The sequence below is a fragment of the Pelophylax lessonae genome, assembly GCF_965119305.1.
Source record: "Pelophylax lessonae genome assembly, chromosome: 5".
Lineage (NCBI taxonomy): Eukaryota > Metazoa > Chordata > Amphibia > Anura > Ranidae > Pelophylax > Pelophylax lessonae.
Genome location: NC_138772.1, coordinates 107,550,852 through 107,695,030, shown reverse-complemented (window position 1 = coordinate 107,695,030; position 144,179 = coordinate 107,550,852). Strand labels below are relative to the sequence as shown.

At 43.3% G+C, this 144,179-nt stretch overlaps 1 protein-coding gene across 1 annotated transcript; it reads right to left on the bottom strand.

Annotated features, from left to right (window-relative positions):
* Positions 1–34,212: 34,212 nt before the first annotated feature.
* PAXIP1 (PAX interacting protein 1) lies at positions 34,213–103,153 on the bottom strand (the record flags this gene model as incomplete). Its single annotated transcript, XM_082258900.1, has 20 exons — positions 102,909–103,153; positions 79,196–79,330; positions 77,623–77,666; positions 76,828–76,891; positions 73,646–73,759; positions 71,911–72,561; positions 66,248–67,934; positions 62,381–62,475; positions 60,928–61,023; positions 58,311–58,448; positions 55,699–55,820; positions 55,199–55,383; positions 54,253–54,296; positions 49,305–49,366; positions 39,434–39,536; positions 39,088–39,256; positions 37,391–37,491; positions 35,493–35,627; positions 34,381–34,456; positions 34,213–34,295 (listed from the first exon to the last, which is right to left on the bottom strand). The coding sequence occupies exons 1-20, from the start codon at positions 102,987–102,989 to the stop codon at positions 34,213–34,215; spliced, it is 4,185 nt and encodes a 1,394-aa protein (XP_082115026.1). The 5' UTR covers positions 102,990–103,153.
* Positions 103,154–144,179: the final 41,026 nt, after the last annotated feature.

The window sequence follows — 144,179 nt, the reverse complement described above, 5'->3', positions numbered from 1 at the left end:
AGGCAGGCGTCACAATACTTTTGACAATATAATGTATATATACAAACTATTGCCATCCTTTACTGATCATACATCATATCCATATAATTGTTTTCCAATGAAATTCTCAGAATTCAACAGCACACAGATAAACCTTTTTTCATTTCACCTTTTAAGGACTTGGTCAATTTGTAATGACATTCCTTTGGTATGAAGTCAGATAAAGTAACCGGGCATTGGAGGCTTTCTCAGATATTGCGAGACAACTTTATTAAGGAATTATGAAATTTCCCCATCAGCCGGGGATCTTCTCCCCACACCTGCTAGCACAATTTGAAAACATATTGGCCGCGTAGGACTCTGCTAACACAGCCACGTCATTCATTCACAGAGTTCTGTAAATGAATGAACTACAACAACCATCTGCCATTGTGGCAGACAGCTTGTAGTCTTAAGGCCCGTACACACGTACCGATTGTCGGCCGTAAATATTCGGCCGCCGAACGATCGGTCGATTTTCGGCTTGTTAGTATGATGCTTCCGACAGCCGACAGCGCACTTTCGGCCGAAAAGAATCTGTCGTGCAAGCATTAAAATTTTTGTTGGCCAACACCAGAACGCCGATTGTTCGCCAGTCAGTACAGAATTCGGCCGACAGACAGCAGATTTGCAAGACTGGGCATGCTCAGAAAAGAAAAAACACAGGGAAAGTTAACCATCACATGACATCACTTCTGCAGTCAGTTGTTGTTGGCCGACAAAAATTTGTGTGCAGTCTTTTGCAGTTTTCAACAGACAAGACAGCCCTGGGCAAAAGACAGCCGATCGTTCGGCCGACGATCAGTACGTGTGTACGGGGCTTTAACCACTTGCCTACAGTGCACTTTCACCCCCTTCCTGCCCAGACCGATTTTCAGCTTTCAGCGCTCTCACACTTTGACTGAGAATTACTCAGTCATGCAACACTGTACCCATACAAAAATTGTGTCCTTTTTTTCACACAAATAGAGCTTTCTTTTGATGGTATTTGATCAATACTGGGTTTTTTATTTTTTGTGCTATAAATAAAAAAAGACTGAAAATATCGTGAAAAAACGCATTTTTCTTTGTTTCTGTCATAAAATTTTGCAAATTAGTCATTTTTCTTCACAAATTTTGGCCAAAATTTACACTGCTACTTATCTTTGGTAAAAAAAACCCAAATTAGTGTATATTATTTGGTCTTTGTGAAAGTTATAGAGTCCACAAGTTATGGTGCTATTCATTGAAAATTGATCACACTTGATCACACCTGATGTACTGAAGGCCTATCTCATTTCTTGAGACACTAAAAGGTCAGGAAAGTACAAATACCCCCCAAATGACCCCTTTTTGGAAAGTAGACATTCCAAGGTATTTAATAAGGGGCATGATGAGTTTTTTGAAGCTGTCATTTTTTCCCACAATGCTTTGCAAAATGAAGATTTATTTTTTTTTATTTTTTTTTTTTTACAAATTGCCATATTAACAGGTTATTTCTCTCACACAGCACATGTATACTTGCAACTACACCCCAAAACACATTCTACTACTCCGCCTGAGTATGGCGATACCACATGTGTGAGACTTTTTCACAGCCTGGCCACATACAGATGCCTAACATCCAAGTAGCAGCGTCCGGCATTCTAGGAGCACAAATTACACATATAATTTCCTGACAACCTATTGCACTTTTGAAGGCCCTGGAGCACCAGGACAATGGAAACCCCCATAAAATGACCCCATTTTGGAAAGCAAACAGCCCAACGTATAATTTTTGAGGCATAATGAGTCTTTTGAATATGTCATTTTTTTCCACAAGTTTTTGGAAAATGTGGAAAGAAAATGAAAACACATTTTTTTTACACAAAGCTGTCCATTTATGCAATATTTCTAACACATCGCATGTACATAGCAAAACTTGCACCCCAAAATACATTCTGCTATTCCTCCTGAGTATGGCGATACCACATGTGTAACACTTTTTCACAGCCTGGCCACATACATAGGCCTCACATCCAAGTAGCGCTTTACACAAAGTTGTCCATTTATCCACTTTAAGACTGGGCCTATTTTTGACACTTGGTGTTTACAAGCTAAAATCATTTTTTTTGCTAGAAAACTACTTTGAACCCCCAAACATTATATATTTTTTTTTAGCAGAGACCCTAGAGAATAAAATGGAGATCGTTGCAATATTTTTTATCACACCATATTTGCGCAGCAGTCTTCCAAATGCGATTTTTTTGAAAAAAATTCACTTTTTTGAACTAAAAAATAAGAAAACAGTAAATTTAGCCCAATTTTTTTCCATAATGTGAAAGATAATGTTACGCCGAGTAATTAGATACCCAACATGTCATGCTTCAAAATTGCGCATGCTCACAGAATGGCGCCAAACATTGGTACTTAAAAATCCCCATAGGCAACATTTTAAAAATTTCTGCAGGTTACTAGCTTAGAGTTACAGAGGAGGTCTAGGGCTCAAATTATTGCACTCGCTCTAACGATCGCGGCGATACCTCACATGTATGGTTTGAACACCGTTTACATATGTGGGCGGGACTTGCATATGCGTTTGCTTCTGCGCGCGAGCTAACGGGGACAGGGCGCTTTAATTTTTTTTTTTTTTTTTTTTCCTATTTATTTTATTTATTATTTTTTTATTTTTACACAGTTTAAAAAAAAAAAATGTTTTGATCATTTTTATTCCTATTACAAGGAATGTAAACATCCCTTGTAATAGAAATAGGCATGACAGGTCCTCTTTATTGTGAGATCTGGGGTCAAAAAGACCTCACACCTCACAACTACACTAAAGAAGAAAAAAAAAAAAAAAATTGTTGAAAGAGGAAAAAAAAAAAGCAAAAAAAAAAAGCGGCCCTTTAAACCGGTTGCTAGGCAACGTCTTTTGACGTAGCTCCGGTCCTCCAAGACCATAGAGTTGAGTGAGGGCCATCTTGCCCTCACTCGACTTCCTGTCTCTGAGGATCCGGGACCGGATAGTTTTCCCCGCTGGCGGCGGGTCCGGTAAGCTGGGAAAACGTCTGGGACGCGGCAGGAGGGTGGGGGCACCTCTTCCCCTGCACCGTAAGGGTAATTCCGCGGCGAATCCGCCACTGGGACCACCCTTATCTGAAAGCCGACCGCCCGCCATTTCAAAAAATACCGGGGTTATGGGGGTTATCTGCTGCCATAACCCCAGTATTTAGCTTTTAATGGCCGACGCATATAGTCGTTAGGCGGTCAGTAAGTGATTGCATGTATATGGCAAACAGGTGACGATGACTGACAGGGTGACAGGTGACGATGTCTGATGGGGTGACAGGTGACGATGACTGATGGGGTGACAGGTGACGATGATTGATGAGGTGACAGGTGATGATGATTGATGAGGTGACAGGTGACGATGATTGATGGGGTGACAGGTGACGATGATTGATGAGGTGACAGGTGATGATGATTGATGGGGTGACAGATGACGATGATTGATGGGGTGACAGATGACAGTCACTGACGGGGTGACATGTGACGATGATTGATGGGGTGTCAAGTGACGATGACTGATGGGGTGACAGGTGACGGTGATTGATGGGGTGACAGGTGACGGGCGATGGTCACTGATGGGTGAGGGGTGACGGGCGATGGTGCACGGCGGTACTGATGGCAGTCTCTGGTGACCGGTGAACTTTAGGCTATGTTCACATGTGAGCGTAGCGATCACGGGCAGAATCACCGCGATTCTGCCCGTGATCCAGAAATCATTGCAAATTGCGGGGCGCCTGTGCGTTGCCCGTGATTTGCAATAGCACCCCAAACGCTGTGCGATGTTGCCGCCATTTCCGCCTGCCGAATCGCGGTAACATCGCGCAAACAACGCATGACGCTCCAAAGAAACTCTTGTACCTTTTTTGGGCGTCATGCGATGTTTGCGCGATGTTACCGCGATTCGGCAGGCGGAAATGGCGGCAACATCGCACAGCGTTTGGGGTGCTATTGCAAATCAGGGGCAACGCACAGGCGTCCCGCGATTTGCAATGATTTCCGGATCGCGGGCAGAATCGCAGTGATTCTGCCCGCGATCGCTGCGCTCACATGTGAACGTTATGGGTGTCAATTTCTGGGCACTGATGAGGTGACTGTTGGGTGACAGGTGACATGGGGGGGGGCTGAGGACTGTGTGGGGGGACCTTTATTAGTGTGATTTTTACTTTGGGACATGTGTACAGAGCAGTAACTCACTATTTCTAGCTCTTCTCCCCTCATACTGGAAACTGTATGAGGAGAGAAGAGCTAGTAACACTGAGTTACTGCTCTTTGTTTACATTTTGTGATCGGCTGTGAATGGATTCACAGCCGATCACATAGTAAACAGTCACTGTCAGTGACTGTTTACTACCGCCGGGTACAGCTGTGTTCCTACGGAACACAGTGCCACCGACACGACCGCGCTGCGCGCTCCCGATCGCGCATGCGCGGTCATCTGGTGGGCGCCTTCATTGTGATCGGCTGTGTCACTGGAACACAGCCGATCACGTGGGAAACAGCCACGCCCATTGGCTGTTTCCCCCCTGCCGGTGACGGGGGGTGTCCCGGGGACACCCCGACACCGGCAGTGCAGGGCGGCGCGCACGCGATCGCGCGCTTGCCCTGCATATGACGGCGGGCGGCAAGCGGTTAAAGGGCTCTTTTGTAGTTCATTGAATCTCCTACTCTCCAGCTACATTGAGAGTCTGCAGGAGCCTGACATTGCACTCATGCTCTGCTGTCCTGGATGGAATACTCTAAGGAAAAATATAATAAATGAAAAATAAAAATTGCATTTATAACAAACTTATCATTTAAGAAAGGAAAATCAGTTTTATCATTAGGGCTCTTTCACACAGGGTCCCCCCATGCATCCCTATGGGGCATCGGATGTCAACGGAGACATGTCCGCTGACATCCGATCCGTCAAATCTGGACGGGTGGAAACTCTATTTTCCATCCGTCCAGCGGATCGGATGAGAACGGACCAACGGTCCATTCCAATCCGATTCCCCCATAGAGATGTATGGGGAACTGACAGCTGTGTCTCCACACACAGTGCGGAGAACAGCTGTCATTCTCCTGCTCAGAGGGGGATCGGCAGATCGATCCACCGCTGAGATAAACGGAGTCCGTCCGATGGACGGACAGTGTGAAAGGGGCCTTAGTAATAAACTGTCATCACAATAAGCTGCCTAGGAGTACTAAGCAGAGACCTTGCTCATTGAAAGGCAGCCTGAGCTGCAGCCAATTGTGTCATGAATTTGTTTAATAAATATCCCCGATTACATTATATCATTTTGATTTTGCATGCCGTAGAGTTCTTTAAATTCTGTAGTGATTCACATATCAAAACGACATGGTATAATTGTAAATTTAATCTGTTAGGCTGGCTATACAAATGAGTTGATTGCAGGCCAATTCATCAATTTTAGGCCAGGACTCGATAATAATTTAATTTTTTTATGGCAGTATCAGGCGCCTGTCAGCCAAACAGAGAGAGACAAGGTTTGAAAACCTTGTGTAAAAGTGATAGTCCCCCCTCTATTTCCCACATAAGTGATAGTCCCCCCTCTATTTCCCACATAGCTTTCTTATTTTTTTCTATTCAGTAATTATAGACCCTTGGGCAAACTCATGCAATCTGAGTATATACATAAACTATGGGCAGCAGTTTTGGAATCAAAGAAAAGTGCAGTGCTGCAATCCTCTAGGCAACCCCTTCATATGCTGGAATCGGGGGCTGGCTTGGAGTCAGTCACTCCTCCACACATAACTTTGTATAAATCAAGGGAAAAGCTGCACACCAATGGTGTCTTCACAAGCAAAACTTTAATCGCCAACAAGCCTCAGCAAATGGTTCCACCCCCCAGGACCACCCCTCTTTACATACATTACCAAATGGGCCCAATCATGGAGGAGGTCTTTGTCGTGTTTTTTTAAATTAAGATTTAAGCCTGTTGGGTGAAACGTGTTAGAGGAGTGGTCCTGGGGGCAGGAACATGTACTGAAGCTTGTCAGCTGATAAAGGTTTTGCCTGTGAAGACATCTCTATAATTCAAAGGAAAGGTTGCACACTAAGTGGTGGAATGTTAGAAGAAGTGCAATCAGATAGTAGTACTGACAGTTTTATTTAGGCCCAAATACAGTCTCAAGGCAGTTACCAAAAAAAAAAAAAAAAAACAGGGTTCATTTAAACAGTAAAGGATATACATTATCTCACAAAAGTGAGTACACCCCTCACATTTCTGTAAAGATTTTATTATATCTTTTCATGTGACAACACTGAAGAAATGACACTTTGCTACAATGTAAAGTAGTGAGTGTACAGCTTGTATAAGAGTCCATTCACACTGCCGCGACTTGTGAGGCGACTTGTGTGCCCTCAAGTCGCCCCAAGTCGCTTGACATAACAAAAGCAATGTAAATCAATGAGAGCCGTCTTAATTGGCACTACTGAAGTCGCTCCGACTTCAGAAAAGGGTCCTGTACTACTTTGAGGCGACTTGTATCCGACTTGTCCCAATAGACTTCAATGGGAGTCGCCTCCAAGTCGGATCCTTATCTTATTTGAAGCGACTTGTGATCCGACTTTCCAGGAAGAAGAAGGAAAATTAACCAGGCATTCCCCACATTGCAGCCATGCCTACAGTTCCTATATACCATTATCTCTGCCTGGTCTGTGTGAGTGGCACTGGTGGACACAGATAAGTGGCACTGGTGGGCAGTGGCACTGGTGGACACTAATACGTGGCACTGGTGGACACTGATATGTGGCACTGGTGGACACTGATTCGTGGCACTGATGGACACTGATCCGTGGCACTGATGGACACTGATTCGTGGCACTGCTACGTGGCACTGGTGGACACTGATTCGTGGCACTGATATGTGGCACTGGTGGACACTGATTCGTGGCACTGATACGTGGCACTGGTGAACACTGATTCGTGGCACTGATACATGGCACTGCTACGTGGCACTGGTGGACACTGATTCGTGGCACTGATACGTGGCACTGGTGGACACTGATTCCTGGCACTGATACGTGGCACTGGTGGACACTGATTCATGGCACTGATACGTAGCACTGGTGGACACTTAGTGTGAGGAAAGGGATATGCAGTGTAGTTGGGGTACTATATACCACTATAGTTAGATTCAATAATCTAGTTTCTGTAGGGAAAGTGTTAAGTGTCAGGGTGACCGTAGTGTAGTTTACGGTGAACTGACTCTGACTGCTGTGCCAGGGTGACAGAACTCATCCATGTCAGGGTGACCACCGTAAGAAAAAGATAATTTTTCTTAGAATTATTAGTACAGCAGGGAGGGGGCTCTGCTTCTTTTATGCCAGGGTGACAGAACTCATCCATGTCAGGGTGACCGCCATAAGAAAAAGATAATTTTTCCTAGAATTATAAGTAGAGCAGCGATGGGGCCCCTGCTCCTTTTACATCTGGGCGTTTTTGTTTCAGGCGTTTTTTGGGCTTTTTTGTTGACGTCTTTGGAGGCAGGCATGACATCTGAACTTCTGTGTAGGGGTATATATATATATACACACATACATATATATATGTATATATACACACATATAGGTGTGAAAGGAGCGGAACCCTATCCCTGCGCTAATGAAATTATTTGGTGTGTGTGTGTGTGTGTGTGTGTGTGTGTGTATATATATATATATATATATATATATATATATATACCCCTATACAGAAGTTCAGATGTCATGCTTGCCTCCAAAGATGCCCAATACACGCCTGAAACAAAAACGCCCATGTGTGATAGGAGTGGAACCCCATCCCTGCGCTAATAAAAATTCTAAGAAAAATCATCTTTTTTTTCTGGTTCTGGACATGCTACAGAGCTGAAACTTCACAGGTACACTTTTTAGACCCCCAGACACAAATCCAAAGAAATCTCATTTTTTTTTTTTTTTTTTATACTTTTTTCAATAATTGGCTCTCTATCAAAAAACGACAATTTTTAAGAAGGTTTGGAATTAGGCCACAACACATCATATTCTGATTGGCCAAATACAAAGTCGTACAAAGTCGTCTATCATATAATTCGCTTAAAATAATTCACAAGTCGCGCTAACAAGTCGCCCCTTATGAGGCGACTTTCTGGTTGCGGTAGTGTGAACCGGCTCTAACAGTGTAAATTTGCTGTCCCTTCAAAATAACTCAATGCGCAGCCATTAATGTCTAAACTGCTGGCAACAAAAGTGAGTACACCCCTAAGTTCAAATGTGCAAATTGTGCCCAATTAGCCATTTTCACTCCCCGGTGCCATGTGACTCATTAGTGTTACAAGGTCGCAGGTGTGTTAAATTTGGTGTTATCGCTTTCACTCTCTCATACTGGTCACTGAAAGTTCAACTTGGCACCTCATGGTAAAGAACTCTCTGATGGTCTGATAAAAAATTGTTGTTCTACATAAAGATGGCCTAGGCCAGCCTTTCTCAACCATTTCAACATAGAGGAACTCTTGAAAGAAATTTCTGGTCTCGGGGAACCCCTGCTAAAAAGTAAAAATCTACAGTTCATGGCACATTAGAGTGACTGTCTGTGGGAATAATGCTCCTTACTCTTGTCATCATTGGGAAGAATTACCCCCCTTACAGATAGCTAAAAGGAACACTGGTTTCATTGGAAACTTATCTGGTAGAAATTGCACATTGCTCAAGGAATCCCTAGAAACCTCAGAAACTCTGGCCTAGGCTATAAGAAGATTGTATCAAATTGGTCCGCATGGCTGTCATCTCAGAAGGAAGCCTCTTCTAAAGATGATGCACCTGAAAGCCCGCAAACAGTTTGATGAAGACAAGCAGACTAAGGAAATGGATTACTGGAACCATGTCCTGTAGTCTGATGAGACCAAGATAAACTTATTTGGTTCAGATGGTGTCAAGCGTGTGTGGTGGCAACCAGGTGAGGAGTACAAAGACAAGTGTGTCTTGCCTACAGTCAAGCATGGTTGTGGGAGAGTCATGGTTTGGGGCTGCATGAGTGCTGCCGGCACTGGGGAGCTACAGTTCATTGAGGGAACCATGAATGCCAACATGTACTGTGGCATACTGAAGCAGAGCATGATCCCCTCCCTTCGGAGACTGGGCCGGAGGGCTGTATTCCAACATAATGACCCCAAACACACATCCACGACAACCACTGCCTTGCTAAAGAAGCGGACGGTAAAGGTGATGGACTGGCCAAGCATGTCTCCAGATCTAAACCCTATTGAGCATCTGTGGGGCATCCTCAAGCAGAAGGTGGAGGAGTGCAAGGTCTCTAACATCCACCAGCTCCGTGATGTCGTCATGGAGGAGGGGAAGGGGACTCCAGTGGTAGCCTTTGAAGCTCTGGTGTACTCCATGCCCAAGAGGGTTAGGACAGTGCTGGAAAATAATGGCGGCCACACAAAATATTGACACTTTGGGCCCAATTTGGACATTGGGTGTACTCACTTTTGTTGCCAGCGGTTTAGACATTAATGGCTGTGTGTTGAGTTATTTTGAGGGGACAGCAAATTTACACTGTTATGCAAGCTGTATACTCACTACTTTACATTGTAGCACAGTATCATTTCTTCAGTGTTGTCACATGAAAAGATAGAATAAAATATTTACAAAAATGTGAGGGGTGTACTCACTTTTGTGAGATACTGTAAGTAATTTCTAAGGCAAAGTTCAGAGTTAACTCTGAATTCTGCCTTACAAACTACTGAGTTCAATAGTTTGTAAGGCATAGTTATTAGTTTGTAAGGCAGAGTTCAGGAGCATCCAAGGCAGAGTTCTCTGCCTTACAAACTACTGAACTCTGAAATTTGTGTTACAAATGTTTTCTTTTTACATTTTTAACTGGTGTGGACAGAGATTATTCCAAATTTTAAAGGGTGTCTTGGTTCAAAAACCTGCCTGCTGTAATGTGTACTGAAAAATGTTCCTGCTCTTTTTTGTATTGCTTCCTTTGTGTAAAAATCCCTGGTGTTCTCGCCAGTCCCTCTGCTTTCCTGTTAAAAACTGACTACACTAAGCAGGACAACACAGCGTGGTCAATTCTCTAGCTATGCTAGGAACCCAGCCTGCTCTCCTCCAAACATTCAGACGTGTCCCGACGCCTCCCCCCTTCCCTCCCCTGCACTGCCTTTTACTGGGAAGTTCAGTTGCTGCTCTTTCTCCTCCCTAGCTCCTATGCCAGCTATAAAAGGAAAAAACGTTATAAAAAAAAAAATATATATATATATATGCACAAATGTTTTGCCTTTCATTTCTATTTTAAACTGAATGGGTTGTGTTAAAATGTGTGGGTTTACATACACTTTAAGCAGTAAACACTTTTTTGGCACTGAAATTAATCTTGATATATTGAAGAAAATGTAGTTTATGTCTGAAGACTTGAATGGTGCTGTTCTCTCTACACAAAACTAAAATACGGGGGTTGCCTTGTGCTTAGGAACAAAAAAGGAAACACATTACTATTGACTGCTGCTTAGAAAAATCATAGCCTAGAGCACAGTGTTCCTGAGAATATCACTGGGGACACATTCCTTACTTCTAACATGTAACTGTATTTTTTTTTTCCAGTCTACAAAAGTGAACATTTCTCATTAGGTAATTCAGTTTTTACCAATAAAAAAATGCAATGCATATATATAGTAGATGGTGTAAATATTTAAGTGAGGGAATAGTTAAATTCCCCCTTGGATAAACTACTCAAGCACTCCACACAGAATTACGCGAGATCAATTTCAAAGGTGGAATTGGCAATTTCAAAGATAGACTCTACAAAATCTACATCTATTTTCTTGAAAGTGGCTCTCAACAAGAATGAGTTTGAATGTGTTCCAGGAATAGGAACACTTGGCAAAGTAAATTGTACAAAAGTGCATATGGTTCTGAATTCATTAACAGAGAAGAAATAACAGCTTGTGGGCACTGGTTAAAATATCATCTGTGAAATACCTGTTGTGTATATTATATATATATATATATATATATATATATATATATATATATATACACACAGTGGGTACGGAAAGTATTCAGACCCCCTTAAACTTTTCACTCTTTGTTATATTGCAGCCATTTGCTAAAATCATTTAGGTTCATTCTTCTTCCTCATGAATGTACACATAGCACCCCATACTGACAGAAAAACACAGAATTGTTGACATTGTTGCAGATTTATTAAAAAAGAAAAACTGAAATATCACATGGTCCTAAGTATTCAGACCCTTTGCTCAGTATTTAGTAGAAGCCCCCTTTTGATCTAATACAGCCAGGAGCCTTTTTGGGAAAGATGCAACAAGTCTTTCACACCTGGATTTGGGGATCCTCTGCCATTCCTCCTTGCAGATCCTCTCCAGTTCTGTCAGGTTGGATGGTAAACGTTGGTGGACAGCCATTTTTAGGTCTCTCCAGAGATGCTCAATTGGGTTTAAGTCAGGGCTCTGGCTGGGCCATTCAAGAACAGTCACGGAGTTGTTGTGAAGCCACTCCTTCGTTATTTTAGCTGTGTGCTTAGGGTCATTGTCTTGTTGGAAGGTAAACCTTCTGCCCAGTCTGAGGTCCAGAGCACTCTGGAGAAGGTTTTTGTCCAGGATATCCCTGTACTTGGCCGCATTCATCTTTCCCTCGATTGCAACCAGTCGTCCTGTCCCTGCAGCTGAAAAACACCCCCACAGCATGATGCTGCCACCACCATGCTTCACTGTTGGGACTGTATTGGACAGGTGATGAGCAGTGCCTGGTTTTCTCCACACATACCGCTTAGGATTAAGGCCAAAAAGTTCTATTTTGGTCTCATCAGACCAGAGAATCTTATTTCTCACCATCTTGGAGTCCTTCAGGTGTTTTTTTAGCAAACTCCATGCGGGCTTTCATGTGTCTTACACTGAGGAGAGGCTTCCGTCGGGCCACTCTGCCATAAAGCCCCGACTGGTGGAGGGCTGCAGTGATGGTTGACTTTCTACAACTTTCTCCCATCTCCTGACTGCATCTCTGGAGCTCAGCCACAGTGATCTTTGGGTTCTTCTTTACCTCTCTCACCAAGGCTCTTCTCCCCCGATAGCTCAGTTTGGCCGGACGGCCAGCTCTAGGAAGGGTTCTGGTCGTCCCAAACGTCTTCCATTTGAGGATTATGGAGGCCACTGTGCTCTTAGGAACCTTAAGTGCAGCAGAAATCTTTTTGTAACCTTGGCCAGATCTGTGCCTTGCCACAATTCTGTCTCTGAGCTCTTCAGGCAGTTCCTTTGACCTCATGATTCTCATTTGCTCTGACATGCATTGTGATCTGGAAGGTCTTATATAGACAGGTGTGTGGCTTTCCTAATCAAGTCCAATCAGTATAATCAAACACAGCTGGACTCAAATGAAGGTGTAGAACCATCTCAAGGATGATCAGAAGAAATGGAAAGCACCTGAGTTAAATATATGAGTGTCACAGCAAAGGGTCTGAATACTTAGGACCATGTGATATTTCAGTTTTTCTTTTTTAATAAATCTGAAACAATGTCAACAATTCTGTGTTTTTCTGTCAGTATGGGGTGCTATGTGTACATTCATGAGGAAGAAGAATGAACTTAAATGATTTTAGCAAATGGCTGCAATATAACAAAGAGTGAAAAATTTAAGGGGGTCTGAATACTTTCCGTACCCACTGTATATATATATATATATATGTGTGTGTGTGTATCTGGATTTTGCACTATCCACCTAGAAGAACCTTCAAAAGTATAGAAGGAAATTTAAGTGCGTCAAAAAATTTTTGTATTTCTGGCTCATCCCATTTCAGTATACTGATTAGTGTTTTTTCCCCACCCATTCTTGTATTGCTACCTGACGACAAAACGCTGTAGAAAAAAAGCAGAAGAAACAGAGACCCCAAAGAAACAAGTGAGCCCTTAGGGGTAGCACAGGCTGGAGTTGGCACTGGCAGATACCATCTTGCCTATTATCTTCAACAAGTATCAGCACAGCATCATCTGATCTCTTCTCTGTCCTTTCACAGATAATCTATGCTGCTCTCAATTTCCACATTTACCTGAAACCGACTCAATTTTTCTTCATGGTAATCTATGGTGCTCTCAACATCCACTGTTAACTGAAACTGTGCTGCTCCATAACATCTGTAGCCCTGTCTATATCATTGTGGTTTACTTTTGTTCCCTCTCTTATCGGCTCAGAATGCACTACAAACTTTGCCCTCTCTTGTAGTCTCAATTTGGTGTGATGAGTTTGCCTTGCTAGCCATAAATCTTGTATCATGTAACTCCTGACTGAATAATTGACAAGTATTACTCCCACTCTCAGTATAAACCTAGATCATCCTTGCGGGACAAGGACAGGCTGGGTTTGGAACTGGCAGATCCCATCTTATCCAATTATCATCTTGAACAAGTGTCAGTGCACTTTAACACAGCACTTTAGCTAAGGAATAAAAAAAAAAAAAAAAAAACCATCATCATCAAACTACTTTGAAAACACCAACCAGACTGCAAATGATCCTGCTTCTCCATCCAGCTCTTTCATCTCTAAGGCTAGGTTCACACTAGGCCGCACTGTGTGTTCCGGTTGCAGGTGTGGGATTCGCATAGGTTCCCGCGCCTGCAACCGAATCACACTGCTATTGTGAGATGCTACCGTTCATTTTGAATGGCACCCCCACGCATCACAGCCGGCATCGCGATCATCAGTGCAGGAACCAGCTGCGTTTTTCAAAAGGTGGAATGCATGCTCAGTCTGTAGCAAACGTAACTCTGTCTAATTCCTTTAACCTACTTGCTGTTAGTAAATTCTGACATTAAGAATCTACCCCTGCCTCTCCTGCTGCCCTATCCCATGGTGGCCTCATATGGACTCACTCTTCCAGACCCAGTGTAGGAAAGGGAGGTGTAGGGGATTGAATATTAACTCCCAGCAGTGGAGCAATAATGACCCCCAGCATTGCTGTCAGTGGATGCAATAATAACCCCCAACATTTGTTTCAGTAACCCCAACTTTGGGATCAGTGAGTGCAATAATAACCACAGAGTTGCTGTTAGTGGATGCAATAATAACCCCCAACATTTGTGTCAATGGACACATTAACAACCTTTAGTATTGGTGAATGCAATAATAATCCCCAAAGTTTTTTTTTCTTGTGAAACAATAATAACTCACTGATTGCTGTCAGTGGATGCAGCAATAACCTCCAACATTGGTGTCAGTGTATGCAATGATAACCCCTAACTTTGGTGTCAGTGAGTACAATAATAAACTTCTGCATTGGTAGCAGTGGATGCAATATTGACCCCAGAATTGCTCAAAATAATAACTCCCAATGTTGATGTAAGTGAATGCAATAATCACCCCCTGAATCAGTGTCTGTAGATCCAATTAAAACTGCCAACATCTTTGACAGTAGACCAATAATAACCCTCAATACTGGTGTCAGTAAATTCACTAATAGTCCCTAGCACATGTGTCAGTACTATTAACCCCCGCCCCCCCCCAACACTTTGATGGTCACTGGGAGAAATGTTACCACCCACATTGGTTGTTAATAGCACTGGAAGATAACCCCCATGTCTCCATGCATTGGAGAGAGGAGGGAAGGGATCCCCGATGCCGCGCATCTACACGAGTGATGCGATAGTAGGAGAGACAATCTCAGCCTTGGCTCCCACTTAGCCACGCCTCCGACATGTTTTGCTCCACCACCCCCAGAGCTTAGGCACAGGGATGGATGGCAACCCTGCATGAATGGCCATGGCAGTTAACACCCCCCCCCCCCCCCACAATATAATGGCAGTAAAAGTTAACCCCGCCATCCTCCCATTTGGTGATCATGGAAGTGAAAGTTAACCCTATTTCCTGAATTGGTGGCCATAGCAGTGAAAGTTCACCCCAAATTACTCATCATACGCTCCCGTGCCATTCTCTCTTCCCAGTACTTTACTTGTACTGTGGGCGAAGATAACTCCGCCCACAGTACGGTCTCTTTTTCTGTGCTGAGCGCTAGAACACAGGGAGCTTTTTGGCGCCTGGCACTTCGCTACCATGCTTTATATATGATGTTCTATAGCTCAAGGGCCATTTGCAGAGGGATGGCAAACCATGTTGATCACCAGGGCTCTACTGCATCCACTAAATCGCTCACTGCCCAAATGTAAGATTGACACAATTCATGATCTCCAGATATCCATTGATCTTGAAATCTCAACTGTACACATTTCCCCCACCTAACATTTTATGTCCACCTGCACCTTCGCCACTTCCCTCTTTTAACCCTGCTACTATAGAGGAGGTTGATAAACTTTTTTCTAATGCCCACCTGCCCCCTATTCCACCCTCAACTAATATGGTCACCAGCTTGCTGTATCCTACGGTCTAACTCTCATCATCAATCTCTTCCTCTCCACTGGTGTTTTCGCAAATCCTGTAAAACATGCACTGGTCGATCCCATAACTCCTTGACGCCGACAGTACACATATAAGCTACCTGGGCTTTTTTCCGTGGGGCTGCATATACAGTGGTCATAATAAATGAGTACACCCCAACAGATTTCTTAGAAAACCTTTACTTCCATAGAAAATGTTGATTCTGAAAGGGGACACTATACTACAAAATATTCCCACAAATGCAGGCCATTGATTGCAACCAAGATTTGTTAATTTGCAAAAAAAGTATTTTTTCTAACAAATTCATTCAAGACCATTTGCTAAAATGAATACACCCCAATGAAAGTCTAAGGCTCCTTTCACACACTCCGTCCGTTGGACGGAGTCCGTTTTTCTCAGCGGAGGATTGAGCCGCCGATCCCCCGCTGAGCAGCAGGATGACAGCTGTGTCTCCGCGCTGTGTGCGGAGACACAGCTGACAGTTCCCCATGCATCTCTATGGGGGAAATCGGATGTCAACGGACCGTCAGTCCGTTCTCACCCGATCCCATCCGATCCGATCCGCTGGACGGATGGAAAATAGGGTTTCCATCCATCCAGATTTGACGGATCGGATCGGGTCGGATGTCAGCGGACATGTCTCCGCTGACATCCGATGCCCCATAGGAATGCATGGGGGGACCGTTCAGATCCGCCAAAAAAACGGACAGGCGGATCTGAACGGTCCGCCTGTGTGAAAGGGGCCTTAGGATTTTGTTGCCTGTCACAAGGCCTGAGAAAGAAAATCATTTGTTTACACAAGAAAGGTGAAGGCGACAAGGTGAAGATCAGCAAAGCTTTACTTATCAATTGGAATACTGTAGCAAAAGTGATACAGAAATTTAACAAAAGATGGAACTGCAACCATCTCACAAAGAAGTCCAGGCCAACCACGGAAGTTAACCCCCTAGACAGGAGCATCTTCTGATGGGAAGGGTTGAGGAAAATGCAAATTCAATGCAGTTAGCTAAATAAGTAGAAGTAGTGACACAAAGCGTACAATGCAGAGGAATTTCATGCATTGGTGTCATCCACGAAGAAGGCCTCTCCTCCTCTCCTAAAGCCCATGCACAAAAAAGCCTGCCTAGAATTTCCCAGGGCCCATGCTGAAAAAGACGACGACTACTGGGGCTCTGTACTCTGGAGTGACGAGACCGAGATAAATGTTTTTGGAACTGATGGCTTCAAAACAGCATGGGGTCACAAAGGTGAGGAGCAGTGGCGGCCGGTGTACAGAGGGCGCAGGGGCGCCGCCCCCCCAATCCATGCATCCGGCCCCCTAATCTGCATGCAGGGGCGCTGGACGCATGGAGTTCAATGGGGATTTTTTTTTTGGCATCACCTGATTAGAGCCAGAGGCTCTAGTAGGGAAATGCAAAGGGTGGACCCGGGGGGCAGAGCAGTGCATCACGAGCCCACCCATTGTGTGACAATAGGGAATGAAAATTCACTATTGTCACACTGATCCTCCTCCTGGCCAATCAGGAAGCGCGTCTGATACACGCTTCCTGATTGGCCGCAAGGCAAACTTCATGCCATTGGCCGAGGAGGAGGCGGGAGTGGAGGACTCAGAGCCGCCCGCCGCTGCTGCTCCAGGTAAGTAAGGAGACACGCATGCTGATCTCTGCATTGGGGACATGTATGCTGGTCACTACATTGGGGGCATGCACGCTGATCTCTGCATTGGGGGCACACACGCTGAGCTCTGCATTGGGGCATGTATGCTGGTCACTACATTGGGGGCACGCACGCTGAGCTCTGCATTGGGGCATGTATGCTGGTCATTACATTGGGGGCACGCACGCTGATCTCTGCATTGGGGGCATGTATGCTGGTCACTGCATTGGGGGCATGTATGCTGGTCACTGCATTGGGGGCACGCATGCTGATCTCTGCATTGGGGGCATGTATGCTGGTCATTGCATTGGGGGCACGCACGCCGTTTTCTGCATTGGGGGCATGTATGCTGGTCACTACATTGGGGGCACGCACGCCGATCTCTGCATTGGGGGCACGCACGCTGAGCTCTGCATTGGGGCATGTATGCTGGTCACTACATTGGGGGCACGCACGCTGATCTCTGCATTGGGGCATGTATGCTGGTCACTGCATTGGGGGCAGGCACGCTGATCTCTGCATTGGGGGCATGTATGCTGGTCATTGCATTGGGGGCACGCACGCCGTTTTCTGCATTGGGGACATGTATGCTGGTCACTACATTGGGGGCACGCACGCTGATCTCTGCATTGGGGGCATGTACGCTGGTCACTACATTGGGGGCATGCACGCTGATCTCTGCATTGGGGCATGTATGCTGGTCACTACATTGGGGGCACGCACACTGATCTCTGCATTGGGGGCATGTATGCTGGTCACTGCATTGGGGGCACGCACGCTGATCTCTGCATTGGGTGCATGTATGCTGGTCATTGCATTGGGGGCACGCACGCCGTTTTCTGCATTGGGGGCATGTATGCCGGTCACTACATTGGGGGCACGCACGCCGATCTCTGCTTTGGGGGCATGTATGCTGGTCACTACATTGGGGGCACGCACGCTGATCTCTGCATTGGTGGCAGGTATGCTGGTCACTGCATTGGGGGAATGGTATGCTGGTCACTGTATTGAAGGGGGCATGTATGCTGGTCACTGCATTGAAGGGGGCATGTACGCTGGTCACTGTGCATTGAAGGGGGCATGTACACTGGTCACTGTGCATTGAAAGGGGGCATGCTATACCTTAATTACTGAAGGCCCCTTTCACACTTTTGCGACCTCAAAGTCACGCAATTTTTTACAGCGTTTTTTGCCGCAAAGCAATGCGTATTACATTTTTCTGTTTGCGCTCCCCCAAAAATTTTGAGCACCAGCCACCACTGGTGAGGAGTACAAAGAAAAATGCATGGTGCCTATAGTGAAACATGATGGCGGCAGTGTCCTTCTGCGGGGCTGCATGAGTGCTGCTGGTGTCAGGGAGCTGCATTTCATTGATGGTAAAAATTCACAGATATACGGCTCTATATTGAAAGAGAAGATGCTACTATCACTCACTTGGTCGTCATGCACTTTTCTAACATGACAATGATCCAAAACACATATCTAAGGCAACTGTTGCATATCTGAAGAAGAACAGGGTGAAAGTGATTGAGTGGCCAAGTATGGCTCCAGATCCGAACCCAATCGCACGCTTAAGGGGAATTCTGAAGTTACAAGTTGTGCATCACTCTCCATCCAGCCACAAAAGAGGTCGTTCTTGACGAATGGGAAAAAAGGTAGATGCTGCAATATGCCGCTAACTTGTTCATTCTATGCCTAGAAGACTTGGTACGGTCCTTACAAATCATGGAGGTCATACAAAACACCAGCAGTAGTTTTTGGTGTGGGGTGTATTGATTTTTGCATCAACAAATTAGAGTAAAACGGAAGGTTTTGTAATCCAAGTTATATTATTAACCTTACTTTCATGTAATGAGCTAAACAAATGTTCTATAAAACTCAGTTTTGTCAAAATTTTGGAAATTGTTGGGTCCATTGAGATATTGATTAAAATCTTACTTTTCAAAAGGGGTGTACTCCTTTATGCCGAGAACTGTATGCACACCTGTATTTGTGCTAGAAGCACGCTGCACAGCGCATTCCCAGCACAGAGACAGGGGTCTCAACAGGAGCCCCGGGTCCCCTACTAATGACTGGGACTCCGAACCTCCAGGTTCTAGGTCAGCTGATCGCTGTGATATCACTATGATAGCCAATCAGAGGCTAAGTCACTGTGAAGCCCACCCCACATGTTTTTCTCTCGGTGAATGGAGAGGAAAGATACAGGGTATCTTTCTCTCTCCTTGCAGATAGAAAACAATTGTGTGTAAAAAAAAAAAAAAAAAAAATACCTAGATCAAGGTTTGATCCAGGTCAGTACCAGGGTTAGTGTTTGGGTCATGTAAAGGTCAAGGTTAGGGTCAGTGTATTTCAGGCAGGATTTTTTTTTTTTTTTTAATATTAGTGTCAGTGTGTTTTAGGTAGGTTAAAAAAAAAAAAAAGTGAACTATTGTTTCCCGACCACTTGCACAAACAAACACACATATATGGTATCGCTGCGATCATCATGAGCAGGAGAATTTATTTTTGGTTGTTCTACATTTTAAAAAAAAACATTTTTTTTTTTTTTTTTTTTTTTTATACTATTTTGGGCCAGTTTGCCTTTGTGTATGAAAAAAGCAGGAGATATCAATTACCATTCACCACCAAATGAACCATTTCTCTTGGGACTGCTGCCCCTGGAAGCAGGCTGCAAGGCTGAGGGCCTGGGGACAATTGCCTGATTCCATTTGCTGCAAGGCACTGTGCTATAGTCGAGGGTCTGGAAAAAGATCTAATTAATCTCTATCATATGGGATCTACCTGCTGATGCTGGGTAGAAGACGGCCTTTGGGATATTGTGAGTAAAGACCTTGCTGGGGACTGTTAGTGCCAGAAGGGAACAAAGGGCCAGATTTTTTCCATATGTCTGTTGTGATAGGGTCCTAGATAAACCGGCCATTCCCTATCTCCAGATTGCTGCTATTGAAAAATTAAATTGCTCTCCCATTGTTCTTGATCATTCTGGAGTATCCTGTGACCCTAAACCCCTCTCCGGTTAAAATTCTTCAGCAATACATACTAAAAAAAGACATCCACTAGACGGAGCTGTCGTTTTATGTGGAACTGTGCTTGTGTTGTGAGACTGGCAGCCTCTATACTACTTTGGAGAACCTGTCTATTCTAAGCAGACCTCCAGGGGTGGGCACTGCAAGTATGTAAAATGAAAGGTGCTTACATAGTGTGTACTGCACTGCAGGTGCCCCACAACTGTACTTACCTTAATCATGCCAGGATCTCTCTTAACTAGGCTTACATATGCTCTGTTTCTGTGTGCCACGTTTGCACTGCACATCAGCCTATTAATTTGAAAAGGGCTGCTGTACTTGCAAGAAAAAGGGCACAGCCGCAGAGAAATCACTTGATGCTTTTGCACCATGTGGAATTCATGCGCCCAAAAATGTGCATACTTTTCAGATGCGTGGGGGTGCAATTAGGAACTATTGGCAGCATCACACACCTGCTATATAGCACCACATTTTGACTGCGGGTGCTGGAATGCAGCAAATTTACACTCATTCCAGCACCCACATATACAGGTGGATCTCATAAAATTTAAATATCAAAAAGGTCATTTCAATAATTCAATTCAAAAAGTGAAACTCCTATATAGATGTGTTACACACACCAGCAGATGACATGGCTCCCCAAATCATCACTGACTGGAAACTTCACACTGGACCTCAGGCAACTTGGATTCTGTGCCTCTTTACTCTTCCTCCAGACTCTGGGACCTTGGTTTCCAAATGAAATGCAAACTTTTCCACAGTCTGATGATTTGAGGAGCCATGTCCACTGCTGGTGTTGGTCCACTGTGTTTTATCAAGTCCAAAGTCAGCGCAGCCCTCTAGCAGGAAATTCTAGAGCACTTCATGCTTCCCTCTGCTGGCCAGCTTTATGGAGATGCGGATTTCATTTTCCAGCAGGACTTGGCACCTGCCACACTACCAAAACTACCAATACCTGGTTTAATGATCATGGTATCACTGTGCTTAATTGGCCAGCAAACTCGAGGGGTTATTGTGAAGAGGAAGTAAAGACATCAGATTCAAAAGTGCAGAGGCGCTGAAAGTCGCTATCAAAGCAACCTGGGCTTCTATAACACCTCAGCAGTGCTACAGGCTGATCGCCTCTATGACACGCCGCATTAATCCAGTAATTCATGCAAAAGAAGCCCCAACAAAGTATTGAGTGCATACTATACTAGACATGGACATACATTTCTGTATTAAAAATCCTTTTTAATTTTGGACTTGTGTAATATCCAAATTTTCTGATACACTGAATTTTTGGTTTTTACTAGCTGTAAACCAAAATCAATTAAAATAAAGAAATACCTGAAATATATCACTCTGTGTAACGCATCTACATAAAATAGGAGTTTCACTCTTTGAAATAAATAACTGAAAATAAAACTTTTTGATGATATTCTAATTTTATGAGATGCACCTGTATGTGAACTTGGCCTTATATCTAATGGACTAAGCACTGGAGAAAACATTTTTCAACCGCTGTAAAAGTAATACTATTTTGCTCAAAAGAAGGAACTAGAAGCACACTAACCATGCCATATTCAATAACCGATTTTTTTGTACTAGCTGTAAAAAAAAATTTTTTTGAATAATTGAGGGACACAGGAAGTTATTACCTGTTGGGTTGTACTACCTTTAATAGGAAAATTAGAAACCAGCATATGGAAAAAATTGAAGGCCAGACCAGGATAGCCCCTCTTACCCCCACAGCATGCCTCAGTTCAAAGCAAGCAGTACAAAGTGCAGGAGCATAAACAGGAGGGGTGTGACCTGTCGCTCAATGGATGCCAAGAAAAGGATTTTACAGCAAGTACATAGAGGAACCCAAGAAGTCATTAACTGCTGGGATGCCCAGAAATGCTTACAGGCCCATTGAACCTGAAGGACTTTATGCCAAACTGTGGCATTAGATGTGACCTGGAAGAACTTGAAAATGTATGAACAGAACACCAGGTGCCAGTCTTGGAGATCTGTGAAACATCAGCCAGATTCTGAAAAGCCCAAGAAGCACTCACAGATCTAATAGTGCATTCCTTGACAGGCAAGGAGTGGAACTAGATAGATCATTGACGCTATAAACTTGGTTGGTCCTGATCAATAAAAGGAAAGCCAATGGTCTCTGAACAAGATTACAAGAACAGAGACCTGACTCTTAATTGTGCTAAGAGCCAAATGCTGATCCAAACCCCCCCCCCCCCCCCCCACCAGCCAGAACACACAGGTCAGTGCTCTCAGACATTTGCTGATAGGGCTGATCGCCAGATCTTTTTCAGTCATGCTCCTTCGGCCGGCTTCTGTCAGACCAGATGTTGTACACATGGGCCCAATGACAGGCAGTTTGTTGAACTGGCTGATGCGGCCCGATATTAGGTTCATGTGTATGGCCCTTAAGAGTCTCAAATGGCTAACGGTTCGAAATCTGTTAAATCTATGGGCAGATCAGATACAGAATCTGCAGGGGAGTGCACTATAGTAGGTTTATGACCTTTGTATTCAGTCATGAAACATGTGCTTTTTGACCCATAAAAGGTCATGCATGACTGAATTGCAAACCTCCTTGGACACAGCAGAGGCAGCAATGGCAAGGCTCCAAAAAAAGGCACACACAAGAAACAGAGGGCACAAAAAAAGATTCCAGCCTGCAGACTTCAGCCATCAGTAGACATGCTGCTAGCAGCCTGTAGCCACTAATAAGAGTAAGCTGAGAGCACCCATTACAGCAGGACTGCCCCCCCATGTCTAGAGTCAGACATGTTGCAAGGTAGGAAGACAACATAGCTTAGGGTTTAGGCAACACCTGAGATACTCCCAAACCAAACCACTGATAGCAAGAATAGGGTCAGAGATGAGCAAGTAATTTACAAAATAAACTCACATAATGGGGTAGGGTCATATCTCCAAAAGCTTTGCTAATGTCCAATTACCTTATGGTAGCAGCCTATAACCCAGGGTCTGTGAATATCCAGCCTGTAAAAGGACAGAACAAATGATTCTGCTAGTGGACCTGCATATCTGCCCACTAGTTGGCATGTTGGGTTTTTATTTCTGTCACTTTTAATCCCCTGAATAGAAGCAAGCAAACTGGGAAAGGGAGCACAAATTGCAACATACCCTATTGGCCCTAGGTACTGATCCTCACTACCCGTTCTTTGTATAAAACACACACATTTTATAGCAATAGATTGGTGGTCTATTCCCACTACTATCCTAGCTTAAATAATTTTTTGCTCCATTTCTGAAAGCTGCAAGACATCGTCCCCATTTTGCTAAAATATTTGTACGGAGTTTAATCTTAACTCAATATTGAAATTAACAAACCCAATTTTTTTTATTTTTTAATTAGTCCTGCCCTGCCTTATCCCTCTTGAGAAAATATCAGTGCACTTCCCGTGCCTTGAGCTTCATAGTAGTACGTCTGCAGTAAAAGATCTAGGGCACTGCTGCCTCTGACTGCTAGACTCATAAGATTCGGAGTGAGAATTGGCAATGACTGTTAGATTCTTTTTCTACAAAAACTATAGTAAAGGATCTGAAGTATAAGAAATCGCACTGCTTTATTTATTCCATTAATCTGTGCTTTCATCACCTCTCCCGCTGTTTCCTGAATGCTACCCCACCAGCCATCACAGGGGCAACACGATCATGAAGTAGTAAAGCCCCTGCTCCTCAACTACCACAGCCACCTCCACACAGCAACATGCAGAACAAGGCATGGAAAGTCTGCATTGGGGAAAAGGCTAGCTGTAGGAAGCCCACAGGCAATATTGGTGACTAGTCCTTTGCCTTCTGCTTCATTTTCTGTTTACAAGTTCCACAGCACTAGTCTTCGACCGTTTCGATATGAAACAAAAAAATAAAAAAAAATCAGTCACACAAATTATACAACCAAAGCACATTTAATAGAAATTTTGAAAACAGCAATATAAAAATGAACTCTGGTTTAGAAATATAAAATAATACAAAAAGGTTTATTTTCCTCAGTTATTTAACAAACATTTGCCTCTTCTTTTGACAAAAATAGTTTAAGTACCTTCATTATTTTACATTACAAACAAAACATGAAAAGAATTTATTAACCCTTAGACGGGCTTTAAAACCATATTATAATAATACAAACATAATTATTTATGTTTCCTTTTAAGAAAATTCACATCCTAAGAAAAGATGTAGATAAACTTTTCTTCCTTGTTCACCGAGGAACAGCCATCAAGGAAATCTTTACATGAAGATAGTACAAGACATTTTTCAGCCTTTCAGCATGACTGATAAACACTGTGGCATCCAAAAGGTCCATGGGGTCTTGTGTAGATATAAACATTCATGTGAATTTATATGTGTGCTGGTTAAGGAAAATAGTTTGAGGGAAAAGAGAACAAACCCTATAGCACAACATTTATTGAAAAGATGAACAGGTTCTGACCCAAGTTGTGCCAGGGCAAAAGGCAAACAAAGAAAGTACAACTTTAATGCTCCTATCACAGGTATCAACCAACAAAAAAAAAAAAAAAAAAAAAAAAAACAGAATTGTAATATCCTGATTGGGAAAATATATTTTTTATAGGAAAATATCAGTATTTTTTGTTCCCAGATACAGTATGTCTTACATAACTGCCTATAAATCGAATGCCTTCCTTTTCCACTACAGTATTCATTCTATAAGTACCCCTTGTTAAGTTACAGTACCTGACCAGTATTTAAAGGCAGGGCATAGGATCTACATCTAGGCTTAAAAAAAAAAAAAAACTGAATTTTTGTACTTACTGTAAAATCCTTTTCTCTGAAGTCCATTGACAGACGCAGCTGCATATCTTCTTAGACAATTGGGTTATGCTCCTCCAATCAGGAATAGGACACTAGGCAGGAAAAAACTTTACCACGCCTATGTGGTTGTCCCTGCAGGCATAACCCCACACACTGCTACAGTCTCCAGTTTCGTTGCAAGCAATGTTTAGAAGACCAAAACCCCATTTCACTCATAAATAGAGGGGCGGGTGCTGCATCGGTCAATGGACTTCCGAGAAAAGGATTTTAGGGCAAGTACAAAAGTACAACAGTTTTCTCTATCGTCCATTGACAGACGCAGCTACATTTCTTCTTAAGACCATTGGGACGTCCTAAAGCAGTATATGCATGAGGGGTGGGAAAAAACGCAAAAGAAGAACGTAATTTCCCAAAGGCTAAAATTAGCCAACCAGGTAACATGGAGCTCAACCAGGAACAACTGGAGCTCACCTAAAAAAAAAAAAAGATACACCCTCAAAAGAGAACCACCAAAAAAGGTTCTCTCTTAAACAGCAGCCTGCAAAACCTTGCAGCCAAAAGAGGCATCCCGAGGATGCCAACACATCTACTCTGTAGAATTTTGTAAACGTATGCGCACAGATGACCAATTTGCAGCCTTGCAAACTTGCATCACTGACGCCTGATGATGAAAAGCCCAAGAGCCACTCAGTGTCCTAGTAGAATGCACCTTCACAGGGAAAAGAGGCACCTGATGCAGCCAATCCTTTACAAGGTCCCTCGTTAAGGACAAAAAGAGCATCTGATTTTCTGAAAGCCTCAGTAGCCGCCAGGTAAACCCTAATTGCCCGAACCACATCCAAAGAATGCAGGGCAATTTCCTTAGGAAGCTTGGGACAAAGCACACGCAGCACAAGGTCTTCATTCAAATTAAAATCAGAAACCACCTTAGGAAGAAAAGACTGATTAGGTTGGAGTACCACCTTATCTTTGTGGACCACCAAATAAGGTGAGCGGCAGGACAACGCCGCCAATTCAGACACTCTGCAGGCAGAAGTGATAGCCACAAAAAGCAACAACCCAACAACGAAAGCAGAGAAATCTCCCTAATGTTCTCAAAATGAGGCTTTTGAAGAACAGATAATACCAAATTCAGATCCCACGGAGGTAGCGGGAATCGTCTAGGGGGACCATATGGCGCACTCCCTGAATGAAAATGTAAATCAAGGCATGTGTAGCTAGCGGTGATTCACACCATGAAATGTACGTTAAATCTTCCTGGAAGTAGACTTCCTGGCCTTCAATAAAGTAGGAATCACAGAGTAAGAAAGACCTCTATCTCTCAACAACTGTCTTTCAACAGCCATGCCGTTAAAGCCAGCGACTGTAAAGCAGGATGGAAGATCGGCCCTTGAGACAGCAGATCTTCGCTGAGAGGAAGTCTCCAAGGAGCATCGGCGACCAACCTTACCAGGTCAGCGTACCAAGACCGGAGAGGCCAGTCGGGGCCACCAGAACGACCGGAATCCCTTCCACCTCTATCCTGTGTAGAAGCCGCGGCAGGAGTTTCAGCAAAAGAAAGGCGTAAATCAGCTTATACAGACCCCAAGGAACCACCAGTGCGTCTGTGGCGTCAGCCAGAGGATCCCAAGACCTGGCTACGAACCTTTGAACCTTCCTGTTGAGACGAGAAGCAAACAGATCGACCTCGGGCGTCCCCCACTGGGATGTGCACGGCAGAAAGCCGGAACAAACTCTTCCGCCCAAGCCAGAATCTCGGCCACCTCCTTGGCCACCAAGACACCTTTGGTGCCCCCCTGCTGATTGATGTAAGCCACAGCCATGATGTTGTCCGATTGAATCCGAACCAGACTTTCTCGCAGAAGAGTCGTCCAGTGGTTCAGACAAAATGTTATTGCTCTGAGCTCCAAAACATTGATCGGTAGTTTTGAATTCTATTGTCCAGGTTCCCTGGGCACAGAGCTGTCCCAGAACCCTGCCCCAGCCCGACAGGCTGGAGCCTGTGGTCACCACCGTCCAAAACCACGGCAGGAAAGACTTGCCTTGGCACAGTGCTGGCGACTGAAGCCACCACAACAGAGTAGACTTTGTGTTGTGGCTCAACCGAATCAAATTGATCAAGGACTTGTTTCATTTGGTTGTGAACAAGCACGCTGTTGGTCGCGTGAAATGCGTCTACCACTTCCATTCTGTTGTACCTTGTATCCAATTTTGTACAATAAACCCTTTTTCTACCATCAAGTCCTTGTTTGGTGTGCGGCCACTTTCTCTTCTTGTTCCATTTGACAAGAATCTCCCTCTGCAAAGTTCTCGTGTGAATCTGAGCAAAAGGAACTGCCTCAAAGGTTAATACCATCAGACCCAAGGCCCTCATGCAAATCCGCAGAGGACAGATTTTTTTGCCCACAGCAAACAAATCGCCCCCCTGCAACTTCTACAGCTTGGCAAGGGGAAGATTCGCCAAAGCTGAATCCAGAGTAAAGCCCACATAATCCAGCCTCAAAGGAGCGGATTTCTTGAAATTGATATTCCACCCAAACTCTTGCAGGGTTCTGACAGTGATCGACAGATTGTCCAACAGGGCTCCATGAGAGTGAGCTATCAAAAGGCGATCATCCATGTACCCCGGTAGCACAAATGCCGACACCGGGGCCAGTACCTTTGTAAAAACCCTGGGAGCGGAGACGAGACCAAAGAGTAACGCCAAAAATTGATAATGCTCCTCTGCTATGGCAAAGCGAAGACAGACGTAGAGTGGGTGTGAAGAACCTGTCCGACAGTCGAGACCAGAATTTTATCTTGTACCCTGATCAGAGCAGTTCGTAAACCCTTTTGTCCTGAATCAGGGAAGTCCATGGTTCGGCAAAGACGTCCCCCCACCCCAGAAGCGGGTGAGGGCACCCCTTCATGCAGACAAGGATTTGTCTGCAGAACCAGACTGGCCAGTTTTGGATTTACCTGACCATGGCTTCTTGGAACCCCCAGAAGACCTGAACGGATTTCCCTTTTCTTGTGACCCAGAGGTACGAAAAAGCCGCCTATGAGCAGTGAAGGAAGGCCCCCGCTTATGACGTGGCGCCTTGCCCTTAGAGGATTGAAGAAGAAGACTACTCTTCCCACCTGTAAGCACTTTGATCAGTTCATCCAGAGAAGATCCAAACAACCTTTCTCCCATAAAGGACCAGCTTTTTAAACACACCATGCGTCTAATGGCAACCCCCACTGCAGACACCCTGGCCACTAGGGGGGCCACATCCAAGGACGCATCACACAACATAAGGGCTTGAGCCATCTGGTCCAGGAGCTCAATCAGCGCCGTAGGAATCTGTTCAGATTATAAATTCCCCTTAAGTAACTTACCCATTCAGTGACCGTCTGAGACACCAGAACGTTCACAAAAACTAGTTTTAGTATGGAACCCGCCAACACGTGTAGATGGCGGGACAGAGACTCCACCCATCTATCCACGGGGTCTGTAAAAGCCGGTGATTCCTCCACCGGAACCACAGTAGATCTATTCAATCTGGAAACCAGGTGATCCACCTTCAGTGGGACGGTCCATCGAGTGGAAACCATCTTCGCAAAGGGGTAACGGCATTTAAAGCCCTTGGGCACCACTAGAATATGCTTGATGCGCCATTGATCATTTACAATATCAAAAAACTCTGGGCAAGGAGACACCTTGCCTGACTTCTGGGCTTTGCGTGAACCAAAAAGACACTTGCGTACCTGACACTGTAGATTTGTCTGCCATTTTTAAAGTCTCCCGCACAGAAACAGTGCTTCCACCAATGTGTGTTCCCGCGCGGCGGCTGAAGACAGATAAATTGCAAATCGCGATCCCACCACCGCACTAGCGGTATCCCAAATCCTAATCCAATACAATCGGATAGAGAAAGGAAAACCTACAGGGGACCTCAAAAACAATACCCAACCGCTCAGGAGGCTTGCTGGAAACGTTGTGTGAAACAAAGTAGAAACATTCTGACACAGGAAGTAGAAACAGAAATACCTGGGTCATTGCTAGATTAAATTGTGTCATGCCTGCTGCCTGTCCAGCGATTTGGACCACAAGAAAATGGCCGCACCATGCATTCCTATGCGGAATTAACAGAAAATGGCTGACCATACATTGTCAACGGAGAACAATAAGCACAAATCCACAGCAAAATGCCCCCCCCCCCCCCACAGCGTGCCATGAGGACTCCCGGAGCCCTGAGGGGGGGTCCCAGACAAGTGGCATCGGTAGGTCCTTAACAAAAGACCCCACCAGGTCATAATGCTGTAACGCCGCAGCGGCCGCAATATTTCTGGCCCCCCCAAGGTAGGAACCCACTAGAGAAGGGAGGACTTCTTAGAAGTCTAGTCCGCAGACTGGTATTTCAGCAAGATAATACGCAGAAGAACCACTGCTGATACAGACAGCCAAGAATTCAAAGGAGCCGCATCCAAAGAGGCATCACAGATAAACTGTAGCTCCTGGACCAACTGATCTGCCAGCTCCGCAAGACAGGTGGAAGCGGTTTCCCCTCCAGGTTCCGGTGTAAAAGTTTAGCCCCCTTCGGTCAGAGCTTGCGACACAAGGGTAATAGTAAATCCCGGCCTAAGTGCCGAACCAGCCACAGCGAACTAATGGCGGGCAAGAGCCTCCGCCCTCCTATCAGCTGGATATTTAAAGGCCGGAAACTCCTCAACCAGAATGAAGGTAGCTTTATTTAACCTGGAAACCAAGGAGTCCACTACAGGTGGGACCCTCCACCTTTAAACGCAGTTAATCCTCATAAGGATACAGCAAGCAAAAAGTGCTTAGAAACCACTGCGTTTGGACAACCCCACTGTTTTATGACAATGTTGTCAAAGTAGAAAAAGAAACACCCTTGCAACTTTGGAGGGCCTGTGGGTGCCAAAAGGGAGCGGCGCCTCCAATGTAGCATCAGCCGCAAACCTCCATTTTTAAAGTGTCACGCACTGAAAGGGGCAGGTGCCCCACACAATGTTGGCAAGGCTGTCATTAAAAAATGAAGGGCCACCACAGACCCACCTCTTCCAAGGTAGGCGCCAAGCTGACCGCATGGCCTAGCAGGTCGCAGCTTACCTTTTTGTGGAGGCCCAGCCACAAGTGCACAGATCCCAGCCCAACAGATGGCCAAAGGAAGAGTGGGGGCTTCAGCTAAATGCACTTGAGCCGCTCCCCAATGGGACCCCAGCGGAGCCAGGGGCATCAGAGGGGAGGGTAGATGCCCAACGGGATGCAGTGGCTTCAGCCACCCTCACAGGGCACCGCATCATGTCATTTGACTAGTAGGCAGCAAAGCCGTGGCCTAAATTTTTAGCCAGATCCAGCCACGTGAGGCACATACAGGCAGATGCTAAACTATCCTCTCCCCCAGCGCCAATAACCACCACAGGGAGCCCAGAGGACATCTCTGCCCCAGTCACCAACCCCCAGGGTGGCAGGGAACCCTGCTCAACCCCCCGTTGCGTACCCGGAAAAACCCGGTCAGCAGCAACTCTGACCAGCCCCCCTTAAGAGCATGTGACAACAGCCAGCTCATAACCTCACCCAGATGTTTAACTCGCAGGCCAGCCCCCCGTCCAATGGGGCTATGTCGCGGCCAACCTAGCACGGAGCTGTGGTCTGCACGCGCTCGCTGGCCAGACTGGGAGAGCCTCTGGATCTATATTATCCAGTCCGTCGCCCAGTCCGCCAATAGTAGATTCTCACAGGAACAAAATAACAAAGATAGGAAAAATTAAATTCAATTGAAAAAAAAAAAAAAAAATAAAAAAAAACAAACAAACAAACAAAAAAAAACGCCAGGACCAAAGATCCCAGCAAGGAACTAGGTCCTAAAGCCCCGTACACACGTAGCGATTGTCGGCCGCAAATATTCAGCCGCCGACCGATCAGCCGATTGTAGGCTTGTTAGTATGAAGCTTCCGACAGCCGTAAGCGCATTTTCGGCCGAACAGAATCTGTCGTGCAGGCATTAAAATTTTTGTAGGCCAACACCAGAACGGCCGATTGTTTGCCAGTCAGTACAGATTTCGGCCGACAGACAGCAGATTTGCAAGACTGGGCATGCTCAGAAAAGAAAAGAGACAAGGAAAGTTAACCATCACATGACATCACTTCTGCAGTCGGCTGTTGTTGGCCGACAAAATTTGTGTGCAGTCTTTTGCACTTTTCAGCGGACAGGACAGCCCTGGACAAAAGACGGCCGATCGTTCGGCCGACGATCGGTACGTGTGTTTACGGGGCTTTACTCCTGACTAGGTAGGGAAAAAAACAGAGGCTATAGCAAAGAGAGGAAGTATACTCTCCCGAGACTGCCTATAGGCGTAGTCAAGCTTTTTCCTGCCTAGTGTCCTACTCCTGTAGGGGCCAGTATAATCCAATGGTTAAGAAGAATCAGGAGTTGTGTCCGTCAATGAACGAAAGAGAAAATCAATTTCTCTGATGTTCACTGACGGACAGCTCCTGATCTTCTTAACCATTGGGTTATACTGCTCCCTACATGAGTAGGACACTATGCAGAAAAAAAGTCTGGCTACACCTATGGGGTATATTCCCTCTCTCTGCTATAGGTACTCTGTTTTGTTACAAGCAGTGTCAGAAGAATTACAACTCCACAGAGTGATGGGTGCTGTGTCCATCAATGAACATCAGAGAAACGGATTTTACGGTAAGTTAAAAATCCCATTCTCTCTTTCGTTCATTGACGGACACAGCTCCTGATCTTCTTGACCATTGGGACATCCCAAAGCAGTGTTAAACATGAGGGGTGGGAACAGCGAAAAAAATTCCCAAGGCTAAACTATAGCCAACCAGGTAAACGGGAACTCGACCAAAACTGCAGCCCACCAGAAAAAAAAAAAAAGAAAAATACACCCTCAAAGAGGACCAGGTCCTCTAAACAGCAGCCTGCAAAACCTTCCGGCCAAAGGATGCATCCACTTTATATAACTTTGTGAAAGTGTGCACCGACGACCAGGTGGCCGCCCTGCAAACCTGCGTCACTGACACCTGATGACGGGAAGGCCCAGGAGGCACTGAGCACCCGAGTAGAGTGTGCCTTGACAGGGAAAAGGAGGAACTTGACCCTTGATGGAATATGCCTGAATCACCGGCTCTTTGATCCATCTGTAAATGGTCGCAGAGGAAGCGGACAACCCTTTGAGGCCCATCCGTAAGCACAAATAGTAAGTCTGACTTTCTAAAAGACTCTGTAGCTGCCAGGTACACCCTAATTGCCTGGATCACATCCAAGGCATGCAGAGCAATTACCTTTGAATGTTTTGGCCTGGGGCACAGTGAAGGCAGCACAATGTCTTCATTCAAATGTATATCATAGACAACCTGAGGAAGGAACGACAGTCAGGGGTGAAGAACCACCTTATTACTGTGAACCACCAAGTAAAGTGAATGACAGGGTAACGCCGCCAATTCTGGCACCCTGTGCGAAAAGGTGACCAAAAAGACCACCTTCTGGGACAGCGTAAGCAAGGGAATCTCCCAAAGATTCTCAAAAGGAGGCTTTTGGAGGACTGAGAGCAGCAAATTGAGGTCCCAAAGCAGCAACAGAGACCGCATTGGAGGGGTCAAGTGCCTGACTCCCTGAAGAAAAGTACACACCAAGGAGTATGAGGCCAAGGGCCGTTGAAAGTAGACCTCCAAGACCGAAACCTGACCCTTGATAGTACTCAAGGCCAGTTTCTGCTCAACCACCCTTTGAAGGAAGGTCAAGAGGCAAGCCACCGAAAAAGGAGCGAGGATGAACCCCAAGAGACTCACACCATGCAATGTACGTCTTCCACGTACGATTGTAGATCTTTCTAGAGGTAGATTTCTTAGCTTAGCAGCATTGGAATCACCGACTCCATCCTCGATACATCATCACCTCGCGTTCAACAGCTAAGGGGTCAAAGCAAGTGACTAAAGCAGGATGGAAGATTGGTCCTTGAAACAGCAGACCCTCCCTGAGAGGAAGCTTCCAAGGAACGTCGGCGACCAGCTACACCAGATCGGCATACGAAGCCTGGCGAGGCCAGTCCAGGGCCACTAAGATGACCGAAATCCCTTCTGCCTCGATCCTGCATAGATGTCTTGGTAGAAGCTTGAGAGGTGAGAAGGCGTAAATCAGATGATTCTGACCCCACTGGGCCAGGCCAGGAGGAACGCTGCTACTCAAGCTGAGACCCAGTAATTTGCGACCTCGTGAGGCGTTTAACTCGCAGGCAAGCCCCTGTCCAGGAGGCCTATGTCACAGCAGACCTAGCGCGGAGCTGAGGTCTGCATGTGCTCGCTGGCCACATTGGGTTCACCACTGAATCTAGATTATCCAGCCCATCACCCAGTCTGGCAGTGGACTGCAGATCTCACAGTAAAAAATCCAGGAGAAAAATTTTTTATCTAAAAAGAAAAAAAATGCCAGGACCAGAGATCCCAGCAAGGCACTAGGGTCCTTACTCCTGACTAGACAGAAAAAAACTGAGTACCTATAGCAGACAGAGGGAGTATCCCCCTGGGACTGCCCATAGGCATAGCCAGACTTTCTGCCTAGTGTTCTACTCCTGTAGGGGCAGTGAATAGTTGAGACGATCAGGATTCAGGAATATTTTCTGAGATACTGAATTTTGGGTTTTCACTGGCTGTAAGCTATAACCATCAAAATAAGGAAATGCTTGAAACAGGTCACTCTGTGTGTAATGGACCAATCAATAGAACATACGAGTTTAACTTTTTGATGATATTTTATTTTTTTTAGATGCACCTGTATAGTGTTACAATCAGCAAAGATTGCACTCCTTGCTAATTGGAGGGCTCTAAGTAGGGGGGTGTCAGACATCTGCAGAAAGACCACTGCTTCCACACATGGAGCAAGGGTCCATCTCTGCAACATGATGGCAGGGGACAGGCTTTTTCTACCCAATCGGTGGGCCGCTTTCTAAAGAAGAACAAAAAATAAGACTTCGCACAACTCTTGTTTTGATGCAAGCAGAATGTATTTAGCCAATTTATACAGAGCTCAGTTGAGATCTAAAGCTTAATAATGCCCCCCCCCCCCCACTTGTTGACACTGGGTGAAAATAAACTCTAAATGCTGTAGTATACTCACCTAATTCCATGGCGACATGATGCTCCAGTCTTGAGTCTTCTCTTTGTTTACAGGAGGTGGGGTCCTTATGGAAACAGGAAGAGACATCTCACCTGTGATTACATAAAGAGGGGATTGTTGGGCCACCCAGCACACCTGCATCACTGGTCCCTTATGGCAGACCAGGCGAGTTTATCGTGCTTAATTTTTTTTATGCAGATGGTCTTTAAGAGCATTTTCAAATTTTTTTAGAAGGATATGACTCATAATCCAACGTCTGTGTCAAAACTCCAGTGAGGACAAATTCCGCATTATGGACATCTATAAGATAGGAATAATCATCATCAGAGCTCAAAAGATCATTTATAAAATGTTCATACTAAACTACCCAAATGAGAATATTTACCTATACTACCAGCAAAATACTCTCTGCAAAGATGAAGATCATTTTCACATGAAATCAAGATAATTTCTGCCAAGCTCTATAAAAAAAAAAAAAATTATTGAAACGATATTATTAAGGCGTTAAAGAAAAGGATAATATATCATATTCTTAAAGATTTCCCTAGATGTTCACCTTTTTAAAAAAAAATATAATATATAATGTGCATCTTTTTGCAGGTATAAAAATACGCATGCACAAAATGCAATCAACAGACTGTGAGTGCAATGCCTGGATCTTGCAGACTCTCAGTACACTGTCTGCCCGTACCTCCGACAAAGGCAGGCAGGTAATGAATAGTAGAAGTATCAATAGAGTACGAGAGCGCTCATCAGTTCATTGAGGAATAAAAGCAGGAATCAGTTGGCCTTCGACACAGACTGCCTGCGTTCAGGGCTGATCACTTACATGCGATTGTTGCCCAATTACATGTGAGTGGGCGCAATTAGCTGTGAGAACAGTCAGCCTAAAATTGCTTTCAATGTGGCTGCCTACTCGCAAATAATCAGGGAACCCCCACTGGGGATCTAGCAGCTGATCGCAAACATGGTGCGATTTGCAAGTGTGAAGGAACCCTAATCCAGTTTTTGCCCACAATCAATACTAAAAAGGTTAAAATCGCTTCTAGCCCAGTGTGTTTCTATGACTGATCTATTCTATTGGGTATTGTTATGGGATTAAAGCAATGTAAATATTAATGAGGCTGTGATATAATGAAAGTGTGTCAGCTGTATAAAGCCCAAAAGGGTTTTCATTTTTTCAATTTTTTTTTATACCTGTCCATGTCCTAATTGAAATGACCCCTTCCTTCTTATCAATGTGAAAAAAAGAACAAGAAATAAGGGGACAGACCGCAATAGACACTTCACATTTTCTAACTATTCTAAAAAGCTAAAAGAAAGTCTGTCACCAATAGGGAGATTCCCCATCACTGTAACTCAGTTACTAGGGAACGAAACTGAAGAGGAATCTTCTCAAGTAAATCATAGCAATAAACACCTCTCAATTCAGATGGAAGTTCTTACTAGAAGATATTCTTAGGGACAGGGGCTCTGAAAAACGTGAATATCACTTACTTTATTTTGTTTGTGCTCCATAATTTTCCGAAAAGAGGGTGGTTTTGTTAAGATCTTGCCACCTGCACACTCAACAATAGATTTCATTGTTGACAAACTGGGACAGATACCTGGAGTAATGTAAAAATACTTTCCCTGGGGGGGAGAAAAAAAAAAAGTAAAGTACATCGAATTACTGTCAAATAATATGATTTTAACACACTGAACGTTTAGTAAGGAGAACACTTGTACAGCGAGACTAAAGCCACAAAGTAAGCACCGAAAAGTTACCTTAAAGTGTTACTAAACCCACAAGAGTAAAATCAGTCTGTATTACTGTGCCTACTCTTTATACTAAGCAATGTAAAGCAGATTTCACCCGTTACGATCTGCACTGCTAAAAACAGCAGGTTATAAGTAGAGTGGAGGTTTTGAGAAATCTGGAAGCAAACTGTTCACTCTGCTAAACAGGTCCTAAAAAGCTTTTATTAACCACTTTAAGACTGGACCTATTTTTGACACTTACTTAAAATCAGTATTTTTTGCTAGAAAACCCCCAAACATTATATTTTTTTTAGCAAAGACTCTGGAGAATAAAATAGTCATTGCAAAATTTTTTGTCACGCGGTATTTGCGCAGCGGTCTTTCAAACGCCATTTTTTTGGAAAAATTACGCAAAATCACATTTCGCCGCATTTAAAAAAACTAAAAACAGTAAAGTTAGCCCATTTGTATATTGTGAAAGATGATGTCATGCCGAGTAAAAAGATACCCAACATGTTACGGTTTAAAATTGCGCATACCCACGGAATGGCGACAAACTACGGTCAATAAAAATCTCCATAGGCGGCACTTCAAAATTTAACGGTTACCAGTTTAGAGTTAGAGTGTAGCTCACGCTCTGGCGATCACGGCGATATCTCACATGTGTGGTTTGAACAGCGATTTCATTTGCGGTGCAACTTCAGTTTACGTTTTATTCGTGCGTGAGCTCACAGCGACGGGGGCGGCTACAATTTTTTTTTCCTATTTTTTTTATTTATTTTTCTCATTTTAACACAGGTTTTTTTAAAAAAATAAAAAAATCTGATCACTTTTATTGCTGTCACAAGCAATGTAAACATCCCTTGTGATAGTAATATGCAGTGACAGGTACTCTTTATGGAGGGATCAAGGCCCCTTTACTACACTTCCATGTAGTCAAAACTCCGAAAACTGCATTTTTGAAACTGCCACCTTTAGCAGCCAAGTAACCCGGATTTGAAGTTCTGGACACCGCCTCCGGGTTACGTCATCGGAGACCCGATCGAAGCCGCATCCGGCTTCGATCAGGACTCCATCCAGTTGGCGGACGGGCCGGCTGGTTGCTCGGGGTCTCCCGGTGGGAAGGGAGACCCGGGCAGAGCCACGGAAGGCGGCGGGAGGGGGGGGACGGATGTCCCCTCTCGCTCGCCGGGGTAGCGATCGAGCTGCTCCCAAGCCGCATCGGTCGTTACCGCCAGAAAGCCGACCGCCGGCTCTAAAAAACGGTACTAACCGCTTAAAGTCAGCTGACGTAGGCCTACGTCAGTTTGCGTTAAGTGGTTAATGGAAAGCAAACTGGACCAGTTGGAGACACACTATGATTGACACACCAGGCTTTTCCTCCTGCAAACTACAGTCAAAAACAGTACAATGCTGCCAGTAGTTTGTCACATTCAACTAGAACAGTTTTATAATAATGAAGATACTCATTTAGATTCTTTACTCATTCAAGTTGCTTCTTCCACTCTAATGAGTGTCTTCAACATTGGTGAACAAGGCCAATTGAGTGTTCCTACTATTAGTAGGATACCAAAGCCTGGATAAAAGAAAGCCTTCACAGTTGGTAAAATTTTGAAAACAGTGGTCACAAACTTTCAAACTGGAAGTGCACTTACCTTAAAAAGTGGAGTCACCCGGGCTCTTTTTAAGGATTCTTCTAAGCTAAAGCAAAACAACACCTCAGCTTCAGCATCCCGAAGTATGTAGTTCTGTTCCTCTAAATAAGAGAGAAGAAAAAAAAAAAAAAATCACGTTAAAAAGGAAAGCCTTTATTGTGGTTGTAAGCGAAATGAACATCTACAGCAATATTTTAAAAACGATAATGTTCTATAAAATACAATGTAAAATGTGACTGTAGTAGAATACTGCCTCTGTATACAAATTCTGCCCTTATTTCTAATGTACTCTGCTAATACAAATACAAAGTTTGAAATTTGTGCAAACCTTCACCTATCATTTAAAATGAAAAGCACACTCACAATCCTATGATAAAAGGTGAATTTTGTAAAAGGGGTGTCACTGTTGAATTCTTCAGAAAACAAATCATAGTAAAACGTTTCCTTTATATAATGTGGACCATATTTTCTGTGCATAGTAGCAGGGTTGCTAATGGTCTATATTTTCAGTGACAGTTTGTAAAAAGTTAAAGCAAAACCAGATTTCTCCCATTCGTAAAAGTCTGTGGATGGGAGAAGCTGTCCCTGAAAATAGGGCTTCAGCCTGTCTGACGCTTTTTTGCCCAACACAGGTCCTGCATAAACAGGATGGAGACTGGATCTGCTCTGCCCCCCAGCCCTATTCCTGCTATGTCTGCCAGAGCCCCACACTCCACCCCCATCATGTGCAATGCATGACAACACTGAATGTGAAAGGTGTTGTGTGAACATGTGCAGGCGGAAGATATGAACAAAGGGCATGCAGCAGCTCTGAATCCCAATTGCTTGCTGCAGCACTGCCTGAGCCTTGGGGAGAGCAACCTGGAAGGCCATATCTGGTGAGTGGGCATTTTGTACACCAAACACCCCCTCCTCCTCTCCCCCACTTTGCCCCCACCTTTCCCTCTCATCCTGACTTTTGAACACTATATGCAGTGTTTTTGTTACTTACTCTTGACCTCTGAACTCTATACTCTTATTTAAGATATTTTTGACCAGTGTTCATTGTCTCAACCTTTGCTGGTTTTAATGACATTTTTCTTTAAGGTAGGATCAATCACAAGAAGTAATATCTTTTGGTTTGCAGAAAAGAAATTGAATTTTTTTAAATTACAACAACCCTTTGTCCTGAGGTTTATGCAAGTATGTGAGACAGTCACTTGTACCAGAGTGGTTAAGAGTATTTTGTGGGAAGGAAGACTGTGGCATAGGTGTGTAGTGTGTACAGGGGGTAGACTAAGGTTAGGTTTAATCATTCCCCTTTAAGTCATTCCCTCAGTTAGGTGAAAATTAGCCATGACCACCATTTACCATGGCGCTACACAGGACTCATTTGTGCTTCATCCCAGGTTTTATCATCTTTGTCATTCTCACAATTAATCATGCTGTATTCAATTGAAACATGAATGGGTTAACATTACAATAACCGGAAAAGGGTACTGTAAATGAAGTGTAGTAATACATAGCAGCCATAGGTCATTATTCATTAGTATCACAGCTAAAAGCACTATTCTCACTTAAAACACTTTCCTATACACACAAGACATACATGGTTTGATTCATCTGGTTGGCCAAACCAGATATGAAAGGGAAACTGCCTAATGGAGCGCACACACAGAAAAATTCACCAATTTATCCATTATAAGATTATTCCTTACCAACAAATTTTTGGCACTTGAAGCTTTCATCCAGCCACTCTGGAGTCACAATGTGCTTTGCTACGGAAATCGCAGTGAGGAATTTGACAGTTCTTGTAACTTTACTAGCAATTAAATGAGTGCATTTTTGTGCAGAGTCTACCACTTCTCCTCCAAGTATATATAGTTTCTGAAAACAAAAGTTTTTTTTCAAAGTCCAACATTAAACATTTAAAGTAAAATAAATGTAAACATACTAAATGTCAAACCTATTTTTTAACAAGGTTGATGCTGCTAGCATTTTATAAAATGTTTATCGAGAAAGCAGCAGTTACTTTAGTGCTCACGTTTGGGAAAAGGTCCTTACCTTAACATACTGCTGAAGTTGGGTGGGATCAAACCCTGTAAACAGTACATGAGGAGTCAAGTCTGGGGATAATTTCTTAGTTGGAGGTGGAAGATCTTCAATTCTGAAAAAGACCATTAAGTACTGAGACATCGAACAGAAGTAAAAGACTGTATTCAACTCTATTACTGCGATGTTTAAGTAATGTTTAGTACAGGTACTTTTGCATGGGGGTAAGGAGGGTGGAAGCTGGGAAGCCGTAAAGTCAAGGTCCAGTAATCAAAATTAGGGAGGAAAACAAAGAGGCGGCATTTTAGGTCCACAATGGTTTTATACTGAAGGAATATATAGGCTGCCTCAGCTTACTGTTACTAAAAATTCAAGTTGCCTGAATGTTACTGAACAAATAACCTCAATAATTTGAGCCACTGGCTGGATAAAAGCATCCAAATGAGGACTTCTCATGCAACATAATTGTTCTGGGTCTGCAACTAAAAGTATAAAAAAACATTGGCATCCATGTACAATAGATATTAAACAAAAGTCTACACATCCCTGTTAAAATGTCAGGTTTCTGATGAATCATTCAAGAACTTGGGGCCAATCCTGTTTAATTTATTCATAAATGATCTAGAGGAGGGGATATCTAGTACAATCTCAGTATTTGGGGATGATACTAAACTAAGCATGCCAATATCTTCTATGCAGGATGTGGAAACCTTACAAGCGGACCTGAACAAAATAATGGGATGGGCAACTACATGGCAGATAAGATTTAATGTTGAAAAATGTAAGGTAATGCACTTGGGTGCCAGAAACCAGAAAGCAAGCTACTCACTGGGGGGGGGGGGGACCTCTGGGTGAGTCTAGGATGGAAAGGGTCCTAGGGATACTGGTAGACAACAGGCTTGGCAGTGGCATGCAATGCCAAGCCGCTGCAAGCAAAGCCAACAGAATACTGGGATGCATAAAAAAGGGGATTCACTCCAGAAATAAAGAGATTATTCTCCCACTCTACAAGACTCTGGTCCGGCCACATCTGGAGTATGCTGTCCAGTTCTGGGCACCGGTCCTCAGGAAGGATGTGCTGGAACTGGAAAGAATCCAGAGAAGGGCAACAAAAATAATTAGGGGAATGGAGGACATCAGCTATGAGGAAAGACTACAAGCACTGAACTTATTCTCTCTGGAGAAGAGATGCTTGAGAGGGGATATGATATAAATGTACAAATACTGTACTGGCGACCCTAGCATAAGGAAGAAACTATTCAGAGAAAGGAAATACAATAAGACACGTGGCCACTCACTAAAACTAGAGGAAAGGTGGTTTAACCTTAAAGTACGTAGGGGGTTCTTTACTGTCAGAGCAGTAAGATTGTGGTATTCTCTTCCCGCAAACAGTCGTATCAGCAGGGAGCATTGATAGTTTAAAAAACTATTAGATGGGCACCCTAAAGACCACAACATACAGGGGTATACAATGTATGGTTAACAGCAAACAAACACACACACACACACCATAGGTTGAACTGGATGGGGGAGTAAAAAAAAAAAAAACTAAAATAATGTGGCTGCATAAGTTTGCACACCCTCTTATAACTGGGGATACAGTTGTGTTCAGAATTAAGCAATCATATTCAAACTCATGTTAAATAGGAGTCAGTACAGTACACGCCTACCATCATTTAAAGTGCCTCTGATAACCCCAAATAAAGTTCAGCTGTTCTAGTAGGTCTTTCAGAACAGCTCTGATCTGCAGGGGCCCGCCAGAGCAAATGTCACCTCTACTGAGCCTTGTTTTTCACCGCACTGACACCCCCTCAAAATTGGGCAACACCTGGGATGGCTATGGGGAAGAGAAAAGACTGCAGTCAGCCAGGAAATATGACAGATTTTTTTTTCCCTCAGCCGTGACATTGCAGCAATCAAGATGGCGCCGGCACTTCCCCTGGCTCCTCACATGGTAGCTCGTATCTGCAGGGCTCCGCACACAAGTATCCACATCAAGGAAGCACCAGATCAAACTATAAAAACCGATCCTTTCCACAAGCCTTATCCTCCTCATCCAGCCCTGTGAAAGCCAAACAGAAGCTACAGGATTCCGCTGCCACAGCACATGAGGTGAGCGTTTTAGATTCCTCATTAGAGGACACCAGGAAGCTGCAATAGAACTGACTTTCCAACTTCTAACAAACCAGTGATTGATACAACATTGAAGGTCATGTTAGTCTCTTTACGCAGCACTTTACACTCTGACATCATTTCTCTCACACAACAGCTTAAGGCAGAGCTGCATGATGTGAATAACAGTATCACAGGTGTAAAAAAAGATGGGAGAATTTGCCTCCACATTTAATGAGTTGGTGGATGCACATAATGACAGAGAAGATGATTTACAGTGGCTGCAAAACTTCCGGATCATAACTTCAAAATAAAAGGAATTCCATAAAATGTTAAACCTCAGGAATTGAAAGCCTACCTCACCAATATTTTACAAGATTATTCCGGAGGCTCCTCTAGAAGATCTAGTGATTGATCGTATCCACAGATTGCCCAAACTTCTCTCCCCCAGCCCATTTACCCAGAGATACAATTGCAAGGTTAGCTGCTTTCAACAACTTTTCTTTGGTGTGATAATAGTGTAGAGCACGGGACAAGCTCCCACAGGAACTGCAAAATTTGTCATTTTTTGCTGACCTCTCAGCCTTCACAATGCAGCAGCACAGGAAGTTAGCAATAACTAAGCCTCTGCATAACCATCACATTTCCTTTAGGTGGGTATATTCAGCCAGGCTGCTAATCACCAAAGATGACAATACATTTGCAAGCTTATCTCTAGAAGGCGGCTTGCAACTCCTGAGGAACTGGGGCATACTTGATCCACCTGGACATGACCAACGCAACATGCCTAAACCTCCCAGTGAAGCTTGGAATGAATCTGATGGAGAGGTGGGTTAACCTTGTGCTCCTTTTACTTCTATCACTTAAACCAGCTCTGTCTGGCCTGCGGATCTTATGAGCGTATTTGGTTCTTTGACCCCAGCTAGAACGCAGTTAACTCTGCTCAGATTCGTTAAGAATCGTCAATTTTTTACCTGTTGTTACCCCTGCACTGTACTGTTACCGTGTAGGAGATAATTAACCTCTTCTTTTTTAAGTCTGTTTACTTCATCAGGACTCGTACACCTTTAAGCTCTAGGACATTGTTCACTGTTGCACGTTCACAACTCTCTGAATCTGCCTTGGACACCCATACCTGGTCTACCAACACAGGTAGAGTGACTATTTTTCCTCTAGACCTACTTGTGATAAATCAATACCTCACACTCTTCAGCACTCCACACATCAGCTGTCAACATGCAATTCAAAATATCATTCTTGAACTTCAAACGACTCAGTAGCCCAGCCAATAGGCACATGGCCTGGAAGGAGACATGTCAGCCACAATGTGAGGTCATGTGTCTCCAAGAGACTTACTTTTCCTCTTCAAAACCACCAACATTTCAACATCCATCGATTCCCACACATATACTTTTCTAATGGCCCAAAAAAGAAGGGAGGAGGGGTGGATATTGTTGTTATAAATGCAGTTTTATTTAAACAAGTAGCTGTAGAAACAGGACGCCTTTGTGAGATATATTATCTTAGTCTGTTCATATCAACAATTGTTACATGCTACGTCACTAGCTTGTGAGGGTCTAGGGAGCAAGCGCGCGCCGCCGGAGGCGCGCTCCCGCTCCCGCGTGGTCACGGACCCCCCCGCGCGTGTGACCGGCGGACTCGATGTCCGCCGGCCACTCTGCGATCGGCGGGGGAGAGGGAGAAAGGCAGGCAGCTTGTGTAAACAAGCTGCCTGTCATTCTCCCCTCTGTATGAGAGCTGATCATATGGATCTACTATGTAGATCCGTTGATCACTCTGCATACAGCTGAAGCCACAGCCAATCACAGTAAGAATCACGCCCCTAGGGACACACACAGCCCCTCCCTCTCAAAATAAAGTTAACCCCTTCACTACCAGTGTATTTTTACAGTAACAGTGCATATGTATAGCACTGATTACTGTAGAAATGTCACTGGTAACCCCAAAAGTGTCAAAAATGTCAGTCAAGGGTCCGATCTGTCCGCCGCAATGTCGCAGTACCGCAAAAAAAAAAATCGCAGATCGCCGCCATTACGCGTTAAAAAAAAACAACAAAAATGACAAAAATCTTTCCCTTAGTCAGTAAACGCAATAACTTTTGCGCAAACCAATCAAAATACGCTTTTTGCGATTTTTTTTTTACCAAACATAGGTAGCAGAAAACAAATTGGCCGAAAATGTTAAAAAATTTTGATTTTTACATTTTTTTTGGGGGGAATTTCATATAAAAAAAAGGGAAAAATATTGCTATTTTTGCAAAATTGACGCTCTTTTTTTGTTTATAGCGCGTGATCAAAAAATCGCACAGGTGATCAAATACCGCCAAAAGAAAGCTCTGTTTGTGGGAAAAAAAGGACGCCAAATTCGTTTAGGTACAGCGTCGCACGACCGCGCAATTGTCCGTTAAAGTCACGCAGTGCCGAATCGCAAAATACCCCCTGGTCGTTTAGCAGCCAAATCCTCCGGGGCTTAAGTGGTTAAGGTCTACCTCCAACGTTAAACAACTTGCATCTCTAAAAAAGATCTGGAAAAAAATCTTCCCTCAGACATAGCCACACTTATTCTTTGTGGAGACTAATATTATCCCCAATAGGGACATGGACAGATCCACCTCATCCTCGAACCGCCACTACAGAGCTATCTTTCTGAACACAAGCAACATGTTTAATGTCAACATTCATCCGAAAAGGACTTCACTTTCTTCTCGCATGTACACCACAGCTACTCTAGAATAGATTTTTTCTTAGACGATAAATTTCTCTTTCAAAATGTCAGTAAATCAGAAATACACAATATAGTGTGGTCTGACCACGCACCAATATCCATCGTTGGGGGGGGGGTTCTTGTGCCCAAACAAGGGCAAATAGGTGGCGAAACGATATATTCTTGTTTTCTCAGCCTGAACACAGATCTAAGATCTCTTCCACCCTCAAGAGAATTTTTTCACAATTAATGCCCCTTCAGTCGCAGACCCCTTTACACTGGAACACACCAGTATAAACCAGAGGTTTACTCATACAGATGAGCTCCAAGATCAAAAGGCAAAGAGCACAGCAGCTTAATGACCTACTTCATACTATACATAAAACTAGAATCCGCCAACAAACTCAACCACCCAGTCCCTTCGGGAGCAACTATTTCAAGCCAGACATGACCTCCGATCTCTATTGCTTTCTCAACATGACAAGGCCCTTAGAAAATTAAAAATCAATTCATATCGCTATGGCAATAAAGCCAGCAAATTTACTAGCTGCCAAGACCAAAGAAAAAGTCTCTATAAACAGAAGATCCCGTACCTCAATCCCACTGCAGGACAAAAAAGTATTAAACCCCAAAGATATCGCAAATACTTTTAGTGAGTATTCTAGCTCATTATACAATTTACATTCACATGATTTACACATGATTTCCTGGAATCAATTTCTCTACCCACTCTCCAACAAAGACTTGGTATCTATTAATGCCCCCTAAACTCTATCTGAAATAGAAACTATTATTAAGAATTTACCACGCAAATCACCAGGAACTGATGGGTTTTCATCTGAGTACTATCAATCTTATACGCCCATTCGGTTACCTCATCTACTACCGGTCTTTAACCACTTCCATACAGAGCAGTTACACCCCCTTCCTGCCCAGACCAATTTTCACATTTGGGCGCTCTCACACTTTGAATAATTACTCAGTCATATAACGCTGTAACCAATCATATTTTTTATCATTTTTTTCACACAAATAGAGCTTTCTTTTAGTAGTATTTAATTAGCACTGGGTTTTTTCTTTTTTACGATACAAGTGAAAAAAAAGAGCGAAAATTTTGAAAAAAAAACAAAAAAAAAAACACATTTGGTTTTAGTTTCCATTATAAAATTTAGCAAATAAGTAATTTTTTTTCATAAATTTGGGCCAAAATGTATACTTCTACATATCTTTGGTAAAAATAATCCAAATTAGTGGTTATTATTTAGTCTGTGTGAAAGTTATAGAGTCTACAAGCTATGGTGCCAATCATTGAAAATGGATAACACCTAATACACCTGATGTAACGACGGCCTATCTCATTTCTTGAGGCCCTGAAATGTCAGGACAGTACAAATACCCCCAAAATGACCCCTTTTTGGAAAGTAGAGATTCCAGGGTATTCTGTGTGCTCGGATAAGGGTCTGGCGTGGATTTTAGGGGGTTTGTTTTTTTTGCCGTTCCCATTAAAATCCATACCAGACCCTGGAATAGGGGGACCCCATGCCGTTTATTTCATTTTTTTACCTGTATTGCCAGGAGCCGACAATACATTAAAGCCGCAAGAAAGTTTAAATGACATTTTTTCCTTTAGAAATGTCAGTATTGCTGCAGCAGGCTACAAACATCACACAGATGCACTATTTTACAGTCACATTAAGGGGGCCCTCCAGGCACGAAATTTAAAGGAATTTTTCATTTTTATTGTTTCACTTTAGGCATTATTAAAAATCACTGCTCCTGTAAAAACAATTGTTTTTATAAAAAATGTTTGCATTGATTCATGTCCCCCAGGGCAGTACCCAGGTCCCCAAACACTTTTTTGGGCCAATAACTTGCATTTAAGCCTTTAAAATTGGGACTTTTGATTTTTCATGTTCATGTCCCATGACATGAACATGGGACATTCTTTGGAGCGTATTGCGTCCCGCGATTTTGTTTGCGCGATGTTGCCGCGATTCGGCAGGCGGAAATCGCGGCAACATCGCTCGGCGTTTGGGGGACTATTGCAAATCAACGGGCAACGCTAGGCGTCCCGCGATTTGCAATAATCTCCGGATTGCCGGCGGAACCGCGGCGGTTCTGCCCGCGATCCAAACGCTGACATGTGAATGCAGCCTTAACGTCCAATATACGTGTTATGGTTATTTGTTGTTTTTTTGTACCTCTTTATGCAGTAGCTATTGCAATTGCATTCAAATCCCAATTTTAATTCTATGTGTTTTCCTGACTTGATGACTTAAGTTGATTATCTTAACGTATGATCAGTCGAATGCTACTGAGGTTCTATACCTACTCCTTGATAATACCTACTGGAGGAGAATTTACAATCTCTGTATTTTATACTCAAAAGTTTATGCATGAGATTACTGCGGTTTCTTCTGTATATGAAGCAAAATTCTAATAAAAACGAATTAAAAAAAAAAAAAAAAAAGTGTCAGTAAGACGTTCCGAGGCATTAGATATACCATGGAACACAGTGAAGGCAGTCATCAAGTGGAGAAAACATGAACAGTGACATTACCAAGAACTGGACATCACCTCAAAATTGATGAAAAGATGAGAAGAAAACTTTCAGGGAGGCTGCCAAGAGGCCTACAGCAATATTAAAGGAGCTGTAGGAATCTCTGGCAAGTACTGGCTGTGTGGACAAAAAACACTGCGCATCACCAAAAGAACACCATACCCACCGTGAAGTATGGTGGTAGTAGCATCATGCTTTGGGGCCGTTTTTCCTCAGCTGGTACAGGGGCCTTGGTTACGGTAGAGGGAATTGTGAACAGTTCCAAATACCAGTCAATATTGGTACAAAACCTTCAGGCTTCTGCTATAAAGTGGAAGATGAAGAGGAACTTCATCTTTGAGCATAGCAACGACTCAAAAGCATACATCCAAATCAACAAGGCTTCACCAAAAAAAGATTAAAGTTTTGAAACGGCCCAGCCAGAGCACAGACCTGAATCCGATTGAAAATCTGTGGGGTGATCTGTAGAGGGCTGTGCACATGGGATGCCCTTGCAATCTGACAGGTTTGCGGTGTTTATACAAGGAATAGTGGGCAAATATTGCCAAGTCAAGATGTGCCATGCTGATAGACTCATACCCAAAAAGACTGCATGCAGTAATAAAATCAAAAAGGTGCTTCAACAAAGTATTAGTTTCAGAACAAAAAATATAGCTCTGAATAAACAGAGCTCTCGCCGGAGCGAGGAGTGACGAGGGCTGGAGACCAAATGATGGGACTTTATGGGTACCAGATAGAAATTTAGATCTTCACCAAAATATGTATAAAAAAATATCAAAACTTTATTGATCATACATGGATAAAAACATCCACTAAAAACTAAAGTGGAGTTGAAACATCGACATATATAATACAAACAGAAAAAACAATTGGATGGATATATCATCTGAAGTATTAGTTTCAGTGTGTGCACACTTATGTAACCATATTATTTTAGTTTTTTTATTTTTACTTCCCTCCACCTAAAAGATTGCACTTTGTTGTTCAATTGAGTTGTACAGTTTATAGGTCACATTAAAGGTAGAAGAACTTCTGAAATTACTTATCTTAGTCTCACTTTTTGACAACACGGAAACCTGACATTTAACAAGGGTGTGTAGGCTTTCTATATCCACTGCAATCAGCATTATCTCAAGGCGGTCATTAATTACAGTTCCAACGTTTTTGAAAGTTTCAAATGCAGGAAAAGTTAATTTTAACTTTGTGTAATAAAACAAATTTGTATGCATTAAAGTAGTGTTTTTCTAACATCTCCTGAATTTCAGCACATAATCCACAGGTGACTTTAAAGGGCAAGTTGACCTTTTGGAAAAAGAAAATGCATCTGTATTCAAAAGAAAAAAAAATATTTTTTGTATAGTAGCAAAGCACTGCAACCATGACCAGCAAATTGTGGGTGCAATGTTCTGGCTTCCTAAGAATCTCTGCAGAGGAGGTATCAATGGACCACAAGTGCAGTGACGTCACCGCACTGCACTATTGAGAGCTACAAGTCCCTCTGCCACTGTGGAATAATTAATGTGGCCGTATCAATATAAAATTTGGAAATTTGGAAATTTGGCAGGAGCTGGCAGAGCTAAGCACCCCACCGACCCCTGTAAGAGGGGGTGGCAATTTGTATGGGGGGGGTATGGGTTGTAGACTCTGACCATGCTTCATTTTACACTCAAAATACAGGTTTAAACACAAAACATGCTCAGAAACATGAAGTTAGCCTTTAATGTATTCATCTCACTTTACTTTTTGTTGCCCTGGTCCTCTAGGATACAAAGCACATAAAGCACTTTGTCCCATCTTTCTATGTATTATAGAAGCCAAAATCTCATGGCTGACAGCGCCCACCCACCGACAACTGACAGTGCTTCTCTCTGGCTTGAAGAGCTTAGCAGGGACAAATGCAGTAACAAAGAGTTCAACTCTCCCTACACTGCATGTTGACTGTTGCAGGTGAATTTCTCAGTGCAGCTCCAGATTCTCAGATTTGTTTAGCTATGTAATGGCTGCTCTCCTCTTCTTCCTAGCCTAACAAGAATTATCAGCACGTCTGATGTCTCATCTGTCACAGACCAAACGGAGGATATAAATCTAGGACGAAAGCCCCATCTTTGTAGTCTGAGGCAATGCAAATATTTTCTGAATATAATCCTATGCAGAGAATATATGAAAGCTTAACCGTAAAGCTGGACAGCCCAGTAAGTTCTTAATATGCATTAACTCCTTTACAACTGGTCAATACAATAGGTGTGTAGACAAAACGGTGGGCAGTTCCTACGCAGTGCACATACGCGCTGCTGGTTGGCTGATGTTCATGAGCAGAGAGCAAGCTCACAGTACACTTAGCCCCAACCGCCCCCTCCCCCAGCATTCTGAAGTGTTTAAAAAGGATGCTGGTGCAAGTGGGAAGGGGTTGTCTAAGCCTGACAAAATGTACACAATATTAAATATTAGAACTTATCCAATATCACCATCCACAAATAATTTTTTTACCTTGGTCGCTTTGGCTGAACAGCTGGTTCATTTTGCTTGGGTTTGAGAGGAACTCTTATACTCTAAAAACGAGTGAATAGAAAAGAACATTACAACAAGAAAAACAGAGTCAAAATAAAGCTTCATATTATCCAAGCTGCTTCAGAGTCCCAAAACATACTTAAATTGTAATAACATAAATAAAATTAAACATTTGCATGTTGGTTCAGACAACATGAGCTGGATAGGCTCATAACAAAATAAGACCGTCCACGAGCGACATGCTCACAAAGATCTTGGATTTTTGGCTTACCGTAAAATCCTTTTCTCTTAAGTTCATTGACGGACACAGTTCCTGATGCATATCAGTAGGGTTATACTGCCCCCTACAGGAGGGCACTAGACAGAAAAAAAAGTTCTGGCTACGCCTATGGGCAGTCCCAGAGGTTAAACCCTCTCTCTTACTGCATAGGATGTCAGTTTTGTATCAAAGCAGTGTCAGAAAAGTAATACCAACCCAACTCAGAATAGAGGGGCGGGTACTACGTCTGTCAATGAACTTAAGAGACAAGGATTTTACGGTAAGTCAAAAATTCAGTTCTCTTTATCGTTCGTTGACTAATGCAGTTACTGATGCATATCAGTAGGGATGTTCCAAAGCAGTGCCATAAAATGACGGGTGGGAACAGCAGAAAAAAAACAAGTTCACAAGGCCAAACATAGCCAACCAGGCAACATAGGGCTCATCAGAACAACAAGATGAGGCCCATCTGAAACAAACAGTAAACACCCTGAAGTAAGGTCAAAAAGCCCTCCAAACAGCAGCTTGCAAAACTTTGCGGCCAAGAGGCATCCACAGATGCCAGCACATCCACCTAAAATTTGGTAAAGGTGTGAACAGACGACCAGGTAGCAACCTTGCAAACCTGAAGCATAGATGCCTGTATGGCAAAAAGCCCAGGAGCACTAAGCGCCCGAGTAGCATGCGCCTTAACAGGGAAAGGTGAAACCTGACCCTTAATTGAATAAGCCCGTACAACTGTCTGCTCCATCAGGAAATAAGTCGCAGCAGACGCAGGCAGCCCTTTCTTTGGACCGTCCGTGAGAACAAAGAGCGAATACAAGTTTAGAAAAGACTCAGTAACTGCCAAGTACAACCTGATTGCGCGAACCACATCCAGAGTATGCAGTGCAAACTCCTTAGGATGTTTTGGCTTAGGACACAAAGAGGGTAACAAGATGTCCTCATTTAACCACTTAAACCCAGGAAGATTTGGCTGCTCAAAGACCAGGCCCTATTTTGCAATTCGGCACTACGTGACTTTAACGGACAATTGCGCGGTCATGCGACGCCGTACCCAAACAAAATTAACGTCCTTTTTTCCCCACAAACAGAGCTTTCTTTTGGTGGTATTTGATCACCTGTGCGATTTTTATTTTTTTTGCGCTATAAAACTAGGGATGCACCGAAATGAAAATTTTGGGCCGAAACCGAAAATGCAGGATGCCCTTGGCCGAAAACCGAAAATTACTTTTCCCCCCAAAAAAAATTTGAAATGGATAGAAGAGGGGCATACACCAAAAACAGGCAGCGACGTACACCTGTCGCTGCCACCCTGTCACAGTATATGTACTGTGATGGGTTGGCAATAGGTTAATTTAATTACCAATGGTATTTGTATTATGAAGCATGAGGGGTTAATGTATTGTCACTGCAGGTCACTCATCTATTAGTGACCGACCAGTGGCAGGTAATTAACCCCTTTGTGCTGCATTAGTGCAACCAGTGTTAATTAACACTGATACTGGTTGCACTAATGCAGCAAAAAAGGGTTAATTACCTGCCACTGGTCGGTCACTAATAGATGAGTGACCTGCAGTGACAATACATTAACCCCTCATGCTTCATAACACAAATACCATTGGTAAGCTGCCTCAGCAACCCCCCCTCCCCCCACCCCCACTGCCTCAGCGTCCCCCTCCTCGGGTGTCCTGCATTCAAAAGTCCCGCCTCTGGCCGGCGGCACCACCTCTCAATGACGTCCCTACTACGATCTGTGCATTATGAATGGACATACCAGGCGGGGGGCGGGGCGAGCGGCCGCTATAGATAGAACTAATGTGATCCTTCACTGTCAGCTCAGCACGTCTATGTGTGAATGAGAACAGAACTGAGCTGACACCGGGCGGGGGGGCGGGCGGAGCGGCCGCTATTAGCTGTAACTATGTGAGAGCTTCACTTCCCTGACAGGCATGTTTCTCCGCTGACAAGGAAGTGAAGCTCCTTGTCAGCGGAGATACATGCCTGTCAGGGAAGTGAAGCGCTCACATAGTTACAGCTAATAGCGGCCGCTCCGCCCGCCCCCCCGCCCGGTGTCAGCTCAGTTCTGTTCTCATTCACACATAGACGTGCTGAGCTGACAGGGATAATTCACATAGTTCTATCTATAGCGGCTGCTCGCCCCGCCCCCGCCTGGCATGTCCATTCATAATGCACAGATCGTAGTAGGGACGTCATTAAGAGGCGGACGGCCGGCCAGAGGTGGGACTTTTAAAACCTGCCCTGCGCCCTCCTCCTTCCCCACGGCGGCCATATTTATTTTCGGCACTGTTAGGCTCATTTTCGGCCGATAATTTCGGTGGCCGAAATTTCGGTGCATCCCTACTATAAACAAAAAAAGAGCGAAAATTTTGAAAAAACAAACAATATTTTTCACATTTTTTTTAAATGAAATTCTCAAAAAAAAAAAAAAAAAAAATTTTTTTAACATTTTAGGCCAATTTGTTTTCAGGTACATATGTTTGGTAAAAAAAAAAAAAAAAAAAACACGCAATAAGCGTATTTTGATTGGATTGCACAAAAGTTATTGTATTTACCAACTACAGGAAAGATTTATGTCATTTTTATTTATTTATTTTTTTACTAGTAATGGCGGCGATCTGCGATTTTTTTTGACTGCAACATTGCGGCGGACAGATCGGACCCCTGACTGACATTTTTGACACTTTTGTTTGGAGGTACCAGTGACATTACTACAGTAATCAGTGCTATAAATATGCACCGTTACTGTCAAAATGACACTGGCAGGGAAGGGGTTAACTTTATTGGTGATCAAGGGTTAAGTGTGTCCCTAGGGGCGTGATTCTAACTGTGGGGGGGGCGTGGCTTGTGATGTAATCACAGAGACATACAATCCTACATAGCAGGATCCTATAGCCTCTGTGCTTACATCAGGGAGAATGACAGAGGGCTGTGTTTACATCAGCCGTCTGCCTTTCTCACTCTCCTGCAAAAGTTTTCAGCCCCCTTGAAGTTTGCGACCTTTTGCCACATTTCAGGCTTCAAACAAAGATATAAAACTAATTTTTTGTGAAGAATCAACAACAAGTGGGACACAATCATGAAGTTGAACGACATTTATTGGATATTTTAAACTTTTTTAACAAATAAAAAACTGAAAAATTGGGAGTGCAAAATTATTCAGCCCCCTTAAGTTAATACTTTGTAGCGCCGCCTTTTGCTGCGATTACAGCTGTAAGTCGCTTGGGGTATGTCTCTATCAGTTTTGCACAGAGAGACTGAAATTTTTGCCCATTCCTCCTTGCAAAACCACTCGAGCTCAGTGAGGTTGGATGGAGAGCGTTCCACAGAGTCTTGATTGGATTCAGGTCTGGACTTTGACTTGGCCATTCTAACACCTGGATATGTTTATTTGTGAACCATTCCATTGTAGATTTTGCTTTATGTTTTGGATCATTGTCTGGTTGGAAGACAAATCTCCATCCCAGTCTTCAGGTCTTTTGCAGACTCCATCAGGTTTTCTTCCAGAATGGTCCTGTATTTGGCTCCATCCATCTTCCCATCAATTTTAACCATCTTCCCTGTCCCTGCTGAAGAAAAGCAGGCCCAAACCATGATGTTGCCACCACCATGTTTGACAGTGGGGATGGTGTGTTCAGGGCGATGAGCTGTGTTGCTTTTACGCCAAACATAACGTTTTGCATTGTTGCCAAAAAGTTCGATTTTGGTTTCATCTGACCAGAGCACCTTCTTCCACATGTTTGGTGTGTCTCCCAGGTGGCTTGTGGCAAACTTTAAACAACACTTTTTATCGATATCTTTAAGAAATGGCTTTCTTCTTGCCACTCTTCCATAAAGGCCAGATTTGTGCAGTATACGACTGATTGTTGTCCTATGGACAGAGTCTCCCACCTCAGCTGTAGATCTCTGCAGTTCATCCAGAGTGATCATGGGCCTCTTGGCTGCATCTCTGATCAGTCTTCTTGTATGAGCTGAAGTTTAGAGGGACGGCCAGGTCTTCGTAGATTTGCAGTGGTCTGATACTCCTTCCATTTCAATATTATCGCTTGCACAGTGCTCCTTGGGATGTTTAAAGCTTGGGAAATCTTTTTGTATCCAAATCCGGCTTTAAACTTCTCCACAACAGTATCTCGGACCTGCCTGGTGTGTTCCTTGTTCTTCATGATGCTCTCTGCACTTTAAACGGACCTCTGAGACTATCACAATGCAGGTGCATTTATACAGAGACTTGATTACACACAGGTGGATTCTATTTATCATCATTAGTCATTTAGGTCAACATTGAATCATTCAGAGATCCTCACTGAACTTCTGGAGAGAGAGTTTGCTGCACTGAAAGTAAAGGGGCTGAATAATTTTGCACGCCCAATTTCAGTTTTTTATTTGTTAACAAAGTTAGAAATATCCAATAAATTGTGTTCCACTTCATGATTGTGTCTCACTTGTTGTTGATTCTTCACAAAAAATTACAGTTTTATACCTTTAGGTTTGAAGACTGAAATGTGGCAAAAGGTCGCAGAGTTCAAGGGGGCCGAATACTTTCGCAAGGCACTGTATAATGAAATGCTCTTATTTACTTACTTACTTACAAGTACATAAAAGGGTAATGAACTGTAAAAACAAAAAAGAAAAAAAAAAAAAACCTACCATTAGCACATCCGTTGAAACTTTTAAAGGTGTTCTCCATGCATCTATGAACACAATATACATTTTGTCAGTTTTACAACACAAGGGAGAGAAAAAACAAAAAAAAAACAATATAGGAAAAAAGTCCCATGTAAAAAGCATCACAATAACACACTGAACTAAAAATATCTCATGGCTACTCCGGGTGCTGATTTTACCTGGCAGAATACCCCCAGGTCCTTGTATTATGCACCTGCAAAAAGTGGCAATGGGTATGGTTGCACTTTAAGGCTACATGTACACGGGACGTTTTAAAAAGTCCTTTGAACGCTGGAATTTAACAGCTATGTAAAGGACGTTTAAAACGTCCATTGTGTCGCGTTTGCAGCCGCATTTAGCGACTGTAAACGACTCAGTGTACATGGACAGATAAGATAACAGAGGAGAGTTCAGGGGCTTCTGAAAAACACGCCCAACTGCTCCTAAACATCCGTTTACAAGTAGCAGTGTACATGAGGCCTAATTCATGTTCCACCGCACCCCCTGCTAGTAGGGGACTACTCCTCTGCCTACCGTATTTAAGGTGCAACATGTTCCAGGTCCTGCTCTCTGCCCCCTCCCATACCTACTGTTAAGCTAAACTACAAGTCCTGATGAGCACCTTCGGAATTCAAATCACACTTGCTCTAGCTTTGTACCTGAAAACCTGTGAAGGTACAGGCACAAAGGACAAGGACTTGCTTTGCTTACAGGAGCCTGGCACTGCAACTGCAATCTGCAGATGGTGGTTACAATGCTCTGCAGACTCTCCTCTGAACAAAGTAATACATTCTCATTTTTTCCCTTGCAAAAATATGTGCATTTATTTTTTCAAAAAGGTGAACTTAGCCTTTAATCAACTAGGCTGAGCTTGCACTCAGAAAAGAGTATTGTAATGAATTAAAGTGATGCTGAAGATTTATCATACCAAGGAGGTTTGAAACCAGATGTGGTGAAGGAGCGAAGGGATCTTGAAGGTTGAACACTGTATACAGGCTGTTTTGAATCTGACGCAAAGCATCCAAGTTTCCCAAAAGAATGTTGCAGAGCCATAATGCATTTACACATGGTATCCTCCACTCTTTTGCCTTTTCATACTTCATACCATTAGGCCTAAACAAAAACACATTTATTACCTTTCTGTTAAGACAAGCCAAACAAGCTTTAGAGAAATACAAAAGAAATTAAACTACGAACACTGCAAAAAAAGTTATCCAATTTACTCTGAAAAGTTAAAAGGTTTAAAATCCTTGTACCCGCAGTTTGCTTTGCTAATGCAGCCGCTGCCTACATCCTATTTAAGAGCACAGACCATGACGATAAAATTGCCCATCTACGTCAAAGCTAGATGATTTAAGAGCCATCTGTGAAAATCTGGATATGAAATGCACAGAAAAGGAGGAGAATGTATGAAGAATAGTCACTTACTCTTTACAGATGAGAACTGTATTGCTGCGACACAGATACCCAGTGTACTTGGCGCCTGCCAAGTAGGCCATTAGCTTAAGGTCATCTCTATCACTATCAACAAACCCTGTCACCGAAATTATCTAGAAAGAGAACAAAATTTACATACACTTTTCTACAAGAAGAAAACAGTTCAGCATATAAAGTGAGCTAGCTATCTTGCAGCAAAAATATGCTGCGTAAGAAACAAAGGGGAGGAAGAAGATTTTCTGGTAGGTTACAGTGTTTCATAAAGATAACAGTAAGCCCCACACATTGACAAAGCTACACTTAGGAGGTAAAGCTGCATAAGGATTTAGTCACTTGTAGTGGTGTTAAAAGGTACTAGATAACAAACGAGACTGAAAAATGGCTATCAACCAGACAAAAATCTCATTTTATCATAAAATGTGTTTTTTGAGATTAGGCGCAATGAGATTAGCCATATCTTAAGCAGTAGGTGGATAGGTACTTTTTTCCCCACCAACATCATCATTGCACAGGATTCTCCTGTTAAGTCCAGCATAATTGGCGCTATAAAATGAAATAAATAAGACCTTGCTGTTTAATTTAAAGATGATCCCCATGTTCCCTGTCACTTTAAAATAGTTTGGTGAAAAATAAAAGGTGATAAACCCTAAACCTGCGCAAATGAATGGGGATGTGACACCAATTTCCTATAATTGATGAGTGATAATGCTAATATTAATAGTGTGGGAAAAACCCAGATTAGAAGCAGCAATCCGCACAAAAAATGTGAAAAAATTGATACAGAATTACTTGATAAATATATGATTGCGCTAAACTAAAAACACTGATAATAATAAAATTGTGCAAAATACAATAAAGTGCATATTCAACATAAAATCATGTTATAATAAAGTGTCCATGGATAGTCCATATATTTATAACAGCGGATATATGAATATGGATAAACACTTGATAGACTTGTTGTGTAGCACCATACACCTCCACCAAATCACCACAAGTTGTGTATGTGCTTACCAGAAATCGTGGACCCCTTATTATAGGGGGTCTGACAGGGATGCTAGGACAAGTGACTACGCCGACCTAACTTCCGGTCAACTTCCGGCTCCCGGTATACACACTCGTGGAACGCGGAAGGCGTTTTGAGAACCGGAGACCGCATTATGTGACCTTATGCTCGTTTTTACCTACCAAATGTAAGTACACCTAATCTTTTAAATAAACTTTAAGTTCAAGCGTACTTCACTATCGAGTCCATTTTTGTTTTTCCTTGGAAATGCTGTTTGGAAGCCCATTGCCTAGGTTAACAATATTGTGATCTCCAGTGAATGCGAGGAGACGGTGCCTGTTTCTGATGTCCGGCATTTGTGATCTTATATGTCTGTCAGACCCCCTTAAAATAGTTTGTTTGGGCCAAGCTGATCCACACAAACTATTTCCTTCATTAAGTGCTGCACTGCCTCTAAACTCTGCATGAACAGTATGTAGCTTCAGCTACAGACAGTATACAGTGGCAGGTTCCAGATGTGAGAGATGAGAAACATCCTGTCTTACACCTGGAACAAAACAATCGGTCTGAGCGGTGCTCAGCTGTTCAGAGGCAGATTTATATTCTGTGAATACAAAGCTTCCTCTGATTGGCTAAGGAAGGCTGATGACGTCATGCTCTTCCTCAGACAGATGAAGCTTGAATACCATAATGGAGAAGTGATCTTTCCCATGTATAGCTAACCATACTGAAAAATAAATATATTGTTTTTACTTAAAAATACAACACTATTGGAAGCTCTTTTTTTGGAGGTGAATTGGGGAATCTGGAGAAGGTATCAGAGAAGAGGAGAGTGAGGATTGGGTGTATTCTATACCAACTGGGTTCACAAGGCTCTGGTGAGGCTCCATTGTATGAGGGGACACCTGGTGGAAGACTGTTGGAGGTATAGTGCGAGATCACTGCATGATTATGTGAGCACAAAAGATAAAGTGTGGGAAGCACGGCTTTGGTTTGATAGGATTATGCTATGATGATTTTTGATATTGTCCATGAGGAATTACTGAACAGAAAGCGTTACAAGCTGTGGATTGAAGAGGACACTAGATTGTTGCTGAGCACAAGTGTGATTTGACTCATTATACAAGAGGGGTTACCCTATTATCTGGTAAGCATTTAGGATATTGGTAAAAAGATCACTTGAAGAGGATTGTTGATGAAGGAACTTTGCACATGGGGATATTATAAAGCTGGAAAAAGACCATTGCTCTGTGTTGCGATCTGTCTGTCACAACCCTCTCTCTTCTATGTGCATTGCCACTCAGAGCATATAAAAATGTTCTCGTACGAAAACACATTAAATGAAAATCGTTTATGCTGTTCAAGTACGAGAAAAATTTGGGAGTTTGCCCATTTCAAAATTTTCATTTGCAAAGTCTGAATTGGATGTCGAAAGTTGTGTACACACAATACGAAAATCAAACGATCATGCCTCGTATAGAAATTTCCTTCCGATTTTCTCAGTGTGTACCCCATTTTAGAAAAACACACTGCTGCATGAAAACAAAATTGATACAGTTTAGAATACTATTCTCGTATCATTATATTGCTTTCTTACATGTTGAGAGCATGGCTTTCCTCCTGGTGGAAATGCTACAGGAAAATGTAGAGCACGATGTGGGGGCACCATCTTCTTCTTTTTCAGCACTGTGTTGAGCCAATGAGCAGTGATGCAACGTTTTTGTTCCTTCATAGCCTATTTATAAGGGATCCAAAAAACAACGCTTTATAAAAAGGGTAGATTTTTAAAGAATTTTAAATGTACTAGGTTAAAGAGGGCAATTATGGAACGAACAGATACATATTGTATGGCAAATAAGCAAATCAATCAGCGTTATAAAAAAAAAAAATTGTTTTTGTCTTACTGTAAAATCCCTTTCTCTGTTGTTCATTGACAGACACAGCTCCAGAATCTTTATAACCTACAGGGGACACTAGGCAGGAAAAAGCTTTACCACGCCTATTGTGCAGTTCCAGGGGATAATAGCCCACACTCGGCTATAGGCATTCAGTTTTGTTAAAAAGGAAAGAATAACCGCGCTCAAAGGTGAAAGTAATTAAAGCCGCAACTTCAAGTGTGACCAGTAATGGCTGCGATCTGCGATTTTTTTTTGCGGGACTGCGACATTGCGGTGGACAGATCGGACCCTTGACTGACATTTTTGGTGGTACCAGTGACATTACTACAGTAATCAGTGCTATAAATATGCACTATTACTGTAAAAATTACACTGGCAGGGAAGGGATTAACTTTATTGGTGATCAGTGGGTTAAATGTATCCATAGGGGCGTGATTCTAACTGTCAAGGGGCGTGGCTTGTTAGATCATAACAGAGACATATGATCCTACAGAGCAGGATCGCATAGCCTCTGTCATGATCTAAGGGAGAATGACAGACGGCTGCGTTTACATCAGCCGTCTGCCTTTCTCAATCTCCTGAGCGAGATCGCGAGTGGCCGGCGGACAACGGAGCCGCCGGTCACGCGCGGGGATGCCCGTGAACGAGCGGGAGCTCGCCCCCGGCGCGCGCTCGCCCCTACAGGCTCCTGGGCGAGCGATGTAGTACTACGTCGGTTTGCCAAGGAGCGGCTGACTGCCGCAGTAAATATACTGACGGCGGTCGGCAAGTGGTTAAAGCCAGCGACTGTAAAGCAAGATGGAAGATTGGCCCTTGGGCCAATAGATCTTCTTTGAGAGAAGTCTCCAAGGGGCATCGTTGACCGGGCGTATCAAGACTGGGGAGGCCTGGAGGCCACTAGAAAGACCGGGTCCCTTCTGCCTTGATCCTTCGCAGAAGACTCGGCAGAAGTTTTAGCAGGGTAAAGGCGTAGATCAGATATTACTAGCCCCAAGGAGCCACCAGTGCGTCTGAGACCTTGCCTCAATTCTGTGTACCCTTCTTGTTGAGGCAAGAGGCTCCGTCTCCCCACTGGAGACACAGCTGAACCTTAGAATGCTGGCTGCCTCTCGAGCCGCTAGGACACATCTTGTGCCCCCTTGGTGATTGCCATACGTCATAGCCGTGGCCTTGTCCCACTGAATTCTAACTGGGCACCCCTAAAGGCAATTTTGCCAATGTGCCAGACAAACCTTTATCACCCGAAGTTCCAGTATATTGATCGGTGGTCTTGATTCCGGAACCGGATTGAAGGTAGACACCATCAGGCACAGCAACCTCATCCAAGTCCTGAAAGATGACTGACTGCTGGACAACAGGAGCCAAATCACATCCTGCAGCTTTTGAAGTTTTTTCCCCTGGAAGAAACACCCTGGCTGAAGTAGAGTTCAGAGTTAGACCCAGATAGTCTAACTTGGTGGACAGAACCAAAACAGATTTTTGCAAGTTCAATTTCCAACCAAACTCCTGCAGAGTTCATACAGTAATTTCCAGGGTGTCCTTTAGAGCAGTCGGAGACTCTGCTCGCAGAAGAGCGTCCAGGTATTCAGTACTGCAATCCCCCGCTGACGCTACAATGCCAACACTTTTGTGAATACCCAAAGAGCTCATGTGGGAACAAAGGGTAATGCCATGAATTGATAATGCTCCTCGCCTGCAGCGAAGCGGAGGAAATGCTGATGACTGACATATGTTGGAATATGAAGGTAAGCGTCCTTTGATGTGGAGATGCAACTACCACACAAATGGACTCTATTCTGAACTTTTGTACCGACACAAGGCAGTTCAAAGCCCTGAGGTCCAGGATTAGACATACCTTGCCTTCCTTCCTGGGAAGGTTCAGGTTTGGAACCGGAACAATCACCCATTGTAGTAGAAATGTAGAAAGATTGCCGTCTGCGATCCCGCAAGGGGACGTCAGCAAAGGGTCCACAAATGGACCACCTATGAGACCCCGCAAAAGACAAGGGGGGGTTTGCCTTTAGAGCCCACCATAGAGGACATAATCGAACATAGCCCCCCCTTTAAAGGTGGGCAGCCCACCGTGTCACTAAAAATCAAGCGCCCTCACGGCGCCAACCGGTTCAAGGGAGGTGCCAAGCTGACCATATGGCCAAGCAGGCCGCGGCCAGAATTTTTTTGGGGGACCAGCAGCAAATAGTACGGATCCTCAGTCCGGCAGATGCCTAAGGGGAGGGGGGCTTCAGCTAGATTCTGAAGCTGTGCCAGGCAATGAACAAAAGAGAAAACATGTTTTTTAGCCACATAAGAACTCACCTGGAAATACATACTACTGACTTGGCTTTCACATAAAAGATGGGTACAACGACTGGTAAGTGTAGGGTCCACTGTACCTCCATGTGTTTGTATTATCTTTGAAAAGATTGAAAAAAAAAATATGTTAGAACGGTACAAAAAGGAGCAGTATAGAAGTTTTGGCCCCGTGTATCTTGTTTAAAATTTTTAGTGTAATTCAGCAATGAAGAGATTTGTTAGGTACTTTGTGCTATAGAATGACAATGCTCTGTCCATGACTCACCTGTTCTCCTGCGCTGTCAACCTGTCACATGCTCTCACATTATTAAAACAGGTTTAAGATACATAGTACTTTGAAAACCTAAAAGCCAAATCAGTAAGAGTTCAAGTGTACGTTAAATAGGGAGTGTAGCAATCTTTAACCACTTGCCGACTGCTCACTAGAGCTGTACTGCGGCAAAGTGGCTCTTGTAGGTCTGACGACATAGACCAACGTCGGCAGACCCTCCCCCTGTATTCAGTCACAGCGGGATTCGGGCCAGGGGAGGAGCAGCGGCGATCGCCGCTGCTCTTCCCCGATCGTCGGGGAATCGAGTGTGGAGATCCGCCCGCTTGTGTAAACACAAGTGGGCGGATCTCCAAAGTGACAGGCAGGGTCAGATTGCAGGGTTCAGCATAGCTGAACCCTCGATCTGTCCTTGTGTCACACAGTCACCTCCCCCCACACACGTCAGTAAGCAGCAGGCAAACATTAACCCCTCCCTCTCCAATAAAATTAACCCCTTCACTGCCAGTGTCATTTTTACAGTAACAGTTTATTTCTATAGCACTGATTACTGCAGTAATGTCACTGGTACCCCCAAAAGTGTCAAAAATTTCAGTCAGGGGTCCGATCTGTCCGCCGCAATGTCGCAGTCCTGCAAAAATCGCAGATCACCGCCATTACTCGTTAAAAAAAAAACACCAAAAATGACAGAAATCTTTCCCTTAGTTAGTAAACGCAATAACTTTTGCGCAAACCAATCAAAATACGCTTATTGTGATTTTTTTTTACCAAACATAGGTAGCAGAAAACAAATTGGCCAAAAATTTTAAAAAATTTAGATTTTTACATTTTTTTTTGGGGGGGGGGGGGGGGGATTTCATATAAAAAAAAAAATGTGAAAAATATTTTTTCAAAATTTACGCTCTTTTTTTGTTTATAGCGCAAAAAGTAAAAATCGCACAGGTGATCATATACCACCAAAAGAAAGCTCTGTTTGTGGAAAAAAAAAGACGTCAATTTCATTTGGGTACGGCATCGCACGACCACGCAATTGTCAGTTAAATTCGCACAGCGCCGAATCGCAAAAAGTGGCCCAGACGTAAGACAGCAAAATCCTCCGGTGGTAAAGTGGTTAAGAGGGTAATAGGAATCCCCTCACATAACTTAAGAGCCAAGAACTAAACGCAAACAAAAACCAAACAAACATACTCTTTTCCATGTTGCAAGTAGCTGCTTATCAGACATCTGTTCAGGGTAGTCAGCGATGGAAAACACACAGCCAGCCAAAAAGTAGTCTTCAGGAACTAAGAGAGAAGGTAAGAGGAAAAGACAATATTTGCAAGGTTAAAAAAATCCCACCTTACCACTTCTATTTGTAAAACCCATAATCTTGCAATCAAACAAATTTAAAAAATTCTTTATGTAGTGCTCACTCTTTATAAAAGGTACAGTGGTAGTCTCACAAATTGGAGTACCTACCTTACACAGTGTAATTGACACTATCATCAAATAAAGGACACTTGCATGGAAATACATTTTGCCACAAATTTTTTGGGCTCCCAGCCATGGAGTTCTGTTGGATATTAGGAGCATTTACACCCTTAAAAAATTTGTACACACGATCAGATTATCGGATAAATTTTTGTCCATTTTTGTTCCATGGTAGTCTTATATCGAAAGTGAAGATGTTACTTTCATATGAAAATTCTCGTACGACAGCATTCAACTTCAGAAGTGATGCAATGGGTTGAATTGTTTTGTATGTTTTCTTTCATTTCCGAGCATGTGTAGTCTTGCTATTTCGAAAAAAAAAAAAAAACCTCACCAGGCTTTCTGTGATTTGCTGTGGTGTCGAGTGAGTGAACCCGTTTTCAGTATGCAGGAAGGCAGATGCTCGACAGGACCCAGAAGACCACAGTGCTCACTGTAGTAAAGCCACCTACTATAGAGATTATTAGCTTTAACATCGGATCCTCAGGTTATGAGGTATGCATATTTGCATTAGTCCAAGCAAGACCAATGTTTAAAAAAAAAAAGGAGTAGGTTTCACTTTTTTGAGAAAAAAAAAAACTATTTGTGCAAGAACTTCCTGTAAAATCCTTTTCTCTGAAGTTAATCGTCAGACACAGCTCTTCCTATTCATAGACTCATAGGTTATGCTCCTCCTTCTAGGGATAGGCACTAGGCAGAAAAAAACTTGTCCATGCCTATGGGGGCTGTCCCAGCAGGCATAACCCTTCAGGCTCTGCTATTCTCAAACAGTTTGGTTGCAAGCAGTGTTAGAAAAAAAAACATAACTCAGAAATAGAGGGGCAGGTGTTGCGTCTGCCGATGAACTTCAGAGAAAAGGATTTTACAAAAATCCAGTTTTCTCCATCATTCACCGTCAAGATGCAACTCTTCCTATTCATAGACTCATAGGGATGTCCCAAAGCAGTATATCATGAGGGGTGGGAATAAGACAAAACAAAACTGAATTCACCAATGGCCAAAGCAGCCAGCCAGGTAAAATAGAGCTCAACCAGGAACAACTGGAGCTCACCCGGAAACAAACAATGGAACCTTCAAAGTGAAACAAAAGGAATTCTCTTTTAAACTGCAGCCTGCAAAACTTTGCGGCCAAAAGAAGCATCCGCAGATGCCAACACATCTACCTTGTAAGTGCTTGTAGTTCCTCTGGATCTTGGTCCTCAGGAACTAACCAGTTAAAATAAAAAAATAAAAATTTCCTATAAGACCGAAATGCCAGCAGGGAGCTAGGTCCTATCCCTAACACTAGGCAGAACAAAACCGTTTTGAGAATAGCAGAGCCTGAGGGGTTATGCCTGCTGGGACAGCCCCGATAGGTATATACAAGTTTTTTTCCGCCTAGTGTACCCTAGAAGGAGGAACATAACCCTACGAGTCTATGAATAGGAAGAGCTACGTCTGTCGAACGATAGAAAATTCCTTTTGGGGGGGATCAATGAATATTGCAGGGTTTTAACAAACTTTGTGGCCGATTTCTACTTGTTTCGGCAGTAAAAGTAAAAAAGTTAGCTGTTCCACTTTGTCTTTTTGATACTGAATGGGAGTGACTAATACATTTAAATCAGGTGGTAAACATTTAATGGTTGAAAAGTCGTCTTTATGCCTTTATAAGTGATTAAGCCTTAGGTAGCATGTCACCAAAAACCACATTTTCATTGTAGGGAATGCAAAAACCCCGACATGTATCTTCGTGCAATGGTTCTTCACACAAACAGAAAATAACATTTCTGGGGGTGTTCTGTCCACCAACGTTGTAGAGAACATCTTCAGGTTGCCATGCTGCATTAAATTTTATAGAAATTAAAATGCTGCAGTTTGAAAAGGGAAGGTCATTTTTATTATCAAACTGCTATACAGTTTTCATAGCAGTTGTATAAGCTTTATGAAAGTGAAACTAAAGGCAAAAGCTTTTTATTTTCTTCTTTTTGGACAGAGTTAAGCTGGATATACACTGTAGACTATACAGCTTTTGTTGTTCGATTTCCTTTAGATTTACCTTCACTTATGTAGTTCAGGTCGATGCCATACAAATTGAAAGTGTTTAGGTTTGACCTCATATTATATGGTTTTGGTAAATATAAAAGGAAAAAACCTAAAGAGAATTGTATAGTGTGTATCCAGCTTAAGGGAGGGTTAGAACTAGGAGATGCACCGAAATTTTGGCGGCCAAAACATATCGGCCGAATTTGGAGTTATTGGCATTTTGCCGATAAAAGAAAAAGGCGCTGAAAACGTGTGATTGATGTGTTCTTGCTGCTTTTTCAATCCATTTCAATGGGAGGTGCATTTTTTTTTTTTTTTTTTTTTTAACTGACAGAAAATGCAGAAAGTAGGATTTTTAACACCACAAACGGAAGCGCAGCAGACCAGTGTGAGGACATGCATAGAATTTAGAGGGGATACATTTTTCTTGGCGCTAAAGGTGCCCATAATAGCCGACAAATTCATAATTATTTAACTTCATGCTGTTAATTAAAAAGTCGAATAAATGTGTTTTTTTTTTTTTTTTTTTTTTTTTTTAACTGTCGGTTTTGGTTGTCGGCCAAGTGCAACCTGCATTTTCGGTACCAAAATTTATATTCTGTGCACCTCAGTTTTTGCCATTTGTACCCCCTTGGGGAGATTTCCTTTCACTTCCTGTCTCATAGCCACAAGACAAGTGAGGGAATCCCAGGGTGTCACCTGAACTAATGTTCTCATTGGAGAATTTCCCGTCTACTGTTCTGGTGTCATCTCAAAATTTGGGATTTTCTTTTCCTTTCCATGAGAACGGTAAACTGGACAAATAAGAGGGTGAATCTCCCTAATGAGGGGGAAACTCGGCTAAAAAACCTGACAGGTATTCTAATCGCTCTCTAAATATATATATAAAAAAAAAGCACTCTTTAGTTATTAATTTTTTTTTAATATTTGCTACATTTTATTTTCCACGAAAGTGGAGTTACCCTTTAAGTATGCAATTTGAATCCTACCTAGCGTTCAGCTTTAACTGAGAGATCACTTAGCATTGCAAGTGACAAAATGTTTGCTTTTGTCTACAGCAGACTGAAGACAATTTCCCTGGTAGATTTCTTTCTGCATTGGAGAAACACACAGGGAAAATGAAGTCATCAGTCTGCTGCAGGACTACACCTAGGCAGCTAGCAGACACTTGCTGAAGCTAAAAAGACAGTTTTTTTTTTTTCAAATGATAAAAAGGTAAAAATCTAAAATGTTAAAAAACAGCACAAATGTACTGTATGAGAACATGATGGAATGTAATCAGATGCAATTCTAATACTGACAAATTGGCTTTAAGACAAGACAGAGTGTTGTGTAAAGTGCTTTAACACCATAAACAATTAGCAATTGATTGTCACTGTGATTTGTAATCTTAACTGCGATTTGTAATCTTCACCTCATGCATGCGCTGCTGACCAAGCAGAAACCCTCTTTTGCAAACATTTTAAAAATTGACAAGAAGAAAACATCTATTCAGTAAAATATCGGAGTTCACAATGAAGATAAAACCTGAAATTTTGCTATAAATAACCATGCTCAACTTACTTTCCAGAGATGGGTCGTGGCCGTGCAGCTGTTGAGTCTGGGGCGGTTGTTGACTAGTAGTTTGTGGCTGCACCTGCTGGGCCATCTGACCTAGTTGTTGCTGAGTTTGATTTTGGATTTGCCGTTGCTGTAACCGCTGTAGTTGCTGCTGCTGGATCTGCTGCTGAATCTGCTGGAGATTGTGTTTCTGTTGCTGAACTGCTTGGTTCTGAAGTGGAGGCTGCTGAAGAACTGCCTGTTGCATTGGAGGCTGCTGCAATGCAGCCTGCTGGGCTTGCTGCGGTTGGAGTGTTGTCTGCTGTATTTGTGATGTTTGCGACTGCTGCATTTGCTGCTGCTGTAAGTTTGCTTGCTGAATCTGTTGCTGTTGCTGCTGCTGTTGCAGCGTTTGTTGTTGAATTTGTTGCTGCAGTAGTGTTTGTTGTTGCATTTGCTGCTGTTTCATTTGCTGCTGTTGAAGCTGTAGAGATTGTTGCTGTAGCTGCTGTTGGGCAAGGGTCTGCTGTTGCAGCATTTGTGATGGGATCTGGTGTTGCTGATGGCCCTGTGTTTGAATTTGGTGTTGAAGCTGAATGTTATGCGGCTGAAGTTGATGCTGCTGAAGAGTCTGTGGTTGCATCTGATGCTGCTGTTGAAGTGTTTGTGGCTGTGCATGATGTTGCTGTTGTGACAGTGCTTGTATTTGATGCTGTGACTGAGTCTGGATTTGCTGTTGCTGCAAAGTCTGGGCCTGCAACTGATGCTGCTGTGCCTGAAGTCCCTGTGGTTGTATCTGCTGCTGAAGTGTTTGCGACTGAATCTGTTGCTGTTGTAGAGCTTGATTTTGAATTTGCTGCTGCTGTTGCAGTGTATGTGATGACATTTGCTGCTGTAAAGCATGGGGCTTGATCTGCTGCTGCTGCAAAGCATGCTGCTGTAATTGTTGCTTTTGCTGAAGAGTCAGATGCTGTATCTGCTGCATATTCTGCTGCTGAATCTGCTGCATGCTCTGTTGAAGATTCTGCTGCAAGACCTGACTCTGCTGTTGTTGCACACCTGGTGGGAGAGCCTGTTGAATGCTTGTTTGAAGGGTCTGTTGCTGAAGTGTTTGCTGTTGCTGCATGTTCTGCTGAAGTGTCTGTGGCTGCTGTATAGCTGGCTGCAGTGACTGTTGCTGCTGCTGTAGTGCCTGTTGCTGTGAAGGAGTCTGCTGACGCTGAAGGATCTGCTGTATATTCTGCTGTTGCAAGGTTTGCTGTAGAGACTGCTGCTGCTGCTGTTGTTGTTGAAGATGCTGCTGCTGTTGTAATTGTTGAAGCTGCTGCTGCAGAACATGCTGCTGCTGAAAGTGCTGCATTGTTGTTTGCTGCTGTGGGCGATGGAGCTGTTGCTGAGAAAATTGCAGCTGAGTAAAGTGATGCTGTTGGTTCACTTGTGAAAACTGATGTTGTGGGAAACCTTGCTGAGTTACTTGTTGAAGCTGCTGTTGCTGCTGCAGTTGCATAAGCTGTTGAGGCTGAAGTTGTACCAGAGGATGATGCTGTTGTTGCGGTTGGGTTTGATGGGATTGTTGTTGTAACAAATGTTGTTGCGCTTCTGGCGTTAGGGATTTTACTTGACTGAACAACATTGTGTTTGGATGCCCTTGCTGCGGATGGTTACCTTGTTGCTCTAAACTTTTAGTAGAGGCCGACAGGGTTTGTAAAATCTATATGAGAATATACAAGATAAAAACACCTGAGACCAAAGCTGTGAAAATTCCTTATTTTATTACAACAGCAAACAGACCTGCTACACACATTTCCCCCATATTTAAAGGATATGTTCACCTTTTGGAAAATATTACACCTGTTTTTAGGGTGGAACATGTAACATGGTCCTGCAGCCACTCCCCTCCCTGTGACGGCAAGCCATGGATCTTGGACTTTGTGAACTTATCCTTTAAAGCCAAAAAACAAGCAAAAACAGCCCCTAACAGAGTAAAAACACTACCTGTACAGAGAATCCATAGATCAGCACAAACATGGCTCCAGAATTGGTTTAGGTTTATAGGTTGGAAGACAATCCGTATTCAGTCTTTGCATAAATCACTGCAGTCAATATTGCAGAAGCTTTTTTTTTTTAATTATTATTATATTAATGTTATTCTATCCAGATCTTGCGAGGATTCCTTTCACTAGTGTTCCTCTCACTATTTTTCTTCTTCAAAATGTCAAGATGCTTTATTGCTTTTTCAAAACAGAAAAAAAGCAAGCTAAAGCATAAACAAACTTGACGAAGGTGTGGTTTTCTCAGTTGAGAATGCCATAATCCCTAACCTAAGTCCCCGTTCACATTAAGGCGACCTGTGAGGCGACCTGGTCGCCTCACAGTTCGCCTCCCATAGGGAAGCTGCGGACCCGTTCTAATAGGAGCAACACAAGTCGCTCCGACTTAGAAAAAGGGTCCGGAGCCGGAGCTTCTTTGGGGCGACCAGGAGGCGACCGCCATAGACTTCAATGTTATGAAGTCCGTGGCGGCCGCTCCGAGGTCGCGGTGCGAAGTAGTGTCGCTTGTATGTGAACGGGGCCTAACAGGACGGCTCACTGTAAGAGCTGCAACTAATCAATTTTGTTTAGGAAACAAAAAGATTTTGGGCTTATTAGATACTATTTGGGGGGGGGGGGTAAAGAATGGGACAAGCATACTGCTTGCCCCCATTTTTTAAATATATATAAAAAAATCTGCTTCAAGTTAACTACTTCTGGCCTGTTCATTAAGGGGGCAAATCCTTCTGGCTCAGAACTTGTTAAACACCCCCTAGCATTTATAGCCACAACCATCTTGAGTATGGGCAGAGGATTTTTGTTGCATTTATCTGTTCTTCATGCATGCAGATAGGATGTGCTTAGCTGGGAAAACCCCTACTTCCCCTTCTGAAGGCTCCAAGGATGTATGTCATTTGTCTAGGCCAGAAATTAGGAAGTAACTGTACAAAAAGTTTAAAACCAGTAACTAGAATATACTTTCCTATCTATTTACTAATGCTAGCAGATCTCTCCACTCTCCCTGATCTCATCAAGGGAATCAGCTTAAATCTCTTCAATCGACTCTCCATAGCTTCATCTGGGCAGGCAACAAAAAAAAAAAATAAGTTAAGCTGATAAAAACCCTTTTTTTTTTTGCCTGCCTAGATGAAGCTTTGAGAGTCGATTTTAGAGATTTAAGCGCATTCCCTTGATGAGATCAGGAAGAGTGGAGAGATCTTCCCTAATTGGACCTCATGTGTAGAGAGTAGGGGATCGCAAGCAAGCCGTTTGGCTGGGGAACTAACAAGCCACTCCTGGTGTGATTGAAACCAAAGGCAGGAGGAGTGAATGAGTGAGCTCACAGTACCAGGAATATGGAGATGGATTAACATATGCCAGCAAACTGCCGTATTCTGGTAAGAGGCTAATCTATAAATTATTGTTTGAAAGAGTCATTGGCGAATGTCATTTTCTTCAACACCAGTCAGTCATTGAAAATATCCGGAAACCGATTGGATAAAGAATTTTTTGCTCAGATAGAAGTGCCCGCATGAAGGACTAAAGCCCCGTACACACGTACCGATCGTCGGCGAACGATCGGCCGTCTTTTGTCCCCGGGCTGTCGGTGTCTGTTGAAAAGTGCAAAGACAGCACAAGAATTTTGTCCGCCGACTACAGCCGACTGCAGAAGTGATGTCATGTAATGGTTAACTTTCCCTGTGTTTTTTCTTTTCTGAGCATGCCCAGTCTTGCAAATCTGCGGTCTGTCGGCCGAATTCTGTACTGACTGGCGAACAATCGGCCGTTCTGGTGTCGGCATACAAAAATTTTAATGCTTGCATGACAGATTCTTGTCGGCTGTCGGAGGCATCATACTAACAAGCGTACAATCGGCAGATCGGTCGGCCGACGCTTGTCTGTCGACGATCGGTACGTGTGTACGGGCCTTAAGACAGCATGAAGGACTAAGACATTTTTTAGCACCTAAAATGCTCATCTGCACCCAAGAATTATTTGGAGCTAGATGCTAGCTTAAAATATAGCGTATTATGATACGGTTACTTGAGCGGATATTGAGAGACTGGTGTCCATTGTCACACAAGTAAAAGAATCAGCAATGCACATGCTTTGCTTTATTTTTTATTTTCACTTAACATTCACGTTGTTAAATTGTTGCAATTTTTGGTATATTGCACCTACTGATACAATAGTAGAATTCCCAGAATTCCCAGAAAGTGTTCACTTTCACCGCACTCAGATTTGAATGGGAATTAGCACCTAGAGAGTGTCTTACTTTATCAATTAAGACAAGGGACATTAACCACCCATTTTTTCCTTTCAGAAAGCGCACCAATATCAGTACATTTAAATGTATGTTAATGAGAACTGGATTTAGCCTGTCCTTGGTCTTTTCATTTGGACAGATCACACTATACTTGCCGAGAAATACTTGCAGTCAGCCAAGACACCTTCTCATAAGACATCTAAAGCTCCATGTACACTAGTGTTTTTGCCAAAGCTCCTAAACTCAACTCCATAACAGCCTATGTGTCCATGTACACATAGTCTTCTAGCAGTGTTTAGAAGCTGCTGTGGTTAGGGGAGCTTCAACGTCCCTCTTCAGAATGCGGAAGAATCGCATTCAGGATAGGAACGTTTGGACCGCGGAAAACCGCAGCAAAACCATGGCACAATTTTTCTGCGCCCACAGTACATCATGGTCAATTGTGCATGAAGCCTAAAAGGATAAGAAATCTGGGGAAAAAAACCCTTATTGTTTAAACGGGAACATATTGCGGGATTCTCTCAAATAGGACAACTACTTGAAAGAGTTTTTCCACTTTTGCAAAGTCACAAGTATTACTTTGATCCTCTCTGTTTTAGGTCCCTGTTCAGTACAGTGTGTGTTTTCCTAACATTATAAAACTTCTCACATACCCGTTAAAAGGAAGCAGATCATTTGATTAACTTGTCTCTAGCAGGTAGGCCATAGATTGATAGAAATTTGGCTGGCTCTTCCTGAACTTCGACCCATCTATGGCCAGCTTAAGAGCGGCCACGCTGTTACTGTTAACCTTCACCATCACAGGGACGAGTTCTCAAACGCTGAGCTCAGAGCTACAGCATCAGGGAGAGAAAGCAAATGCAAAGGGTTTTGAATCCGGTTGTGAACAGTAACAGCTAAACCTCTCTTAGCAATATTTTGGGAGTTTTCCAGTCAGACTTCATGAGGTATGTAAATGCTATGATATAGATATCAAGGGTATTCACTTTTGGTCATAGCTGCCAGCGTGTTTTTATCTACAGATGTCCCTTATCTGCACAGGCAGTTTTTTTGATAAAAGGTGAACTAACCTGTTAAATGCTGAGCAATGAGAAGTCAGAAACTGGTTGCGCCTCTATGTTGCTCTGCCTCTGAAAGTTTACCTTTAAGCACTAAACAACACCAAAGTTATCTTGTATGCAAACCTGCCTATAATGTGTTTTACATTTGGTGCACCTTTTACACCTCATAGAGCACATTTCTGCAGAAAGCAAGTAGAAAAATGCAGAACTACACAACTAGTTACACAACAAAAAAAATATAACCTTAGACTATTTAAATGCTAATCACAAGTGCTCAGAATTAACATACAAAAACTCGTAATGAAAAAAAAAAAAAAAAAGGATACTTACATGCGCTACATTTGAGGGTCTATTGATTTGCTGTATCTCTGCACTGTTTGTAATGTTTCTAAGTGTTCTCACTGCCGGACTTCTGAAAGGCATCATGTCTGGTCTTTCAGAACTCGCAGTTCCAGTGATGGACGTGAGCAAATTACTTCGAGCTTCAGGTGGCAAAATGTTCCCTGGTACAGGTGGCACATTCGCGCACAAATTAATCAGTCCTGAATCTTTTCCCTGGGGTAGCCTTCGTTTTGCAGTTGACACCTGGGGAACTTCTGCTGGAGTCCAGTTTAGGTTTCTGTCCTGCTTTTCAGGAGAGGAATCATCAGAGTCATCAAACATCAGCTCCTCTTTAACTTTCTCTGTGCCACTACGTTTTGGTGAACATTCTTGGTTGGGTGTAGGAGATTGCTCCCGTGAGGTCATTGGACTAGATTTTGAAGAATATCTATCCTCATCTGCACTGGCGTTTTGGGAGTCCTGATCGTATATCTCTTCCTCCTCCTCTTCATCCTCCTCCTCTTCCTCCTCCTCATAGATTATAAGACGTGGGTGATAAGGTGCTTCATCTTTCCTGGTCTTCTCAGATATTGAATCCAAAACCCAGTCCGGAGCAACTATTTTAATGTTTTCTCTCTGATAAGCATATTCATACTTGGTCTACAGATACAAATAAGTAAATCAGACAAGGGCCTACATAAACCACAGCTCGAAAAAAAAAAGAAAAGCAGAGAAACAGCAGAACAAAAAAGTTAAATAAATGTACATCAGCCCCAATAAGACATGATTTTATTTATAGCATCCACTATTGTCAATTTACTTGGAATCCTTTTAGTTCCTATAAAAAAACGGTATATTCTACAGCTACCCTGCTAGCTAAATCCCTTTAGTTGTCTCTTAATCTTATGAATCTGAGAAAGCATAATGCAAGCCAATGATCTTCATGGTTCAGTAATTATCTAAGCTCACTACAGTATTTCCTTAAAGTGGATGTAAACCCTCAAAAATACCCAGTGAACAGCCTCAGATGATATGTAGAGAGATTTGTTTCAACTCGGTTTAAGTTTTACTTATATACGTGCGGTCTACAACTTTCTATTCTGTTTAGAAAGTGCACTTCTTGATAGAATATTCAATTCCAGATTCCCCTGTGGGTGTGGATTCTAGACATACACTGAGAAAGCTGATTGGAGGAAAGGCATATGCCCCTCTCCACATGGGCAGAAACATGAAGCGCTGTGCTGTGAATAGACCAGCTCTCTGCTAATTTATAGCACCCACCCCGACAAAAAATTCAGGCTGGTTTTATCTCAGTTGACTGAGAACTTGTCAGAAGTGATCATGCAGATACCAGAAGAATGGAGAAGGTGAAAGCCACGGGACTTAGGGTTTTGGAGAGAGATAAGTATACACTACAGATAGATGTGCCCAGGTCAAATTGCATGAATGGGGTTTACATCCACTTTAAAATAAGAGCCCATCTATAAAAGGACTATATAAAGCATGCTGGGTACTTTTGGTGGACTTCTTGACTTTAGCACATTTGCAATGATTTCTGGATAACAGTAGAAGTAATATTGATTAATTTATAACCCAAGTGATGCTCTTGTTAACGTATGGCTAAAATTCAGATTAACAAACAAACACAGTATGTACAACATAATAACTTCCAATTACTTCAAGTTAAAAATTATTACACAAACCCTCAATTTTTACACACTGAAATAGTTTGCAAGGCACTTACCCCTTTTGGTTCAGGAACAATTAAATGAGTGCACTTTTTGTTGAGGCTTAGCTGACAGTCACCACCATAAAAAGTAATAAGAGCCCAAAGAGCATTTCGGTCGTCAGGTGATATCTAAATGAAGTATAATGGAGATTGGTGCAAAGCTTTCACATGAAGATAGCAAAAGACAACAAAAGATTTTTTTAGCGTGTTGCAGTTCATTACACAATTTGAAAAGACAACAAAAGCTGACAACTAGTGCGACACACAAGGTAAAGGTGATACTAATGAACCATTGCAGACAAGGTAGAGGAGATAAAAACAAAAATTACCAACTTATTTTGCTTGGAAAAACCCCCTGGAGATAAACCTAAGCTAACAGGGCTTGATACAGATGTAGCTAGCTTTAAAAAAGTAATAAAGCCTATATCAGGGATCCTCAAACTAAAGCCCTACAGCTGTTGCATAACTACACATCCCAACGAGGCATTGTAAAAAACTCTGACATTCACAGACATGGCTAGGCATGATGGAAATTTTAGTTCTTGAACAACTGGAGGGCCATAGTTTGAAGTCTCCTAGCCTTTATGACTGACCTGGATGCAATGGTTCTAGGCAATGCTGTGCGAACATAATTCAGCCCCTCCATTTCTTCCTTAATAGGTTATGTTCACTACTCTCCCACGCTAACTGTTATTCATCCTCTATACTACAAAACCAAAATGTATCTTCAATATCAGGTTTTTTTTAATCAAGCACATAATAAGCAGAGAACACTGCTACCTAATCTTTCCTAATAATATACACCTATTAAATTATAATTACAACATTTTTAACTGAAACACACTCATTTATCCCTTAACCACTTGCCGACTGCTCACAGTATATTTACTGCGGCAGTCAGCCCCTCACAGGCAGAGCGACGTAGTACTACATCACTAGCCTGTGAGGGCTCTGGGGAGCGAGCGCGCGCCGCCGGAGGCACGGTCACGGACCCCCCCCCCCCGCGTGTGTGACCGGCGGACCCGATGTCCACCGGTCACTCGGCGATCGTCGGTGGAGAGGGAGAAAGGCAGGCGGCTGATGTAAACAAGCCGCCTGTCATTCTCCCCGGTTTAGGAATAGTGATTATACGGTTCTACTATGTAGGACTGTTGATCATTGTTCCTACACCTCAAGCCACAGCCAATCACAGTTAGAATCACGCCCCTAGGGATACACATAACCCCTCCCTCTCAAAAAAAGTTAACCGCTTCACTGCCAGTGTAATTTTACAGTAACAGTGCATATTTATAGCACTGATTACTGTAGAAATGTCACTGGTAACCCCAAAAGTGTCAAAAATGTCAGTCAAGGGTCCGATCTGTCCGCCGCAATGTCGCAGTACCGCAAAAAAAAAAAAAAAAAAAAAATAGCACAGGTGATCAAATATCACCAAAAGAAAGCTCTGTTTGTGGGAAAAAAAGGACGTCAAATTCGTTTAGGTACAGCGTCGCACGACCGCACAATTGTCCGTTAAAGTCACGCAGTGCCGAATCGCAAAATAGGCCCTGGTCGGAATGGGGGGTAAAATCTTCCGGGGCTTAAGTGGTTAAAGTAGAACTACAAGGTGTGTCTAAAAAATTCAGTGAATGGTTCACTAATTCAAAGGCAACATGGGCCAGGTGCAACAGAGATGCATGAAATGTTGGTGCAAATGTACAGGACAGAAGCCGTGAGCAGAAAATGTGTTTACGACTGGTTCAAACGCTTTCTCAACCGGAAGGAAATGACTGAGGATGAGCCACGTTCGGGACGGCCGTCAACAAGCAGAACCCCAGATATGATTGAGGGAGTGCAACAAAAGCTGGCAAGAGATCAGCGACTGACTCTACGATTGATGGAGGAATTGGGCATTTGCATGGACACGATGCGCACCATCGTCTGCAAAGATTTGGGTAAATGGAAGGTCTGTTCCCAGTTTGTGCCACACAAGCTGACAGAGGAACAGAAAGCAAAATTAATGGAAACCTCTGGAGATTTCATTACTATGAGTGACCAGGATTCATCCTTTTCTGTGAACCACCATTACAGGGGATAAGACTTGGTGCTACCAGTTTGTCCTGGAATCCAAGCGGCAATCGATGGAATGGCATTCACTGCCTTCCAGACTTCCATTTCCCAACCTGAAGAGCGTCATAAAAGGTGCACGTTTGGTGGCTATGGCGGCAATCCAAGAATGTGACAGCGGTTCTGAAATCTATTCCTAAAGTGACCTTTGCTGACAGTTTCCGAAAGCTATAGGTGTGTTGTGAAGGATGGCAATTATTTTGAAGACTAAAAAAGGCAATTTTTTTGTATCTTCTGTTTTGTTTGTTTTCTGATACCATTCACTGAACTTTTCAGACACAGACCAACTTTTTGAGATAAAGTAAGGGAGGATTCTAACCAGTCAGACTTTTCGCCATCGGTATCCCATTGGGAAGATTTCCCTTTACTTCCTGTCCCATAGCCAAACAGGACGTGAGAGAAAATCCCTCCAAATTAAAAAAGGGAATTCTTTGTGAACCCCCAGGTCAATAGAATTGGTGTCCCAAATTGGAAGATTTCCCCTCCATTACTTTTCTGGGGACAACCCAAAATTTGGGATTTTCTTTTTTTTTACTGAGAATGGCAAACAGGACAAACAGAGAGGGTGAATCTCCCTAATGGAGCACAGACAAAAACAGACATGCATTCTAATCCGTCTCCACTCTATCCAACACAAAAAAAAAAATGTCTTTAGTTATACTTTAAGGTCAAGTTCATTTATAAGCATTTTAGTCGTGTTGCACAAGTGTTCCTCAAGCACCCTCTGAGATCTATTTTTTTTTCTTAAATGTGAGGATCACTTTTAAACTTTGCCACAAAACCTTTGTTCGCTTCTATTGAAACACACTGTTAATGTGCCTAAGAAGTCAGAGAAGGCTGCATATATCTGCCTTGCTGCAAAGCTAAGCAATGCTAATGCTGCTGTATGTACACCTTCATCTGGTTCCTGTTTCAAAAAGTGGCATTGATTGGCAATACAGAAGCAGTAAAAAGTATCCCAACTGCCTACTTTCAACGCTTATGAGAACAAAAGTGTGCCCTTGGCTGGCTAAATTAGCTCCCAGATTCTACACTTATTTGTACACCCTCTGGTAAATGCATCATCCAAAGTAATTTGTTTTCAAACATACTTGTGAAAGGCAAGCAGTCACACCAAAAAATATTTGACCAGACTCCGGAGAAAATCCATTTTCTCTGAGAATTTTGTGTTAAGGAAAGCTTTAAATAGAGTGAAAGTATTTTAAACTGTTAAGATGAGATATGAAAAAAACTTTACCTTATGCATTTACCAGACTGGGGTGACCACTGGATCTAGATTATCCAGCCCATCGCCCAGTCTGGCAGTCGATTGTAGATCTCGCAGGAAAAAAATCTATCTAAAAAGAAGAAATTTCCAGGACCAGTGATCCCAGCAAGGAAATAGGTCCTGAACTCCTGACTAGGCAGGGAAGAAAAAAAAAAAAAAATACCTATAGCAGAGAGGGAGCAAACCCACTGGGACTACCCATAGGTGTAGCCAGACTTTTTTTTTTTTTGCCTAGTGTCCTACTCCTGTAGGGGGCAGTATAACCCAATGGTTAAGGAGATCAGGAGCTGTGTCTGTCAATGAACAAAAGAAAAAAAAAAAACATCACCCAGAAAATGCCTCAGCAACTAGTTCCATTCCAGTTGTTTTTAATTTTCTCAGTTTAGAAGTAGAAGTAGAGCAAAAGAGCTGACTGGAGGATGAAGCAGGATTTTTTTTGTTACACCATATTCAAAAGCAGTATGTACAGTCAAACTATTTTGACAAGTAGATTATACTCAAGCCCCTTGTGATACAGGCTAAATATCAAACATTTGTGAGCACTGGAAGGAGAAACTAAATTAAAAAAAGTAGAGAAAAACAAAAACTATATAAAACAGAACAGCAATTTCAAGGATACGGAAGACGGACTCCACATCGAACGGATAAAATGACCCAGGAGGGCTGTGAAAAGGGAAAAAAAAAATGTTTAATTAGATTTCCAACAGATCTCAGAATACAAAGTTCATTAAAGTGGAAATCTATACTGCAGCACTGAAGGTTTTAAACCAAAATAGAAGAGCAAGTAAATGTTCAGTATACCCACAGTCTAAGAAAACACATCATAAAAGAAACATGCATATAATGCCAATATGAGAATATGAGAATCACACTTTCAGTAATGGCTGTTGTTACTGCAACACAATGCTCATGGTGACATGAATTCAGAATCGCACCAACACACAAGCACATTAGGTTCCATCAGACCATCACAACACATAGCTTGCATTCTGGAGCAACCAAATGCTTTCAAGTAGAAACACAGGTCCTTTTAAATGTTTAAAATTGGATCACTAAAATTCACACTTAGCACAAATAAAGAATTAAATGGTCTCTGAATACCCTTGTGAGTGATTGACATCAACTACTACTACATAAAGTCTACCTTTCTCATCAAACAGAAGAGTTAGGCACTGACAAAACTGACTTCAGCACAACTGCTTGCCTGCTTTTGTTGCCTTAACCACTTGCCGACCGCCAGCAGTACATATACTGCAGCAGGTTGGCTCTCTGTCCCACGAAACGTAAATGTGTGTTGCTTCACGGGACCGCAAGGTGGGGGGGCGCTCGCGTGCCCATTTGCTGCAGGGGAAGCTGATCTGCGGGTCCGACGGCTGTGTAATAGGATGCCAATGAGTCTGCGTTCACAATTCAGAAATACTCTATAGTCATACGTCGGTTATAAACGTTCAGCAGTTTTGAATTTGCTTTCATTTATTAATCATACTGGGAGGGGAAATTTATCAAAACTGGAGCACAGAATCTAAAGCAGCTGTGCATGGCAACCAATTAACTTCTAACTTCAACTGTCCAGTTAAAGTGATTCTAAGAAAAAAAAAAACACACACACACATCATACACACCTGCTCTGTTGAATGGTTTTGTACTTAGGGGTTCCAATACTCTTCTTTTTGGGTACCATGCAGGCGGTGCTGGCTCCACCCCTCCCCTGTCAAGTGCTCCCAATATGCAGTCCCCATCCACACACAGAGTGTGGCTCTGCCCTGCCCCCCCCCCCCCACACACACTTTTATTGGCAGCAGCAGGAGCCAGTGGTTCTCATTGCTGTGTGTTCCAAGGAAAGAGACCTGGGATAGGAGCTGCTCTCCTGCACAACACTGGATCGAGATGGGGCTCAGGTAAGTATAAAGGGGGGCTGAGGGGAGGCCAAGAAGGTTTTTTTTTACCTTAATGCATCAAATACATTAAGGTAAAAACCCTGAGCCTTTAGAACCACTTTGAAAATGAAAGATAGAAGCTTACTGGCTGCTATGCATATCTGTTCCAGATTCTGGCTGCTACCATTTTGATAAATTCTCTTCTGAATGGTTTAAAAGCAGCTAAATGATTGTTTATCATCCAAATGATCAGATCCAATGTTTTTTTTTTTTTTACAAAACAGCTAATTAACTAAATTACTTCAAGAAATTTACCTTTACAATGGGGAGATCAAATACTTCTCTGGCTTCTCCAACCTCAGGATTGTCTCCATCTTCTGCAATAATGTGTGTAGCTAGAGCGTTATATGACACTTCCTTTGCTTTTCCCGCTTTTAGCATCTGCACAACCTGCAAAATAAATCATTATAAAAGACAGAGTTACTAAAAGCATCAATCGGTCTGTTCAGCAAATGTCATCATCATTAAATACAAATGTGGTTTCCAGATCAAAGATGACAATATTTACTTTACTTGGGGCCTATTAATGTGTAAAGAAAATGCATGGATACATTTGGTATTATAATTAGCGAGATATGAATATCAGTATATGAATGTAAAAAAAAAAAAAAATTATTTGTAGCTTTATATTTATACAGCACAGTCCTATTTGCTTTCAGGCATCTATGCATTTGGCACTTCCTGTTTTACAACAATTGGGTCACATCTATCTCTGTTCAATTTCAACGATAAGCGTAGAGAAATAGCGAATACCCATTTACACTTCATGGCTGCAGTAACAAGCGAATATGTGTTCATTTCAAATGGTGACCCAACCCACCAAGGCAACTGGCAGTATTGCATTGCAGAGCGCTGGGTAAGAAAAAAGGTTTACTTTTTTGGTGCTGATCCCGATGCCGATCTTTTGCTTTGTGAAATCGCCGATCCCGAGTCCGATCCGGAAGTACTGTTTTGTGAGCTTATAACAAAATAATACTTCTGGATCGGTATCGGCAGATACCTTATAACAATTGTGCATTTGGTTAAACTTCCCTCCTCCGGCAGAGGAACGAAAAGATACATTGTAATCATTGTGTTTACTTAACTGGGAGACTGAGAAAAGGTTCACATAGAGACGACGACTCCTTACTTCTTCGGGGGCGACTTGTGCATTACCGTGCACCACGACTTCAGTAGTGCCAATTAAGACGGCACTCATTGATTAACATTGCTTTTGTTATGTCAAGCGACTTGGGATGACTTGAGGGCACACAAGTCGCCTCACAAGTCGCGCTAGTGTGAATGGGCTATAAGAACACCATCCCGACAGTGAAGCACGGAGGTCGAAACATGATGCTTTGGGGCTGTTTCGCTGCTAAAAGGTACATGCCGACTTTGCCACATTGAGGGGGGGGGGGGGGGTCAATGGACAGGGCCATGTTTTTTAAAATCTTGGATGAGGACCTTTTTCCCTCAGCCAGGTCACTGAAGATGGGTCGTGGATGGGTCTTCCAGCATTACAATGACCCAAAACATACTGCCTACTACATACAAGGCAACAAAGGAGTGGCTCAAGAAGATGCCCATTTAGGTCATGGACTAGCCTAGTCAGTCTCCAGACCTTAATCCTATAGAAAATTTATGGGAGCTGGAACTTCAAAGTTGCCAAGCGACAGCTAAAAAATCTTGAAGTGATTGTAAAGTCTTTTTTTTTTTTAGAAAAACACACATGTTATACTTACCTTCTCTGTGCAGTGGTTTTGCACAGGGCAGCCTGGATCTTCCTCTTCTTGGGTCCCTCTTCGATGCTCCTGGTTCCTCGCTCTTTTTGAGTGCCCCCACAGCAAACGGTTTGCTATGGGGGCACCCGAGCCAACCTACAGCTCCGTGTGTCAATTCAGACATGGAGCTGCCATTCTGCCCCCAACCCCTCTCTCCTGATTGGCTAAATGACTGACAGCAGCAGGTGCCAATGGCGCTGCTGCTGTCTCTCAGCCAATAAGGAGGGACAGTCAAGGACGGCAGAGGGATTTTTGTGGACAGCGCTGGATAGAGATGGAGCTCAGGTAAGCATTAGGGTTGCTGGGGCAGCTGCTACACACAGAAGCTCCTGATGACGCGTTGGACGCAAAACGGCCGTGGAGCTATTACCTCAATGCCTAAGGTCCAGCCATCTTCATTTATGAAGTGGTGGCTTTTGATGTCAGTTTTTTTACTGTTATGTTTTTTACTATATGTACACTGTATTGCTTGTCATTGTTACAGTATTTTATTAAATTTCAACTTTTCCGTCGTACTACACCATGAGCCTCTTCCTTTTTATTTGAACTCTCATGTGATGTGTTGAGCTGCCAAATTTAGTGGAGGGTGTCCCTGTGGCCGCATGTCGTTGTGAACCCAGACTTCCAGAGATCACAAGGTTTATTGTCAAATACCCTATTGCTGTCCTATAACATAGACAGCATCTGGCTCCGGTGAGTTTGAAATTCACTTACACGGTGGTGGACAAAGCCACATGTGTGAACTTTTACAATTCATCATTTGCACTGGGATATTTTTATGAACTCTGAATGAACAATCGTTATATTGTTATGTTACAACCCATCAGTGGGACAATGTATACAATTCATGCACTTTAATATGTTTTGCACTTTATTTTATTTGAGCTGCAATCCTTTTTGTTCATTACACACAGAAGGCTTTTTATCTTAATGTATAGAATGCATTAAGGTATAAAAAACCTTCTGCCTTTACCACTCCTTTAAGGATTTAGAGAAGATCTGGTAAGAGTGGACCAAAATCCCTCCTGAGATGTGTGCAAACCTGGTCACCAACTACAAGAAATGTTTTACCTCTGTGCTTACCAGCAAGGATTTCTCCACCAAGTACTAAGTCATGCTTTTTTGGGGGATGAAACTTATTTTACTCATTGAACTGCAACTTAATTTAGAGCATTTGTTTTTTTCTGGATTTTGGGTTGATATTTGGTCTATCATTTAAGATACACCTATGATAAAAATGATAAACCCTTCATTTCTTTGAAAGTGGGCAAACTTACAAATCTGCGGGGGATCAAATCATTTTTCCCTCTGTGTTCGCTCAGCAGATGCACTTCTGCTGAGCATTAAGAGATCCCAACACTACCCTTGCCTGATGAGCACCCAATCGGTGCTCATCACACTGCAAGGTCTCTCCCCTCCCTGCTAGCCCCTAAGTGCGGTTCTGGAGACGAGCAGGGAGGTGCGGATATAAACAGCGCAATGTTAAAACCTTAATTAAATATGGTTTCAAGTAGTTTTATTTTTTTTTAAAGGAAGAAAAAAAATCGACACCCCTGGTCTGTTTTTTCAACAGAACAAACTGTTCTACAACTGCATCAGTTAAGAGTGTTGGGACAACTATTACTTGCCGGCCCTTTTCTTTCGATGGCCTCTCTTGATACCACTTGCCCTGCATGTGTCTACCTTTCCTCCCCCCCCCACCCTGGTGTTGTGGTGTGTTTTAGTTTAGGGTATGTGTGCTGGCCCACCCTGACCCCCCCCCCCCCACTCCCTACCATGCGATGCCTCCCCTCCCTTGTCCTCTATGCTCTCTGCTGGTTGGTCATGCCAATCGGCGAGCACTCCCCACGCCTTCTGCGAACGCCTTACCACAATGTGCCTTGTGACTCCGCCCCCCTCCCCCTCATGGGCGTGATTGTTGAACCCCATGCAGGGGGGAGGGCGATATGTTTGGTCCCCTCCACATGGGACGCTTATTTCTTGTAGCTCCTACTAGCCTTCTCCGATGTGTCTTCATGCCCCGTTTGTGTCCCTCGTTCTACCCTGCCCCGTCTGGGCAGCTCAAGGTGTTTTTTGTTTTCATAAACTGATCTCTAGGCTGCCTTCCATTCCTGTGGACCTCGGGGTGATTGCATTTGTAAAAGGAGACTCTCTCCTCGCCTACTGTTTATAGGCTGTTATGCATTTGTCTTTTTATGTACTATATATTTTGCACTGGAATATGCTACTTTCAAATGTATTGTATATTCTTTGTTTCTATATGGCGTTCATTTTATGCAATGCTCTTTACCTTTTTCTCAATAAACTGTTTTGAAAAAAAAAAAAGTGTTGGGACAAACCATTTATCACTGACAATAATAAGCTTTTATGTATGCTAAACCTTTAAACCAAAAATGGAAAAAAAAAAAACACGGTTGCTGTAATTGCAGTGTAAGTTGGAAATCTGTTTCAATTTGTTAGTGAATCTAAATCTGCTAGTCCATCTTACATTCCTCTCCCCCAGATTGACAATGCTGCTGTCCAAAGGTGCCCTGGGCTCCTTCATTCAGAGTGGGGGCACTCTAGAGCTGCATGACTAATCGTTAAAAAAAAAAAAAAAACGCGATCTTGATTCACCCCCCCCCCCCCCCATCTCACGATCTTAAAATGGCATTTTCCCGATTCATACAGCGCTGCTCACTAGATACAGCGACTGCTAGATACATTGTGTTTATAGATAATCATTTTGTTCTTTCAGATCAAAGGAATGAACTTCCGTCAAAGGAGGGCAGCTTAACCTCTTAAAGACTAAGCCTTTTTCTGACACTTGTTGCTTACAAGTTAAAATCAGTATTTTTTGCTAGAAAATTACATGGAACCCCCAAACATATTTTTTTTTTTTTTGCAGAGACCCTAGAGAAAAAAAATGGCGATCGTTGCAATCTTTTATGCCACACTATTTGTGCAGAAGTCCTGTAAATGCAGTTTTTTGGAAAAAAGTACACTTTAATGAATAAAAAAAAAAATAAATAAAAACAGTAAGGTTAGCAACAAAGTTAGCCCAATTTTTTTGTACAATGTTATAGATGTTACACCAAGAATCGTGATGTTTATTCTAAGCAAAAAAAATTGTGATTCTCATTTTATCCAGAATCGTGCAACTCTAGGGCCCTCTAATACGAGGTGTGGTACAGGCCACATCACCAGGGGGAAAATAGAAGGGAAAAAGCCTAAGACAGGAAACTTATGAGCCTAAAGTGCTTTCAAAACTAGTGGTTTCTTAAAACAATCTTAATAAATATGCACGTGTATTGGGAAAACACAAAAAATTAACAAAAAGATCTAGAACCTTAAAAAAAAAAAAAAAAAACCCAAAATATTTTAACTTGAACTGAATATACTTGATGGTTGAGGATCCAGGGCCACTTTTAGGAATTTCTAGGATCCATAAAAATATTAGGGCCCCCCAGTCCCACCTCGTCCAGTTATGCCTACACTACATGTGCAGTGTTGGTAACATTATGGTCAATCAACACCTTGGAGAGTATAAAGTACAGGGATACTGCAGGAAAGAGGTAAATACGTGAGCATTCAGTTTGATCTAGGAACTAGGAGACAATTTGTGCCGACAGAAGGAGAGAGAGAGCAGATATGACCTCATCAGTTTTTTCCTGCTTCCCTGACCAATCACAGCCTAAAGATAGGGAGAAGGAAAAAAAAATAAAAAAGTAAAACAGCTCCAAAATATGCATTTTATTTGTGTATATAGCCGTTTGGCTAGAGTTCAGCTGTAAGCAGATAAAATGTATCCTAGAAAAACTAGGAGCATAAATCCATAGCAGACTCTGATTTTACAATGACATTTCTATGACATATGCATGACAATCACCAGCCTAACTGCCAAGCTTTCATTTCTCCTACAACTCATTTTCTGGAATATATATAACAAATGGTACCCGCTTACAGAACACCTGTGCTAAAATGACACACGGAGACTGCAATCATTGACATTTCAGAAGGTAAGCTTACTGGCACGCAAGCCAATAATCCATCATCAAAATATTTGAGTCCTTTGATCTTTGGTTTGGTGGTTCAGCATGAGGTGGTCTCCTTGTCCTTATCCTTATCGTTGCACCCCTTGACTATATTTTATAGCCTCCCTCCAAAGCATCTCCCCAAGCAGAAATGTCTTCCACCACTCTCTTCTTCAATTTTTTTTTTTTGACCCAAGTCCTCCATTAGTGTCCATTGTCGGTGCCGCTTCCATGAGCAATGCCAGAGATCCAGCTCTGCAGTCTATGATCACTTAGCCTGTCTTCCTGAAAAAAAAATTCTCTGCCACAGTCCCTTGGATTCTGAGAGAATCACTCCACAGCCAAAAGAAAGTTTGCACATCACCCAAGCAGTAACATTAGGTGTAAAACAAATGTTAACGCCTGCGCACAATTTTGCAACTTTGACAGGCGTTCGTAAAGCCGAACATTTCGCCACATCTACTTTGTGCATCCAGGAAGATTATACTGTGTTTTCAGGACAAATTGGGCTTTCATTTGGTGGTAAATGGTAATGGATATCTCCTGATTTATTTTTCATCAAAAAAGGAAAACTGGCCCCAAAATAATTTTTTTTTTAAATGGAGCTGTATATTTCTTATTACCATAACCTTTCACCAAAGAACACGCAAAAAAAAAAAAAAAAATCTGATACCACATGTGTATGTTAGTTGTTTGGTACAGTCAAACAATAGTACGCATTTTGCTCAGACAGACGGGGGCGGACTTCACAGTGACTGATCACTATGATAGCCAATCAGAGCCTGAGTTCTCTCGGAATCAGGAGCTCCAGGTCCCGAGCCTTAGTATGGGGATCTCGGTGAGACCCCGGTCTCTGTTCTGGGAGTGCAAAGTCAGATACGCAAATATTTGGCCCAACTGAAAAAAGCCTAGTCCAGTGGGGCATCATATTGGCTATATTTGCAGAGTGGAAAAAAAAAAATGTGCATTTATTTATTTTTTGCCCAGGGGTTTGCAAAGCATTACATCTGGAATGAGTAGATTGAAGGTGCAATGTCAGGCTCCTGCAAACTCTTCCTCCAGCTCTCTGTCCCTACTACTGTACAAGATGTGCATTTATAGATAGTCCATTGAATCTTCCACCAGCTCTCCAACTGACCGCTCAAACGGAGAGACAATCTTGTCCCCTCTGCCTTGATTACTGCACTCTTAGTCCATTCAGAAGTACAAGTCTGTCTGCCGTAGTGACAGTTTAACCACTTGACCTCTGGAAGATTTACCCCCTTCATGACTAGGGCATTTTTTACTATTTGACATTGCTTTACTTACTGACAATTGCGCAGTCATGCTACATACAGTAACTCACAAGACAACACCTCTCACATTTTTGTAAATAATTATATCTTTTCACGTGAAAACACTGAAGAAATGACACTCACTACTTTACATTGTAGCAGTGTACAGCTTGTATAACCGTGTAAATTTGCTGTCTCCTCAAAGGCTGCCAACTGGAGTCCTCTTCCACTCCTCCAGGGTGACATCACGGAGCTGGTGGATGTTAGAGACCTTGCACTCCTTCACCTTCTGTTTGAGGATACCCCTCAGATGCTCAATAGAGAATAGGTCAGGAGACATGCTTGGCCAGTCCAGCACCTTTACCCTCAGTTTCTTTAGCAGGGCAGTGGTCATCTTGGAGGTGTGTTTGGGGTTGTTATGTTGGAATCCCGCCCTCTCCAAAGAGGGGATCATGCTCTGCTTCAGTATATCACAGTACATGTTGGCATTCATGGTTCCCTCAATGAACTGTAGCTCCCCACTGCCGGCAGCACTCATGCAGCCCTAGACCATGACACTCCCACCACCATGCTTGACTGTAGGAAAGACACACTTGTCTTTGTACTCCTTACCTGGTTGCTGCTACACACGCTTGACACCATCTGAACCAATTAAGTTTATCTTGGTCTCATCAGACCACAGGACATGGTTCCAGTAATCCATGTCCTTAGTCTGCTTGTCTTCAGCAAACTGTTTGCAGGCTTTCTTGTGCATCATCTTTAGAAGAGGCTTCTTTCTGGGATGACAGCTATGCAAACCAATTTGATGCAGTGTGCGGCGTATGGTCTGAGCACTGACAGACTGACCCCCCACCCCTTCAACCTCTGCAGCAATGCTGGCAGCACTCATACCTCTATTTCCCAAAGACAACCTCTGGATACTACGCTGAGCATGTGCACTCAACTTTTATGGTCAACCATTGCGAGGCCTGTTCTGATTGGAACCTGTCCTGTTGACGTTATATGGTCTTTGCCACCTAGCTGCAGCTAAGTTTCAGGGTCATGGTAATCTTCTTATAGCCTAGAGCACCTTTATGTAGAGCCAATTTTTTTTTTTTTTCAGATGCTCAGAGAGTTCTTTGCCATGAGGTGCCATGTTGCACTTCCAGTGACCAATAAGACAGAGTGAGAGCGATAGGAACCAAATTTAACACACCTGAGACCTTCTACACTAATGAATCACATGACACCAGGGAGGGAAAATGGCTAATTAGCCCACATTTGGACATTTTCACTTAGGGGTGTACTCACTTTTGTTGCCAGCAGATTCTACATTAATGGCCGTGTGTCGAGTTATTTTGAAGGGAAAATGTTGTCACATTAAAAGCTATAATAAAATATTTACAAAAATGTGAGGGGTGTATTCACTTTTGTGAGATACTGTGTAAACTCATTTTGTTAAGCGCTGTGCAAAATGTTGGCGCTATATAAATCCTGTATAATAATAATAATAAATATTATATACACACACACAAATTCTTCACAGCCACCCGCACTGTAGCAGTAAAGCTACAGTGCACAGTCAGCAAGTGGTTGTTCCTTTACAGATCCCTGTGAATGAATGTTGCGTTTGTGTGGGCTGAGCCCCATACAGCCGCGCCAATTTTAACTGACAACAGCTGCAGGGAAGAAGAACCCTAGCCTGTTGTCACGGGCGGCAGTCTGATAAAAGCAGGGGGAGGCATCTGCATCATTAAACCGTAAATATGGGTAAAACATGGGATCTAAAGCCCCGTACACACACGCAGATCGTCGTCATACAAATGTTCGTCTTTTCTCCCCGGGATGTCGGTGTCTGTTGAAAAGTGCAAAGACAGCACAAGGACAGCACAAGAATTTTGTCCGCAGACTTCAGCTGACTACAGAAGTGATGTCATGTAATGGTTAACTTTCCCTGTGTTTTTTATTTTCTGAGCATGCCCAGTCTTGCAAATCTGCGGTCTGTCGGCTGATTTCTGTACTGACAGGCGAACAATCGTCCGTTCTGGTGTCTGCAGACAAAAATTTTCATGTTTGCAAGAAAGACTCTTGTCCGCGGATTGTGTGCAGACATCTGTCGGAGGCACCATACTAACACGCATACAATCGGCAGATCTTTCGTCCGCCGACGTTTGTATGACGACGATCTGCGTGTGTGTACGGGGCTTTAGCCTTGCAATAATCCTAAAACTTTTCTAATTTGTTCAACAAATGGATCAAAATAAACCACTTGCCAACAGCCCACCGCAGATATACTGCAGTCGGCTGGCTCTGTGCACGCACCCATTAGGCAGCCAATCCACTGGGGCCGGCGGCTTCTATTGCCGCCAGGCACCTGCGATCACTCCCTGTGGAGAAAGAACGATGGTCTGCTGTTGTAAACACAGCTGACCGTTGTTCTCTGTGGAATTAAAAGAGGGCCTGTGATCCTCCTATTTAGGATCACAGGTCTCTGTTGATTCCACAAGCCCATCCCCCTCAAAGTTAGAAAACCCCCCCTAGGCTCAACCCTTCCCTGCCAGTGTCACCATAGTATCAGTGCATATTTTTAGCACTGATTACTGTAGTAATGTCACAAAGTGTCAGGGGTCCGATCTGTCTGCCGCAATCCCGCAAAAAAAAAAAAAGAAATCTTTCCCCTAGTTTGTAGACGCAATAACATTTGCGCAAACCAATCAAAATATGTTCATTGGGATTTTTTTTGTAACAAAAATATGTAGCAGAATACAAAATTGGCCTAAAACGATGGAAGAAAAATTAGTTTTACATTTTTTTTTTTTATTGGGAATGTTATATAGCAGAATTGTCACTTTTTTTGTTTAGAATGGAAAAAAAAAAAAAAAAAAAAATTGTACAGGTGATCAAATACCGCCAAAAGAGCCCATTCACACTACCGTGACTTGTCAGCCTGACAAGCCGCGGTCGGTCGCGGTCCATTGATTAGCACAGGAGCCGTTCTAATAGGAGCGACACAAGTCGCTCCGACTTAGAAAAAGGGTCCTGTACTACTTTGGGGCGACCTCGGAGCGACTTGCATAGACTTCCATTATGTGAAGTCCCTGCAAGTCGCGGTGCACGCAACTTCACAGGTCGCCCCCCGAAGTCGTGTCGCCTCAGTGTGAACCGGCTCAAAGAAAGCTCTATTTGTGGAATAAAATAAGACACTTATTTGGGTACAGCGTTGCACGACCACGCAATTGTCAGTTAAAGTAACGCAGTTCCGAATCGCAAAAAAACGGCCTGGTCATTAAGAGACGGGGGGGGGTATAACCTCCGGTCTGGAAGTTATTATACAAAGAATAAACCTTTCCTTAAGAGCCCATTCACATTTATGCACTCTAGGTATACTTACACCAAAAGCACCGACAGCAATGTAGATTCGTTTTTAGAGTTTGAAGTTCTCACCAATACCTTATACAGCATGTTGAAAATTGCAGCTAACTCCCAAAAGCACATTTGCCAGAGAATTAAATAATGTACCATACAAAAAAATCCACATACCAAGCACTGCAAACTATCTTATACCATATAAACATGAATGGTGCATGCACAACAATCTGCCTGGTGTCACAGCATAACAAGCGTTTGGTGGGGAAAGGTGCGCTGTATATGGCACTGAGCAGGACATGATCTGTAAAATCCTAACCAGGACTGTTCACAAACTAGTATACATGGAGGGGAATTTTGCAAAATATTTTGGAGCAGTTGTGCATCATGGTAACCAATCCGTTTTTTTTCCCCCATTTTTAAGCCCCCATTCACATCCGCACGATTTGACAGGTCCAAATCGCAAGCCATTTCTGGCAATGGCACCGTCCCAATCGGTACAATGCCGACTTTGCGGCGCTGCACCAGTTTTCTCTCAAGTGGCTACCGAAGTCAGACTGAAATGCAGCTTTGAAATTGTACGAGTTCGGATGAAGTCGCAAGATTTCAAAGCCGCATTCAATGTTTACAAGGGCTAAAAAACCTAACTGAACAAGCTGAAGATAGAAGCTGATTTTCACAGCTGCTCCAGTTTTGATCAATTCCCTCGGCAGTGTTTAGTGAATATGCCTGATGCAAGTGCACACGCTGTTTTTATAGGCTTATTTTAATAGACAGGGCTGTGTTCTGGTCATGTGTCTAATTGCTATTTTGTGAAGTGCACAACTGGGAACATTTCAGAGCCTGGAGACATCAATACCCAGGAACCCTTTTGCTCCTGTGAATGTCATTTCTTGATGTTAAAGTGCTTGCAAAACCTTACATGTACCAGTTATGTGACAGATCATACACAGAAATGAAACAGACCTACATAAGTTGTATCTGTTTATCTGCAGTGATCATCTGTTCATATTTGCTGAATCTAAAATGCTTGTTCTTAATTTTTTTTTACGAAAAAAAAAAAAAAAGAAAAAAGGGGGCAGAGAGCTAAAATTACACACTGTAGAGCTCAGTGAGGAGAGGGCTGATTGGAGGGAAGGGACACACCCCCTTCACACAGGAGCAGAGCTAAATCTGTCAATCTGCTGGAGGTCCCTTCCCTGTCACCATTTTTTTCTTGGTGTCAGGAAAACTTGTCAGAAGTGATTCATGCTGATAGAGGAACGAAGAAACAGGCAGAAAAGACACTAATGCCCCGTACACACGTGCAGATTATCTGAAGACTTGTCTGCAGACTTACCTTTTCTATGTAGTGCAAGGGCCTGCCGGATTGCATACAAATTGAAAGTGTTTAGGTTTGACCTCATATTATATGGTTTTGGTAAGTCTGCAGACAAAAGTCTTCAGATAATCTGCACGTGTGTACGGGGCATAAAGCCTTGTACACACGCAACGAATTTCCGCCGACCGGTTGTCCCATCTTTTGTCCAGAGTGGTGTTTTGTTGGTTGGAATGTGCCTAGACTGCACACCAATTTTCCCGCACGACAAAATTCTACTTCAGAAGTGATGTCATGTGTTGGTTTGCTTTGTGTTCTTTCTTCTCTGAGCATGCCCAGTCTTGCTCATTAGATTTTTCCCTGTCTAAATCTGTACTGACTGACCGAAAATCGGCCGTGTTTTGACGGAGGACAAAAATTTTATAGCCTGCACACCAGATTTTTTTCGGCCGAAAAGTCGGAGTCGGTTGTCGGAAGCATCATACTAACAAGCCGGCAGATCGGTCGGACGAAAATCCCCGACTGAATTTCGACTCGTGTGTAAGGGCCTTTAGTGTTCTTGAGACAAGTACACACTCATAGAGAGATATGCTTTGTTCATATTTCACTGGGTGCACACCAGTGTTAATTTTGTCGACTAAAATACTACTAAAACTAAAATGGCATTTTAGTCAATCTTAGTCGACTAAAATACGACTAAAACAATTTAGATGACTAAAATACAACTAAAACGGCATTTTAGTCTCTAAATCTGCAGCACAATTCCATCCAGAGCCTGTAATAATAGCACATTAAAGTTTAAATCTGTATTAAACCACCGCATACGCATAAGGGGCGTCTACTAAGCTGCTGAAAGAGGAAAAAAAATAGGAAAAAGGCTTATCCGATATTTTTTCTTAATATTTAATGCTGGTAATATGTGCAATGACATGACAGCCAATAGAGTTTACAGTTTGTTTTTTTTTTGTATTTTAAAGTTGCATTTCGGTTTGCCAAAAAGCAATATTTTTGTTTGTTTAGGAAACTCGGTTTTATTTATAAAGACGTTATTTATCACCACAGCTAAATCTGTGTTTGTAGTTAATACCCATAATAATAACATATCATTCGATTTGTACTCCAGGAGTATATCATTTGTTTGGAAATATTATTTATTTCAGGTTCTTATATAGCACTGTCAATTTACGCAGCGCTTTACATATACATTACACATTCACATAAGTCCCTGCCCTCAAGGAGCTGTATTACAATCTAAGGTCCCTAACTCACATTAATACATATAGTAGGGCCAATTTTTATACAGGATCCAATTAACCTACCAGCATGTCTGGAGTAATTCTAGAGAAATGTTTAAATAATGCATTACAATTTACCTTAAGGCTCCATTCACACCTGGGCGTTTTCAGCTCCAAAAACGCTCAAAAGAAACGCTTCCAAAACGCCCAACAAGTAAAACCCCATTCATTTAAATGGCCCCTGTTCACATCTGAGCGTTTTGCAAAACGCCTGTAGCTAAAAAAAGTACATGAGCTTCTTTTTGGGCTGATTACCAGCGTTTTTGATAGATGTCAATGAAAAACGCCTGAAAAAATCGCGGTAAAAAACGCTACGCTCAAGTGTGAATGCAGCCTAACCTATTCAATTTGTAGTCGACTAAAATGTACTGGAGATTTTAGTCGACTAAAATATGACTTAAACAATTCAGATGACAAATAAGACTAAAACTAAAATAGCATTATAGTCAAAGGACTAGAACTAAAACTAAATCAAAATTTGTTGCCAAAATTAACACTGGTGCACACACAGAAGAACATCTGTCAGTTATTGTTGCTGCAGATATTCCACCTTTATTAACAATTTTGATTTTGGCTTTACACAAACGTATCTTTCATGAACTTCGTATCATTTCCTTACAGTTAACCGATCTGGTTCAGGCAAATTCACTGCATTTGGGGTGTCATTAAGGCCCCTTTCACACTTATGCGACGCAATTTTACCGCGATTTTGCAAGCAATGGCAAGGCTATATGCCTCAAAACGCATTAAAATCATGGCAAAGTAGTGCAGGAACTACTTTGAAGTCGGAGTGACTTCAAAACGCACTGATATGAATGGGGCTCATTAAAAATAATGGAAAACGACTTGTCATGCGATTTTGCGGTCCAAAATCGCGGGACAAGTCGTACTAGTGTGAATGGGGCCGAACACTGCGCCGAGACCTGATGCAGATCGCAAGGGCAAAGCAATTTGAATACGGTGCAGGTAACGCGCACAGATGCAGGTTTCCCACACCGTGTTCTATTGTGAACCGAGGCTAACAATATGATAGGACCGTATTTTTGGTTATAATGTGACACCGCTATTATTGCACATTTCATGTTTATATGGTATAAAATAATATATACCAATGTGGGATTTAGCCTGTGCATGGGATTCCAGTGTTTTCATGAAGGCGGAAGGCACAGGGTGCACTGTCCAGCAGCCTGTAAAACTATTAAAGCTGATAGATGGTGCACAGAGTAGCACTTATGTTTCGGGCGTTATGTACCCAGAGATGAACGCAAGAAGTCTGCGTGCTGGTTATTTGCCCTTGGTTTTGTCCCTGGCTGCATACTGCCCTAAATGTTTACACCACTCAGTGAATCATTCAGCACCATCCAGATGCAGCACCCATAGGAGTGTTACAAGCAGCAGGGCTAGACAGTACACCTGTGCCTTCTGCCCACACAAAAACGCTGGAATCTCAAGCACAGGGGCTCAACACCCAGTGTGCATGCGGCCTCACACAATAGAAATGCATGCGTTATTCAGTGCAGAAGTGTGAATGGGTCCTAAACATACATAGTCCCTAGACAAACAACCTAATGATTAGCTGAGGGTATTTTCCACCATGCTCTGCACCAGCAACAATGACCTGCTGGCTCCAAACTTAGACCAACTAGCTAAAGAGTTTGGCCCTGTTTACACTTGAGCGTTTTTCAGCTTGTAAAATGCTCATCTCTGAAGTCTCAAAACGCCCAACAAGCAAAATCCTATTAATTTCAGTGGCCCCTGTTCACATATGAGCATTTTATCACCGAAAGCAAAACACCTGCAGCTCAAAAAAGTACACAAGCTTCTTTTTTGGAGATTACAAGCGTTTGTTAGATGTCAATACCTGCCTCCAAACACCTGCAGAAAACGCCCGAAAAAACGCCTGAAAACAATACGCTCAGGTGTGAATGGAGCCTTTTAAATTTGTCTTTCCAGCTTCAAAATATTAACTCTTCCTGGGTTCAAGAACAAAACACCAAAGGGAAAAAAAAAAAAACACAAGCTGGGGGGGCCTTCATAGGCATAAGGAAAGGGGGGTGGCAGTAAGGAGTCAGGATCCAAGCAACTGGTAAAATAACAGCAAGGCATTTGGTTTCATTATTATTATTATTATACAGGATTTATATAGCGCCAACAGTTTGCGCAGCGCTTAACAATGTGAGGGAAGACAATACAGTTACAATTCTGTACAGGAGGAAGTAGAGGGCCCTGCTCGTTAGATTAGGGCCTGGTTCACACCTATGCCTTTAAGTTTTGCAGAAAGGCACTACTGAGCATTTAACATGGTTTCCTACAAGTCCCATTTACCTGCAAGCATTTTCCACCGGTGCACTTTTTGGAAAGGATCAGGGACTTTTCTTCCTGCAGCAAGTTGTGTTTTGCTTTAATAGACTTCATGGAAATACATAAACACAGTGCTAGTGTTTTTGATGTATTTTTGCTGGTCTCTCCTGGAAGATGACAGACACCTCCCAAAAAACGGAAACACATCAAAAACACATGTGAAAAACATAAACGCACAGGGAAAACACTAACAGCAATCTGCATATGTGTGAACCAGGCCCAGAAGTCCAAAAGTGTCAGCCCTGCCCAAGGTCACCCCAGGGTCCACAGCAGATCCCTCTCTCCTCTTGTTTACATTCTCAGAACTCTCCGCTCCAGGAATTTAAAAGCAAACTTAATTTCTGGCAGGATCATCAGGAATTTTTTTTTATTACTTGCAGCATTCCTAAAGTGGACCTTGCACCCAAATGAAAAGGTACATAAAAAGAATAGTGACCTCACTACCCACATTCTGTACTCTGAAGTCAAAAACCAGCCTCTACCGCCTGAGCGGATATTGCTGTGGAATCCACCCTGCTCTGCTTGGTGTTCCGCAGCCACTGCTGGGTCTCACCTCACACCGGTGGCCCAGATATCTCCTGTATACTGCTTCCGGCGCCCGTGGATGTGCATCACTGTGCCGGAAATGACCCGATCACTTCCTTTGGGCCAGAGTGGAACGCAAGAGTTCCACCCTCCTCGTTCCTGGTGCCAAATTCAAACTTGCAGGCCGCTCTCCCGGCTCGAATTTGGCGGCCTCACGGGTACACAGCCTATGGTGCTCCAAGGACGCCGCTAGGAACGGAAGAGGACTCCCCCTGTGATCCACTGACGACATCCACGGTCCTGCCCTCTCTGGACCTCGAGAACAGGAGACGGCGGTCAGCCCCTATTGCAGCACTAAGGGGTACAACACTTGGGCAGGAGAAGATGCATCTTTAATCTCGATCTTCAAGGACAGTCCATGAGACCAGGAGCAGTTCCAGGAACATGTTACCCCCTGTCCAGGGGAAACACTAATACTGAAGGTGAGGACTAGGGCAACGCCTTTTATTTGATTGGGTTTAATGTGTTTCCTGTCCTGGTAGGAGGAGCCCTAGGTCTCATAGGCTGTCCTGGAAGACGACTTGAGAAAACATACTTTACGTTTCTCCTAGACTTCCACACAGGAGATGGACATCACATGGGAATGTTGACAATACCAAATCTCGCAATAGCATTCTCCAACACAGTGCAGGAGTGTCTTCTCATGAGATTTGGAATCCTCAGCATTCCCAGAAGTCCCAAAGGCAGAAGCCAGGTGTGAGGAAAGCATACTTTTTATATTTTCTCTGCGTGTTTTTTTTTTCATTTTATATGGAATGTGGCATTTTGACATGGAGGATGGGCTACTATTTTAACAAGTGGACCCTGCATTTTGATGCAAAGTCTGCAATTAGGAGACAGAACATTGGGAAATGTGTATGTACACATTAGGTGAGCTATTTATAGCGTGCCCCAAGTCCAGTTTGTGAGATCACTCTGTACCTGAAGCGGCTGGCTCCGGCATGGTACTGCAAGGCTCACCATAGTACACATCTGTGTGACAGAGGGAATTATATGCGTGTTCAGGCCCTGCACAGCAAGAGTGCAGGCCAGCAAAGGGAGGAGGGGGAATTCCATATAGTACAAGTAGGCCCTCATTTTTTTTGTAAGATTTGGCCCATACAGACACCTAAAGTATAACTAAAAGCAAAACTTTTTTTTTTTTTGTTCAAAAATAACGTTATACTTACCTGGTCTCTGTAATGGTTTTGCACAGGGCAGTCCAGGATCCTCCTCTTCTCAGGTCCCTCTCTCCTGCCGAGTGCCCCCACAGCAAGCATCTTACCATGGGGACACTTGAGCCAAGGCTCTGTGGCCATTCAGACCACGGCCCATTCTACTCACTCTCTCCTCTCATTGGCTGACTGACTGGGGGATTTTAAGCCAGCCATACAAGGATCAAAATATAACTGGTTTAGAAGGGACTGGATATATTTTGGTTTATTAATGGGAAGGTTTTTTGCACATCTATACAACAACTTGTGTACAGCCAGCCTGTTGGGTTTTTACTGAACGATAATAGAATAGAATACCACAGTGTGAGAGATTCCCCCATTCGTATAGAATGTGTGGATGGGGGAAATCAAGGCATTTTTTGTTTAACCTTCTGGTTGAAAAGGAGAGAAAAACAAACAATGTATGGGCTGCCTTCGTTTTTCTGAGTTGGCGTTCAAAGTATAACTAAAAAAGGTAGAGCTGCACGATTCGGGCTAAAATGAGAATCACAATTTCTGTTTAGAATAAAGATCACGATTCTCTTGCGATTCTCGGTGTAACATCTTTTACATTATACAAAAAATGGGCTAAATTTACGGTTTAGTTTTTTAATATTCTTTAAAGTGTATTTTTTCCCCAAAAAACTGCATTTGAAAGACTTCTGTGCAAATACAGTAGGGCTGCAACTAACGATTAATTTGTCTGTCGACTAATTATCGATTATTTTTACGATTAGTCGACTAATCTAACGATTATTTTTATTTAATTTTTTTTGCTTAATTTAGTGTTTTTTTGATTAGCTAATCCTGTAATTAATACAGACCCCTCAGTAAGCCCCCCTCCCACTACAGACCCCTCAGTAAGCCCCCCTCCCAGTACAGACCCCCACAGTAAGCCCTCCCACCTAGTACAGACCCCTTAGTAAGCCCCCCTCCCAGTTCAGACCCCTCAGTAAGCCCTCCCACCTAGTACATACCACTTACTAAACCCCCCTCCCAGTACAGACCCCTCAGTAAGCCCTCCCACCCAGTACAGACCACTTAGTAAGCCCCCCTCCCAGTGAAGACCCCTCAGTAAGCCCTCCCACCCAGTACAGACCACTTAGTAAGCCCCCCTCCCAGTGAAGACCCCTCAGTAAGCCCTCCCACCCAGTACAGACCACTTAGTAAGCCCCCCTCCCAGTCCAGACCCCTCAGTAAGCCCTCCCACCTAGTACAGTATGTACTGGGTGGGAGGGCTTACTGAGGGGTCTTCACTGGGAGGGGGGGCTTACTAAGGGGTCTGTACTGGAAGGGGGGCTTACTAAGTGGTCTGTACTGTACAGACAACTTAGTAAGCCCCCCTCCCAGTACACTAGTACAGACCCCTCAGTAAGCCCTCCAACCTAGTACAGACCCCTTAGTAAGCCCCCCCAGTAAGCCCTCCCACCCAGTACAGACCCCTTAGTAAGCCCACCTCCCAGTTCAGACCCCTCAGTAAGCCCTCCCACGTAGTACAGGGCTTACTGAGGGGTCTGCACTGGGAGGGGGGAGGCTTACTAAGTGGTCTGTACTGGGTGGGAGGGCTTACTGGGGGGTCTGTACTGGGAGGGGGGCTTACTAAGTGGTCTGTACTGTACAGACCACTTAGTAAGCCCCCCTCCCAGTAAGCCCTCCCACCTAGTACAGGCCATTACAAGGCGGTGTAGCGCCGCAGCTGGGTGATCGGGGAGGATGGCAAATGTGTTGCGGCAGAAGCTGTGGCAGTACAGGGAGTACAGGGGTGCTGGAGACGGTCAGCGCTCACCTCTCGTCTCCGACGGAGGAATTTCACCCGGCCGGCAATGCTTCAAGCGGCGCGGCGGCCGGCGGCGTGTGACGTCATGCGTCGACGCTTTTTCCGCACGTCGACGATTTTTTGTAGTCGACTACGTCGATGCGTCGTGGCAGCCCTAAAATACAGTGTGACATAAAAGATCGCCATTTTATTCTCTAGGGTCTCTGCTAAAAAAAATTATATATATATTTTTATTATGTTTGGGGGTTCCAAGTAATTTTCTAGCAAAAAATACTGATTTTAAGGGCTCTTTCACACGGCCGCTCAGTTTTTCATCTCCGCTGCGGCACTTTTTTTTTTTTTGCGGACACGGATGACATTTGCGTCATCCGCTCCGTATGTCCGCATATCATCCCATCCGTTTGCGGATGATATACGGACATAATGTATGTCTATGGGGATTGCGAATGTTAGCGGATGACACCACTGACATCTGATTTTTTATCCGTTCCGTTTTTTTAATGGAGGAAAAATAAGGTTCTGTTCCGTTCCAAAAAACAGAACAGAACTGAAATGAAAGGAAGAAAATCGGATGTCAGCGGATGGTCATCCGCTGACATCCGCAATCCCATTGACAAGCATTATGTCTGTATATTACCTGCAAACGGATGGGGTGATATACGGAACGTCCGTGTGAAAGAGCCCTAACTTGTAAGCAGCAATTGTCAGAAAAAGGCTTAGGCCCCGTTCACACTGGGGCGATCCGACTTCCCGGGGCGACCTCCAAGGTCGCGGTGCGAGCAGCGTGCCGCGACCTCGCATCGGCCGGCACGGACTTCATAACATTGAAGTCTATGACGGTCTCTCCGGGTCGCCCCAAAGAAGCTCCGGACCCTTTTTCTAAGTCGGAGCGACTTGTGTCGCTCCTATTAGAATGGGTCCGCAGCTTCCCTATGGAAGGCGACCTACGAGGCGACCTGGTCGCCTCACAGGTCGCCCCAGTGTGAACGGGGACTTAGTCTTTAAGCGGTTGTATCATCACAACAACAACAAAAATAAATAAACCTGCAGGACAAAGGCATAATGAGCTAGCATACTAGCTCATTATGAAATACTTACCTTAAAACGAAGCCCTGACACGGTCGCCCGGACAGCGCTGAGGGAGCTGACATGTTCTCTTGGCGTCTCTTCCGGGTTCGGCGGCTCCGGCGCTGCGAGTGGCTGGAGCCACGATGATGTCACTCCAGTGCATGCGCACGGGAGTTCACTTCCGGCAAAGAGATCTGAAGGTCCGTCGTTATACTTACGTGCTCCGTGTAATGGTTTTGCACAGAGCAGCCCTGATTCTCCTCTTCTAGGGTCCCCCGCTGACGCTTCTGGCTCTTCCTGCCTCCAGAGTGTCCCCATAACAAGCTACAAAGTATAGTATAGTGTGCACTATAGCAAGGTTAAAAAAAAAAAAAAAAAAAAAAAAAAAAAAACACACCTGTCTTAACCACTTCCTGCCCAGAACTACATGTCTCATGAGGCATGACACATTCACAGGTTCTCAGGCACTTACTGACATGTATGGATGGTGTACTGTGCTTCACCGTATTTCCTGACATGTAAACAAATATTGCATTCTGTATGCAGGCCAACTAATTGATTATGAAAATAGTTCTCGGCGCTGCATTACTTTAACTGACAATTGCGCGGTCATGCGACTCTACCCTAATAAAATGGATGTCCTTTTTTTCCCCTTTTTTTCCACTTTCTGCTATACAATATCCAAAAAAATTAAAAATCTAAATGTTTCATCCTTTTAGGCCAATTTGTATTTTGCTACATATTTTTGGTTAAAAAAAAAAAAAAAATCCCAATAAGTGTATTTTTATTGGTTTACGGAAAAGTTATCGTGTCCACAAACTAGGGGAAAGGACACTTAGTGCCCATTCACACTACCGCAACTTGTCAGGAAAATGGTCAGCCTGACAAGTCGCGGTCCATGGAGTGCTACGGGAACCGTTCTAATAGGAGCGACTCAGAAAATAGTTCCTGTACTACTTCGGGGCGACCTCGGAGCGACTTGCCTTGACATTCATTATATGAAGTTTCGTGCAAGTCACGCCGAAGTCGTGGTGCACGCGACTTCACAGGTCGCCCCCGAAGTTGTGCTGCGGTAGTGTGAACCGGCACTTACCTGTCCAGGGATCCAGCAATGTCCTCACCCTAACCGATTCTTTAATTGGCTTCAGGTGCAGGCGTTGGCCCCTCAAGTAAGGGAAACCGGCAGTGAAGCCTTGCAGCTTCATAGCCTGTTTCCTACTGCACAAGTGCGAGTCGCACTGCACCTTGTGAATGGCCCGTAGTCTTGAGGGACCTGTGATGCAACCCAGAAGACTTCAGGGGGAAGGAGGGGGGCCGAACTTCTGGCTCAGATTGTTGCAGCACATCTGACAGGAAGTGGGATCAGGTACCTGTCATAATCAGCCAAAGAACGATGATCCCATAAGTTCTCATTTTGGCAACCCATTTATTTCAATGGGCTGCCAAATGTACTGGAACAAGGAGAAAGTAGCGCTACTTCAAGTCGTGTTGCATCAAAACCACATCATACTGCAGTTTAGGGACTGCATTTGCAACACGTTTGGGGTGATATTAACAATTTGCACCCTGAGTGTCTGGCAAGGGAAGTGATTCATGTGCAGTGCAAGAAATAGAAGCACAGAACATGCCTTTTGGCTTGGTTCACACTGATATAGGAACCACGGTGATTCCTGTGCGGGTTTCCAAATCTCATCTGACTCGCAAGCAGTTCACATTGCTCTCTACAGACCGCTGCAGGTGTCAATATAAAGTTAATGTCACCCCTAGATCAGTTCGTAGAACGCAGTGCGAACTGAAATCGGATCGCCCTGGTCTGAGCGCCTATCCGACCTGAACTCATATCCGACCTGAACTCCTATCCGACCTGAACTCCTATCCGACCTGATTTCAGTGTGGACAAAAAAAGTGTCCTGCATCATATTGATCAGAGAGCGATACGATTTCAGCCATACAAACTGTATGGATAAATTTGCACTGCTCAGACATCACATGTGATGTGAACAGGCATGACGAGTGAATCACATGTGATGTCTGCAATTGCATACGTGTGAACTTACCCGGGGTGAACAAACCCCTAAAGCCGGCCTAGAGGTCAGTTGCGGGTCACACCTACATGATGTCATAGCGACGTCACCGATAGAACGCTAAATCAGACCCCCCACCTGTACAATGTGTTCTATACATTAGATGGTAAGCTCCTCTGCCATCACCCCATGATGATCAGACAGGCATGTGAGGCCTCATTGTACATAGATGTCAGGGGTGATCAGAGGGTGGGTGGTAGTCAGGACACCCAGTGTTGGTGATCAGAGGGTGGGTGGTACTCAGAACACCCAGTGTTGGTGATCAGAGGGAGGGTGGTAGTCAGGACACCCAGTGTTGGTGATCAGAGGGTAGAGGGTGGTACTCAGAACACCCAGTGTTGGTGATCAGAGGGTGGTACTCAGAACACCCAGTGTTGGTGATCAGAGGGTGGTACTCAGAACACCCAGTGTTGGTGATCAGAGGGTGGTACTCAGAACACCCAGTGTTGGTGATCAGAGGGTAGAGGGTGGTACTCAGAACACCCAGTGTTGGTGATCAGAGGGAGGGTGGTAGTCAGGACACCCAGTGTTGGTGATCAGAGGGTGGGTGGTAGTCAGGACACCCAGTGTTGGTGATCAGAGGGTGGGTGGTAGTCAGGACACCCAGTGTTGGTGATCAGAGGGTAGAGGGTGGTACTCAGAACACCCAGTGTTGGTGATCAGAGGGTGGTACTCAGAACACCCAGTGTTGGTGATCAGAGGGTGGTACTCAGAACACCCAGTGTTGGTGATCAGAGGGTGGTACTCAGAACACCCAGTGTTGGTGATCAGAGGGTAGAGGGTGGTACTCAGAACACCCAGTGTTGGTGATCAGAGGGTAGAGGGTGGTACTCAGAACACCCAGTGTTGGTGATCAGAGGGAGGGTGGTAGTCAGGACACCCAGTGTTGGTGATCAGAGGGTGGGTGGTAGTCAGGACACCCAGTGTTGGTGATCAGAGGGTGGGTGGTAGTCAGGACACCCAGTGTTGGTGATCAGAGGGTAGAGGGTGGTACTCAGAACACCCAGTGTTGGTGATCAGAGGGTGGTACTCAGAACACCCAGTGTTGGTGATCAGAGGGTGGTACTCAGAACACCCAGTGTTGGTGATCAGAGGGTGGTACTCAGAACACCCAGTGTTGGTGATCAGAGGGTAGAGGGTGGTACTCAGAACACCCAGTGTTGGTGATCAGAGGGAGGGTGGTAGTCAGGACACCCAGTGTTGGTGATCAGAGGGTGGGTGGTAGTCAGGACACCCAGTGTTGGTGATCAGAGGGTGGTAGTCAGGACACCCAGTGTTGGTGATCAGAGGGTAGAGGGTGGTAGTCAGGACACCCAGTGTTGGTGATCAGAGGGTAGAGGGTGGTAGTCAGGACACCCAGTGTTGGTGATCAGAGGGTAGAGGGTGGTAGTCAGGACACCCAGTGTTGGTTATAAGAGGGTAGAGGGTGGTTATAAGAGGGTAGAGGGTGGTAGTCAGGACACCCAGTGTTGGTGATCAGAGGGTGAGTGGTAGTCAGGACACCCAGTGTTGGTGATCAGAGGGTAGAGGGTGGTAGTCAGGACACCCAGTGTTGGTGATCAGAGGGTGGTAGTCAGGACACCCAGTGTTGGTGATCCCCCTCCTCCTCCCCATGTTAGGCTCACTATTTGGCAGGAAGTGCTCTGTCTGCGCCATCCGGCTCCGACTAACCCCGGGATCACTATTTAGCAGTAGGAGCCCTTCACATACTCGGGTCGCTGAGCCCGTCCACTCCTCTGGCGGCCCCCTGCGGACATCAGAAGAACTACAAATCCCAGCACGGCCCACACACCACAGGCCGGAGACTTCTCCACCCCCGGACAGTAGCAGGGCCGCACACTGCTGGAGCTCCGGCCCTAAAGCGCAGCCCCCCGGTGTCCCCTCCTCCGCCTCACCTGAGGGTCCAGGTCCCCCACCAGATAGAACTTCACATCTTTGAACATGTCCTCCGGAACTTTCATGTCGCTGTCCGCCATGGCGGCGGCCGGTGAGGTGACGGGCCGCTCCGAGGTCTCTGCGCCGCCCGGGCTCCGCTCACTGACACATGTCCCCCGAGAGGACACTTTCCGGCGGGAATCAATGAGGGGTCAGGCCCGGCTCCACACGGTCACCAAGATGCGGAGAGCGCGCCGCGGCACCTACCATCCCAGGACAGGGGGAGGCGGAGGTCTGGGGGGAGGCAGGAGTCTGTATCGAGGGGAAAGTACGGCGGAATGACGGCTCTGAGCTCTAGAAGAAAAGATCTGATTGTTCAGTGGGTGCAGAGTAGTCAGCTTATGTCAGAAAATGGTCATAAAGAATGCTACATCAGTGTCACGTTGGATAGGACTCCCCTGATGTAGCTATGGTATGTTCCGGGAAGTGGGCGGCGCCCTGAGAGGCTGTCCTATAAACAAACAGCACAGAGCGGGGAAAAGGCGCCAGGAAGGGAAATGAGGGGGAGGGGCTGTGTGTAGAGGGGTGTGTCAGCCAATGTCATAGAGCGGGGAACAGACACCGGGAAGGGATATGAGGGGGAGGAGCTGTGTGTAGAGGGGTGTGTCAGCCAATGTCAGAGCGCGGAAAAGGCGCCAGGATGGGATGGGCGAGGAAAGTTTGTGGGGAGGAACTTTATGAACGGGGAGGAGCTCAATGCATATAGATGAGTGTACGGGGCGGGGCTCTGTGTACAGGGGTGTGCCGTCTGATGTCAGAGCGGGCAGCTCCGGGTACATGATTGGTCCGGCCATATCTGACACTGGCATAGCTGGGTTGGAGGAAGAGTTGTTTAACCACTTTACCACCGGAGGATTTTGCTGTCTTACGTCCAGGCCACTTTTTGCGATTTGGCACTGTGCAAATTTAACTGACAATCGCGCAGTCATGCAACGCCGTACCCAAACGAAATTTACGTCCTTTTTTCCCCACAAACAGAGCTTTCTTTTGGTGGTATTTGATCACCTGTGTGATTTTTACTTTTTGCACTATAAACAAAAAATGAGCGACAGTTTTGAAAAATAATATTTTCACACTTCTTTTATATGAAATTCCCCCCCAAAAAATGAAACAATCAAAAATTTTTATCATTTTAGGCCAATTTGTTTTCTGCTACATATTTTTGGTAAAAAAAATTACAATAAGCGTATTTTGATTGGTTTGCGCAAAAGTTATTGCGTTTACTAACTAAGGGAAAGATTTCTGTCATTTTTGGTGGGTTTTTTTTTAACGAGTAATGGCGGCGATCTGTGATTTTTTTTTTTGCGGGACTGCGACATTGCGGCGGACAGATCGGACCCTTGACTGACATTTTTGACACTTTTGTACCAGTGACATTACTACAAAATATAAATATGCACTGTTACTGTAAAAATGACACTGGCAGGGAAGGGGTTAATTTTATTGGAGAGTGAGGGGTTAATGTATGCCTGGTGCTTACTGACGTGTGTGGGGGGAGGTGACTGAGTGACACAGGGACAGATCGCAGGTTCAGCTAGGCTGAACCCTGCAATCTGACCCTGCCTGTCACTTAGGAGATCTGCCCGCTTGTGTTTACACAAGCGGGCGGATCTCCACACTCGATTCCCCGACGATCGGGGAAGAGCGGTGGTGATCACCATGCCCAGAAGCTGTTTAGCAAGGTATGACGGCGCCTGCACCGGAACTGACGTTCAGCTCCCAGGAATCATTGCAAGCCAGGAAGTGAGGAATCGCCGTGGCCGCCGAGGGGAGGAAGAGGAAGTAAGGTAAGTATATTTTCTTCTAAACAAAGTAAGTAAAAAAATAAATAAATAAATTGCGATTATCCATTTGTTTTTCAGATGACCCGGAGCAAGAAGATGGAGGTAAGTATAATTTTAGGGTGGAACTCCGCTTTAACTGTAGGGATGGTGTTCTTAGGGTCATAGTCAGCATTTTTCTCTTCCTCCAGACGAGTTAATGCCAAAGAGTTCAATTTTGGTCTCTGAAGTTTGCCAATGAACATCTAAATAATTCAGAGAAGGATTGGGAGAAAGTGCGGTGGTCAGATGAGACCAAAATTGAGTTATTTGGCATGAACTCGACTCGCCGTGTTTGGAGGAAATAAAATGCTGACTATGACCCTAAGAACACCATCCCTACAATCAAGCACGGAGGTAGAAACATTATGCATTATCCTCAATCCTACAGAAAATGTATAGAGAGAGCTGAAACTTTGAGTTGCCAAGCGACAGCCAAGAATGAAGCGGAACTACACTGCATCTGAGCACCACAAACCAAAAGCGCTATTTTATTTATTTTTAATGATCAGAGCAAACTCCCCTATTTATCCATGTCTCCATGCTTTTTTTTGCTGAGATTTCACTTAGAAAAACACCCCCTAGCAGGGGCGTAACTATAGGGGTTGCAGGGGTTGCAACTGCAACCGGGCCCCATGCTCCAGGGGGCCTGTGCGGCTCCCCTGTTCACCTGCATAGGAGGGATGGCGGGGGCAGCATGTAGAGAAATCACTGTCCTCCCTTTTACTCCTGTAGCTGCAGGAGGAAAATAGAGGAAATTGGTTCCTCTGTATGCTGTATGCCACTCCTCCTATCCAGTTCACTTGTGTTATGCTGTCCCTGGGCCCCTGTGTGCCCCCTGATCCCCCCCCTCCCCACTGTGCTCCCTCCCCTCTCCTGCCGGCTGCTGCAGGGGATGTGCCACAATAGAGAACCAGGAAGGGGTCAGTAAATATGTAATTTACCAGCTCCTTCCTTTTCTGAATAGACAGAGTCCTAGTCAGTGACACAGTAAAAAAAATAAAATAAAATGATAAAAAAAATACTACAATTAAAATACCAAAAAATAAAAACTACTGACACCAGTGGGTGAACTTTCAGGATCGCAAAGGTCACACTTTAAACCAGGCCCTGGCATTCCACCACTGTGGGGAGGCCCCTAAATGGCTGGAAGGGGCCCCACTGCAGAACTTGTGAAAGGGTCCTGCTGCAGGACCGTAATAAAGGGCCCCGCAATGGGGTTAAAGGGCCTCAGGATCAGATGGAAGAGCCTCAGGCTTGAAGGGAAGGGCCCCGACCAGGGGTCCGGGGGGCCCTTCATGGTTTCTTGCACCGGGGCCCTGAAGGTTCTAGTTACGCCTCTGCCCCCTAGCATTTCTGGCTGTGGCCATCTTGAATAAGGGCAAATGATTCATGTAGCAATTACTTCCTGGAATCCATCTGCCCATAGCTCAGGCATACAGGCAGGAGGGTGTGCTTAGCTGAGAAAACCCCTCCTGAAGACTCCTGCTATGTTTGACATCATTTGCCTAGGCCTGGATACCAGGAAGTGAATAAAGAAATGTAAAAAAAACTTGTAACCACTTACGGACCGCCCGCCGCAGTTTTGCCTTGGTACTTTGAAGGTAAATACCGGGGTTATGGCAGCAGATAGCTGCCACAACCCCAGTATTTCTATAGACGGCTTGGACATAAAAGTGGCCCCAGCAGCAGATTCACTGCGGGATCACTTTTATGAGCAAAGGGAGAGGTGCCCCCCCCCGCTGCTTCCTGGTTGTTTTACGGAGCCGTCGCTAATACGTAATACGTCGCTCCCTCCCAACATCCTTAAAGGGCCCGTTTTTTTTTTTTGCAGAAAGAAAATGACTTTTTTGTTTTTTTGGTTTTTAAGTGTAGATGTGAGATCTTAAAGTGGAGTTCCACCCTAATTTTATACTTACCTCCATCTTCTCGCTCCGGGTCACCTGAAAAACAAATGGATAATCGCAATTTTTTTTTTTTTTTACTTACCTTGTAGAGAAAATATACTCACCTTACTTCCTTCTTCCTCCCCTCGGCGGCCACGGCGATTCGTCACTTCCTGGCTTTTGCAATGATTCCTGGGAGCTGAACGTCATCGCTCCCAGGAATCATTGCGCCTTCACCGGCCCCGACGTCTGTTCCGGCGCGCGCGTCATTCCCTTCTAAACAGCTTCTGGGCATGCCCAGAAGCTGTGGAGGGATGACGCGCGCGCACCGGAAGTGACGGCGGGGCCGGCGAAGGCGCATTCTTGGACCGAAGAAGAAGGGAGAGGACGCTAAAGAGGATCTCGCTGGCTTCAAGCTGCCCACACCTGAGATGGCAGCGCTGGAGAATACTTTTTCAAGGTAAGTATTTCTCCTAAAAGGTAAGTGCAACCCGGGACAGATCAGAGGCTAGCCATTGTGGAATGCACTAGCCCTGACTGTCCCGGGGGTATTTTTTTTTAAAAAAGTATCCCCTGGGTGGAACTCCGCTTTAAGGTCTTTTTGACCCCAAATCTCACATTAAAGAGGACCTGCTTATTTCTATTACAAGGGATGTTTACATTCCTTGTAATAGGAATAAAAGTGATCAAAATTTTTTTTTAAAGTGACGGTGTAAAAATAAAATATATAAACGTAAATTAAATGATAAAAAAAATTTAAAGCACCCCGTCCCTCCGAGCTGGCGCGCAAAAGCGAACGCATACTAAACTCGCACCCACATGTGTTCAAACCACACGTGAGGTATCTGTTATGACATGAGGTATGTCACGTGAGGTATGATATGTTAGGTATCATTGTAGGAAAAAATAAAAAATTGGGCTAACGTTACTGTTTTCTTATTTTTTTAATTCAAAAAGTGTATTTTTTCCAAAAGAATTGCTTTTGTAAGACCGCAGCGCAAATACGGTGTGAATAAAGTATGGCAATGATCTTTATTTTATTCTCTAAGGTCTCTGCTAAAAATATATATATAATGTTTGGGGGTTCTAGGTAATTTTCTAGCAAAAATACTGATTTTAACTATTGTAAACAAGTGTCAGAAAAAGGCTTGGTCCTTAGGTGGTTAAAAAACAAGTAAATATAATATACTTTACTATCTAAACAAGATAATATACTTTACTATCTGGAGCAAACAAATTTAAAAGGTGTATCTCACATGTACCGATACAGACTATGCCGCAATTTAATTTTTTTCACCCCAAAAGGGTGTATATTGAATAGCGGAATAGAAAAAAAGTATATAAAATGGTGTATCTCACACGTACAAACACAGACTAGGCCCTGATTACAATTTTTTGTACCCAAAAGGGAGGATGAGGAAGAGGAGTAAAAGTAGGAGGAGTTCGGAACAGGAGGCAAACTGAAGCGCCCTGCAATCCTCGGCGGTGGAACAAACAAATTTAAAAGGTGTGTCTCACACGTAAAAGTAGGAGGAGTTCGGAACAGGAGGCAAACTGAAGCGCCCTGCAATCCACGGCGGTGGAATATATAATGTTTGGGGGTTCTAAGTAATTTTCTAGCAAAAATACTGATTTTAACTTGTAAACAAGTGTCAGAAAAAGGCCTGGTCCTTAGGTGGTTAAAAAACAAGTAAATATAATATACTTTCCTATCTATTTACTAATGCTAGCTGCATAAAGTTTCAAAATAGTCAAAGTTGATTGCAAGAGTGAAGTTTTACTTTAAGGATTTAGAGAAGATCTGTAAAGAAGAGTGGACCAAAATCCCTCCTGAGATGTGTGCAAACCTGGTAACCAACTACAAGAAACCTCTTACCTTTGTGATTGCCAACAAGGGTTTCTCCACCAAGTACTAAGTCATGTTTTGCTTGGGGATCAAATACTTATTTTTCTCACTGAACTGCAATTCAATTTATAACTTTTGTATCATGTGCTTTTTCTGTATTTTGGTTGATATTCTGTCTCTCTCATTTAAAATACACCTATGATAAAAATGATAGACCCTTAATTTCTTTGTAAGTGGGCAAACGTACAAAATCTGCAGCGGATCAAATAATTATTTTCCCCACTGTATGCCTAGAAGTACATCTTATCTTCTAATTTCTCATGAGAATACAGCTAAAGCAAAGAAAACTTTAAAAGGGGACTCTATGTATATAACTCTTATAAGGTGGAGTCGCCAAAGTTCCTTCAGAGTGCATGCACCAGGGATGTCACTGGCTGCATGTAAAGTAAATATCTCCTAAACGGTGCATGTTTAGGAGATATTTAGAGTACCTATAGGTAAGCCTTATTATAGGCTTATCTATGGATAAAAGTTATAGAGGGAAGTTTACTTCCTCTTTAAGTGTATCATTTAATTAGGCTCAGAGCCGTCAATCCGCTGTACGTTCCCCTTGATTAAACCCTAATGGCACCACCGCACGTCTGCTAAAGAGCAATGCGTTTCTGTGCAGGTTGGGAATGCGCATACAGTATAAAAACATAGGCTTAGAGAAGGGGATTTAGGGGGAAAAAAAAGCATGGAGGAAGACTAAATTTAATGAGCATTTAACATTTGCAGTGCAGGGAAACCCAACACAAGGGTATTTTCTTTCTGGTGCACAGAGTTAGGCTTTAAAGAACAAATATAGTGTATTTTTACATCCAGCTTGGACCAATGTATCTATGTGCAGTATATACCATTCCCAGCTCACTTACCAGCCAGTCTGCAGCAAACCAAATTGACCCTGTCTAACAGTTCACTTTAAAAACAACAGGTTTAGTTTGCGACATTTGCAAATATATGCATAAGCTGCAGCGGCTGTGTCTCAGCACCCCAATGTACTGCAGCTCTTAACTCTATAATGCTGATAGTCTCCCAAGTTGGAGCACATATATAATAATGGATAATTAAGAGCAAAGGCTAGTTGTAGGTCGGGGTGGTTGCCATTTGTACTGTTGGTGAATTGGTGAGGGGGTCACACTCAATACCTTCGCTGCCATTGTGCTGTTGCTGGGTGTCCAATGCGTCCCTATACCTTTAAAGCGGAGTTCTTGCCTCAAATACCTTTTTTAACTAAAAATACCCCTATAATACTAATCCATTGCCCTTTACAAAACCCGCTATTCTCATACTTACAAGGTGTACAGTATTGGATTTTAGTCAAAATCTTACTTTTAAAAACGCTGTCTGGGCACGGCCATCTTGGATGTGGGCATCTGAAGCCGCAGTGTAATCTGCTGTGTCCTTCTTCCTGATTCAAGGGAGTGTTCTGGCAGTTCTTCCTGATTCCAGCCTCCTGGGAGTGATGACAAACAGCTCCCAGGATGCAATGCAAAGGCGGAAGTGATGTCGGTGGCCGTGGCCACAGAGAGGGGAGAAGGAGGAAGTACAATCAAAAATGCCCTGAAAATAAGGTAAGAGACCCCTGAAAAAATTTAAAAATGCCCAATTGTTGATCAGCATAGCGAGCACTCCAGGAATCACTAAAGTTGCAAAATAGGCCGGAACTCCCCTTTAAGGAGGGGTGGGCTCCCTCCAAGCATACCTGCCCTTAATCTATCCATTATTATATATGTGCTCCAATACAGGAGACTCCCAAAATTAAGAGTTAGGACAGCAGTACGCTGGGTTGCCATGATGCGGCCTCTGCAGCCTGCGCATATACTGTATATATAAATTTTTTGCAAACTAAACCCCTTGTTTTAAACGTGAACTGTTAGATAGGACAATTTGATTTGTTGCAGACTGGCTGGTAAGTGAGCTGGTAATTTTTGTTTGTTATTTGACGGTACGTACCATACGTGGCTGATCCCTCTGGAAGCTTGAAATCACTGAATTAGACACCACTACTCCAATGATCTCCATTAACTTCTGGGTCCCGTGCTAAATGTCCACCCTGATGCATTCTCAACACAGGAGGTCAACCACTGATTATGTGCGCCATTCAAAGAATGCTTTACATTTTCTGAATTTTGGCAGATAATGAACGAGGTGGAGAGGCAGAGGGGCAGTGATGGGGCTCTCCACCTCGTCCAATCAGTGAGTACTTTGCATGCATTCAGAAAATGTAAAGCATTCTCTGAATGGAGCCTTGTGCAGAGCTGCACCCGGAAGCTAATGAAGATCACTGGAGTGGTGGTGACTAATTCAGTGATTTCCAGCTTCCAGATGGATCAGCCAGGTATGGTATATACACAGTTATACTGTTCCAAGCTGGACAAATTTTACTGTAAAACTACAACATGCCTGGAATAATTCTCAAACTTGACTCTATGCCTAAAAGGAAAGCATAGTAGTTATTTTTATATTTAGATATACAGTGGAAAGAAAAAGTATGTGAACCCCTTGGAGTTAACTGTTTTTCTGCAGTAATTTGCCATAAAATGTGATCTGATCCTCATCCAAGTTACAATAGACCAACACAGTGTGCTTAAGCTGATAACACACGAACAACTCAAATTTATCGTGTCTTAATCAAATACACCCATTAATCATTTACAGTGCTGAAGGAAAAAGTAAGTGAACCCATAGGCTAATTACTTCAACAAAAGTGAATTGGAGTCAGTAGCATGAACACCTGGAGTCCAAATAATGAAATTAATTTGTTGGTGTGGTTAAACCTCTGTTCACATCAGCGCGATTTGACAGGTCAAATCGCATGTCAAATAGCAGCCTCTTGCTGGCAAAGGGAGTGTCCCAATCGGTGCGACACCGACTTTGCGGTGCCGCACCAATTTCCAAAAGTAGATCCTGCACTACTTTTAGGGACTTCGGGGGCGACTTCAATAGACATTGGTGCAATAACCAGCACAGATGTCTATTAAGTCGCCCCTGAAGTAAATTTGAAATGCGGCTTTAAAATTGTGCGAGTTCAGGTGAAGTCGCACAATTTCAAAGCTGGGTTCTGTGTGAACGAGTCCCTACGATCACACCAGAATCCAGAAGATGCTGCTGCATGGGTTTAGGGCGCTTAAAGGCCACCTGATAATAGCTAGGTTATTAGGCTGTCTGTTGCTTTTTCCTTGCCAATGGCCAGGCTAAGCTCTTAATGGCTACCTCATCCATTGCCCTTCTCCACCCCGCTAATAGCTTGTTACTACAGGAGAGTCACCACGTCTTCCGGGAATCATTGCCTTCGTCGTGGACACATTGTCTAAGGTAAGAATACACACAATTTGGTGCTTAAGAGGAGGACAAAAAAGGAACACGGCCTCTGGTGTGGAGAAAATATTTATTGGAGTAAGGGTCCTTTAGGGTAAGAGAGGAGGCTGGGTTAACCACTTCTGGACCGGAGGATTTTCCCCCTTAATGACCCGGCCACTTTTTTCAATTTGGCACTGCGTGACTTTAACTGACAATTGCGCGGTCATGCAATGCTGTACCCAAACAAAACACGTCCTTTTTTTCCAACAAATAGAGCTTTCTTTTTATGGTATTTGATCACCTCTGCGCTTTCTATTTTTTGCTATATTAATAAAAAAAAAAGAGCGAAAGTTTTAAGAAAAAATTACATTTTCTAATTTGTCTTTTAAAAAATATCCAATACTGTATACTCAATTTTTTCATATACTGTATTTAGGCCAAAATGTATTTAGTTACATGTCTTTGACAAAGAATATCTCAATAAGTGTATTTTTATTGGTTTGCGCAAAAGTTATAGCGTCTACAAACTATGGTGTATCTACTGGAATTTACGCAGCTTTCACTTTCTGACTGCCTATCTCATTTCATGAAGTGCTAAAATGACCCCATTTTGCAAAGTAGACACTCCAAGCTATTTGCTGAGAGGCATGGTGAGTCCATGGAATATTTTATATTTTGCCACACGTTTTGGGAAAATTATTTTCTTTTTTTTTTTACACAAAGTTGTCACTAAATGATATATTGCTTACACATGCCATGGGTATATGTGAAATGACACCCCAAAATACATTCTGCTGCTTCTCCGGAGTATAGGGATACCCCATGTGTGAGACTTTTTGGCAGTCTAGCCGCGTACAGGACCCCGAAATCCAATCACCACCTTGAGGCTTTCCAAGGGCGTAAATTGTTGATTTCACTCCTCACTACCTATCACAGTTTCGGAGGCCATGAAATGCCAAGACAGCACAACCCCTCCCCCCCAAAATGACCCCTTTTTGGAAAGTAGACACCCTAAGCTATTTGCTAAGAGGCATGTTGAGTGTTTTGCAGATCTCACTTTTTGTCACAAAGTTTTGAAAATTTAAAAAAGAGGAAAAAAAAATGCATATTCCTTTTTATTTCTTAATTTTCCAAAATAAATGAGAGCTGCAAAATACTCAACATGCATCTTAGAAAATACCCTGGGATGTCTACTTTTTGAAAATGGTTCATTTGGGGGGGGGGGGGGGGGTTGTTCTATCTTGGCATTTCATGGCCTTCCAAACTGTGATGGGTAGTGAGAAGTGAAATCAACAATTTACGCCCTTAGAAAGCCTGAAGGGGGTGATTGGTTTTCGGGGTCCTGTACGCGGCTAGACTGTCAAAAAGTCTCACACATGTGGTATCTCCATACTCGGAAGAAGCAGCAGAATGTATTTTGGGGTGTCATTTCAAATATATTTATGGGCATGTGTGAGCAATATATCACTTAGTGACAACTTTGTGCAAAAAATAAATGAATAAATAAAATAAAAAAATAATTTTCCTGAAACTTGTGGCAAAATATAAAATATTCCATGGACTCCCCATGCCTCTCAGCAAATAGCTTGGAGTGTCTACTTTGCAAAATGGGGTCATTTGGGGGGTTTTTGTGCTATCTTGAAATTTCATAGCCTCCGAAACTGTGACAGGTAGTGAGGAAGTAAAATAAGCAATTTACGCCATTAGAAAACCTGAAGGTGGTGATTGGTTTTCGGTGTTCCGTACACAGCTAGGCTCCCAAAAAGTCTCACACATATGGTATCCCTGTACTCAGGAGAAGCAGCAGAATGTATTTTGGGGTGTCATTTCACATATACCCATGGCAATTGTGAGCAATATATCATTTAGTGACAACTTTCTGTGGAAAATAAAAAAAAGCAAAAAAATAAAATTGTCATTTTCCCGAAACTTAGTGCAAAATATAAAATGCTCCATGGACTCAATATTCCTCTCAGCAAATAGCTTGGGGTGTCTACTTTCCAAAAAGGGGTAATTTAGGGGATGTGTGAACTGTCCTGGCATTTTATGCTCCATCTTACCCACACATCACCCACTCTTCTAACCACTTGAAAACCAAGCTTTTTCTGTGACTTTTTGTTTACATGAAAAAATATATTTTTTTTATGTAGCACTACTCCCAAGGGAGCTGCTGAGTGTAGGTCCCCCTGGGTTACCGCTAGCAACAGTAGTACCTTTAAGCATGTTTCCCAACTGTGAATACCTCAGACAAGAACCAGTCCAGTTTCTTTGGGTTTTTAGGTTTATTTGAGAACTTAGATAGGAGAAGGGATGAGTGGGATACTCCAACAACTGAACTATGCACAAATAGGCAGGGACTCTACAAAAATGCTGCTTAATGCTGGTTAACGCTTACTGACGCTGATTAGCGCTGTCTGACGCTGATCACGGCTAGGCCACTTACTATGACTTCACCTCTGACTGTGGAAAAGTCCTTGAGCTCCCTGAGGTACTCCTTCCTAGGGTAGCTGACTTGTAGTGCAATCTGTATCGCTGAACACTTCAGGGCCCTTCCTGGTGCCCCCTTTAATCCCCAAACTTCAGGGCTTGTAGAACTTGGCACCCCCTTTACTGTACTCTCCTGGTTAGCTGGCTCCTGGATCCCCCGTGACCTCTCTGGAGTGGTCCCCTTTCCAAGGCAGACCCCAGGGCAGATCTTAAGTACTCACAACACTGTTTTTCTAGAAGATCTGTGCCCAGCAGCTTCACTTGGTCAGCACACTCTGGATCCTCTGCAGCCCAGCTCAACCTCTGGCCCCTAGGCCGACTGCCCAGACCACCTTCACACTTCAGCAGGAAGAGAGACAGCCATCACCTCCTGGGACTGATGTTCCTGCCAAAAGACACTCTATAACATGCTCCCCTCCAATTTGTGTGCAATCTCAGGATGCATTGCAGGCATTCCCTCCCACTGGAACTGACATAAACCAGAGTGTGCCACTGGCTAGGTATCCTCCACTGTCCAATGAGCTCCCTCATTGGCTGCAGTGGGGACACTGACTCAGAACCAGTGAATCACACTTGGAAACATGTAACAGGCTAAACCAATAGATCAGGCCCTCCTGATAAGCAGACGGGGCCACAAATATGCTTTTCCTAGCACCTACCTAGGAGGGTGCTACATCTACTAGAAAATTACTTTGAACCCCCAAACATTATATATTTTTTTAAGACAGAGGCCCTACAGAACAAAATGCTGGATGTTGCAATTTTTTTTGTTGCACGTTATTTGCGTACAGATTTTGAAAACGCAATTTTTGGGGGGGGGGGGGGGGGCACACACAATAGGGGGGGAAGGAAACATATAAGGTGAGAGGAAACAAGAGGGCAACGCAGAGGGTAGCTACTGTAGAAAAGCAAAACCATTGTACGTAATATACAAATATATATTATGAAATATCAAAAAAGAAGATTTTATGGCGAGTACATAGATACCAAACATGACATGCTTTAAAATTGAGCATGCGACAACCTGTTGGGGGAAGCCCCGGTGATTAGGTCGCACAGTGCCACATGCGCCAATTTGAAATTCAAGCATGTGACTAAAAAGTGGCACACTTGTATAAAAGGGTGAGACCAAGTCCCCAACTATATTGCCACTGCTCCTTATGTAGTCTGGGCAGTTGGGGGGCTCCACAGTGCTATCTTTACCCTCGTAAACATGAAAACTACATGTATAGCCTGTGGCCCTGTCACAGAACTTATACATCTTGACCCCGTATCTGGCACGCTTGCTGGGGTATAAACTGCTTGAATCAGGGACTCATCAATGCAGACAACTTGTTGGGGGATAAACAAGGCTGCAAATCGCTGATTGAAGTGGTTTACGAGGGGCCAAATTTTGTGGAGTCGGTCATATCCAGGGTCTCTACGAAGACGACAGAGTTCATTGTCACTGAAGTGCATGAACCGCAGGATTTGCTCGTATCTCGTCCTGGTCATGGAAGCAGAGAACACGCGCATATGGTGAATTGGGTCAGTGGACCAATATGACCTCAACTCACTCCTTTTAGGTATGCCCATGTTGAGGGATAGGCCCAGAAAGGTCTTAAACTCGGAAACCATTATAGGTTTCCAGCCAAATTGTCTGGCAATGGTCAAATTTGGGTTTGCAGCGATATATTGACCAGCATATAAATTGCTTTGGTTCACAATAGATCTGTAAAAATCTTCAGTGAAAAACAGCTTGTAAAAATCAAGGGGAGTAAAATTGGCTGTTTCCACCTGAATTCTGGGTTGGGCAGTGAATGGGGGAAGTACGGGCGCTGCAGAATCTCTGGGCTGCCAATCAGGATTTGCCAGTGCATCAGGGAGGGCACTATGGGCTCTACTGGCCTGTCTTTGAATTCTCGGTGACTGCGGGCCCCTACTTTTGCTAGCCACCGCACCAGCTTGAACTGCACTTATGGGACTCGCCATGTCACCAAGTGATACTGCAGTGCTGGTTTGTCTATGACCAGGATGTATTAGGCTGCTGGTGCTTGCCAGTTCACCAGAAGGTTGAGTGGCACTAGTACCAACACTCTGCTCCATATGATCACCCTGCGATTGCTGCACCTCAGCAACTCCAGAACGGGGTCGGGTACGCCTGACCTTAGCAGGGACCACTCCGTCATCAGCGCTATCTGTCAGGGAGCCACTGTTGTCTACAGGTTCATATACTGACCCTGATTCTGCCAGTGAGGCTTCCCCATCACTCTCATCTGACATGGTCAGTATCCTGTAGGCCTCTTTACTAGTGTACCTCCATTTGGACATTTTAGCCAATACATTTATAAATACCTTGTGCGACTCAGGTAAAAAAGCACCTGGTTGTCGAGGACTATTTGAATCGCTACGAAAAAAAAAATTGCTAATGCTAGCAGGGATCAGGCCTGACTCTGCTAATGCTGTGGTTTTTTGTGATGTGTCTTTGGAAGTGACAGTAATCTATTGATTACTGCACTTGCCTGGGTGGGGTGTGGTGGGCTGGGCGGAGTTGCTAAACGCAGGTGCTGGCAGGTGTCGTGACCGATCCTGCTAACGCATTTTGGGAACCCTAAACTATTAAGAATGCTAGTATAGTTCTGATCAGATCAAAGATATTGATCCGTTCGCACCCTATACTAGTAATGGAGGTGTTTAGTGTGTGTATGTGTGTGTCACTGGAAATCAAAGGGTTAAATTATATTTCTAAATATGCGGTCTGCGCTGTCCTAGATAGACGCTAACTAGCGTTAACGCTAACTAATGTCACCTGTGACACTAATATAGTGATCAGAAAAAAGATCTGTACACTATAAAAGTGACACTGTGACAGGGCAATGAAGGGGTTAACTGGGGTTGATCAGGGGGTTAAATCTTTATTGGGGGGATGGCGGGTACCCTAAACCTATTTGGGACAGGAACTAGCGGTCGCTAACGCTAAATGAAGTCACAAGGCACACTATTACAGAAATCAGCAAAACCGCTATATATTGTATATAGTGTGCACTGTGACAGGGGGTGAAAGGGTTAACTGGGGGGGCTGATCAGGGGGTTTAATGTGCCTATCTAGTGTGTGTATATGTAGTGATTGGTGTACTGTAACGCTCCTTGCGTTTCTTATAAGGTGTGGATTTTCAGCTGCAGAAGTAGTTCCACGTCAGTAGTCATGTAGGAGATATGCTGAGATACCAATCCCAACCTCAATGACTCATCATGTATGAAAGGTCTTATTTCAGCAAGTAAATACACACAGTAATTAAGCTGGTTCCTAGTGTGACTTTATATACATGTGGTAAGACAATGATAAAGGTCTTAGGGATAGGTTTGAGTGGAAGTGGTAGGTGACAGACACTTGAGGTGAGACAGTGCAGATGGATGCAGGAAGGGTTAGCGATCATGTATGATAACAGATGACAGAGTAGCAGGTGCATACAGGAGAGATCAACCCAGTGCAGGAAATAGTAGCAGTAGCCTCAAGAGCTAGCAATCTAGTTAGGCAGATGTAAAAGACAGTCCTTGCTATGCAGAGCTAAATAGTGTAAGCCTAGTACAAGTCTATAGAGATTTCCCCTGTGGGGTACTTAGCACTAATAGCGATAGCCGAAGGATCGCTCAGGAGATGCGGATGATCCAGTAGCAGGATGCAGGGATCAGCGCAGCGAGGTTCGTCAGCGAGGAGAGCTTGCAAGCATGGAAGCTTCAAGCAAGATTAGTATCCAGGTACTGGTGTTTGAACGAACACATGTGAGTGAGAACCGACGCCCTAAATAGCCATCTAGTCCGGCGCTGGGTGATGACAGCTTCAGCCTTAAAGGGAAACACACCTATATGTGTTTCTTCTGTCTAGGTAGATGGAAATCACCCGGAATAATTGTGATAGGAGGCACTGAGAGTGCCAGAACCTTACATTACCCCCCCCCGTAAGGCCGGCTCCGGAAGGCCTCTAAGGCTGGTTGTTGATATAAGAATCACATGAGACTGGTTGCCGATGCGAAAATCGTAAGGAAAAAAAAAAAAAAAAAATTCTCTTTTTTATTTTTTTTTTTTGTTGCCGATATGAGAATCGGAATGAGACTGGTCTCCGATGCGAGAATCGGATAAGACTGGTTGCCGATATGAAAATCGGGAAGAAAAAAAAATAATTGGTTGCCAATATGAGAATCGGATAATACTGGTTGCCGATACGAGAATCGGATAAAACTGGTCTCCGATATGAAAATCGGAAAAAAAAAAATGGTTGCCGATATGAGAATCGGATCAGGTTGGTAACCGTTCTGAGAATCGGATCCCTTGTTGCCGATATGAAAATCGGATCAGGTTGGTAGCCGATGAGAATCGGATCCCTTGTTGCCGATATAAAAATCGGATCAGGTTGGTAACCGATGAGAATCGGATCACTTGTTGTTAGGGTGTCTGCTACATGGACCCCTCACTAGAATCGGACGCATAACCATCCGAAGTAATCCTAGTAGACCTAGCAACCAATGCTTCTTCAAACATCCTCAGATCCTTCCTACATACCACCGTGCCATTAGAAGCACGTACGCAGTCAGGTGCAAGAATCTCTGTATTTTCATCGGAAGCCAGAAATGTGCTTGCAAAAATAGGAGTATCCTCAGGAGGTGGTACAGGAGGGTTTTTTGAACGTGGTATAAAGTTCACTGGAGTTGAAGGAATATCTATTCCAATATTTGTTAATTTCTGGGTGTCCTTCATTGATATAGAACGGGGACAGGGCTGGCAACAGCCTTGATAATTTCCAGGCTGTTTTTCAGGGAAGACCCTTCGGATTCGCCTGGCCTCCATTGGGAGAGCCTTAGGCCTATGGGGTCTGGTTGGGCAGAATGTAATGAAATGTCCCCCTTCACCACAATAAAAACAAAGGCCACAGATTCTCCTGTGATCTCTTTTTTCTTGTGAGGACAACCTAGCATGTATGGCACCAATCTCCATAGGCTCCTCATCCATCTCTGTAGGATCAGGGTCCAAATGGGATGTGTCAGAGTGACAAGGTCGACTGTTTGAGGCAGGCTCGGACCATGACCAGGCAGGATCACCATATCTACTAGGTCTCCTTTTTTCCTTAGGTAGCCGGGGTCTGTGGTTACCTGGAGCGGGTTTAGGAGTGGGGTCAATAGCTGAATTCTGAGAAGAACTGGATAATGGCATTTCCATTTTTTCAGACTTCCTTTCTCGTAGTCTTCTATCTATGGTGATACTGAGTTGTATCAATGTATCCAGGGTTTTTGGCATCTCTGCTCGGGCGAGCTCGTCCTTGACGGCTTCTGATAGGCCAAGCCTAAATTGGGTTTTCAGAGATGCATCATTCCATCCTGAATCAAGGGTCCATCTCTTGAATTCTGCGACAAAGTCTTCTACAGGCCTTTTTCCTTGTTTCAAGGATCTTAACTGAAGATCGGCAGTACTCTGCCTATTGGGGTCATCATATAGGCTAGTGAGCTCTGCCAGGAACAAGGCATAGGAGTTGAGAAGCTGGTCGTTTTTTTCAAAAAGAGAATCTGCCCAGGCTCGAGGATCGCCTGATAGGTAAGAAATAATAGTACAAACCTTAATGTGATCAGTAAGGTAGGTACGAGGTTTTAGCAAAAAAAGTAACTCACATGCGTTTTTAAATTCGCGAAATTTTTTGCGATCGCCTGTAAATACCAAAGGGGGATTTATCTTGGGTTCAGGAGACTGTGCAGAGGTAAGTTGTGTCAGTCTAATTACCTGCTGCGACAGAGCCTGATTGTCGTTTTTCAATTCAGCAAGTGCGTGTATTAACGCAGATACCTGCTGTTTTAATTGTGTCACCTGAGTGGCTACTTCTGCTGAATCCATTTTTTTGGGTTCGTTCAATCTGTAACGCTCCTTGCGTTTCTTATAAGGTGTGGATTTTCAGCTGCAGAAGTAGTTCCACGTCAGTAGTCATGTAGGAGATATGCTGAGATACCAATCCCAACCTCAATGACTCATCATGTATGGAAGGTTTTATTTCAGCAAGTAAATACACACAGTAATTAAGCTGGTTCCTAGTGTGACTTTATATACATGTGGTAAGACAATGATAAAGGTCTTAGGGATAGGTTTGAGTGGAAGTGGTAGGTGACAGACACTTGAGGTGAGACAGTGCAGATGGATGCAGGAAGGGTTAGCGATCATGTATGATAACAGATGACAGAGTAGCAGGTGCATACAGGAGAGATCAACCCAGTGCAGGAAATAGTAGCAGTAGCCTCAAGAGCTAGCAATCTAGTTATGCAGATGTAAAAGACAGTCCTTGCTATGCAGAGCTAAATAGTGTAAGCCTAGTACAAGTCTATAGAGATTTCCCCTGTGGGGTACTTAGCACTAATAACGATAGCCGAAGGATCGCTCAGGAGATGCGGATGATCCAGTAGCAGGATGCAGGGATCAGCGCAGCGAGGTTCGTCAGCGAGGAGAGCTTGCAAGCATGGAAGCTTCAAGCAAGATTAGTATCCAGGTACTGGTGTTTGAACGAACACATGTGAGTGAGAACCGACGCCCTAAATAGCCATCTAGTCCGGCGCTGGGTGATGACAGCTTCAGCCTTAAAGGGAAACACACCTATATGTGTTTCTTCTGTCTAGGTAGATGGAAATCACCCGGAATAATTGTGATAGGAGGCACTGAGAGTGCCAGAACCTTACATGTACTTACAGTTAGCTGCTCTCTCCTTTCAAGCTAGAACCGAAAAGGACTGCACGAGGGGAGAGAGCAGCTTTTTCTGTGTCTGTGTCTACAAAACACAGACACAGGTCTGTCTGCCATTGGTCAGAACCGATCACCAGGACCAGGCCAAAAATCATTGGCCTGGACCTGATGACTGATCGGTTCTGTACCGAATCAAACCATCGTGGGAACGGAGGGCGCGCTACCACGCGCCCCAGAGCTCTGCTCACAACCGTCGTAGACTCTCGCAGCAGAGCCACATTGCCGCAGTAAAAAGGCGGCGGCCGGTCGGGAACTGGTTAACCCACATGTATGCTGCCATGGAGACTTTCAGAAAAGGTACAGTATACATCCAGTTGTGTATTTGAGTAAAAAATACAGTTTTTTTTTTTACTTTTCATACACGATTGGGCAATTTTTTACATGTAGCCCCCTACAAGGTAGGTGCTAGGTAAAGCATAGTGGGCCTTGGCTGCCTAACAGCAGGACCATGATTTTCAGCTGGGCTGTAATGTTTCCCAGGTGTGGTTGTTGAGACTAAGGAGTCTCCCCACTGTGCTCCATGAGAGGGTTCTTATTGGGCAGTGGAGGAAACCCAGCCAATGGCACACTCAGGCCTGTATCTACCCCAGAAAGGCAGATTCTGCCGCACAATATTCTGGGAGTGGGTATAAGTTTGAGGGGAGCACATGACGCAGCGTCTTTGGCGGGAAGCAGAGTCCCAGGAGGGAGAGTGCGGCTGTCTCTCCTCCTGTCAGAGGAATCGGGTGTCTCAGGCGGCTTGCCTGAGGGGTTAGAAAGCTGAGCTGGGCTGCAGAGAGGATCTGGTGCGGAGGACCAGCAGAGCTGAGAGGGGTCTAGTTTCAGGAAAGCATTCCCAGTTCGTGAGTACTGCAAACTGCCCCTGGGATTCTGCCTAGAGAGAAAGGGGACCACTCCGGTGAATGTCGTGGGGATCCAGGAGCTGGCTAGCCGGTGCAGGAGCAAAAGTAAAGGGGGTGCCAGTGTTGACCCTGAAGAGAAGCAGAGAGGGTGCCAGTGTGTGGATCCTGAAGTGTAGAGGGGGTGCCTAGTGAGAGGACCCTGAAGTGTAGAGGGGGTGCCTAGTGAGAGGACCCTAAAGTGTAGTGGGGGTGCCTAGTGAGAGGACCCTGAAGTACAGAGGGGGCACCAGCGGTTCGGCCCTGAAGTGTTAAAGTGTACAGCATGCAGTGTACAGTGTTGAAAGTTGCAGCAGCAGAAGCAGTATACAGAGGCTACCTCAGTCATCAAGTACAGCTCATCAAGTCAGTGTTTTTCAAGCGCCAGCAAGCTTTGGTTGGCACCCGGCTGGCGTCAAGACAGCGCTGAAAGGCATTTTTTTTTTCAAAGTGTCCCATTTGTACCTACAGTAGTTGAGCCAGAGGAGTATCCCACTCATTCCCTTCTCCCATCCCCCATATCAAATACACAAAACAAACCAAAGATGCCGGACTGGTCTTGGTCTCCAATCTCACACTTGGGTATTCAGGTTAAAGGGGCTGCTGGCGTTTCCAGTAACAATGGCAGACCTTCATCAGGCTCAATGCCTGGAAATCCTGCTACATACAAAATTAAATTTCACCACAATCACTAAGCCTTCAGAAAAATTCCCATACAAAGTACAACTTCCCTTGCAAAGTAAACAGCCTATTTGCCTAGTAAATCAACCCCATAATGCAGTGACTGGTGTTTTTCCACACTGGATTAACACCAGTCACTGTGAGTGCACATAGAAAACAATTATATTCCATGTGACCCATTCACACTGCAATGCAGCCAGGAGGTGTGATGCAGTGAGCTGCGGTAAAAAGCAGACATGTATCATTTCATTGCGGTGCTTCGAGAAGCTGTATGGAGACAGAAATGAAGTGTCACTTTGTAACACTTAAAATAAAGTTTAGGGCCTCAATCACACTTGTGCGACTTGTCATGCGACTTTGGACACCAAAGTCGCATGACAAGTCACACCCCATTTCCCAATGAGTACTGTTCGTTTCTGTGTGACTTAAATTCACAGCAACTTTAAAGTAGTTCCTGCATTACTTTGGTCCAACTGTCATGCGACTTGAGAACCATAGACTTCAATGTAAACCCTCAAAAGTCGAAGGAAAGTTGCACCTGCATGATACACATATGACTTGTGTGCAAAAAAAATGCTGGCAAAAAAAAAAACAAAAAAAAACAGTGTGCCCCCCCTACCCTGTTCTGGTCTGGTATGGACTTTAGGGGCACCCTATGCTAAAATTTTAAAAAATGGCATTGGGACCCCCCAAAATCCACACCAGACCCTTATTTGAGCATGCAGCCTGGCGGGTCAGGAAAGGTGGGGGGCAAGTGAGCGCCCCTCCTAAACCATATCAGGCCACATGCCCTCAACATGAAAGGGGGCTGCTTCGTAAAGGGGGGGGGCTCGCTTGCTCGCTCGTGCCAAGTTGATGAGGACAAGGGCCTCTTCCCACAACCCTGGCTGGTGGCTGTGGGGGTCTGCGGGCAGGGAGCTTATCAGAATATGGAAGCCCTGATAATTTGAAATTACAATTTAAACATAAGGTAATCTCCTGTGAAACAGCAAGCCAAGATGTTATATCCTGTTCTAGTTTGAATGACAGATGAAATTAGTATATTAAATTAATATTATATTTCTATAATCTTTAAGATTTTAGTACATGGAAATAGTAACCCTTAGTTCAAAATGAACAGCATGTGGTATAAGCATCAACTCTAATAGAAATGATTAACACATACATTTTTAAAACCTTTTTATCTTCAATAATAAAAAAAAAGTAGATTGAAAAGCTCTGAAAAATTCTTTATTCTGATCTCAAAGGCTACTTCAAACACTTGGGGGAATGTACTACCGGAAGCAATGATATTAAATGGCAAAACTGAACTTTAAAAGCTCGAGGGATAAAAAAACAGCCCTTGGATATATATTCATAGGTTATTAAAGTAGTTCACAGTATTTGTTACACTGGAGAATTACCCTTTGATGTCTTTTGGAGTATTTTTTCTGAGGTTATTAGATGAGTCTTATCTTACTAAAGATATCTTATAGAACATGCCATATATAAAATTTAAAAACTAACTTGTCCAGAGGACATTTCAATTTAAAGTCATAAGAAGAAACACAGGGTTTAGAGAGGCATTAATGAGAAAATAGATATAAGTTTAGGAGGCATAATTAAATGTTTTCCTACAAAGAATATGAGCTTTTTTTGCAGTTTTAGACAAATTTGCTGGCAATGTCCTGTAAAGTTGAGGCCTTCATTCCCTCTGTTTCTTGGGGAATAATCAATTGAATAGATTAGAAAACCAGTTTAAATGGCTATAGTAGTGATCGACCGATATAGGTTTTTCGTTGCCAATACCGATGTTTGGGCCAATGCATATCGGTATCGGCCTATATGGGCCGATATTTTTGTACATTTAAAACTTCTTTTTTTTTTTTCTTGACAGGTACTCTTATGGAGGGATCTGGGGGTCTAAAAGGCCCCAAACCCCTCCTCTGCACTTAAAAGCATTCAAAATGCCAAGTTTGGCTGTTTTGAATGCTGTCATTTTTTTTAATCTGGCGCCAGTAACCGGAAGTGATGTCATGACATCACTTCCGGGTTTTTGCATTGAGATCTGATCAGAACCGAATGCGGCTTTGATCGGGCCTTTGGCGGCCGTGCAGGCTGGTTGCCCCGGTCTCCCGGTGGGACAGGAGACCTGGGCGAGCCGTAGAAGGCGGTGGGAGGGGGGGGCATCTCCTCCCGCTCCTTGTAATGACAGCCGAGCGGCTTCTCAGCTGCATCGGTTGTCATTACAAGACAGCCGACCGTGGACGCCGGTACCGGGGTGAATGCCTCTAGCAGCAAGTATCACTCCGGTACAAGCACTTTCCTGAAATATTGGCAATATCGGTAACCTCCGGGGCCGATTCCGATATATCGGGGAAAGTGCATATAGGCCCTCGATATATCAGCTTTGCCGATATTCGGTCGATCCCTAGTCTATAGTAGTGATGGGTCGAACACCCCCCTGTTCGGTTCACACCAAAACATCTCGAACAGGGGAAAGGTTCTAGCGAACATTCGAACTGTATTAAAGTCTATGAGACACGAACATGAAAAATCAAAAGTCCTCATTTTAAAGGCTTATAGGCAAGTGATTGCCATAAAAAGTGTATGGGGACCTGGGTACTGCCCTTGGAGACATGCATCAATGCAAAAAAAGTTTTTAAAATGATCGTTTTTACAGGAGCAGTGATTTGAACGATGCTTAAAGTGAAACAATAAAAATGAAAAAATCCTTTAAATATCTTACCTGGGGGGTCTTCTTAATCTGCCTGTAAGGTGGCGCATTTGTACAATGTATAGATCTTGCTGCGACAATACTGACATTTCTAAAGAAAAAAAATGTAATTTAAAGTGGTAGTATACTCTGCTTTTTAATTTTTACCTACAGGTAAGCCTATGCACGGTTTAGGAGATATTCATCCTGCATGCAGCCGCTGACAGCAGCGGCGCATGCACTCTGAAGGTCTGGCGTAGCTCCTCGCCGGCTCCTTGCTGGAAAGTGAACTCCCGCGCACTTGCGCGGGAGTGACGTCATCACGGCTCCAGCCACTCACAGCGCAGGAGCCGCCGAACCCGGAAGAGACACCGAGGGAACATGTCAGCTCAGTGGTGTCCAGCGGACCGTGTTGTTACTTCGTTCTAAGGTAAGTATTTCATAATGTGCTAGTTGCCATTGTCCTGCAGGGGTTTTTTTTTTTTTTTTATTACACAGGGGATACAACCGATTTAAATTTGCTTGTGGCTGTAATGTATTGTCAGCTCCCGGCAATACAGATAAAAAAAAAATGGCGTAGGGTCGCCCCCCCCAGTCCAAAATGAAAAAAAAAATTGCTTAGGGTCCCCCCCAAAATTCATACTAGACCCTTATTCGAGCATGCAGCCAGGCAGGTCAGGAAAGGGGAGGGGACGAGTGAGCGCCCCCCCCTCCTCCTGAACCATACCAGGCCACATGCCCTCAACATGGGGGGGGTGGGTGCTTTGGGGCAGGGGGCTCCACCTATTCCCTATATAAGAACTGTCAAAACGTGAATAGGCAGTCCACGGGAAGCGTTCACCAAGAGATGGATTTACATCAGGGGACACAATTTTTTTTATTTTTAAATAAAGGATTTGTCAAAAACTTTATGCAGATACCATTCTTCCTACGCCACAGAACACACACGAGAAGAGGGAGGAGGAGGAGTAGTATTCTGGCTGTTTTGGAGGCATTAGAGCAGAGGAAGACATATGTCAAACCTTAAGAGATGATTTTCCATCCCCAGACCCTTTGGGAGTAGTACATGGCTGGGAGGAAGCAGTTTCAGATACTGTAATCCTCAGTGACCCAGAGGAGTCTGCTTCTCATGCCTGTGCAATTTTGCGGTGCATGGGCTCCCTTATGCTTCAAAGCCAGTGAAAGGTCCTGAGAATACGTGGTATCAAGGAGAAGGATCGCTATTGATTGGCAACCCTCCTTGGCCACCGTTACAAGGGGAAAGCCTCAGAACCCATCCCATCCCCAGAGATGAAGCAGAAGATGATATCTCTTGAGGACACCTTAAAGAGACGTTTATCTAATGCTTTTTCCGACTCTGGTAGGTTACAGTGTCATGGAAAATGTCACTTTGAGGCTTCTGTTGGTCAAGAGAGGAGCGGTGGAGAAGGGGGCCGCCTAAATGATGCATTTCACTATTTTCTTAATCCTCGGTGTCCAGGGCTGTCAGCTTTCGCATTCCATTGGCAGCTTCTGCATCATTTGGTGGATGGAGATAGGGAGATGGAGAACTTTCTAGTTAACAATCCACTGGGTTACTGGGTCATGAGAACAGACCACTGGCCAGAACTTGCCCAGTATGCAATTGAGCTGCTGGGCTGCCCTGCATCCAGCGTGCTTTCCAAACGGGCATTCAGTGCTGCCGGAGGTTTTGTCACTGATAATAAAGCGCGTCTGTCCACAGACTCTGTGGACTGGCTGACATTTATCATAATGGATCAGTCCTGGATTACCAGCAGCTACTGTATAAAACCCCTAATGCTGATGTTGCTGATTAAGTGTTTTTGGGATGTGGAATCTCTGCAAGACTTCTAGACTGCCTAATGTTGTGGGTGTTGATTTCACCTGGAAGATTTTTTTTTGGTGTAGGTTTCATGGGCACAAGAAACAGCCAAAGACTAACTATTCTGCACCTGTTTATTGGTGCTGATCATTTAAATTTTTGACCGCAAAGCCAAGTCTTGCTTTCATCAAGATCTTCCCTATAGGGTTACAGTGTGAAGGCACTACCAACACCCAAAGACCAATTTTTCCGCACCTGTTTGACAGGTGCATATCATTTAATTTTTTTGTCAGCAAGGCAATTCTTGCTTTCATCAAGAGTTACCTCCATAGGGTTACAGTGTAAAGGCACATCTGACACCCAAAGACCAATTTTTCTGCACCTGTTTCTTCTATCCAAGGTCTGTGGAATAGACACCAGAATTTTTCCAAAAAATCTCTAATCTTGTTTCCAGTGCACTACATTGTGGCCTCATCATACAGACTGGCTCCCCAAGTAGTTGTTTACAAAATAAAGAAAGCTTGCAGGGAAAATGTAATATTTTTTGCTTTATAAATGCAATTTATTCAGCAGCAGATTCTATACACAGTACATATATGCCACTTTGCAGGCAGACTAAGGGGACCCCCAGGCACTATATTAAAAGGAATTTTTCATTTTTATTGTTTTTTCTCATTTTTATGCTTTCACTTTAAGCATCAGTAAATCACTGCTCATTTAAAAATAAAGTTTTTTACAATCTTTTTTTCATTGATACATTTCCCTCTAGGCAGTACCTGGACCCCCATAACCATTGTATGCCCAATTACTTGCATATAAGCCTTCAAAATGGGCACTTTTGATTTTTCCAGTTAGGGTCCTATAGACTTCAATGGGGTTTGTTATTCAGTTCCAAACTTTTGCGTTGTTCGAAAGTTCTGGTGCGAACCGTACAGGGGATCATCCGGCCCATCCCTACTGCTAAGTTCCTTAAAATACTGTGTGCAAAAGCACGGTGTGTACCTAGAGGATTTGATGCTGGTTTGAAGCCAAAGGGTGGTCACAGCAAATATTAATTTGATTTGGTTTCTCTTCTGTTCCTTTACTCGCCATTTTGTAAATTGATAAAAATAAAGTATTCACACTTATTTTTCTGAAAGCATTCTTAGCTGTGGTGCAACTTGTCATGGGACTTGACAGTTCAAAGTCACATGATAAGTCATAACCCATTTGCTGCAATAGAACCGTTCAAAACGCTGAAGTTTTGGTCACTTTAGAAAAGGTTCCTGCACTGTTTCTTTGAGATTTCAGTGTGAATTGCATTGACATCTGTTAAATGAAGTCACACAGATGTCAGAAAGCCGCACATTAAATCGCACTAATTGTCAGCTTTGAAGTCGAGCTGAAGTAGCTTGACTTTAAGGCAGCACTGGTGTACATCATTTTTTCACATATGCCTAAAACTTTTACAATAAACTTTTACAATAAACAAGCTAAATGTTTATTCTGTATAATTCCCACCTAATGCTTTAATACAAATTACTTTATGTAAAAATAGGCATGATATTAGTACATAAGAAGCATTAATAATATACGCATTAGCAAAAATCAACAGGTATCTGCATGATTGTACGGTCTCTGGACTCATCATCTAGAAGTATAGTATGTAATTACTGAAGAAAAGTACATGCTAGTGATATTTATAATGAAGACATCTATTATAGAAATTACACCAGCAAATATCACTGTTTGTCTGAAGGTCAGCAGCATGTACAAGCCCTTGGAGCTGTTTCATATAAAATTAAACATAAAGCTACAAATATATTGGTTAAGTGTATAGTTATCCAAGGAATCCAAGGAATACACAGGTAATTTGAAGTTCTGAGTGAAAAAACTAATATTTATTAAGGCTATAACTAAATTTGTAGGGAGATTTCTAGAAAATACAATTGTCCTAGCACCCTACTTTAATGCAGAAGATTTATGAACAGGGATTTATACACTAATCTAGCCCAGATGGACACAGCAAAGTGGAGAGAAAAGAACCAATTACCGTAAAAATGGCTGCAGCAAAGAGAAACGTGGACATTGATTGCAGTTGGACTGGCCAGCAGCCGTTGTTTAGCTGTACAAATCCATTTTCAGGCTTGGAACAAACTGTAATTTAATGAGCGTAGTTAGGAGCAAAAGCTGAAATGTTCTCAATCTGGGCTGCAGAGTGATGATGGTCCTGATTAAGTCTTGGTAATAAGGAAATGGAACATCCCACACAACATTAAATACATGTTTGCAGTTAGACAAAATGAAATCGGTCTTTTCAGAAAAAACAGCATTCCAGAACTTTGCAAGAGCTTATATACTGTATAACTGGTGGAAGGAATGGATACAGTCATATGAATTCATACTGTTAGAATGTTCAGGAAAGCAGTACATTTGGGTGCTGGGGCTTTGGTGTTATCATCTTACAACATGCTCATCTTTGGAGCAGGAGAAAGGTTTGGTCATTGGCATCTGTAATGGTCACGCATAGCGGGTTCACGAAATAGCTGTGTGTAGCAGCCATTTTGTTCACGGTCAGCTATTACGTTATTTGTCATTTTCTTCTCTGTTTAAAACCAGAGATCCAGCAGCTCTGATCCCCCCCCCCTTCCAGGACATAGCTGTAGTTTCAAAGGAGTTGTCGGGATTATTGGGGGTAATTAACTAATAGAATAAAAATGATTTTAAAAGCCATGTATATTCATATCTTATGATGCTGAACAGTACAGCATGGCTTCCATTTTGTTTTGAAGGTGAAAGAAAGTTCATATATGTACTTGTTAAACAAAATGTCTCTTACAAACTTACAATAGGGTCTTATAACTTCAACAGAGGTCTTTGTATCTATTTAATCGTAAATAAGGTAATACATTGACATCTCTATCAGATAAGACATAATGTTAATGCCAGCCTGTCTGTAAGTCTTGTAACAATAGACAATGGCTCCAGTGGCGTAGCGTGGGTTGTCAGCGCCCGGGGCAAGGTAAGTAATTTGCGCCCCCTACACAAATCTACTAGACCACTACACAGACCACCACACTGACACCTACACTGACCTAACTGACCACTACACAGACCTACCTTATTCTTACACTGACCTACCTGATTACTATACTGACACCTACACAGACCTACCTGACTACTATACAGACACCTACACTGACCTACCTTATTCCTACACTGACCTACCTGACCACTACAGAGACCCACCTTATTCCTACACTGACCTACCTGACCACTACAGAGACCCACCTTATTCCTACACTGACCTACCTGACCACTACAGAGACCTACCTTATTCCTACACTAACCTACCTGATTACTATACTGACACCTACACTGACCTAACTTGACTAGTACAGAGACCTACCTTATTCCTACACTAACCTACCTGATTACTATACTGACACCTACACTGACCCCCCCCATACACTGACACCTACACTGACCCCCCCATACATTGACCCCTTCACTGACACCTACACTGATCCCACACACTGACCCCCTTCACTGACACCTTCACTGACCCCCCCCCCCACATTGACCCCCCTACACTGACCCCCCCCCCACGCTGACCACCTCTACATTCCCTTTTACACTGACCCCCCTACACTTACCCCCCTATACTGACCCCCCTACACTGACACCGACACTGACCCCCCCCATACACTGACCCCCCCATACACCGACCCCCCTACACTGACACATACACTGACCCCCCCATACACTGATCCCCCTACATTTCCAAATACACTGACCCCCCAGTGTAGGTGTCAGTGTATGGGGGGGTCAGTGTAGGTGTCAGAGAGCAGAGCCGTGTGCTTCCTCTGGGTCCTCCTCCCAGCCGTGTGCTTCCTCTGGCTCCTCCTTCCACAGGCAGAGTGCACTTGATATCACTCCGCCTGTTAGCCGGTAATACATGGGAAATAGCGGCTCCCTTTTCAGTCATGACAGCTGAGCTCGCCTATGACACTGCCGTCCTCAGCCCTGCCGGGATATCGCCCTGCGCTCGCAGGTGTCTGTGAGTGCAGGGCGAAATGCGGGAGACTTGACATGTCTGTAAAGGGACACTATGATCCCGCGGATGGTGGGCGTGGGATGCGCCCCCCTAAATGTTGCGCCCGGTGCCAGTGGCCCCCCCTGCACCCCCCACGCTACGCCACTGAATGGCTCAATGTTCTTTATCAGACATTTAAAATATAAATGTTAAAGATACATTATTATGTGTGAGAAGATATTAGCAATAATTATGTCATTATATTATGTAAGGCATATACATATATATTTAGGAATGTTATATCACATTTTGGGTTTATATTCTTACAGTAGTAATCTTACTTAGACTTAAGATTAGAGTGAATACTAATATACTTCATTTTTAAGGCATGTGGTAGGAGTGTTTATATAAGAATTGCTTTGGACTAGGCTAAGTGTTCATAGGTATCATAGATCTTCCAATCCCAGACAAGATGTCTGACAGCCTATGGCATGGTCAAATAAGTAATGGACTTTCACTAGCCAGAGGTCAAAGAGGTCATCAGATAACCATATATTCTATTATTGTTACACACAAAATCTAATGAACGGTACGATACTGCCCTCTATAGACGAAATACCAAATGCAGTCTTGGGATTATTCACATATTCCCATATAGAAATATTATATTGTATTAAAAATAATTATTATTGAAATGGTTTACCAGATCCAATAATTGCCAGAGAATGATGGAGATACAGATGGACATTTATGTATGTACTGAGAGTATGGACAAAGTTTTATGATTACTCTTACATATAGAGAAATCATCCTTTAATTTTATTATACATACATTGGGTTAATAATCAGGAGAGGTGTGTCTATGATCTCACCAGTTTAGGTATAGAATATCCCAACCAATGGAGATAATGTTTCATCCCTCTGAGTTTAACTTATGGTAATTTTTATAGCCCGTTGTTCTTACCATATAAAAGACAACCCAGATGAGAGATAGGACACATTACATTGCCCATCATACAATACACATACATCACACACACTACTACATCCATTTATATACTCATCCAGACATACTCCATCTTGGTCTATCATTCATCTGAAACTTGGAGGGAGACCACCATCTTAAGAAAGGCATCCATCTTAGGACTCTGGTAACGACCATTTGAAGCTAGCGGCCATCTTAAGTGTGGTAAATATGCCTTGCTATGTTATTTGATTTTATTCAATATTGTTTATTTCCTTCCTTATATGTTTTATATTGCATAATTAAGGGTAATAAGATTACAATCCCAGCCGTATAAACCATAGTAGATTTTTCTCTAAATAGCTGATTTTTGTTTTTATACATTTTTATTAATATCAGATTTAGTGCATTATTTGCAATTTTAAGTCTTCCGTTTTGCATGGCTTATTCTCACTCCATCTGCAGTGGAATAACTTTTGGCCGTGTGATTCGCAGACAATTGTGGTCTGTTTATATAGAACAGTTACCTATGGCTTATGCTATACCTGGGAAGAAATGGTAATCTTGCTTTCGTTTTACTTTCACTTTGTTTCAGTTTCACTTTCATTATTGAGCTAAACATCACATTGCATTAATTGTTTGAAGTTAGTATTTTATGTAGAGTTGTTTCTTTGTGTCACTTCCATTTTTGATCATATATTGTGATTACATGTCTTGTGAATAAATATTTTTATATATATTCCATACTGTAGACTGTACTCACTAAGATTGGTATATGCTTTTAAAAAGAAATTAATCAATTAAAAAGAATTCACAACATATTGATTTATGGAAATAAGCGGAGACTCTCCTACCGCACAGATCTTTGCTTATTAACCATAAATAGACACTGTTATATTCAGAGCAGTATAAATTTCTGACATAATGAAGTACGAGCGCAAGATATTATTATTAAATATTCTTACAGAGTCATGAGTACACAAGGGCCTAGGGCTTTAAGTGAACTTATCTCCACTTAGGCTGGAGATCTGGCAGTGTCTGCTAGCAATCATCTCCTACAGCTTATCACTTTCCAGGGTCGGGGGGGGGGTACAGGGGATTGGAAGTCACCTATAGTAAAACTATAACAGAATCCTTCAGTTTATTATTTATTAAGTATATATATGGATGGGGAATATCATACCGAACAAATTAGAGCCCAGACTGTGAGCCAGGCCAACATAAGTGCCTGACCTCACAAATGCGCTTCTGGAAGAATGGTCAAACATTCCCATAGACACACTTCTAAACCTTGTGGACAGCCTTCCTAGAAGAGTTGAAGCTGTTATAGTTGCAAAGGGTTGGACAAACTCAATACTGAATCCTACGGGCTAAGACTGGGTTGCCATTAAAAGTTTATGTGCGTGTAAAGGTAGGTGTCCCAATACTTTTGGTAATATGAAAAAACAAATTTAAACCCGCGCTACACAGTAGTGATGTGTTATTCTGTGAAAAAACTGTGAAGGTGTGCAGCTGCTGCAACACTAAGAAATTCTTAGAATAAATGAATAAAACCAAATTAATGCAGCGCTAGCAACAAATTACTACAAAAAATTACAAATTATTTAAATTGAAACCAATCTATATCATGTGAATACAATATGTAATAATAAAATATATTAATCACATTTAAAGTGCATAAATTCCTATAAAAATATTTTAAAGTGCATATTTAAACTAAAATATAAACATTCAAAATGTGAGATTTAAAGTGCAAAAATGGTGGAATAAAGTCCTTATTGATGATCCAAAAAGGTGCCAAAGTGCCAAGTAAATAAAGGTGCTTGTGAGGTGAAGGTGCCCTCTTGGTTCCCCACTCACCGGAATTAGATAGTATAAAAGCCCTTGGTTTTATTGCACATTTGCCCAGGATCAGATATGGAATTCCTCCGATGTGTCCTCCGTATGGAAATCGTTCCCGATAACACCATTAAAAGAAAAGAGGGCCATACATCGTGAAGTATGTAGGTATAATTTTATTCCCCAAAATACGATTGAATACTTACAAGATCAAAGGATAAAAAATGGCATATAGCATACAAAGCAAGTGGCGCCGCTCTTGGCGTGCGTTCCACATACAGGAAGTTCCCGACCGGAAATGACGTTACGTCCACAACCGGAAGTGCGTCAACGCGTTTCGCCGTCACACACAGCGTCTTCAAAGGACATCACTTCCTGTTGACAGAGGCTCTTTATACTATAACCTCTCCTACATCATATCCGGATTTGTTTAGGGAACGTAACTTAACTTGTCTTAAAATTCATATGTAACATGTCTATTGTTGGTCTAGCGATATTAATCACCTAAACCAGATTTGAAAATAAACTTATTTAGTGACTTTAGAAAATATATGGACGTTTCTACATCCGGGCGTAACTTCCTGTTTACAAATATAACATCCTATTATACACTCGCAATAAATATTCCTTTAATATACATTAAAACACATATAGCTCAAATTATTGTGATTCCTAGAGCTATTTATTATTTATGGTGATGGGTTTGGATTAATATCGTGCTATATTATAGATATATCGATAATTGAATAGTTTATTAACGGGGATAAATACCATAATTTTAAACTAACTTTATTATAAAATTATTTATATTAAAATTAATATAAAAACATTCAATTTGTTAAAACCAAGAGAGGAAATAAATAAAAATAAAAAACTATTGTTATTTTAAAGAGGGGTTCTACAGAGCTGGAGGGGGTTTTTTGGTCTTATGTATTTTTATTAAAATTAACACAAAAAGGTATATATATTAAATATAATTCTCAAGCTAATTATAATATTTTGATGGAGCATTATTAAAAATGTATAACATATAAAATACATCAAATATTAAAAATTATTATAAAAATTTTAAAATATATTTAAGGGAGGTAAAATTAATATCAATAATTTTACATAATTAGTCTACCAATCAGATAAAAAGCAGTTCACGTCTACATCCACATTTAACCCTTTGGGCTGAAGTGTTTCCAACCGGTGGATCCATTGTGTTTCGTTTTGTGATACTGCTTGCTTTAAGTTGCCACCCCTCCAATGGGGTTCAATTTTATCAATTGCACAAAAGGATAATAAGGTGGGATTACTTTGGTGGACCAATTTAAAATGGTGGGAGAGGCTGTGGTTTTTAAACCCTTTTCTGTCTCAAACATTTATGCACTTTAAATGTGATTAATATATTTTATTATTACATATTGTATTCACATGATATAGATTGGTTTCAATTTAAATAATTTGTAATTTTTTGTAGTAATTTGTTGCTAGCGCTGCATTAATTTGGTTTTATTCACTTTTGGTAATATAGTGAATGTGTAAGGGAGGGCCATGATACAGCCATTAACACAATGGCCACTCCTCAGACACCTAATTGGTGAGATGGCCGCTGTCATCACCCCTTTGATAACAGAGAAAAGGGGCATGCCAGAAGAGTTTGACAGTTCCATTAACCAAGGAAAATCTGTCAAGTTATGTTTTTTTATTTCTCTGTTGTTTTATTGTCTCTATTTCTTTGTAACACCATTTTTCTGTAAATATTTTATTTGCATCAGTTTGAGCTTTTCATTATTAAACCGTATTTTGCAAAGTGTTAATCTTGTCTCTGAATGCACTATGCAAACTAAAAAGAATCCCTGACTCTTGAAGAGCGTTACTGTATAGTATAAATCCTCTGAACATACCTGTCTGTGGGGACAGTGTATGTGTTTTCTAAAATCATTGTTGGTATCGCTAAGATTGTGTGTTTCCTCCTTTTCGGTCAAAAGGTGGTGGGGGTAGCTTTAAGGGTTAATTGCTTAAATAAGGTAGCCCAGTGACAATCACTCTCAGGCTGCTGGCACCTAGATTGGGTCCCACAAGCTGGAAAATCTTTGTGTGGGGTGTAGCTGAGAGTGGCATTGGTATGTAAGTGACAGCACGGTATGAGATTGGCCAGTCCTTTGTCACGAGTTGGTGAGGAGGGCAGGGATCTGATATCCACTTTCTTCACAGCATTGAGGATCCCAGCACTGGAGAGCTGAGCATGCAAACAAAGGGTTAAGTCTATGTGACAAAAAGCTTGAGTGCCTTTACAAAGTTATGAAGATGTGGGTGTGAAGATCTTGGATAATGAGTGGAAAATAGTTAATTTTTGTCCACTGATTTATATAACTGTACAAGTAACCTTGATCGTAGAGAAGAGTGGAGGCCTGCAGATAGCTCAAGGTGGCTGTCAAAATCAGTGCATGAGAGTGGTTGTACGATCTAGGATGTTCAAGCAGATTGACAGCCTCGGCTCTGTTCCTGTGTGCTGTGTGAAGAGGGGCGCGTCTCTTCCCTCCAATCAGCTCTTAGAGCTCACCTCTTTGAGCTATGCAGTGTGGAACTTCAGCTCTTTGCCCCCTTTTTTCTGAACTCTCAGACAAGCTTTCAAATTCAGCACTTTGAGCAGCTGTAGAGAAGAGAAGACTATAGGTAGACAGAGTGTCAGGGCACAAACACCAGAGGAGAAGGGCTCTAGGAACCAGTAGCGCTTTCTGCATTTTGGCAGGAGAAGGACTTTAGGACCCAGCAGCACTACCATCAATTTATCTGGGCCTATATAAGGAAGTTTGCCAGTGATTTTAGTTGCTGGTTGATCTTCGGCTTCTCCAGTGTGTTATCCTTGTGATATTCTAGTTCCTGTCTCCTGTTACTGACCCTGCTTGTCCGTGACCTTTCTCCTCATTGCTTCCTGTGTTCGACCTCGGCTATCCACCTGACCACGTCTGCTCTGATACCCACTTGGCTCCTGATCTTGGCTATCCACCTGACCACGTTTGCTCTGATATCCACCTGGCTCCTGATCTTGGCTATCCACCTGACCACGTTCCAGTCTCAGCATTATCCGAGTCCTGCAGACACCTTACGGGTGCCACCTGTCTGCTGATTCCACACCAGCACTCCAGCTGTACTCTGGATCCTCCTGCACACAGTCCAGCAGGCGACCCATGCTACTTTGGGCCTGACCTCTCCTGTTTTCATCCTCAGGGGGGTCTGGAACTTAGCCGCAAGAAACAACTTATGTAGGATGATTTGTTTCATTTCTGTATATCACCTGAGGATAGTTCCTTAACTGGGTATATGAAAAGATGTACAACCACTTTATAATGTTACTAAACCCACAACGGTAAAATCAGTCTGTATATGCAGTAAAGCATGTTTGTTAAACTCACTGTGGAACCTAAGGGGTTAATCCTCCGCATTGTGTAAAAAGACGGTTTGATCCTGTCTTCTCTGATCCTCCTATTCTTCCACTGTCCCCAATCCATCTCCTGATAGAACAGAGCCTTTGAAATCACTCTGCATATGCTCGGTCTGGTGTGTGTTTCTAGAGAGTTTTCTTTTCTAGGGAGAGTGCATGTGATCAGCACATGGCCAATCAGGCATGTCCAGACAGAGGGTCAGGGGTCCTGCAGCCTGATAGAACATTCAGAGGAGAATGAAAACTCCTCCTACAAGCTTTAACCAGGCACTGATAGAAGTCATAAGACTGGTCTATACTGCTCTTGAGAAAAGGTATTTAGCAGTTTATATTTACTAAAACTATTGCATTTCTATGTTCTGTGTACTGTGGGAGACCAAATATAAGGAATGCAGGGTCCTGGGTTTAGTAACACTTTATGGTTTAAAGCCCATTTCCACTTTGGGTGAAAAACAATCTAATGGATTCCCTGCAGCTCCTACAAAAAAAGCAGCTCCCAGTGCTCCTATCTGGTGCTGTCATCCAAAGACTCACCTGCAGGATTTGTAAAAAAGTAAGCAATAGCAGCCTCCATGTTTCTCTTTGGAAAGGTTGGAAAGGTTTTCTGTGATACAAATTATCCATTGCTTAGCATTTAATTTAATGTGGACCCTTTCTTATCCCCTTTGTCCTGTGATCCTAAAGTTCACTTAACATTACCTCCTCTACCCAAAACTTTAAAAAAACATTTTTGTTTTCAGTTTTCTGAAGATCTCTATCTTTTGTCTTGAGTTTTCCATTGAAATACATTGAGATTAGATAGGACATATATCCAGTCTTCCATATCAGGAGCTCAAAATTATTATAAGCCAGAATAGGCAATCAGTTCTGTGTCATTTTTAATTTAGGTCTTTATACAAAATACTTCAAAGAAATGCAATTGTTTACAATTTTGTCCACCATTACCTAATGGAATGTTGGGAAAAGGGGAAATGGGTTTCAAGGCACCCCCCTTTTCCTCATGGGATCACCGCAGCCAGCGGGTTTCAAGGCTCCCCCTGCAGGTGAGGGCGTGGTCCAATAGGGGGGCTTGTACCTGATAGGTAGGGGTCTTTGGAGGCTACTAGAAGCTTCTGGAAGCCCCTGAGGGTCTATAAATATAAGGTGCTGACTAAAGCTGGCGCCAGACTTCGCGGGATACTAAAAGCTGCGGAGCTCAGACAAGAGCTATACTTGGTGATGGACGGCAGTTTACCTCAGGATGAAGACTCTGCTCAGACAGCTTATAGAAAGGGCTGAAGCCGAAGGTGGGGAAGCATGGATTCGGCAGTGTTTGAACTTACCTGCGCGGCAAGAGGAGTCTAGTGAGAGAGCAGGAGGGAGCAGTATGGCACCTCAAGCAGTGGAAGTCGGTATGGAAGACGCAGGCAGTGGAGCGGAGTCTGTGAGGGAAGATGACGAGTCAGTGACAAAGGAGCAGCAAGGCGGAACAAGAAGTGGAGCTGGGCGAGGCAGACGGATGGAGCACAGAGGAAGAGGAATGAAGAAGCCATATAGCCCATGGCCAGGGCGCAGTAAAGCTGAGGAGAGGAGAGAAGCGTCAGAGGACAAGAGGATAAGAGGCGGTGAAAAAAGAAGCGGGGCAGAGAAGAAGACATACAAGTCCCGCTGGGAGGTGGGGACAGAAGTAAACTCACCTGAACAGCAAAGAAGAATTGATGAGCAAGATGATGAAAGGCGGGACACTGTGGGTTTTAACACAGGCCCTGGCAGAAGAAGAGCTGCTTCAGTTAATGAGGCAGAAGTAATTGAAGAACAAGACAGGCTAAGAACTGGTGAGTATGGGCAGCTAGGTGTGTTGTCTTCATTGTCAGCAACTTTGTTGCAATTGGTAAATACATTGTCAACAGCCCCCACAGCTCATAGGAATGAAGATTTTGCCTCAGTGTGGGTGGGTGAAAATGGGGCAACACATACAAAGGTAATGAGGTAAAGCTGCCAATTGAATTACCAGCAGGATTAACTGTTAAAAAAGATGCTGGTAGAGACCCTTCACCAGTGGAAAAATCATATAGAGAGGTAATGCCTTGTATACTGTCACCGCTTGGTTTTCATGTGTCCATGAGCATAAAAGAGAAGATCTGGCGGAGAGAGTATATTGAATTATTTTCTTTACTTCCTAATCAAAAAGAATACTATTTCAAGTCAGAAAAAGAGAAAAGTGAGGAGGATAGAAAGAAACCGGTTCCTAGATCCTTCAACAATTGGCTCCAAGTCTTTGTTACTTTTTCCAGTATTTTATGTGAAAGGTTGCCTGAGCTTAGTTCAGGTTTATTCCAACACATAGAAATAATATTGAAAGCCCACAGGAATTTTGGTGGGCTAGGATGGTTTTTCTACAATGAGGCGTTTAGGCAAAAAATGGCAGTTCACTCCAATATGGGTTGGGGCAATAAGGATGTTTGTCTCTGGTTGAATATATTTGTTCCCCAGAGACCTAATTTGCCTCGTTTGAATAGTACAGTGGTGAGTAGTCAAGCCAGTAGTTACAGGAAAGGTGTATGCTTTGACGCACAATGCAATGACGAATTCCTGTAAATTTCGTCATGAGTGCGCTTTTTTCCAAATAGTTTTTATTGAAATTTTGCATCAAAACAAAACATACAAACATTATACAATATACAGTTGCTCACTCAATAACAGAAACTACAGTGTGTGAAAATAATCATTAGGGAATTAGAGCTGCATTGCCTAAGGAGAGCATAAACAACGTTACCATGATGGGTGCCAGAAGATACATCAACATTAGGTCTGCTGCGTGGGGTACTGTGAAGCCCATGCCACCCATTTGTTATCAAAGGATGTTATGGACGAGGCTGCCCTAGCATGCAGTAAACGTTCATATTGGTAATTGAGATTTACTTGGATCAGTACTTCCCTGTGGCTGGGGGCCAAGTCATTCTTCCAGTGTCTCGCTATGACGAGCTTGGCCGCCAGTAACAGTTGGGTCACTATAGCACGGTACTCTATCGGGTAGTCGTGACTTCCTATATGCAGGATTGCCAGAGTTGGGTCTGTTTTTTTAAGGATGCCAGTGATCTCCGCCATGATGTGGAAGATTTTCTTCCAGAAACTTGATATGCCAACGCAAGCCCGGAATACATGTGAGATGTTTGCCACTTGCCCACAGCTTCTCCAGCATTGGGGAGAGTAAGTTGGAATGAACTTAGCTAGGATAACTGGTGTCTTGTACCACCTTGCCACTATTTTCTGGGAGAGGTTCCAGTGGTTCGTACAGTAAGATGCGGAGGAGACAGCTTGGAATGCTTGTGTCCATTGAGTTTGAGAGAACTGCACACCTAGGTCTTGTTCCCAACGCACCATCGGGGGGGGGGGGGGGGGGTTTGTAAAGGAAATTTTATTGCCCAGGTTATTGTAAAACAGGGAAATGCCCTTCTTCCCGGTCCCCGGGGAGGTGAAAAAAGCTTGGATCCGGTCATCTACCTGTATGGTCGGAGGAGGCCATTTCTTTAGGAAGGTACTGATCTGTAAGTAAGTGTACTTTGCCGATTGGGGGAGTGCATATTTGTTGGCAAGGTTGGCCCAGGGAACAGTCAGCTGGTCGGACAGCAGTTCATCCACCCACTGAATGCCATGATCTGTTAGAATACGTGTCTTAAGATATGGGATATGAATTTCTAGTGCTTGGATGGGAATACGGAGTTCCTTGGGATTGTGGGAAAGTTGGAAGGGAGAAAGCAGTTTCCGCCAGGCCAAAAGGGTAGCTTGGGTGGTTGGGGGGAATGAGTGTAGTGTCAGTGGTCTCCACGAGTCTGCCAGAAGCAACCAATGTAGAGACGGGGATTGTGCCATTGCTGCTTCAAGATGTTCCCAGCGTGCCTCTGGAGACTCGAGGAACCACCACTCTGCTTGAGATAGGAGAGAAGCTGTGTAGTAATCTTCCATTACGGGCCAGCAAATCCCCCCCACTCCTCTGTGCTTAATGAGATGAGCCATAGAGCATCTGGGTCTGGGGAGTTCTATCATTTTAAATGAGGCGATCCTGCCAATCCAGGATAGCTCCACTTTCGCCAGGCGCTGTAGTTCCTGTTTGATTTTGGTAATGATGGGTTTGAAGTTCAAGTCTACTATTTTAGAGATGTTAGCGGCCAGTTGTATGCCTAAGTAGGGGATAGATTCTTTAGCCCATGTGTAGGGGAATTGCTGTTGTAGATGCGTCCGCGTGTGATGGTTTACCCCCAGGTCTAAAATCAAGGATTTGGTGAAGTTCACCTTATAATAAGAGATGGTGCTGAACCGAGTAAGGAGGTCGTGAATGTGTGGCAGCGATATAAGCGGTTTATTTACTATTAACACCACATCGTCGGCAAAGAGGTTAATCACATGGTGTGCTCGGTTGACTGTGATGCCCGTTATCCAGGGGTGTGATCGCATCGCTTCGGCGAGGGGTTCCATCATCAGGTTAAAAATAGCTGGGGAAAGCGGGCATCCCTGCCTGGTGCCATTTTTAATGCAAAATTCTTTTGAGAGAAATCCTGAGGTGTAGACCCTCGCCGAAGGATTAGAGTACAGGGCCAGGATCGCCGGGACTATGAGTCCATCAAACCCGAATTTAGATAGGGTTGCTTTCATGTATCCCCAGTGTATTCTATCGAACGCTTTTTCAGCGTCGATAGAAAGCAGAAGGGTTTGAGTTTTGTTGGTATGAGCGTGGTGGATAATATTGAGAATACGCCTAGTGGCATCTGGGGCTTGTCGACCTTTGGTGAAGCCTGTCTGGTCTGGCTTTACAAGACAGGGGATGACTTTGTATAGGCGTTTAGCTAATAGTTTAGCATAAACTTTTATATCGTTATTCAAGAGGGAAATTGAGTGAAAGTTAGGTGGAGAATCCGGGGATTTGCCTGGTTTAGGTAGTGTAATAATATGGGCTGTGAGCACTTCTGACGGGAATTCTCCCGTGGAAGCAGCCGAAGCAAATAGGGTAAGGAGATGGGGTGAGAGGACTGGTTGGAATACTTTATAATATTCATTTGTGAGACCATCGGGTCCTGGGGATTTACTCGCCGGGAGGTTTTGAATGGTTTTACAGATTTCCTCAAGGGTGAAGTCACAATTAAGGTACTCCATTTGTTGGTCGGAGAGTTTAGGCAAATTTAATGCCTAAACTCTCCGAGTTTATTAGGGGTTTCCGTGGGTTGTGGTGGGGTTGAATGAGTGCGATTTTTGCGCTGGACCTCACCCAATAAGCAAGTGTTTTAAAAAATTGTCTCAGCAATCGGGTAAGGATAGTTTTCAAAAAAGCCAAAACACCAGTGAACTTGGAAAACATGGAGCCATGGCTGTGCCAATATCCAGACCAGGTGACTGCACAGCTAATTAGGCAAGGTTTTATGTTTGGTTTTAATTTGCCAGTTTTTGAAGGATTAGGCTGTAGTTTGGTTCAGAATTTAAAATCGGTGTATAAACTTTCGGATATTGTTAGAAACAAGTTGTTTAAAGAGTTACAAGAGGTTAGAATAGCGGGTCCATTCAGTTTTCCTCCTTTTTCGGATTTTCGCCTGTCTCCACTTGGGATCATACCTAAGAAGGAACCAGGCAGTTATAGACTAATCCATCATCTATCCTACCCATGTAAATGTTCTCTGAATTATCAATTTGGTGAAGATTTGTGTTCTGTCACATGTTTCTTTTTAAGAAGCGATTGGCAAGCTGCAAAAAATAGGTCAGGCGGCTTTGATGGCAAAGGCCGATATAAAATCAGCATTTAGATTGTTGCCTATCAATCCAGAGAGTTTCAACTCATTGGGTTTTCAATTTGAAGGTATGTACTTTTTTGACAAGTGTTTACCGATGTTTGCGCATATTTTGAGAGTTTTTCGTCATTTGTGGAGTGAGTGGTAGCAAAAGAAGCAAGGTCTGGCAATTTAGTACACTATTTGGATGATTTCCTATTTATAGAAAAACCAGACTCTCAAGATTGAGTAGCATTGCTTAAAAAATTCTTTGAGATGTGCGAGAAATTTGGCATCCCATTGGCAGATGATAAGACCGTATTTCCTACTACATGCATTGAGTTCTTAGGAATAATGATAGATTCAATGAACATGGAATATAGATTACCTCGGGAAAAAATTGAAAATATTTGTAGTACAATTGTGAGGGTAATGCGACTTAAGAAGGTTACTGTAAAAAATATGCAGCAGCTATAGGGTTTGTTGGCATTTGCAACGAGGATACTTCCAATGGGACGTATTTTCTCACGGAGGATGTACCTAGCAATTGCAGGCTTAACAAACCCGTATGCACACATCAGGGTTACAGCAGAAATAAAAGAGGACCTATTAGTATGGTATAAATTTTTAGAAGAATTCAATAGGAGATTGGCATGGCAGGAAGAATTTATCATCGATCAAGATTTTAAATTATATTCAGATGCTGCTGGATCTGTTGGTTTTGGTACAATATGGAGAACACGTTGGTGCGCAGCAAGATGGCCTTTAGCTTGGTTTAACCACTTAAGCCCCGGAGGATTTTCCTGCTAAAAGACCAGGGGGTATTTTGCGATTCGGCACTGCGTGACTTTAACGGACAATTGTGCGGTCGTGCGATGCTGTACCTAAACGAATTTGGCGTCCTTTTTTTCCCACAAACAGAGCTTTCTTTTGGTGGTATTTGATCACCTGTGCGACTTTTTGATCACGCGCTATAAACAAAAAAAGAGCGACAATTTTGCAAAAATTGCAATATTTTTCACATTTTTTTATATG